The sequence below is a fragment of the Mustela lutreola genome, chromosome 15 (assembly GCF_030435805.1).
Source record: "Mustela lutreola isolate mMusLut2 chromosome 15, mMusLut2.pri, whole genome shotgun sequence".
NCBI classification, from domain to species: domain Eukaryota; kingdom Metazoa; phylum Chordata; class Mammalia; order Carnivora; family Mustelidae; genus Mustela; species Mustela lutreola.
The window spans coordinates 4746077-4851109 of NC_081304.1; the positions used below are offsets into that span (position 1 = coordinate 4746077).

At 56.9% G+C, this 105033-nt stretch overlaps 6 protein-coding genes, 1 long non-coding RNA gene and 1 other non-coding gene across 14 annotated transcripts; 4 read left to right on the forward strand and 4 right to left on the reverse strand.

Annotated features, from left to right (window-relative positions):
• Positions 1 to 3932: 3932 nt before the first annotated feature.
• Positions 3933 to 19017, forward strand: ST6GALNAC2 (ST6 N-acetylgalactosaminide alpha-2,6-sialyltransferase 2). Of its 4 annotated transcripts, none has more exons than XM_059150318.1 (10): positions 3938 to 4393; positions 9192 to 9252; positions 11444 to 11618; positions 12267 to 12435; positions 12815 to 12953; positions 14060 to 14163; positions 15880 to 16005; positions 17060 to 17159; positions 18198 to 18372; positions 18512 to 19017. In XM_059150318.1, the coding sequence occupies exons 1-9, from the start codon at positions 4269 to 4271 to the stop codon at positions 18363 to 18365; spliced, it is 1167 nt and encodes a 388-aa protein (XP_059006301.1). In that variant the 5' UTR covers positions 3938 to 4268; the 3' UTR covers positions 18366 to 18372; positions 18512 to 19017. The 4 variants fall into 4 exon arrangements, with proteins under 4 accessions (XP_059006304.1, XP_059006302.1, XP_059006301.1 ...); XM_059150320.1 differs by having other exon boundaries at positions 3941 to 4393; positions 15922 to 16005; XM_059150319.1 differs by having other exon boundaries at positions 3937 to 4393; positions 18198 to 19017.
• Positions 13552 to 16332, reverse strand: LOC131817018 (uncharacterized). Its single transcript, XR_009348278.1, has 2 exons — positions 16229 to 16332; positions 13552 to 13900 (listed from the first exon to the last, which is right to left on the reverse strand). It is a non-coding gene; the product is annotated as an uncharacterized LOC131817018 (long non-coding RNA).
• Positions 14347 to 15879, forward strand: LOC131816998 (uncharacterized). The gene has a single exon (XM_059150334.1). The coding sequence runs from the start codon at positions 15010 to 15012 to the stop codon at positions 15877 to 15879; it is 870 nt and encodes a 289-aa protein (XP_059006317.1). The 5' UTR covers positions 14347 to 15009.
• Positions 19018 to 22299: 3282 nt separating the features above from the next.
• Positions 22300 to 22381, reverse strand: LOC131817215 (small nucleolar RNA R38). The gene has a single exon (XR_009348399.1). It is a non-coding gene; the product is annotated as a small nucleolar RNA R38 (small nucleolar RNA).
• An 8414-nt stretch (positions 22382 to 30795) lies between these two features.
• Positions 30796 to 42134, reverse strand: PRCD (photoreceptor disc component). The gene is made up of 5 exons (XM_059150355.1): positions 40047 to 42134; positions 39674 to 39742; positions 37512 to 37592; positions 37034 to 37126; positions 30796 to 32592 (listed from the first exon to the last, which is right to left on the reverse strand). Exons 1-3 carry the CDS (start codon positions 40118 to 40120, stop codon positions 37571 to 37573), a joined length of 165 nt encoding a protein of 54 aa, XP_059006338.1. The 5' UTR covers positions 40121 to 42134; the 3' UTR covers positions 30796 to 32592; positions 37034 to 37126; positions 37512 to 37570.
• Positions 42135 to 42511: 377 nt separating this feature from the next.
• On the forward strand, positions 42512 to 52011 carry CYGB (cytoglobin). The gene is made up of 4 exons (XM_059150339.1): positions 42512 to 42865; positions 47587 to 47818; positions 48114 to 48277; positions 50664 to 52011. Exons 1-4 carry the CDS (start codon positions 42723 to 42725, stop codon positions 50695 to 50697), a joined length of 573 nt encoding a protein of 190 aa, XP_059006322.1. The 5' UTR covers positions 42512 to 42722; the 3' UTR covers positions 50698 to 52011.
• An 11020-nt stretch (positions 52012 to 63031) lies between these two features.
• On the forward strand, positions 63032 to 87921 carry RHBDF2 (rhomboid 5 homolog 2). Of its 4 annotated transcripts, XM_059150264.1 has the most exons (21): positions 68015 to 68141; positions 73750 to 73818; positions 75067 to 75257; positions 78307 to 78373; positions 78809 to 78973; positions 79699 to 79826; positions 80331 to 80526; positions 80631 to 80834; positions 81706 to 81834; positions 82138 to 82256; positions 82401 to 82598; positions 83543 to 83654; positions 83869 to 83943; positions 84093 to 84254; positions 84609 to 84718; positions 84870 to 84933; positions 85037 to 85131; positions 85353 to 85428; positions 85574 to 85674; positions 85842 to 85995; positions 86670 to 87921. In XM_059150264.1, exons 5-21 carry the CDS (start codon positions 78830 to 78832, stop codon positions 87087 to 87089), a joined length of 2487 nt encoding a protein of 828 aa, XP_059006247.1. In that variant the 5' UTR covers positions 68015 to 68141; positions 73750 to 73818; positions 75067 to 75257; positions 78307 to 78373; positions 78809 to 78829; the 3' UTR covers positions 87090 to 87921. The 4 variants fall into 4 exon arrangements, with proteins under 4 accessions (XP_059006245.1, XP_059006249.1, XP_059006247.1 ...); XM_059150262.1 differs by lacking the exons at positions 73750 to 73818; positions 75067 to 75257 and adding an exon at positions 63032 to 63144 and having other exon boundaries at positions 68017 to 68141; XM_059150266.1 differs by lacking the exons at positions 68015 to 68141; positions 73750 to 73818 and adding an exon at positions 63123 to 63144.
• Positions 87922 to 88546: 625 nt separating this feature from the next.
• On the reverse strand, positions 88547 to 90886 carry AANAT (aralkylamine N-acetyltransferase). The gene is made up of 5 exons (XM_059150338.1): positions 90799 to 90886; positions 90359 to 90440; positions 89795 to 90032; positions 89318 to 89472; positions 88547 to 88972 (listed from the first exon to the last, which is right to left on the reverse strand). Exons 3-5 carry the CDS (start codon positions 89955 to 89957, stop codon positions 88667 to 88669), a joined length of 624 nt encoding a protein of 207 aa, XP_059006321.1. The 5' UTR covers positions 89958 to 90032; positions 90359 to 90440; positions 90799 to 90886; the 3' UTR covers positions 88547 to 88666.
• Between the last annotated feature and the right edge of the window lie 14147 nt (positions 90887 to 105033).

A 105033-nucleotide genomic window follows, 5' to 3' on the forward strand; every position in this document is an offset into this window, starting at 1 on the left:
CCTGGGATCATGACCTGAGCCAAAAGCAGACGCTTTACTGACTGAGCCATCCAGGCACCCCTTGGACAAAATAGACTTTAAACAGACTGTGTTGGGGTGCCTGAGTGGCTCTGTCAGTTGGGCAGCCGACTTTTGGTTTTGGCGCAAGTCATGATCTCAGGGTCCTGGGATCAAGCCCCAGGTCGGGCTCTGGGCTCAGCAGGGAGTTTGCCTGAGAGTCTCTCTCCCTCTCCTGCTTCTCCCTCTGCTCTCTCTCTCTCTCTAAAATGGATAAATAAATCTTTAAAAAAAAATATATATATATATATATATACACACACACAAAGACTATAACAAGAGACAAAGAAGGACCTTACATAACAAAAAGAGGATCAACCCAATAAGAGGACATAATGATCGTAAAAACCATTGCAAGTGCCTGACTTTGGGAGTGCCTGGTTGGCTAAGTCCATAGAGCATTCAACTCTTGATCTTGGGGTCATGAGTTCAAGCCCCACGTTTGGCCTAGAGCTTACTTCAAAAAAAAAAAAAAAAGATGGACTTCAACGTGACAATATGAGGGACTCACCTATATAAAAAGACAACCATTTACAATAATCTAGAAGTGGTCCTATGGGCATACACAAATGAAGAAACACCTATTCAAGAAAATCCACTACAATTTTAGAAGTGTGGCATTTGAGCCCAAACTGTTCCCTCTCTCCCTACCTCTGCTCCAGAGGGGTGTAGCTGAGAACACGGGGCCCCCTCTCCCCTCAGCTCCGTGTCAGAGGGAAGGAACAGGACATCAGCATCTGTCATCCTACACCAGCAACGTGTTGAGATTGAGTTCTGGGCAAGTGTGGCCAAGAGGTGGGGACTCCCTTCTTCTGTTCAGCTCCCACTCACGGAATGGAGACTGTGCAGAGCGTGATGTCGCGTTGAGTATGTTCATCCCTGCCCTGGCTCATTAAGACAGTGGTTTCATGCCAGGAGAGGCAAGCTGCCTCCCATCCTTCACGTGCTCAACACCAAAATGTGTCACTCAGAGAGAAGCACACCATGGTCCCCACCCCAGTTCCAGAGCCCTGGTTCAGAGATTTGGGGGGGGGGGGGGACAGAAGTAGGCTATACTCTACATAGGTCCTAATCTCTTCACAAAGGAATTGACTTTATTTGCAAAGAGAGTGGAGAAGTTCATCCCTAAGGGTGCTCCCGAAAACAGTGGTAAGAGGGAACTGGGAGCAGACTGATAGATTTGATGAAGCTACAGGTTCAAGTGTGAGCCAGCTGGTTTGCAGGAGAGAACCAGGCAAAGCGACAGCTAGTAGAGACCCTAACTTCAAGTGCCACTCCTGCAGAGGAGCTGGAGTCTTATCAAGCAATTTATGCCCTGGACATTGTTACAAACCGTAAAGCAATCAGCTAGCAATTAATGGAGCTGAACAGGTGGATATGGTCAGGGAAAGAGGTGTAGCGAGCCCAGGCCAAGTGGCTGCCAACCTAGGCTGCCAACCTAGGGTGACAGGGATGACCATACTCAACGCGACATCACACTTTCCTGCAGGACAACATCAAAGGTTTAACACTTCACGGGACTTGGGGGTGGGAGGCTTCACTAAAATAAGCCACCCAGTCATTAAACAAGCAGAGAACAGGCCTGAGATGGGGACTGGGGGTCCAGTACCCAGAGCTGTTACAATATATTACCTAAAGTGTTCAGTTTCCAACAAAGACGTATGAGACAAGCAAAGAAGCAGGAAAGCAGGACTCTGCTCTCATACTAGAAAAAGGCGGCCGCAGGCCATGGCCACACAGCCTGTGACCATGACCAGATACTGACTTTAACAGACAAAGACCTAAAGTAACCACGAGGACACTGTCAAGTTCAAATTCAGAGGCAGATGTAGCAGTGTTAGAATGGAAAACATCTGCTCTCCTGGGAAACATGAAGGCCCTTGGTGGCATCAACAGGGGGCCAGGAGGGGGACAGTTTCAGGCGTGCAGCAGGTAACCACAGAGACACATGGACTTCCTCTAGCCAGAGAGGTACAGGGGGGTGGCTGGAGCTAACCAAGGACCAGAAAACGGCAGGTGTAGAAAGCCCGGCTGAAGCTGAATGCTACTCCCAGCAGCTGTTAGCCAGGCCAGGGCATGGGCAGCAGATCTCAGAGCATGCATCCAGGTGGGGGTTTGGCTGGGCAGAAAGCCCCAGGAACACAGGGGATTCGGGGTTATGATGAAAGAGTAGCTTGGATGATGACTCCCAGGGGTCATAAGCTTTTCCTGCCTGGACACGAAAGAAAGCTTCGGGGCTGACATGCTGGGAGGCACACAGGGGCAGAGAGATGGAGGCAGGATAAGGTTGTAGAAGACGAAGAATGAAAATGCTGAGGGACAGATGGGAGGCCTTGGTCTGAGTGGGGTATTAAAGGCAATGAAAGTAGACTCGAGTCATTAACACAGGTGGTGGGGGGCCAACTCCCACACAAGAGGACAGAACTCCCCCCCCCCCACACACACACACATCTCAAGCTGGTGTCCAAACGGGTGGAGGCTGGGTTGGGGTAGGGCCAAGTTTATAGGTTTAATGATGCAAAGTTGAGGAAATGAAGAGTTGGCATTGAATGACACTTTAGACCAGATGGACCTAACGGATATATACAGAACATCTCAGCCAACAGAGTGGAAGACACATTCTCTTCAAGGCCACAAAACAAGTCTCAGTGAGTCTGAAAAGAAGAAGCAGAAGAAGCAGAAGCAGAAGGAGAGGGAGAAGAAGGAGAAATTAACAGGATTCCCTTTCTCCATAAGTAGGAGAGGCATTTAGAGAGAGCAAGAGTGGGCGTGGGATTTGCAGGCTCAGAGAGAGGGTCTCGTGTCTTATTAACCACTGAAGAAAGGGCATAAGGTGCTGATCAAGGGATAAGTAACATCTACAGGGATTTTGATGACTAAAACCCACAAAGATGGAAATAAAACACATGAAACCATTGATTCTGAGTTGTGCCTGTCAAGACGGTAGCAAGGCACAGCCCCATGTGCAGTCTTGGAATGAAGGGAACAACCGTCCCCTTGTGAGTGCGCGCCCATGACCCTGACTTGGTCCCCATAAGAGGAGGTGAGAGAGTCGAGCCTGAATGACCCATGACCGCCCTGGGCGCCGGCTCCTGCTTCCCGGATTGCCTTGCAGAGGACGATACCTGTTGCATCGCCCAGACTTGCTCGCACAGGTGGAGAACAGGTGAGGGCAGAACGTTCCTGGAAGGGACAGGCGCCTCTCATCCTTGAAGTTCCAGACAGCTGGGGGCTGGGGGCTCTCCCAGGCTTTGGAAGGCGAAGCCCCTGGATACTGTCTGTCCGCGAATATACGGTCCCACCTGCCGCTCGCGCCCGTGGAGGGCTCTTCGTGAGCGCGGGCTGGGGCGGGGGGGGGGGGGGGTGCGGGTGCAGAGCTGCCCTGCCCTTCCAGGTGACGCCCCATCTGGTGACACCAGAGGCCCTGCGGGACCTTTCAGGCCGTCTCTCTGCTGCCGAGAGCTCCAGGCTGGCCCGGGTTTGGAAACGGAATGCAACGTGACTGAGGGTCCCGGCGGCCCGGGACGGCCACCCGTCCTACGCCTGTGCGAGCCCTGCCTCCCCTGTCCCTTCCACCGCCGACCCAGGGTCGGCTCCTCCATCCTCCCCGGCCCGTCCTTTCTCCCGCACTTCTGGACCATGCCCAGGTGCCAGGGCCGGACCGACAGGTCCCGACGGTCCCTCCGAGGGGGAGCGCCCCCGCCGCGGCTTGCCCCGCGTCAGGCGTCCGGAAGCCGCGGGCGCAGGCCGGGAGCCAGCAGTGCGCGGCCCACCCGGCAGGTGGCGGCGTCTCCCCGCGCCCCGCCCCGCTCGCCAGCCCCCCCCCGCCCCCGGCCCGCGCGCGCCTGCCCTTGACCGCGGCGGGACAACGCCCAGGCCAAACCCCGGCTCGCGCAGGTGCCCGCAGCCCAAGTGCCGGGGAACGAGAACAGCGCCGGAGGGGCGCGAGCGGCTCCGCGAGCGGGTGGGGGAGGGGGCGACACGCCCGCCCCCGGGACCCGCCAACGCACCCCCCCGAGGGTGCGGCGAGCCCGGGCAGGAGGAGAGCTGCTGGGCGGGGAGGCGCCGCGGGGGCTGGAGGAGGGCAGGGCCGGTGGGGCTGGGCGGCCGCCTCCGGGAGGCCGGCCCGGCCCGCCCGGGCCTCTCCCTTCGGCCCGGGACGGCGGCGGACGGGGCGCCCGCAGGCCGGGGCGCCCGCAGGCCGGGGCTGCATGGGGCTCCCGCGCAGCCAGCTCCTCTGGCTGCTGCTCCTGCTCGCGGCTGCCTGCTCGGGGATCCTCTTCACTCTGTACTCCTCGGCAGTGGGGCCGTACCCGGGGCCCCGGTCCGGAGCCAGGTAGGGGCTGCGGCGCCGTCCGACCAGGGGGGTGTGGGGGGTGGCGCGGGGGACGCACGGGGCGCCCAGCCCGGGCCCCTCAGTCCGCCCGCCGCGTCGGCCTCCCTGGGGTGGCTAGCGGCGGGGACTCGGGCCGCGGCCCTTTGTCCCCAAAGCCTCCACCCGGGCCCCACAGCCTCTGCCGGGGCCCGAGGGGAATCTCGCCCCTTTGCGCACTGGCTACTCGCTCCGCGGAGCCTCGAGGGTGGGAATCCCCCTCCGGCCGTGATTCCAAACACTTTGTCCAGATCTGGCAGGGTCGTCGGGGTCGGACAAAACAGCCTCGTTTTTGTCAAGAACCGTCCCTCGCTAATGTCACATTTCTCTGACTCTACTTTTGGGGGAGGGACCCAAGACTCCCAGTTCCGTCCGCGCCCTCCCCGCGCCGGGTCGCCGCTCTGGCCCGCGCGCCGTTCGCTCCGTTTATTTTGATAAAGCGCCGTCTGCGCGCGCTCCGGCGAAGCGGCGGCCTCCCCCCGGGACCGCGGCCGATCCCGGGCTCCGTCCAAGCCCCCCAACACCCGCCTCCCGGCTCCCCTCCCTCCTGCTCGCCCAGCGCACACCTGCCTTGCATGTGTGCCGAGCGAGGACGAAGCTCCGAGCCTGCGTCGGTAGGTGATGGTGCCAGGTACTGAGGAAGCCCCGGAAGAATTTGGTTTTCCGTCCGGGAGGTGAATCGAGCTGAGCAGGAGTCTGGATTTGGGGGACCGCCAGGGCCCCCCACAGGCTCGCCCACCCGCGAGGCCGGGCTCTGCCTTCCGAGCGCCTCCCAACCTGCGCGCTCCTCACCAAACCGACGGGATGAAAGGCAAGTTAGTTGTTAGTTCTCAGGAAACGCGGTCCAGAGGCATCTAAAGTTGCAAAACAGCACGAGAACACCTGCAAGTCCTTAGGAACCCAGTGGCTCTACAACAGAGCGGTTCTGGCCGCGGGGACCTGGAGCCACTACACCTGAGCGTAATCAGGAGTTGCAGCAGGCGAGGGCCTGGAAGGTGGAAGGTGTGGTTTAAGAAAGAATCCTTTGTGAATTTTACGTGAAGTTTTAAAACACATTTCAACATCCTTTGAAAATATCTAATAAACTTCAAATATGAGGGTGTGGGACATCCACTGTGCCTCCACGGAAGTTTTGAAAGGTCTTTCATCTTTTAAAAAGCTCATACCAGCCAAGAATGTGTCCGTTTTCTTGCTGTTCCCCTAAGGTTTGCGATTTGGCTGAGCCCCACGGGCTGGCCAGGAAGGCCCCGCTGTAGGGGGTGCGTGGGTGGGGGGCAGGCTGGGTGTCCCACCCGCTGGGGCCCTGGGGTGGGAAAGCAGATGGCCTGGCCACCTGGAGAGCTTGGGAAGGGACTGGGGTGCCTTGGGGCCTGGTCTTTCCGCACTTGCGGGCCTGTCATTGCAGGCTGGACAGGGGAAGCCAGCCCGGGAATTCACCTGTGGCAGAAGAATCTGGGTCAGGAGTTTCCAGGCATTAGGATATCTAGACTTGTCTTAAAAAAAAAAAAAAAAAGAGGGGTGCCCGGGTGGCTCAGTTGTTAAGCTTCTGCCTTTGGATCAGGTCATGATCCCAAGGTCTTGGGATGGAGCCCTGTATCAGGCTCCCTGCTTCACTGGAAGCCTGCTTCTCCCATTCCCCTTGGCTTGTGTTCCCTCTCTCGCTGTGTCTTTCTCTGTCAAATAAATAGGTAAACTCTTTTTTTTTCTCCTTAAATATTTTATTTATTTATTTGACACAGAGAGAGAGAAAGTATAAGCAGTGGGAGGCGCAGAGGGAGAGAGAGAAGAGGACTCCCCGCGGAGCAGAGAGCCCGACCTGGGGCTCGATCCCAGGACCCTGAGATCACAACCCAAGCCGAAGGCAGACACCCAACCAACAGAGCCACCCAGGCACCCCAATAAATAAAATATTTAAAACATAATAGCAATTTTGGGGACACCTGGGTGGCTTAGCCTGGTTAAGCCTCTACCTTCAGCTCAGGTCATGATCTCAGGATCCTGGGATTGAGCCCCGCATCGGGCTCTCTGCTCAGCGGGGAGCTTGCTTCCCTCCCCCCTCTCTCTGCCTGCCGCTCTGCCTGTTTGTGATCTCTGTGTGTGTGTGTGTGTGTGTGTCAAATAAATAAATAAATAAATAAGAGGGAAAAAAGTAATTTTTAAGAAAATCCTTTTTAAGGGTGGGGTGGTGGTGGTAAGGATAGATATAGGTCCCGCCCGCGGTTATCTGACAGTGTCTGTTGTCCTTTATTTTGTAAAAGAAAGGACATCCAGGGGCCTAGAATTCCTAAGAGTAGATCCAAATTGAGTAGACTTTGTTTTATGGGAAATGCACCGCAGGGCTACCTCCTTATATGCAGTTTGGCTTTTCCTCTGTGTCAGTCACTCACCCCCAATCAGGTCTGGAAGCAGATCAGCCTCCCCCACCCCCACCCCCGCCCCCACAGGCAGGTCAGTAGGAGCCTGAACTAACGGTAAGTCACAGTGCGGCCATCACTCCCCCCCCCTCCGATTTTGTCATCTCCCACAGGGGCAAGAAGGGTGATATTCACAGAGTCAGATATTGACAGAGACCACATTCACGTTCTATTGTTATGATCGTCCTATTTTATCAATTGTTGTTTTTCTCTTACTGTGCCTCATTTATAAAGTTAACTTTAGCGTTCCTTTGCATGTAGAGGAAAAAACAGAGCGAGCGCAGAGTTCCGTACTGTCCACGGTCCAGCCTCCACTGGGGGTCTTGGAGCTTACCCCCAGGGTAGGGGAGGACTACTGTACAAGGTCCTTATTTCTCCTCAGGCCAGTGAAACCTGCGGGAGGACCATAGGGGAGCTGGCTCCCTTCTCCACTTCTTCTGGGCTCATCTAGAAGGTGTGTCTAGAAGCCCTTGAATTCCTAAGAAGGTGGGCTGGGAGAAGTCACTGAGCACCGAGGGGGGTTCTGGAGATAAGCAGGCCTCCCCGCGACTGGGGTGTTCAGGGCAGCAAAACAGAACTAGGAGGGGGGCTCCCCAGCCCCTCACCCACAACTCTATCCCTCTGGTCTCCAAGCTGCCCTGGCCAGCAGCTCCCTCCTCTGGTTCTCAAGCCCAGCTCCCATGAGAATCACCTGGCGAGGAGGCCTAGACCAGTCAGATCAGAACTGCAGGGGTGAGGCCCCGGGCGCAGGTGTCTTTCAGATGCTCCCGGGGAACCTCCCCTGAGGCTGTGTCCTGGGGTCCGGGTTCCTCTTGAGAGGCTGTTCTGTTGTACTGAGGAGAGGAGCCACAGGGTGGGGGGGCAGGTGGCCATCTGAGGGGGAAAGGGAGAGATGGGGCAAGGGAGCATCCCCGCCCCTCCCCCTCTGCCCCGTGGGGCTCACCTGAAGTGAGGCAGGTCACGGGCTCCCTTGTGGCCCAGCTGGCTCAGCAGGTCAGAAGCAAGGAACAAGAGGCCTCTGTTTCCTTGCAAACAGCCTGGTGATCCAAAGCCCTCCCCACCTGCTTCCCTGTGGCTGTGGGGGCCGGGGCAGAGAGGAGTCCAGGAGAAGCCCGACACCCGTTTGAGTAGACAAAGGCCCCTATTCCTTCCACGCTCTTTGCCGTCTCCCCCAATGCAGGGGTCGTCTGGGAGGTGGGAGTAGGGGCGGAGCAGTAACACGGGCCCCTTCCCTCCCTCCGGAAGGGACTGTGGGACACAGTCGTAGAGGTTGTCCTAACAAGGTACTTCCCCTTCCTCCTTGAGGTAACAATAGCTACCATTTAGAGGACACTTGTCGTGTGAGATAATATCGTGTCTCTGTGTGAACCCTTCCAACAACTGGAAATGTGATATATTTTTTTAAATTTTATTTATTTATTTGACCGAGAGAGACACAGAAAGAGAGAGGGAACACAAGTGGGGGTGGGAGAGAGAGAAGCAGGCTTTCCGCCGAGCAGGGAGCCCAATGTGGGGCTTGATCTCAGGACCCCAGGATCATGACCCGAGCCAAAGGCAGACACCTAACGATTGAGCCACCCAGGCACCCTGGAGATGTGATACAATTAATAATGATAATGAATTACTTGATTATATCTGCTGCCCAGATATAGACACCAAGGCTTCTAGAAGTAACTTCCCTAGACCGTGGGGTATAAACCTAGGGAGTGAGCCTTCAGACATGTGTCTTCTGTGGGGAGCCACAGGGAGGGCAGGAGCCAGGATGACCGACCCCAAGGGGAAGGGGGACCATGTCATCTGAGACCGACCGTCTGTCTCTGGGGACTTGGCAGGGAGCTTCCTCAGATGGCGGAAGGGGTCTGGCAAGCTCGCCTAGTGTATTTCATCCTTGAACCAGATCTCACAATTCTGTAAACTCTACATTTTTGCCACTTGCCATGGGATTTCTTGGATTTCTGGGTTTAGAGAGCTAAGCAAAATATACTAATGTGACAATATATATTTTTTAAAAGATTGTATTTATTTGACAGAGAGAGAGAGACCAAGTAGGGGGAGCAGCAGGCAGAGGGAGAAGGAGACAGACCCCGATGTGGGGCTCGATCCCAGGACCCTGGGACCATGACCTGAGCCGAAGGCAGATGCTTAACCAAGGAGCCACCCAGGAGCCCCTAATGTGACAATATTTTTGTTCCTAAAGTGGGAGACATAGGCCCAAATCAGAGCACGGCAAGATCAAAGGCATGCCATCTTTGACTCTGACAGGCTTTACCAGCCCCCGGAGCTAAGAATCAGACAGAAGGTTCCGAGGGACAGGTCTGAGCCCTGCTTTACTTCTGCTTCTCCCCCAGGAATGCCACATCATCTCGAGCATTCTTTGGACACAAGGCATCAAACGCTGGACCGAGAAAGGTACAATGGCCGACTGTCCTGGCAGTTTCGAGCATCTTCCAGTTAGCGGGGTGGTGGGGACAAAGAGAGCAAGTGAGAACGTTCTGGTGAGACTGCTGGGGGGAGCTCTCCGGGCCCCATAAACAGGAAGCTTCGAGCTGAGTGGCCAGCCAGACCTGGCCGCCAGGGTTCCCTGTACCCCAGGAGCAGAGAAGGGGCGTAGCCAGGAGAAGAGCTCTTGGGAAGCCTTGTAATTTATCTTTAAAAGACCTGTGAATTTGATATTCTACTCAAAATGCCCTTTTTTTGAGATTTTATTTTTAAGTACTCTTTGCACTCAACGCGGGGCTTGAACTCAGGACCCTGGGATCAAGAGTCACGTGTTCTACAGACTGAGCCAGCCAGGCACCTTCTTACTATAAAATACCTTCTTGCTATGGAGTTCACACAATTTTTAAACGGCTCTCCATGGAGTAGACGAGCAAACTTTGGAAAGATGCTCCATCCTTGCCCACGGGGTTGAGAACCTTCTGGGCCCTGCTCTATCATGAATCGTGTTGCCTCGTGCAAAAGCCCCACGGCACCCCTCTCACGTAGCTTTTATAGATGGACACAGTGAGGCAGAGAGGTCAGGTCCTGGCTCATTCAGGTTTAAGAGTTGTGCCCAAGACACCAACCTGGGACTTGTTAGGGTGGCCTTAGGGGAGAATAGGTTTCACTGTGCGTGGAACATAGCGACAGCTGAGCTGTACAGAGACGGAGCAAGTAGCCCTGGGCAGGTGAGGGGGGTCCCCATCTTGAGAACAGAGGCAGGGTGGACCCTTGGCGCGCAAGGCCAAAGAGAAGCCTCAAGCATCTTATGGGAGCTTTAAGTTTCCTAAAGCCCTGTGCACCTTGAGCTGCTTGATGCGAACATATCTGAACCAGGTTTAAAAAAAAAAAGGATTCCGGGTGGCTTTTGGATACACATAACAAGGCAAAAACATAGAATAAAATGAAAAAATGGCAGTATAAAGGTAGGAGAATCAAACAATGTCATGTAGATAACTGCATGGAAAATGGGCCACAAGGTGTAAGGGATAGGCCATAGATCTGGCCCTGAGCTTCCTGGTGGCCACAGGGAAGAGGAAATTTGCCATTGTGTCCATGAGCTAATAGCAAGCCAGCTGCCCAGTTGAAGCACAGCCTTTCCCAATACAAAGACTGAGGAGTTTTCTCCTGGCCTCTCTTAAAGAAGGCCCTGGAAAACACCCCAGAGATGAACTGAACGGTAGTGAAATTAGTAGTCAGTTCTGTTAGAATGTCTGCTTTGAAAATGTGAATTTGTTCCAGCAAGACTGGTATCATAGGAAACAATTTGAGCATAACACAAACTTTGTGTTTGCCTCTGGGTGACTGCCATTGCAAACGCAAAGAGTAAATGCAGAGACCCACGCCCAACCCGAGGGAGCCACGAGGAACATGCAAGGTGCGCACACATGTGCCCGTCAGATAAGCACTTCAGGGTTCTAACCCTCTTCCCACTGCTCCCCAGTGACTCCCGACTCCCATCTTTCTGACGTCCACTCGCACAAGCAAACGTCAAGTCTCCTCCAAGGCCAAGGGCCACGTGTTTAGTAGAGCGTGGCAGATCTTAACCACGGGGTGAGTGAGCCTGGGCCTCCAGCTTTGTTAGCAGAACTTACCGTACAGCTCTTTCCTGCCCTGGTCAAACCACCGGCCTAGCAAAGAGCCCCCTTCAGTGGGAAGGGGAGCCCCAGCCAGGCCGAGGCAGTGAGGGATTCAGACATTAGGGGCTACAGGCAGGTGAGGATGGCAAGAGCTAGGACTTGGGTCCAGACTGACGGATTCCAAAGCCCAGGCTGGAATTCCTCCCTCAAAGGTCTTACACATTTGGTGGAAAGGTGCCCCACAGTTTCCCTAGGTGTGAACTGAAGGAGCAGGAGGCCAGAGCCATCAGGCCCTGGATAGTGTGGCATCCAGGAGAGACAGAGAGAGGGCTGGGCTTGGGTAAATCCAGAAAGCTGACCCCCACCACGCTGCTATGCCGCAAGCCAGCTCAGCAGGCAGGTTTGGTGGACCAAGTCCGGAGGGGAAGAGCAGATCTTCCCCCCCAACCATCCTGCAGGGGTCTGCAGCTCCCATAGGAAGGTTCCCACCGGCCACAGCCCCCAACTAATGGAGCTTGGCCCTCTTGCCTCCTGCCCCACAGAGCGCGCACTGCCAACACCCACTTTATCAGGCCATCCAGAAGCACCCCCGCTTCCGCACCCTGTTCGATCTCTCCATTCCAGTGCTGCTCTCGGGGGCCCTCTTCACTCAGGAGCTCTGGGACAGGCTGAGCCAGCATAAAGCCCCCTATGGCTGGCAGGGGCTCTCCCGCCAAGGTAACCGGAAGCGGCTGCTTCTTGCCCAGCCCTCTGACCCCAGAGAATCCCTTCCTCCTGCTTTGGGCCCACGTGCCGACCCTGCCTTCACAGCACCTTATGGGGACCCCCACCCCACCCCGCCCCGCCCCTTTGCTCCCAAAGAGGTCTCCGGGCTCGGACCCTCCCCCCCTGCTGTGTGACACCTGCTATACTCGCCAGCACCAGGGGTCAGGGAGGGTTTGATGTGCAACTCCTGGGACCAGTGTCCAAAGGTGGTCAAGAACAGCCCAACCGTGGTTCCCGCAGTGGGAAACCGCCCAGAGACCCCGCCCCCACGCTCACTCTGTCCCCCAACCCCCGCGAGCCTCAGATTATTTTACTGTGGAACATTCAGTCTTGAGAGGACTAGTGATTCAAGTTCTTGAGGTGACTGAGGGTACAGCCGAACCCCCCCCTTCAGCCTGACACTGCGCTCAACGCGCCCCTCCCCCACCACCCTCCTGCCTTGGTTAGGGCTGTCAGGCCTCTGGCAGGTGGCGTGCCAGAAACAGTCTCTCGGGACAGCCCCGACCCATGGGACAGCGCGCGCGCGCACACACACACACACACACACACACACCCACCCACCCACCCACCATGGCGCCCTGCCCTGTCTGGCACCCACAGCCATCAACTCCACCCTGAGCCTCCTGAATGGCTCCGAGAGCTCCAGGCTATACGCCGCCTCCGGGAAGCCGCCCTCCAAGTGCATTCGCTGTGCGGTGGTGGGGAACGGAGGCATTCTGAATGGCTCCCGCCAGGGGCTGAACATCGATGCCCATGACTACGTGTTCAGGTATAGGGTACAGGAGGTGGGGAGGAGCGGGAAACGGAGCTAGTCCCCACCGGCCCCTGGGGGAGCATCCTCTGGGAGGGCAACGGGCAGGGGCAGCCCTGGAATGGGCAGGCGGGCCCGGACAAAGGCATACAGAGAGACAGACCCTGAAGGTGGAGTGTGGGTGCCTCGAGCAGGTTGGGGGGGAGCCGCCAGGGCCAGATGTGCCCATTTCCTTGAGGTCTGGAGGAATGGGGATGGGCTGGATGGGACGGGCCACCAGCGCTGGTGCCTCCCTGGGCAAGGGACATGGTCTGCCCAGAGGCCTGGGGACGGGTGCGGAAGTACAGCACAGCATGGTGTGACCATCGGGAGGCTGATGGGCCTCTGTCTGGACCAGACTCAATGGTGCTGTGATCAAAGGCTTCGAGAAGGATGTGGGCACCAAGACCTCCTTCTACGGTTTCACCGTGAACACAATGAAGAACTCCCTCATCTCCTACCGGCATTTCGGCTTCACCTCTGTGCCACAAGGCCAGGTGAGGCTTCCGATGGGCCTGCCACTGTCAGGGACGGTCAGTGCCAGAGTTCCCAGAGCGCCCTCTGTGTGGCGAACCAAGTGGCCCCAGTCCAGTAGGCAGAGAGCTTGTGCCGGGATGCTGGGTGCCTGCAATGGGGCCGCTGAAATAGTCAGCTGCCTCCAGGCCCCCCTGAACTCATGAGCACTAGGGCTTGTCTCCCATTTCCCTGAGTGGCCTTCCTGACCCCACAGCAGCCTGTGAGGGAGGCTGAGGTTCAAAGGCCCGGGGCTGCGTGCCCAGCCAGGGAGCAGGGGAGCCGGAACCCGAGGCCGCCTACCGCCTCCAGCTTCTTGATACTGTTCCCAGCTGCGGGAACACCGCTCTTGCTTTCAGGAGCCATCTGGGTGTCACATAAAGGGGGGAGATCCCAGGGCCTTGTGGTGCTAGATAGGACTGGGCTGAGTTTCTAGAAGCTTCCTCCTCTAAGCAGGAAGTTCAGGAGTGTCCTAGCCACAGCAGGAACTCTCCTAGCTCTTGACAAAACAAGAAAGAGCACATTTCTGGCCACACTACCTGCCTGAGTTACCACGGTGTTAACATCACCCCAGACTTAGTGTAGCTTTAAACAACATACATTTATTATCTCACAGTTTCAGGGGATCGGGAATTTGGGAACAGCTCAGCAGGGTGGTCTTAGCTCAGGATCTGGGTGTTTGCCAGGATCCGCAGGGGCTACGGGCACTTGAAGGCTTGACGGAGGCCACAGTCAAGGTGGCACCTCTCGAGGCCACTAAAGTGTCCTCAAGATCGTGGCAGTTCGCTTCAAGGAAGCTGCAGTGCCTTTTACAGCCTCGTCCCCAAGGTCACACACCAGCCCTTCGGCTTTGTTCTATCCATTAGTCACTCAAGGGGATGGCAAGGAAGCCGCGCCTCTTGCAGCATGCCCGAAGATTTGCGAGCACGTACTGAAACCAGGAGAGGGAGACCAGTGAGGGGGGGTTCCAGGCAGAGAGCAGAAGTTCTCCCATCAGGACGGGCGGCAGAACCCGGTGGCAGGCTGAGCAGGACACGGTCCTGTTCGGGGGGCTGCAGGGACTGGGTCAGTGTCTCTGTCGCCCCGACAGGACCTGCACTACATCTTCATCCCCTCTGACATCCGGGACTATGTGATGCTGAGATCGGCCATTCTGGGTGTGGATGTCCCCGAGGGCCCTGATAAAGGGGACAGGTGAGTGGCCAAGCTGGTGTGGGATGTGGCACTGCTGGACCCACTGTCAGGGTGGGAAGGTGGGTGAGGACAACAAGAAAATCCCCAAGAATTCAACAGACACCTGGGGAATTGTGCTCTTTTCCCTCCCCCAGAGGAGCCCAGGTAGCCCTCCCAGTCCCCAGGAGCCCACCTGAGGCGGTAGGCTGTAGCCCCGAAGGGTTGCTGTCCCCTAACACACACAGCCCCCCGCAGCCGGCAGCACGGGCCGTGCCTATCCGCTCCTGACTGCTGGCCAGCTGAGCACAGTGTCTGGAAGCGAAGTGGGACTGGGGGGGCTGGCATCCACGCCACTCGTCCCGGTGGGCATCCTCCCAGGACTGTGCCCAGGAAGTGGAGAGCAGATGACAAGGGCCCAGAGACCGCGAGGAGAACAAAGGGCACTCTGACTTTTCTCCCGCACCTTCCTGGGCAGCAGGCCGGTGTCCAGCTCCTTTGAACCCTGTCCTGGCCTCAGCCGGACCTTCCCCCCGTGGCGCTGAGACACTTTCTCGTCCCAGAGTCAAGTCCTTAGGTACCCCTGCCACCTCTGCGGCCACAAAGACCAGCCTTCCTCTGCCAGTGCTCCGGGACCAGGCCACCCACCCCCGAAAGAGCAGATTCTGAGGTCCTTAGGGATTAAGCCCTCAAAGGCCAGGCCCGCTTACTCTGGCCCACCTGCAACCCTCCGCCCCATGACGAGCCAACAATCACTCCTGACGCGGCCTCTGGTCATGAGGGTGGGCTTTGTGACACGGGGGGGACTGGGCCCTTGGGGGGGCTGGCTCAGAGACATCGATCGGGTGGTCGTAAGCCTCCCCAACACCAATGAGCTCCCCCTCCCATACCCCCAATCCGTCCCCTACCCAGTCCCCCTCCCAGTCCCGGTCCAACCACGTGGTCCCGTCCAACCAGCAGGCCAACTCCAGCTCTGCTGCCGCAGCCCCCTCCCCGTCCCCCACCCGGGGCTCTTCCTCCCGGCCCCCCTCTCACCCTGTCACCCCCACTGCCTCACAGCCCTCCTCCCGGGCTTCGTCCCTAACCCCCAGCCCTCATATCCAACATGTGCCCCGAGGGTCTTCCCAAAACCCCACGCCCCCCACCTCCAAATCTCCTTCCCAGTCTGGCTTGAAATCCCTCTCCCGAAACTCTTCGCAGACTCCTCCCGTGCCCATCCCGCGGTCCCCTTCCCGCAGCCCCGCCACCTCAGCCTCCTACATCGGGCCCATTCGGGGCGTCCCCTCCTACATCGCCCCCTACGTCCCCCGCTTCCTGAAGGAACCCCCCTTCTTCCAGCCCCCCACCGCACCCCTGCCCCAGAACCAGTGCTTCCCCTGCTCCTTCCCCTGCCCGGCCCGGGAGCCCCCTCCTCTGCCGGACTCTCTCTACTTCCCCCTGCTCCCGCCGCCTCCCCACCACCCCCGGGTCAACTGCTCCTTCCCGACCCCTCCGTCCCTGTTCACGCCGCCCTCCTCGCTCACCTACACGCCGCCCACCGAGGTTCTGGTGAGCGGGAAGCCGCACGTGGTGCCCACGGTGCTGCCGGCCACCTTCTACACGCCCTTCTCCCGCTACTACGCCCAGCCCCGCCCATACCGCACGCACCGCCGCAGGCCCAGCGCCTTTCCCCTCGCCCCGCTCCCCAGCCTGCCCTACGACGGCCCGGGCCGCTCTGTCCACTTCTTTCGTGGGTCCTAGGCCTCAGACCTACTTCGGACCCACTTCTTTCGTGGGTCCTAGGCCTCAGACCTACTTCGGACCGGAAGCCTCTGCCAGGAAATTCAAGCTACTACATCCAGACTTCATCAGCTACCTGAGAGAGAGGTAGGTGTTGGGGGGGGGGGGTGTACGCAGAGAACAGCTCCCCCTCCCATCCCCCTGCACACCAACCCGTCACTGCAGGCTGTACGCCCCAGACAGGAACCCACAGGGACGGCCAACCTGTTCTGGGCCCAAACGCGGGCATTCCAAGGCGACCACAGGGAGGAACCCGGGAATAACAGCCTGCTCTCACCCCTCCTTCCCGCCCTCAGTCCCTCTCTCCTACCAGCGGTTCCAATGGTGGGGGGCGGTGTCACATGGCCCTCTCTGGAGCCGTTCTGGTTGTCACTAGGTAAGCGCCACTGGCGAGCAGAGACAGGGATACCGTACACAGAAGGCCCCTGCAACCAACCAAGAATTACTTGGACGTCCATAGCGCCATGGCCGAGAAGCCCTGCTGTCGCCCCCTGCTGGCCCCCTCCAGAGCAGGTGGAGGGTGGCGGGTGTGGCTCTGGGTGGCCCGACTGGAGCCGGCTGGGCGCCATCCACAGAGGAAGAAACAGACTCTCCAGGAGGCCAGGTGGTTTTTCTGGCAAAGCGTAGATGTGAATCCGGGGTGGCCACCATGGTGTGGCCTCACTCAGATTCTGAGAATGTGTGCACAGTTCTCTCACCAGTGACTCCGGGCCCAGGCCCTGGGTGCTCTGCTCATGTGCCTCTTAAGGACTCCTCCTGGGCTGAAATCTGGGGAAAGAAACACAGGTTCCAGGCTAGATCAAGAGGCCGCCCGTCCCCTAGCCACTGTGGTTACTTAGCCCAGGGGCAAAGGCAAGGTGTATCGGAGAAGGGCAGTCAGGCTGGGTGCCCACTTCTAGAGCGGGCCGAGGGAAGGGTTGTACCTGCGGTTCTGCCCAGGCCTGCGCCTCTTCTCACCTGATTCTGTTACCCAGACGATTGCGTTTGCTTTGTTTGGGTTTTTTCCTAAATGGGGAAGAGCCGGGAAGTTCTGAACGGTTCTCCAGCCAGTCGGAATGGGTCGCTGGAAAGCGTAGGGGCACAACCATCCACTGAGACCTACACCTCTTTCTTGAGTTTTGATGTCGCTTGTCCTCTCCAGGTTTTTGAAATCAAAGTTGATTAACACAAATTTTGGAGACCTATATATGCCTAGTACTGGGGCCCTCATGCTGCTGACGGCTTTGCACACCTGTGACCAGGTAAGAGGCCTTCTCTTTGAGGAGCCCACAGCAGCAGGGGGCAGGTGTGACCTGATAAGCCCTACAGGAGGCCTGTCACCCCCAGGGGGCCTGGGACTGGCCCTGCCCCTGTCCCCTTGGGGAGGGAATTTGCCCCTACGGGGAAGGGATTCTCCAGCCACAGGAGCAAAAGCGGGTGTCTGGAAGGGGCAGGAGGGAGTGCCACTCCCCAGCTACCTCCGCGCGGGCTTGGCAGGGACCTTCCCAGGACAGGTGCTGGGCCTTACCTTCCTCCAGCAGCCGCCTGCCCGGGGACCTCGGTCCTTCACCCCTGTGGTATTTAAGGAGCATGTTATCAAACTGTTCTTATGAAAGCAAAATTGCAACAGGAGTGGATAAGGACATCCTTTTGGGAGAACATTCTAGAACTGAGCTGGGCAGCAGGTTTAGCCTTCCACACAGAGCTTTTGAAATCACTGCCTGAGACGTTCCCAGGGTCGCCCCCAAGAACCCAGCAGAGGTGGAGGAGCAGTTTTCAAAGGGCAGTGACCCCCACTAAGGCCAGCACAAGAGCCAGAGGCCAAGGGCCACCCCACGACACTGTCCCCTTCCTTTTCCCAGTTTTTTTTTTTTTTTTTTTTTTTTTTTTTTAAAGCAGCAGTCCCCCGCCTGCGCTCCCCTTACAACAACTACTCCACCTCACACTTAACAATGGAGAGAGCATGGCTTTGATCATGAATCACAGACCTGACTTTGAAGCCCAGCCTGGCCACTCACTAGCTCGTGACTGAGGACGTGGCTGGTTACCCCCGAGCGCTGCCCCATTTGTGAGATGGGGAGAACCCCTGAGGTTCTCCCGAGGCCGAGAGAACAGGTACAAGATCGCACGGCCTGCCTCTAGCGTGAGCTCCTGCCTCTAGCGTGAGCTCCGACTACTGTTCGCCTGTGCTTTCCACACAGCATTAAGGAAGGGGGGGTGCCTTTCCCAATTCATGTCACTTCACAAATCTATCTGCACAGAGCTCAGTAAATGCTAATTCAGTGACTGTCCTTGTCCAGGTTAGTGCCTATGGATTCATCACAAGCAATTACTGGAAATTTTCAGACCACTATTTCGAGCGAATTAAGAAGCCACTCATCTTCTACGTGAACCACGACCTGTCCCTGGAAGCCACCCTGTGGAAGAAACTGCACAAGGCCGGCATCCTTCGACTGTACCAGCGCTGACCCTGAAGTACCCAAGCCCTTTGTTCTTGCAGAGCTGTGGACCCGTGGGCACCCTCCCTGGCCCCTCACGTGGCCTAGGTGGCCCCCAGTCTTTTCAGCCTCTGAGAAGGGCTCCAGCTCCCCTCCACCAACCCCTTCTTCTCTAGGGAGCACGAGAGCTGGACTTGTGACTGTTTCCAAAGCCTGTTCATTGCGGGACACCCCATCTTGTTCTTGGTTTCTCCAAGAAGACTCCGCTCGAGGTTGGAGACAGATATCCTGACCTTGGGCAAAGGGAGACGACCGCTCTGCTGGGTGTTTGAAAACTGAAGGAAATGTAATATGAGACTGTGACCCTCACCAGCGAAGGGCAAACACACTTCAGAGCAGAGGCTCTCAAAGCCAGCTGTTGGTAGAGAACTTGACAATGTGGGTGCGGTGACTTCAACATCTCCACTGACCAGGGTCAAGCAGCAGTGCAAGCTCGCACACTCACCAGCCAGACCCTCCCACGACCATGTCCAGCCTCCCAGCAACTCCACGACATCAGACTCTAAGACATGCCTACACCACCCGAGGACATGACCACTTTCCTTCTGCCCCATGATGAAGTGGGAGCGCAAAAGGCAGAATGTAACTTGAACTAGGTACTTGCATAAATGACAGGATGACCCTTGCGTCTTTTCTGTGTGTTGGGGACAGGGACAGGGTGGCACACCAGAGTGTTTAGCAGGCAGATCACTCAGAAAATTCAAGAACCATGGGCCAGTCCTGGTAATTTGACAGGGGTCGAGTGCACAAGAGGGCTGCCCACCTGTGGAAGTCCCACTGTATCCATTACCACTGGCCACTGAAGTGCAAGATCAGGTGAAGAACTCCCCACCTCACATCGCGGCTTCAGTAAATCCAGGCAGTTTTAGAGCACAGGGGCTTCATTTGGAAGGGTTAAGTCTCAACTAACCAAGTTACCTGCACATAGCCCTTAAGCCCTGGGATTTACTGGCCCTGTGACTAGTAGCTCCAATCTGACCCGCTACACTGGCTACATCAAGAACCTTCCCAAGGTGGCACTGATCACCACTGGCTAATTCACCAAGGCCTGGGACCAGTCCTCTGGCTCTGTGGTTTTGGAAGGCAGATCCTATCAGCGTCTTACCAAGAGGGTAACTGTCACCAAAATCAAAATTCTACATTAGAAATTCAAGTATGTGATCCAAGGTCTGGACTTTCACGACCGAGGCAGCTACTTGAAACTGCTTCCTACTTGAAGCAGCTTAGACGAGAGGGGAATAGCAAGTGGGAGGCCACGGCCTCTCTTAAGCTTGGCAACATGGAAATGTCCCTTAGTCTCAAGGACAGCAGTGTCCTAAGTATGTTTCTCTGGATAGAATCACTGGTCTAGAAGAAAATGTCAAATGTGGGAAACACGGTATGGTCAGTCCGTTCCGCCATCTGACAGTGACCGTTACTATCAGTTGCTAGTGAAGAAATCCAGTTGCCCTAAGTCAGGATAGCCAGCGTAGCCCAAGTGAGGACTGAACTCCTTGTATCCAGGACATTTCACTTGTCCCTGTTCCGCTCACATCTGTAGCGATCAGAATCTTCGTCAATCCATTAGATTTGAGAAATGCTAAAGTTACACTTGTGGGTGGTAACCCATTAAGAGAAGCAGAAAATCAATTTAGTGGGAAACCTGTAAAACATCTGATTGCATCCTGTGGAAGTTGGGGGACCCTGGTGGCTCAGTCGGTTAAGTGTCCCACTCTTAGGGAGAGAAACTAGACTCCCGCTGAACCTAGAGCCCCCCAATGAGCGTGGAGTCCGCTTGTGACTTTCCCTCCCTCTGCCCCTCTTAAAAAAAACAGTACTCGGTGAAACCTTCATTTAAGAATGCGTTTGCTGAGTCACAGAATAAAATCCCTTTATGAGGTTCTCAACATGAATCACATTTTTAAAAAACTTTTATTTATACTTCAAATCTTAAGCCCAAGATACGTTAACTTCACAAGAAATCTGCTCTGAGAAACCTCTTTCTAGGCCAAACACCTGCTTCCCCTCAGACTCCCCAAAACACAGCACATACACGTCATTCTCTGTTCACAATCACCGCCTTCCTGCCAGTGCGCCGCTCACACCCAGATCGGCTCCATGTTCCTAGTTATGCCCTGATTTGACTAACCGCCAGGTATTTTTCGGGGTAAACTGTCAAATTATTTGGTTCCTTTTTGAAGAGAAAATCCAAAGACTCCTTCCAACTGTTCTCCCTCTGGGGCCTCGGTTTATGGGCATGAACAGTTCGCACAGACGCAGCGCGGCTCCATCTGGCGTCTCGGAAGAGAGAACCTGCAAGACCAAAGGAGAGTCGCATGACGGGCCAGTCAAGTGCGGGCCTCAAAACTGAAAGCCAGATCTAGAGAAGGAAAGGCAATCGTCGCAGCACTCGTTCTAACCGAACGTCGGGCACAGACCGCTTCCGAGCAGGCTGCCCTCCCCAGCTGAGGCGCGAAGGGAGCAGGGCCCGGGGAGGGGAGAAACACCAAGAAGCACTGGAGACCGTCTCATTCAACCCTTTTCGGGAGGTAAAACTTTTCAAGTCAAACCTGAAGGTCTACAGGAGTCCCACAGAGCAGTCAAATCTCTGGATCAACGATAATGCAAGCAGCTGACTTCCAGACTCCCTACCACGTCCTTTTACTGTTTTACTTACAGGCTGTAAACTGCTGGGGCCAGTCTTCAGGCTTATTAAATCTCACCCCAAATCTAGCTTCCTTGGTGACTGAACAATTATGTGACCTTAAATACAAAAAGCCCATACATACCTCCCAATTTCAACAACAAAGGCCATCTGCCCACTCCAAGCCTGGCATTTAAATGCGAACAAAGCCAGACAACCACCCTGCCCAGTACTTTTTGGTCACACGCCAGCCCACTCAGCCCTGGGCCATGCCAGGAGCAGCGCCATGCCCATTACACTGTCCAGAAAGGATCCGAGATACCCCTAGGAGAGCTCCCTGGTAGTGTGAACGAAGCACCTGGAAATCAAATAGCTCTGCTGGCGCCACGGCAGCCCTTCTTTCCCGAATGTCACAATGTGGTGCCGAGGGAGGTCCCAGTCCTGCCACAGCTGGCAGACATCCGACATTCCCGTCAGTTTCAAAGAGTGCATTCATTTCCTTCAAATATGGGACAAGCACTCTTTGATTCCACAGTAGGAACATGACCCGAAACTGGGCTACTTGCCCGTGTCTGCCCCCTCTCAGAGCCTGTGCCCTGAGGACGACCACTGATCAAGGGCCCAGAGTGTGACAGGGCAGCCACACTACTGGTTTTCAAGTTGCAGAGCGATGACGCATGCCACCGGGGTCTCGGTGAGGTTAACAATTCCCTCTGGAGTCCATTCAGGCTGATTCCCGATGAAGCCTGAACCTTTAAGAGCAAAGAGCCAAACCCCGATGCCTCAGAGTAGACGTTTCCCCTCAGCCGAGATGTTCGGACAGGGATAACTAACCATCACAGGCTCGTGGGGCTTCCTAGGGACGCGGAAGATGGAAACAGAGACGACAAGCAACTAGGGAGGGGTCCTCTAACTTACTTCAGGCAGAGAAGCTCCGTTCTGTTTCACACACTGCAGACATCCAGCCAAAGAAAGTAACCCATGTTAAAATCTCCCTGCCCCCAACACAATCCTAAACCCGGGGCAGGAGCGGCAAACAAACCTCCCACCCAAGTCTATTTGAAAGGGGTCTACTTACATACAAGTCTCCGCTTTGGGCCCAGGGAAGTGGACTCGGCCACCATCTGCCTCCGCAGGATCCTTTCCAGCCTTGGAAACCAAGGCTGGGACTGTACCTGGCAAGGAGAAATTGCAAAAGAAAAATCAAGATATACACAGGTTAATTCTCAAGCCGCTCACTTTCAAATCTGGCCTAAATTTCCCTTAAAGTGAACTTGGGAACTGAGTTTCAGACGTCCATATTCCACAGAAAGGCCTTTCTTTGCCTTCAGACAGGGATAACTTCAGATCATCATGGACTCAGCTCCCGCCAATCCACCAGCCCCCAGGGCTGACACTTCTAGCACACGCAGGCCACTTTGTCCTTACAAAATTCTGCTTTACTTCCCTCATAAGAATTCTCAATCTTGTCTACTTTATTAAAAGAACTTTCCTTCCAAGGTAAAAACTGCTGATACCCAGTGCCTAGATGTACCCAGCATCTCGGACCTGACTGACACTTCCTGCCCTTTTAAAGACAAAGTCCCCCACACGAAGTGCCTGATGGCAGAGTATGTATGGAGTATATATTCCAGTGTCAATAAAATGTGCGGTTACTGGGGCGCCTGGGTGGCTCACTGGGTTAAGCCTTCAGCTCAGGTCATGGTCTCAGCGTCCTGGGATGGAGCCCCACATCCGGCTCTGCTCAGCGGGGGGCCTGCTTTCCCCCCCTCTCTCTGCCTACTTGTGATCTCTGTCAAATAAGTAAAAATCTTTTTTAAAAAGTGCAGTTACTTCTTTGGGACATCCCTTTGAAGGCCAGCTGTACAAAGGAACCTGCTGCCAGGAGGTAAACAGGTCATTTTCTCCTTCATTCTCCTCTGCGTAAACATGATCCACAGAGCTAGATCAGTTTTTTTTTAAGTAGAGGATTATAGATCTGCCCCAGAGCTACTTATAAATAGCCAGTGCTGTAATCTTGCTGTAATAAAAATTCCCCGAGCTAAAAGTGGATCAGATCATCTAATTGTTCCTGTAGGACTGCTCTTGGGGCAGCCACACAATACTTGGGCCTCACTCCAGGGTCATTCTCAACCATGGCTGGAGATGTACTTCTCCAGCCTTAGATGTATAGCCAGATCTGGAAAACAATAACCCTATTTTACAAAGAAATAAGGCTCCGGTGGGGTTATTTGGTAACAGGCTGGGACTGGAGCCCAGAGCTCTCAAGTCCATCTAATACAAAGCTTCGGCCTCAGCTCTGACATTCTGGGTGGCTAGTTCTCTGTGGTGGGGGCTGTCATGCATTGCAGGATACTCAGCAGCACCCATCAGTGCACTCCACCCTCGTGGAGAACGCCTGGGCTACTCGTAACTCAATTATTTCTCAATCAAACTGAAATATCCAACAGCACTCCCACAAAATGTTTATGGTTCTTTAAAAAACAAGAAACAGCTGTAGAACTCTAAGCCTGTTTGTTCACTCACTAGCAAAGGAGAAAGTATCCAGTCCACTTAAGATTGTTGTAACAGGGGCACCTGGGTGGCTCAGTGGGTTAAGCTGCTGCCTTCGCTCAGGTCATGATCTCAGGGTCCTGGGATCAAGTCCCGCATCGGGCTCTCTGCTCAGCAGGGGGCCTGCTTCCCTTCCTCTCTCTCTGCCTACTGTGATCTCTGTCAAATAAATAAATAAAATCTTTAAAAAAAAAAAAATTGTTGTAACAGGGGCACGTGGGTGGCTCAGTGGGTTGGGCCCCTGCCTTCCGCTCAGGTCATGATCCTGAGGTCCTGGCCCTCATTGGGCTCCCTGCTCAGCATGGAGCCTGTTTCCCCCCTTCTCTCTCCGTCTGCCTCTCTGCCTACTTGTGATCTCTATCAAATAAATAAATAAAATCTTAAAACAACAAAAAAAGATTGTTGTATCAAATATTGTCTGGGAGACTGCTTGGCAGGATGCTAGCAGAGTTCCACACTCCTTCCCTTATCTGGGTAGGAACAATTCTGGGAGGCTCACATCCTCGAAATCTAACAGACACTAAAGGCGCCCTAATCTCTGCAATTCCGCCAAAGAGCTTATTTTTTAAAAACAGAAAGAAAGAAAAGAAAAGAAAAAAAGAAAACCTCCCCATTTATAGAATTTTCATGAAAAAAATCCTTACACTCAACAACTTAAGATGGTTTTCACGTGACTTTTCTCAAAGTTCACAGTCAACATTTTAATCTCTAAGAGAAATGTGGGTAACATACTTCACTCTAACAGAAATGACGTCCAGGTGTTATTCTCAAGGTCGGTATTTTAAAAAGCTGAGCTCTGGGGACACCTGGGTGGCTCAGTCGTTAAGTGCCTACCCTGGGCTTAGGTCAGGATCCCAGGGACTTGGGATGGAGCCCGGCATGGGGCTCCCTGCTCCATGGGAAGCCTGCTTCTCCCTCTTCCACTCCCCCTGCCTGTGTTCCCTCTCTCCCTGCGTCTCTGCCAAATAAATAAAATTTCAAAAAAAAAAGAAAGAAAAAGAAAGAAATTGAAGTACCCAAACTTGTTAAAACAAAAACAAAAAGCTGAGCCTCGAGGCGTCAAAACTCCTCACAAAAGACGTCCTTTCAGACAAGGGGAACTTGAAATCACCCACAAATACTCTGAGCCCCGGCCTGCCAGAAGCCTCGCCCTGACTCGGTCTCCCCTCCTCCACCCCCGGGGGCAGGGACCCTCCCGATTCCACACAGCGACACCTAGTGGCCGCCAATCCCCCCGGCCCAGACCCCGCTCGTCACCCGAACGAGCCTCCTGCGCCCACGTGCTCCCCAAACCCAACCGAACAGCAGAAGAAAGGGCGAGGCAGCCCTCCCCCCCGCCGGGACGTGCTCGCTGCGGTGACCGCGCAGGTCCTGCCGGGCCCCGTCCTTACCCACGTCAGGGATCCATCTGGTACTTTTAAGCTTCAGCCTGCAGGTCTGGCGCTCACGGTCTCCGCAGACGCCCAAGAAAAGCCTGTGGGGGAAAGAAAAAAAAAAAAAATGAACTTGGAACGGGGGGGTGGGGGGGCTGCAGAGTCGTGGCTTTCCAAACCCGACAGTCCCACCCACGGCTGTCTGCAGGGTTAAGCAGAACCACGGCTCAGGGCGTCCTCCGGGCGCTCCACCAGGGGCCTGACTTGGCCGCTAACCCTGGACGTGAATTAAGGGCCGGCCTCGGAGACCCGCGGGGCACACGGTGGTGGCTGTGCGACGCCCGGAGCTGCACAGGCCGGAAGCAGCTCTCCCCGAACCAGGAGGGACCCTCTGGCCCCAGAGGAGGGCCTCAGCGCTCTCCCGTCTACACGCGCGGCTCGGGAAGCGTCTTCCGACCCAGGACTCGACCCAAGCCTCCCAGCCGTCTTAGGAAGGAGACCGGCTACCGTCCCCATCCCGCCTCTGAGGACGGGTAGTCGAACGAACTAGCGCCGGCTCAACGAAGACCTCGTCTTCCTACGTCCACCGACTTACCCCAGCCAAAGGCCCGAGACTGCTCGTCCCGTTCTTTCCAGAGAGAAGCCGCCATGTCTCCCGGCCACGCGGCCTGCCTCAGAGAAGAAGGCGGAGCCGCGCCTGCGTAAAGGTCTTTTCAGACATCTCGCGAGGGCTCTCGCGATGTTGAGAAACCGTTCATGGGAAGTGTAGTCCAAGCAACAGCCGCTGGGAGGCGGTCGCATCCTCTGCGCCACTGTGGGGCTGGGGGTAAGACGGTTTCCGCCACCAGGGACAGTAGAGAGCGCGGGGTGGGAGCCCTGATCTCGGAAGAAAAGGAAGACAAGGCGGTGGCTTCAGCTACCGTCATTTATCTGCTGGGTCCACAGATTGTCCCTGGCCCAGACTGGGGTGGCGCAGGAAGTTCAAGGGGACCTCGAGTGGGGAGGTTGCCACATTTGCTTATGTCTGCCTACCTTAATTTGTAAGTTCTTCAAGGTGGGAGACAGGAGACGTCTGTGTCTCTTTTTTTTTTTTTTTTTTAAGATTTTTATTTATTTATTTGACAGAGAGAGATCACAAGTAGGCAGAGAGGCAGGCAGAGAGAGAGGAGGAAGCAGGCTCCCTGCTGAGCAGAGAGCCCGATGAGGGACTCGATCCCAGAACCCTGAGATCATGACCTGAGCCGAAGGCAGCGGCTTAACCCACTGAGCCACCCAGGCGCCCTCTGTGTCTCTTTTTAAGGATGGATTGGTGGAGGGGCACCTGGGTGGCTCAGTGGGTTAAAGCCTCTGACTTCGGCTCAGGTCATGATCTCAGGATCCTGGGATCGAGCCCCACATCGGGCTCTGCTTGGCGGGGAGCCTGCTTCCCCCCCTCTCTCTGCCTGCCTCTCTGCCTGCCTCTCTGCCTGCCTCTCTGCCTACTTGTGATCTCTGTCAAATAAATAAAATCTTAAAAAAAAAAAAAAAAGATGGATGGATGGATGGATTGGTTGATTGATTGATTTGAGAGAGAGCACGCAAAGCAGGAGGAGGGAATCTCAAGCAGACTACATAGCAGAGCCTGCCCCAGGGCTCCATCCCACTGCCCTGAGATCATGACCCCAGAGGAAACCAAGAGGCCCTCACTTTACCACCTGAGCCACCCAGGGGCCCCAGGAAATATGTCCTTTAATTATTTTAGTTTCCTCACTAATGTCGTCACCTCACGTGGTTGGTATTCGGGTGCCTCTGCTCACGACACTCCCAACAGACACGCGTGGGCTCACCTCTCAGTAACTTCTAGCTTGTAAAATTGACCCTGAAGCTTCTCTAGCTTACCCTTGAAGACACTGTTTTGTATAATACCAAAAGGGGAATGGGTTCTTTCCATGTACACTTAAGTTCCTTTCATTTCAGACTTGGAGAGGGAGGTTTTTGTTTTTTTAAGATTTTATTTATTTATTTGAGAGAGGGAGAGCACCAAGGAAGAGGGAGAAGCAGGGTCCCCACTGAACGGGGAGCCTGATCCCGGGACCCTGGGATCATGACCTGAGCCAAATGCAGATGCTTAGCCGACTGAGCCACCCAGGCACCCCTGGAGAGGGGGTTTTTCTGTTTGTTTTTAAGACTTTATTCATTTGAGAGAGGGAGCGAGAGCACAAGCACACAGGGAGACGGAGAGAAAGAAGCAGACTCCCCACTGAGCAGGGAGCCCGATGGGGGACTCGATCCCATGACCCCGGGATCATGACCTGACCGGGCACCCCTGAAGAGGGAGTTTTAAGGGTGGAAGTTCCCAAACTGGCTGGTATGCAGGCCAGCGGCCTGCTGTAGGAGAAAACAGCGAGAATGGATACCTCTTAGCGCTTACTATGTGTATGTGCCATTCACTCCTGGAGCGCCGGACCTGCACTGATTTGTTTAATGTGCACCACTGCCCTGTGAAGGGCACCACCACTACCCCCACCCCAGAGAGGAGGGAATGCAAGCGTAGAGTGATGAGGTAACTTTCCCAAATTCACACACAACCGGCCATTGCTGGAGTCGGGGTTTGAGCCCAGCCTGTAAAGTCCAAGCTTTCACCACTAAGTTGGACTGCACCGTGTATGTGTCTACACCCTTATTACAGGGCTTCTGGTTGTGGGGGAGAGGAGCAATGAGGGGTTTTGTGCGTTTGCAGGGGTGATCAGGGGTGAAATTACTAGCCGGAATGATGGGCACCTGTCCTGTGATTTGGGCAGCGGCCAAGAGGCCAGAGCAAAATGCAGTGAGAAGGCTTGGGCCTGCACACCTGTTGGGCACACTGCCTGGGCAGGCCAGAAATCCATGGGAAAGACAGGGCGTCTGGGTAGCTCAGGCGGCTAAGCATCTGCCTTCGGCTCAGATCGTGATCACAGGGTCCTGGGATGGAGGCTCAGATTGGGCTCCTCGCTTGGTGAGGAGTCTGCTGCTCCCTCTGCCCCTCTGCTCCTGTTCCTTTGCTTTCTCTCTCTCTCTCTCTCTTCCCTCAAATAAATAAATAATCTTAAAAAGAAATCAGTGGGAAAGACAACAAAAAATGCATCAGATGCCTGAATGAGTAGGCAGGGTTTCAGAGCTGTCGATACCAAAGCGTTAAATGTTGTGATTTTTTTTTTTTTTTAAAGTAGGATCCACACCCAGTGTGGGGCTTGAACCGACCACCCTGAGATTAAGTGTGGCGTGCTCCACTAAGCCAGCCAGACACCCCGAGGTCTGGGATGCTTGAGTTTTCTGTGCGGTGGAATTACTATGCAGCCGTTGTTCCACGGCTAGTGTGGATCTGTATTTATTGATATGGACAGAGTCACACAGTCGAGTGGTCAGTGATAGAAGTCCAACACGGGCTGATCAGGGCCCATGTTCTCTGTGCAGGTCAAGGACCTTGGCTCCCAGCACAGATGGGAAATCTAGTCAGTTGGTCTCCTGCGTTCTGGTGGTTGGCTCATCGGGTTCCATTCACTGATGGGATTTCAGATATGGTATCTGAAACCCACATTAATAGGAAACTGAGTCTCTAGAATCTGAGGTTAATTTCTGAACTGGGAAAAGCAGCCCTGCTGTCATTAACAAGAACAGGAAGGTGGGTTGGTGTATCCCAAGTGGCTGGCTGCTTAGTTGGGAGCAGCTGACCGGTGATTCACGATTCACGATTCTCGGGAGGCCCACAGCTGTTCCTCCTCCATCTCACAACAGAACAAAGCTACTGGTGGGCTTTGCGCTTCATTGGAGGCAAGCTCCTCCCCAGCCCTGAGGGCCGATCTTGCTGAGTCGCCACCAGACCAGACCCTTATGATAAATCTATTTCTTCTGCCGGGAATTCAGAAAAGGGTTTGTGATGCAGTTATGCCAAGTTTGGGAACATTTTCTTGTTTTTAAAAACAACAGCCTCCCTTCTGGCTTCGGGATGCTGTGAAGATAGGCTGCTTAAGGCTGTGGCAGCCTTCTTGCGTCCCTGAGGCTTGTTCCAAAGCCAGAATCCAAGGTCTGGCGTGGCAGGGTAGAAACAAAGGACAGAGTCTTCGTGATGAACTGCCGAAACCCCAGCCCTGGAGCCCCGTACCTTCAGACCTTTTGTTTGAACTCACAGACACATTTTTTTTTCATCTTAATATTTCTGAATGTGAGAAGCATTTTGCAAGCAATGGCATGTTAGTTTCAGTGAAACACAGAATGAGAGTTTTTAACATTTATTTATTTGAGAGATGGGGAGGGGCAGAAGGAAAGGGAGAGAGAATCCCAAGCAGACTCCCCGTTGAGCACAGACCCCCCCCCCCACACACACACACACAATGCAGGGCTCAATCTCACGACCCTGAGAGCGTGATCTGAGCGGAAACCAAGAATCGGGAGCTCAACGAACTGCACCACCCATGTGCCCCAGAATGTGAGATTTAAAAAAGAAATCTCCATACTGTTTGAGCCACCCTAAGTTGGGCGTTCTGTTGAGTCACAATCATCCTAAATGATACGATCCACATGTGCCACATCCTTTTCTTTTCATTATAATTCTCTGAAAGAACGGGTCATGGCAAAATAAAAGGAATGAGCTGACATGTGCACATCCCCTTTCTGAAAACACAAAAGCTACTGTCTATTAAGTGTTTGCTCTGGGCCAGGCTCTGCTCGAAGCCTTTAAAAAAAAAAAAAAAAAAAAAAAAAAAAAAAGATGTATTGAGGCCAGACTAGCATACAAAAAGCTGTAGGCGCTTAACGCCTCAGACTTGATGGGTCTGGTTCTCCAATGTGCCCTCTTACGATCACCGCCTCCCCCTTTTGCAACAAAAGGAGCCAAAGGACAGGAAGGTGAACGTGATCAGTGAGTGGGAGCCTTGAGATCGGACTGCAGACAGTCCAGCCTCAAAGCTTCTGATCCCCGTGGCTGTGCGGAGTTTCCCGGAAGAACACAGGATGACAATGGGACACATTCTGCTTCACGCCAGTGACCTGACTTCAGCCAGCTAGAAAGCCCAGCATAAAAGCACAGAGGGTTTTTTTTTTTTTTTCTCACCCTGGGATTTCTCAGGACCACGACAGAGCGCCACCAATGGTGTTCAGCGGAAACCTGGGCCCGTGGACCACACGACCTGTAACCTCCTGGAGGAGAATTATGACAAGGCGTACTCCATTCCCTCAGAAGAGGCAACCCTGGCACCACAGTGGTTGTTTCCTGTGTTTGCCAAGAGCACACCCATCCCCTGCCTGCTCAGCAGAGCTGTTGCCTCTCGTAAAATTATTGCTTCATGGGTTCTTAAAAAAATAAATGAATATGAAGTACGTGCAATATCCTGTTGACCTCTTCTGCTCATTTCGGGATGTATCTCTCCCTCCCCCGGAGTCCTGCCTTCTCCAAGGCTGCCCAGCCTGTCCTTATTTTTGTATGTTCCCTTTGCCTTGAAATCTCCTTCCCCGCATCCTCTCCTCTGCTAAGCAAATTCCAACTCCTGTGTCAACACCTCCTCTGCAAAGCCTCACCTGAGAAGCTGCAGCGGTCCCGAGCTCTCCTCGGAGTGGTCTGCCGCAGGCTGGCGTAACACAGGCTCCGCACCCAGGCGGGCTCTGAGCGTGGTCCCAGCCCTGCTGATTCTAACTGAGTCACCCTTTGAGAACCGCTGCCCCTCCGTCTGAGCCTCTTTGCTCACCAGGACATTAAGAACAGTGCACGCGCAGCACCTCCATGGGCCAGGGGGGAGGGGCCCTTGTTATCTGAGCACACTTCTTAGGATACTCAGTCTTAACGATTATTTGTTTTCACATCTGGCTTTTATTTTGTTTTGTTTTTAAACTCTAAGTCGTTTTAAACTCTTTAAGTTGCTTTATTGAGGTATAATTTACATACATACAATAAAATGCATGCATTTAAAATGTATGATTCAATAGTCCCATCAGTGACACACCATATAACCACAAGCCCAGTCAGGGTTTAGAACATCTCCAGCACCCGGAAGGGCCCCTTCCTGCTTATTTCACAGCCCTGGCCCCAGGCAACCGCTGATCTGCTTTCTGCCACTCCAGATTAGTTCCTCCTGTTCTAGAATCTCCTATGAATGGATTCACAGGGTAGGTGCTCTTTGGGGTCTGGCTTCTTTCAGGGCTGCGTGCTGTGACTCACTTGGTGACCCATTTCGTTTCTATTGCTGAGTAGTATTCCATCGTGTGAATGCACTGCCTCCTTTTCTTTCTTTCTTTCTTTTTTTTTTTTAAGATTTTATTTATTTATTTGGCAGAGAGATCACAAGTAGGCAGAGAGGCAGGCGGTTGGGGGGGGCAGACTTCCTGCTGAGTAGAGAGCCCGATGCGGGGCTCGATCCCAGGACCCTGAGATCATGACCTGAGCTGAAGGCAGAGGCTTAACCCGCTGAGCCCCCCAGGCGCCCCAACACACTGCCTCCTTTTTGATCCATTCGCCTGTTGGTGGATATTTCCGGTTTGGAGATATTATTAATATCTGTTTCCAGTTTGGAGATATTATTAAAAACACTGCTGTGAACTTCTCTGTACAAGTCTTCTTGTGACCGACGGGTTCATTCCTCTTGGATAACTTCCTAAGAAACTGCCAAACTGGCTTCCCAGCAATGCGTTAGTACAGGGGCATGGTTGTTCACCAACACCTGTTGTGGTCAGTCTTTTAGCCATGCCATTGAGTGGTTGTGGTTTGAATTTGCATTTCCTTGATGACTTATGATATTGTGTATCTTTTTATGTGTTTATTAGCCATATGTATACTTTCTTACAAAGTATCTATTAAAACCCTCTCCCCTTTTTTGTCCGCTGTCTTCTTATTGAGTTGTAAAAGTTCTTTATATATGCTGGACACAGGTCCTTTCTCAGACCTTTGCTTGGCAAATATTTTCTTCCAGGCTTTCCAAGAATTTTGATAAAGTCCAATTTATCTGTTTTTCTTTTATGGTTAGTGCTTTTTGTATACTCTCAAAAGCACTTTTCATTCTCCTTTGGATCACTTTCATAGCGTCTGTTTTGGGGAATCCCATGGGTCTGTGTGGATATCCTTAGGAACAGCACGCTGCCCCGAGCTCTGATCTTGTCTCCTCACTGGAACAGGACCACTGCCGTCTGCTGGGGTTCCCCGCCCCAGGCCACAGGCAGGGACCTGTGTGAGGCAGACCTGAGGCAGCCACGGGGTCACCATCCCATGTGGCACCCGCTGCCAAGTACTGGTTACTTCTACTTTGCTGGGTTTTCTGGTTCTTTGTGGCAGGAAGTCTCACCCTATTTCTGCACCCAAGGGACCTGGCACACGGGCTCCATCCACACTTGCCAAGGGAGCCAGTCATCGTCAGCGCCTCCAAACACGGTCCATCGAGGCCTGTCTGGACTGGGAGAATTGGGAAATGGTCCATCCCCTTCATCTGAACAGACTGTTCTTCTGAGAGTAGTCGGGGGTCCCTCTCAGGCTCAGCACCAGCCCACCCGGGGTCCGCACTGCTTGTTAAGAGGGGAGATAAGGTGCAGAGAAGGAAAGGTCAAGTGACTAGGCTTGGCCAGGCTCCTCCTGTTGTCCTCACTGGCGCAGTCAGGCACTGTCCCTTTCGTCGCCGTCTGGGTGTGTATGTCACAGCGATATGCGGGTCTTAAATAAATGACCAAGGAAGAAACGAAATCATTCCTTTGAATGTTCCGTGCGCCCGGCTTCTGCAAATAGCATTACACGTGTGTGTGCCCGTGTGTGTGCAAGCAGGTGTGTGCATTCGCACAGACACAGGACCGGCCATTCCTATCCAGCCTCAGGTGCCACAATGTATCAGGAAATCTTTTTTTTTTTTTTTTTTTTTTTTTCTCAGCGCCCTCTCATCTTAATCCCCACTAGGGGGCATGTGTAGCCCACAGAGAGGGTCCGTTGTCCTTAGGTACAAGGATTGGTTTCCAGCTGAAGTCCCCGGGTCCCTCTTGAAGCCATCTCCTTCACACCCTACACCCTCCCCCTGTAAAAAAAAAACAACAAAGCCTTCCTCCTCAACCTCCCCGCTCTCCTGCTGGGCCGCTGGCTGCCCTCCTACCCCCAGGGCTCTGCCCCTGGTTGAAGGAGACTGCTAGCAGACCACCAGTGACAATGAGTGACAAGTTCCATGACCTTGTCATCGCAGCTAGGGGCCACTGCTTCCTCCCTGAGGGGTGTGACAGATCCCTGAAAGGCAGCTCTCCACACTCCCCTCAGTCGGCTACCCAGGACCACCCTTTCAGGGCCCAGAGTCAAATCCAGCCTGGAATGATGCATTCCTGCAGAGGGAGCGCGGGAATGTCACGGGGCGGGCTCCACAGCTCTCATTCTCCGTGCCCTGGTGGGCAGGTCATACCCAGAATGTCCTCAAGCCCCAGCGGGAGATTCGAATCCTCTGTGCTCCAACACCTCCCCAGGCCTTGGCATCACATTGCCAGGGCGCGCTTTCTGGCTTCACTACTTGCTGTCAGTGACCTTGAGCAAGCTCCACAAACTTCACCTTCCTTATTGGGTAAATGAGGATGACAACAGTCCCTGCCCCATAAATGAGACAATGTGTATAAATAAAGCACTTGGCACAGCGCCTAGCACAGAAGTGTTTGAGACACATTAACCATTATTAATATTAGTATCATCATCTTACTGTAAACCTTGGCCATTTCTCTTCTTTCGAGGCTCACGAAGAAGCATGACTTCCCTCTAGCTCAAGGTCTTGGGCTTCTTCCTAAGTGAGGTCCTGCAAAGGGTCCCTAGGAAACTGTGGGACCAGTCCCGGTGCCATCGCGCCTGCTTCATCTTGAACTAGGGCCTCTGCTGGGCGCCCTTGCCCACGACCCTCCTGCACAACCACGTGTTTGGGTTTGGGATGGGCAGGGCTCTCCCTGTGGCAGCATCTGTCCCCTAGGGTGACACAGGACATCAGTGGCTCATAGAGCTGCTGTGTCTGCCTCTCCTGCTCCCCACACCCTCCTCCACCACCTCATTAGCTCTCCAGTCATGCTCCAATCTCCAGGAGAGACTGGCAGCAGCCACAGAAGTAGCAGACAGCGGCACCTCCCTGCTCCTGGCTGCCGCCCCTGGCCACCCTGCAGCTCAGAGCAGCCTTTCTCCTGTCACTCAGGCTCCGACTGGCAGAGAGATTAGCATTCAGAGGGAGAATGGAAAATCATCAAGGCCATCACCTCCTTCTTCCTTAGGAGCTAAGATACATGCAGGGAAGCAGAGCCAGTGGGAGGGGGGCTGTCCAGGCCAGGCCTCCCCCTGGAGGTTAGGACAGGGCTCCAGGCACACAGAGGCAGCAGCGATCCTCCCTGGTCCTGTGTGCCTGGTTGCTGGGTCTTCCCAGGTGCCCCAGGGCTGGGCTGGGCTTGGCTCTGGCTTGTTTCAGAACTGCCCATCGCCCTGCTGTTGCGTGTGTGGAAAGACAAGGCGGCGGGAAGGGCCACGGGGCGAGGAGGCAAAGCACTAGATGCTCTGAACCCACCATTGTTGCAAAGTGACCTGTTGTTCTATAGTTAACACTGCCTCCCGGGCTCAGATATATGGAAGGCTTGCTGAGCACTTTAGACACGTTATCTAATTTAACTCTGACGACCACTCAGAGACAGGTTTACCATAATCCTCCTTGTAGGAGAAACCCCAGGTTGGGGACGTTCAGTAACCCATCCAAGGCCACAGAACTGGGAAGTGATGGTGGAGTCTGGACTCCTATCTGGTGCTCTGAGCCTGGACTCCTCACTCCCAGATTCTGCGTTGATATTTCATGAAAGCCAGCACCCCGCCCCCTCGCCCCCGGGGCCAGGGGAGCCCCAGCTCTCAGTCTCTGCGCTGCCTCTCTGGTTGCCCTTAATCCCTTCTGTCTGCCAAGCCCCTGGGCTTTCCTGCTCCCATTCCCAAGCAGCAGCTCTTTCCAAGGAAATAGGGCTGGGGCGGGGGAGAATGGGAGGAGGCAGCCTCTTGGGGACACTGGGTCCACCCCTGCGACAGTGGGCTGAGACAGGAGCACTTGGGGCCCAGCATCGGCTGAGGGTGGCCACTTCCTGCAGCAGGAGAGGGGCTGCAAATGTGCACGTTGTGCAGAGAGCCCAGGGGTGGGAGAGCCCCGGGGAATAAGAGGGAGCGTGGGCTAGGTGTGTGGGGAAGGTGTAAACACAATCTGCTCCCACCGAAGCCAGCCGCTCCCTGGGGGAGGGGGCCCCTCCCGCCCAGCCCACATGGCACCCCAGCTGCCAGGGTCCAGGCAGCCGCCAAGGCCAGCCCACACACCCCCCGCCCCCGCCCCCAGTCCCCTCGCCTTCCCTCCCTTCATCTGGGACCGGTGCCTGGAGGAGCCACCGGCCCCTGAGCGGGTTCCTGGAACAGAGCTGCGAAGGGGTGTCACTTTGTGGAGGTGTGTCTGGGCCGCCAGCCAGCCCCTGTCCTGCCAGGTGACCTTGGCCTGACAATTCCTCAGACTCGTGCAAGGAGACAGGCCACCTGGAAACGGCAGTGCAGAGCCGAGGCTGAAGGGACAGGAACATGGCAAAGAGATTAGAGAATGAATACACAGGTCGGGCTCGGGGACACAGACTGGGGCCCCAGGAACGGTGTCCTCTGGCCCTCAGCCTGACAGCCCTGTCACCAGGAAAGCCACTGCCTGCCTCACAGCAGAAAGACGGGCTGACAGGAGCTGAGACAGGGGTCACGAACTCTTGGCCTGGGTCAAGTGGGCAGTGGGGCTCTGCCAGGGACTCCAGCCCAGAGCTCCTTGCCTGGTGAGACCCTTCCCCTGCCTCTGCCCCGCCCTACTTCTAGAGGCTTCCACAGCCCTGCCAGGCTCCCTGCAGAATCAACAGCCCCTCCCCCAGGGCTTCCGTGTGGGTACCCACAGTCTATGGCATCTCACCCCTTTCCTCCCCTCCTTCATCTGTGGAGTCACAGGGCGGCAGCAAAGGGACTGCTGTCTAGAGAACTCCTCATCTCCTGCCTCCCATTGGCAGGGGCCAGCCAAGCGGAGACTTCCCCGCCTGTCAGCCCGCCTGGGGGCTGGATGGTGAGGAAGGGGGGGGGTGTGCACGTGCAGGAGGGGGCGGCGGGGGGTGCTGCTTTGCAAGATGAATGGCTTCCAGACAGTCAGGAGCAGCTGCCTGCAGGTCTGTGCCTGGATCCCAGGGAGCAGAAGCGGAAATCTGCTTTGATCTCTGCTCCGGGTCAGGCAGGATGGCGAAGAGAGAAATGGCAGAGCCGCTGGGGGCAAAGGAGGCTGCTGCGGTGCTGAGCAGTCAGCGGACTGACAAAAACAAGTGTCATGCTTTTTCCCTTCCCACACGCTACTGCCCCTTTGGAACCCGCGCACGCATGCACACGCGCGCGCCCAGAAGACGCACTCAGAGCCCAGGCTGGGAGAAGCTTTGCTCCAGCTGCAGGCAGACATGTCACAGATCCAACGGGCACTTCTTGCTGATGATCTAGCCAAGCGGCCCGTGACAGGGAGAGTGCTGGGGACCCAGGAGAGGCAAGGACCATAGGAAGCGCGTGCCACTCTGGGACACTGATGCCACGCAGCCTTGGTCCGCAAGTTTTGGGGCTGCCAGGCCAGGGGAACCCCTTTTTTTTCACAGAGCAGCTGCCAACTGCCGTGGGGTTCCAGAGACGACTAGGTCCTGGTGGTTAAGAGCGTGGGGCAGCTCTGCAGCGTCCATGAGAGGCTCGGGAAGGCGGGGTCCCCCATGAACGAGCTAGATGACACCGGACAAATTTGTTAGCTTCTCTGTGTTTCCTCATTTCCAAAATGTGGATAATAATATGCCCAGGCTCCTTGGGTTATTTCAAGGATGAGGTTAAGGAATGAGTGAGAAGCCCTATCAACGGTCCCTTAACTCTCGACCTGCTCCTCGTCTAGCCTGGGCTGCTGGGGTGCCCCAGAGTAGACCCCACCGAGTCCCTCTCTGGGCCTGCCCCCAGACGATCCTCAAGACCTCAAACAAAGGCAGCCCGTCCAGGGCAATGAGCGTCTCTGCCCCTCCTGCCGGCCACCAGCGCCAGGGGACAAAAGAGGACAAGCAGGTCCAGGACCTCAAGGGGAGGGGTCTACCTTCTCGATGGCTGCTTTTTCCCATTCCCCAGCGTGCTGCTGCTCCTTCCACCACAGCATCCTTTGTAGGTGGGGGACCAGCCGGGACTTGAACTGAAACAGAAAACCAGACCAAATTAGCACTTCCTCCCATGCCAAGGCAGAAGCTTGCATTCCAGAATGGATATTCCAGAGCTCCTCCTCTCCCTTAGAAGTCCACTGGGACTACCCGCATGGCCCCAGCATGACCACTGCCTCATCTCCTAGCTTAGAAAATGCCATTGAGATCACACATCATTCCCTTAAAACTGGCCCTTGCCCTGTGGCTGGGACCATGACAGGCTCAAGGTAGGAGCTGAGAAGAGTCCATGCTCCCCCTTATGACCGAGGAGCAAAGAGCTGCAGGTGGTCTGTTCCCACACGGCCAGGCCTTGCACAGTCTTCCGCCCTGGGGCCCAGCCTAGCCCTCTCACCTCCAAGCCTCGAAACCTGGCCCTACCTGTCTCTGCCGGTTGATGTCGGTCCCTGGGGCCGAGCTCCTCCTGAAGACGTGAGAACTTACTTCAGAGACTCTTTCTCCCTAAACAGAAAAGGACGGGAGTCAGAGGATTGAGGGGGGGTGTCCTTCCCATGCGTCCAGACTTCCACTTCCTTCTGCCCCAGGCCTAGCGAGTCACCCCACTATGGAAGAGGGGTAGCAGCGGCTGGGAAAGCAGCTGGAATTTGTGACCAGGTGATCGGAGAGCAGAAATTTCACCCAGGCTGGCCCTTGAAGGCTGGAGATGTTAGGCGTTAGGTCCTGAGGAATTGACAGGAAACTGCTTCCTTCTGGCTTAACCACACAAGGCCAGGCCTGATGGTTCAGATTCGGCTCTCTCCTCCTGAGAAGGGGTCCGGGCCCATTTCATGTGACTGAGACGGACTGCCTGAAGTCAGGGACCTGTCTGTCCCCATCGGCCACAAATCGGAGGGATGACCTTGAGCAAGTAACTTGTGCCTCCCAGTCTCTCAGTTTCCTCCACCATTCATGAGAGATAGAAATGTTTGTCTTGCCAACCCTCTGGGACTGCTATAACCCCCAAATGAGTTAATACATGGGACACCTCAGGGAATGACTAGAACACTGACCAAGAACCAGAGGAACGCAGGAGAACAGCCAGCCTTTATTAAACAGCTGCTTTGTGCCAAGTGGTTTATGATGATCTGTATTTGAACCTCACAAACAATGCCACGCCATACTGTTATCACTCTCAGTTTATATATAAATTAAAAAGTCGCTTTCTCCGAGTTTCAGTCAGTAAGGGACGTCAGGACATGGACTCTGGCTATACACTCCCAGACCCAAACTCAGCCTGGAGGACCAGTCTCCAGTGGCCAGAAAGTTAACCCTTCCCTAGGCTGAAACCATGTGGCCTTCACAAGGGATGAAGTTTTGGGAACTTCTGAAATGTTCCTTCCATGGGTGAACAGGGTCCTGCTCTGTGAGGCCCGGGGCTCACCATTTCACCTAGGTCAGCCGATTTCACCTTGGACGCTCTGTGGCCATCTCAGCTGGCCTAGATGCCAAGGAAGGGCATCGAAGAAATGCTCGTTTCTGGCACGTGCCGGGGGCTGCCCAGTGGGTCTTCTGACATTCAGAGCCTGGAGGAATCCCAGCACCAAGGAGGAGTTAGGCGCTGCACACAGACAGAGACTCCCATTCTCATGGCTTGCCAGTCTCCGTGTGGCTGAGGGCGCGTCCCACACCCCAAGATGGAAACACTGGGGTGCCCCGGCAGGCAGGTGTGCTGATTGGCTCAGGCTTCTGAGCCCTATGGGGAGACTCCCTCCAGCCAGGGGCCCGGAGCCCGAGGGCATCGTGTTCTTTGTTTCACTGGGAGTGAGAGAAGGCTAGAAAAATTTGCAGGAGAGAATGCTGTCCTCTCTCTTGCACGAGGTGGACCCACGGGCACAACAGAACGTGCCAAATAGTATCTTCTTAACAAATATTCGTCCATTTTTCCGTGTTTTGTTGGGCACAGGAGCCCTGATCATCAAAGGGCCCTGGTCACCCAGGGAAGGAACATTCCAGAAGTTCCCCAAACTTCACCCCTTGTAAAGGCCTCATGGCTTCAGCCTAGGGAAGAGTTAACTTTCTGGCCACTGGAGACAGCGTCCTGCCCGCAGGAGCTGCTCAACCAATGGCACTCCGTGCTGATGATGTCATGGTCCTCCTGCGCCTCCTATTGGGCACCGGACAGCGAATCGGGCTCGGGTCTCGGGCAGAGGAGCCGCCGAGACTGAGCGGGGGCAGCGGGAGAGGGGGAAGGGAAGGCGAGCCGAGCCAGCGGAGCTGCTTCTGCCCCATCCCTCTCTCCAGTCCCCCTGCGCCTTCCGATAGGACCCTGGGGACCACCCCGCATTCGGACAAACAAGACAGGGCAGCTGTGGTCCAGAGGACAGGCTGGGGGCTCCCACTGCCAACTGGAGAAAACGTTCAGCCTGCCCACCAGGCACACAGGGAGCAGGGTGGCTGGGGCGAGGGGCCAGCCTCCAGCGTGCACACACACACACTCACACACTCACACACTCACGTACACCCCCTTCCCGCCCCCCAGGCACGGACAGCTTCTTCCTTGGACACACCCTCCCTCCTCCACCCCTGACTCTCTTCTGCCTTACCTGCCTGAGGACTGGAGGTCTGTTTCCGAGCTGCTGCCCATTACTGCCCCGTCTGCTCCGCTGGGCTCTCTGTGGGCGGGAGGACCAGGCAAGAGGAGCTGTGGGCAGCGCCCAGGCCCAGAACCCTCTCTCCTGCAGGACCCAGCCACTCTGGCCTGGGAAAGCTGGGGAGCTTCAGCCAGAGTTTTTGAAGAGCTGCGAACTCCCCCTGCTCTGAGTGAAAGCCTCTCAGGGACTCCCTGCAAATCTGCACCCCATCCTCCACCACCCTCCCAGAAGGTCCAGGTAGCCTGGGGCCCAACTTCAGCTTGGCTCTCACCCCACAGTAGTTTCTACCCACCCACCCACCCAAGTCCACTGCCCAGTTTCTCACGGTTGGACCCGGTTGGCGAATCGGCGGCGCCAGAGCATGGCCAAGGTGCTGAGCACGAAAAGAGTGGTGCACATGACTCAGCTGCCCCATCCCCTCCCCGACAGGGTCCGCAGAAGGCCAAGATGGCCCTGTCACCTTCCGCGAGCCACTGCCGTCTGTCCTGAGGTTCCTGCTGGCCCTGGATTAGGAGGCTCAAGCTGCTTAGTGGGGTCAGCAGACCCGACCTTGCGCAGACTGATTAACCTGGCTGGGACCAGGTTGTCGCCCACGGTGGCAGGGTAAATCAAGCTTTCCCTTCGGGATGTCGATGTGACAGACCTGGGTCGGACCCTCAAGGGACTTCTAGTTTTGGCACACGCCCTGGCCAGTTACATAAATGACCACAATGGAGAGACGTAGGTGATGGAGGGCAGAGCCCTGGGTGCGCTACAAGCCTTAGGGAACGCCCAGCTGGAAGAAGAGCCGGGGGCACCGAAATTGGGAGGGGCTCGAGGAAGGTTGAGCCCCCCTGGCTGGCAGATTCTTTTGGGGGCTGCAGACATGAAAGCATCGGGCATGTTCCGGCAACTGGAAGTTGAGTGTCAGCAGAACAATGATGTCATGGGAAGGCATCGGGAGGGGAGGAAGGGAGAAGAATATTAGATGATGAAGCCAGAAAGACAAGGAAGGCCAGGGATTGAAGGGCTGGCTAAGCCGTTCAGTTGTCCCCTCTGGACAATTCTCTCCAACTGTTCCTGATGACCAACCCTCTTCCTTAAACGATTGATCTTCAGTGTGCATCGTGAAATAGTATATGCATCCGCTTAGACATTATATACTATACAATGGGGCAAATATAGTCCTGCACCAGGAACACACAGAAGACTTGCAACGATGAGATGAGAGTAAGCAGACATAAGATTTCTCCTGCTTGATTTTCCGGTGGAAACCTTCCGGGCAGGTGCTTGGAAGGGCACCACACTGGCGTCGGGCATCCTATCAGACTGCTTCAGGGAGGTGGCCAGGTGCAGAGGGCTCTGTCCTGGCCCAGGCAGCCTGGGGAGCAGAGATGGGTCTGAGCATTCATCCTCTTCCAACCCTTTCCAAAACCCACAGAAGGCACTAGATTCTCCTTCCCTCAAATGAGATGGAGGCAGAGTCAAGGGGACCCCTGCCCAGGATTCCAGGGAGGTATGTGAACCCTGAGCATCAGGGAGGGCCAGAGCTGGGGCTCCACCGGGGCTCTCTACTCGGAAATATGATTTTAACATACCTAAACCAGCGCTCAAGAGAAGAGCCAACCTCTTCTGATACTTGCAGTGGGACACAAAGTCTTGAGAAGGGCGGGGTCACCAGGGAGTGTTAGGGAGAATTGGGCCCTGGCCTCCTGCTGGGGCTGGGCATCAGAGGTCGGACCTGGCTCCCAACAGCTTATTTGCAGGGTGGGGACCCATTGGCTCCCAGGCCCAGACGCGGCCTCCTGTCCTGTGGTGCTCCCACCTCGCAGAGCAGGACCACCGGAATGAGAATTCGTCTCCTGCATTCGCGGAATCAGCGCCTAGTCGCAGCTTTGGCACCTAAGCTGTCTCCAGGGCCTGGGCCTCCCCAAGATTACTTGACACCTTCCCCACAGTACCTCCCTGTCCGGCCGGCTACCCCTCCTGTGGACTTCCCTCCACCAGGGCCGGGATTCGGGGTAGCGCCTGTTTTTTGCCTGCCTCTGTCATTCATAAGCCACCCAGGGGCCTTTCTTCCGACGCCATGCGCCATGCGCACGTACCGCGGCAGGGGTGGTTGGGGGGGGGTGGTGCTGGCCGGAAGGAAAGGGGACGCTGGCCTGGGCGCTGAAATTCGACAGCCGTCCCCCATCACCGCAGTAGGGGATTCCAACACGGAACTGGAGCAGGGAGGCGACCCCAGTCCCAAACCCTCCAGAGCCTGGGGTCCGGGGCTCCGGGAGTGGCGCCGCGGCCCCCAGTGGCTGGCTTGGGAGAAGCCAGGAGGGAGCGTGTGCTCAGCTGGGACCCCCGCGCCGCCGGAGGTTCTGCGTCCGCCCCCTCGGACGGACGGCCACGACGCAAACGCCTGGGATTGTTTGACTTTGAGTCAGTTCCCCGCCGCGTGAAGGGAGCACACACGCACACAGCCCGACACCGCCCGCAGCGTGAGCCGCGACACTGTGCCCCCCGGCCGCGCCCGCCCGGGTGCACTCCTGTGCGGCCCGCGCAGCCCAGCGCCGCGTGACCGCCCCCTCCCCCCGAGGCTCCCCAGCACTCCCACCACACCTACGCCCCAGCCCCGCCCGGCGGTCAAGGTCCGTGGTGGCCTGGCGGGCGCGATCCGCGTCTCCCCCACCCCGCCCAGCCTTCACCTTGCCGGAATTGGCTCACCGACGCGGGGTTTGGGGTTTGGAGCGGCTTTCTTTTTTTTCACATTTTTCCAGCAGACCACATCCCCGCCCCCCGCTCGCGGTCCCCCGCCCCCCGCACATATACCCTGCACACACACTCACACACACACACACACACACACAAACCCGGCGCGCAGAGACAGACACGCTCCCTCCCTCCGGCGCGCTCTACCCCTCGCTCGCCAGCCCGCCCGCCCGCCGCGCACGCAGCCGGCCCCGGCTCCCCGCGCCCGGCGCCCCGCGCCCCGCTGCCTCCGAGCGAAGCCGGGCTGGGCTTGGAGCTGCTCATGGAGAAAGTGCCGGGCGAGATGGAGATTGAGCGCAGGGAGCGGAGCGAGGAGCTGTCCGAGGCGGAGAGGAAGGCGGTGCAGGCTACGTGGGCCCGGCTCTATGCCAACTGCGAGGACGTGGGGGTGGCCATCCTGGTGAGGTAGGTGTCACTCCGGCCCGGCCGAGCCGGGGGCGGGAGGGCGGCAGCGGCTCCGGGCAGGGGCGGGTTCGGCCGGGGTCCGAGCTCCGGCGCCACCTCTCCAGCTGAAATTGGGGCCGGGCCTGCCCCGGTGCAGGCAGTGTGGGGCGCCTTGGGATGGGCGAAGCTCTGGCTGAGCAACCGGTTCTGGGTCTGGGCCGGGGGGGCTAGGAACTAAAGAGCCAGACGCAGAAGGAGGACACCCTGGTCCCCCTCCTCTCCCCGGCCTCAGAACTCCTGGCTCGGCCAGGCATGCCTTCCTCACCAGCGACCCCAAACACCCAGCCCAGCTGCGCCCGCACACATTTCAATTTGTGTGCTTCAACTGGGGACTCCCCATTTTAGAGGCGGGAAAACTGAGGCTCCACCAAGAAGGGGGAGAAAGAGGAGCAGACCCCGTCCAGCTCAGCCCCTTTCTGTGTTCAAAGCCTCTCGGAAGGACCGAGCAAAGGGCCAGGGAATAGAGGTCAGAAGGAGCAGGCCATTAGGCACCGGCTCTCCCAGCTGGCCCCTTCCTGCCCCTGGGGAGTGGGCGGGCAGGGAGCTCCCAGGTGAGGCACAGGTGAGTGGAGAAGCGACAGTCCCTAGGGTACAACCGCCTGCTGAGCTGAGGAGGGAAAGGGAGAAGGGGCAGGAGTCAGGGCTCCACCCTGGAATCACCCCTTAAAGAGGAAAGGCCATGTGTCTTAGGCTCAGGTTCCTCAGTTACCTCAGGTACCACAACCCTCCAAAGTAACTTATTTGCACACCACATGCTGGTGGACACATACCTTTGCTCTAGAGTTAATGTCCCCAACCCCCACAAGCTAGTAACGGACTACAGCACATAATGACGCTCTCTTCCCACACATGTGGGTCCCTGGGACCCCAGACTCACACACTCACCCTCAACCCGCTGTCAGCCGCAGAGGGAAGCAGCCAGATTGCGGACACAGCAGCCTTATTCTTTGGAGATGGGGCGAGCCCTTGCTTGTGGAAGGGAGAGGTGAAATGCATGCCTGTCTCCCGGTCCTGGCCCCTGGCTCTGGCTTCTCTGTCTCCCTGATTCTCTCTCCCTTCTGCCTCCCCCCAAACCGAGGACCAGCCCAGCTCCAGATCCATATTCCCCGATTCCAACTTGGAAACAGATTTTGGAGGAAAAAGAGCAAGAAGTACTCTTGAGTTGGAGTAGGATTCCTGGGCAGCCCCGAGACCCAGAAACATGGGTGGGTGGGTGGGGGCAATGGTGGGGAGGTTAAGAGAGAGTTTCAGATCCTGAAGCCATCAGACATTCTGAGACACAGACCTGTAAGTGGGACCACCCACACAAGCTCACGGTCGTGGATTCCCAGATGCGCTGGCCCACAGCCCCGGAGGGCGGCTCTCAGCCGCGTGTGTCGGCACACGCGAGACCACCAAACCTCAGGATGTACCCCCGGTGCACACACATGGGTCACCAAGAGGAAAGGAGGTGGCATCCTTCAGGCCTTGGAGATCTGCTGTCCCAACACCGACATGCTACCATTTGCCAGGGAGGGGGAGGGGACATGTCCAAGATCCGGCTTCTGGGGCCCGTCCAGCCTCCCCAGGAGTGAGGGGTGCAGAGGAAGGAACGGAAGACGGCCAGGGCTGTTTCTGGGGTCTGACATCTTGACAAGATCTTTCTCTGTGCCCCTGCAGTTCCCCATTTCTGACTCTCAGGGAGGCTGGGGTTGGGCGGGTGGCAGGGGCCCTTTCCCCATGTGCTCGGTGCTCAGTGAGAGGGCCATGGTTAACCCGAGAAGGCCTGAGACAGTGATTAGCTCTTGCTTGCCGGTCAGCCCAGGCCACACTCCACCTGACCCACCTCTGTGTTGAGGGATGGGAGCCCCTCGCTGGCTCAGCTGCTCCCTGCCAGATCCAAGCCCCACCAGCCTATCCCTCCTGGGTCTCTTCTTGCCCCCCGCCCCCCGCCCCCCAAGCTGCCAGGTTGTTGCGGGGGCGGGGTGTGCAGGCTTTGTTAAAAGTTAAAAAGGGGGAAAGGAAAAGATGGATAAGCTTCTCGGGTGTCCCAAAGGCCCCTCTCCAGATCCTGCCCTCCTCAGTCCTGGCCCACAAGCACAGGCCCCTGAGAGCCTGAAACACTAGTTCCCTGGCCCATTGCTCTTTGGGTCCTCCCTCCCACTGGGCTAAGACCAGCTGCACCCCCCACCCCAGCTCTACCCCAGGAGCCAGGCAGCCGGTGGTAGTGGAGAAGCCGTCTTCCAGTCTGAACCAGACCCCACACCTGCACTCCAACTGAGAGGGAACACCCCTGCTCCGGGAAGCCTCTCTCCTCTGGGTTGTAACTCTGCTGCCTTCCCCCCTCACACTCAGACGAGCCTATTTCAGGCTCTGCTGGAAGCCCAGATGCCTCTGGGAGTGGAGAAACCCCCCAAGGCTGGCTGCTGAGGCTTCTCCCCGGCAGGCAGCACAGGCCTGGACAGGGAGGGTCGAGAGTGTCTGTGGAGGGGCCAGGGACAGAGGCCCAGCATGAAGGAGCAGAGCACAGGGCATAGCCGTGGGGCTCCCTGGGACTGTCACTCCTCAGGACCATCACCTGGCCCCGGGGTGTTGGGGCAGGAGACTCCCTGGGTCCCTGGCCCCCCATCTCTGCGTCCCGAGGCAGGATGGGGCAAGTAGAGTCTCTTCTTCCTGACCCCGCTTCGCTGGGCAACCTTGGCTATCAATTCCTAAAACAGAACTTGGGGATAAAAACAGTGCCAGCCTCAGGAGGCTCTTGCAGGATTAATGAGACAATCTAGTAAGTGCTCAGTAAGTCTCCTCATCAGTAGAGCAGAGACAATGCCTGCTTGGTCGTGGCAGTTAAATGAAGGAGCCGGTGGAGATGTTTTGCACGCGGCGACACACCGGGCGAACAGCGATCATTATTTTTATGGCAATGTGAAATGCCCAGAGCCCAAGATACTCATCTAAGTCCAGATTGGGTTTTTCACATTTGTCCTTCATACAGTGCCTCTCCAGAAAAATCCAATGTATTTTCAGACTCATTGCCTCATTTGTCCTCACCATCGTATCTGTGAACTATCGAGCGGGAGGAACTCCTCTCACACTTGAGCAGACAGGGGATGTGAAGTGGTTTGCCCAAGGTCGCCCTTGGTCTCCACATGGACCATGTCTCGGTCACTCCCTCCCTGCCAGCTGCAGCTGTGTCGCCGGGAGGGTCGGCCCCGGCCAGATGCTCTTTCTACAGCTGTCCCGGCTCTCTGGCCAAAGGGCTGATTTGGTACATTATCAGCTTTCTCTGATCACAAAGGGGGACACTTCGGAGCTGTGACACCACCTGACAAAACAGGTTGTCCTGAGACATTCCGGACACGTCCTGGAGTTCTGACCCAGTCTCTCCGCGGGTACCTCCCCCAACAGCCAGCTCTGTCTGGGAGAGGGAATGCAAAGGTCAGCCTCCTGAACGTCATCCTGCAGACCACAGGGCCCTGGGCGGAGATACTGGGTCAGAGGATGTGTGAGAGCCACACCCTGCCCTTGGGTGGTAGGACCCAGTCCAACAGGCAGAAAGGGAAGCATAGGTAAAAGGTGGCAGGGGAACCCCTCCTGGCCTTAAGGGGAAAGCCATCTCCTAGGAGGCAAGTTCAACCTGAGAAAGAGTGAGGAAGACATCCCTCACACGGTGCATTAAGAAAGGCTGGCCGGCCCAAAGGGTGTTTTACCAGCAGTGAATGGACTGGGCTGGAAGAAGGTGGCTGAGTTGGGACAGTTTGTAGGAAGCCTGGAATCCCAGGTTGAGGATTTTTATCTTGGCCGGTAGGCAATGGGGAGCCACTGAATGTTTTTGAACATGAGAGTAACCTAGTGAGAGTAATAGCTGGAGGGAAATTAGACAATTTCAGGTAAGCTAGAGAGGGGAAGAAGAGCTAAAAAGACCTGGAGTCTGCCCCGGAATGGGCACAGGCTTCTTGGAGAAGCAAGATGTGGAGATGTGAAGTAATAGGAGGGTAAGACCAGTCTGTAGTTCTGATTAAGTCAGCCAGTCAATACGTGCCCAACGGGCTAAGGAGGGGAGCGCGGCGTGAGGAGGAAGCAGAGAGCTGGCTGGACGACTGAGTTGCATGTCTTCCCTCGTGTGTGCTGGGTGACCTGAGCTAGGTCACTCGGGCTTTACTTTGTTTGCAGAGAGGCTCTAACCTGACTGTGATGAAGTCTGGCATTTATTGAGCACCCCGTGTTCACACTGTGCGGAGGACCCCACCCTCCGTGCCTCAGTTCATCCCCACAGCAAGCTGGGGACAACGATGCCCATTGCTTAGAGGAGGACACGGAGCCTCAGAGAAGTCAAGTCCCTTGCCCAAGGTGACACTGGCCTGAGATTCCAGAACTAGAGCTCTTACCCTCTCTGCTGGGACTACAGCAGGCCTTGAAGGGTGTGTAGGATTTGGAAATGAGGCCAGAGCAAGAAAGGCAGAGGCCTGGGAGACACAGCTGATAGTGTGCAAGCCTGGAAGACGGAAATGGGCAGGACCCGGCGGTGGGGGGGCGGCTGCCTGTAAGCCAGCTGGGCCAGAGAGAGGGTCTGCGTCTGAGGGACAGGAGGGACGGTGGTGGAAACAGTTAAGGGGGCTTGCCCCTCCTACCCCGCACCCCCATCATCCTGGCCATCTCGGGGTGGGGCCGCGGCGGCCCCCGCTTCAGCAACCCCTCCCCGCCAGGTTCTTTGTGAACTTCCCGTCAGCCAAGCAATACTTCAGCCAGTTCAAGCACATGACCGAGCCCCTGGAGATGGAGCGGAGCCCCCAGCTGCGGAAACACGCCTGCCGGGTCATGGGGGCCCTCAACACTGTGGTGGAAAACCTACACGACCCCGAGAAGGTATCGTCTGTGCTCGCCCTTGTGGGCAAAGCCCACGCCCTCAAGCACAAGGTGGAGCCCGTGTACTTCAAGGTACTGTCTGGGTGGGCGTGGCCAGTCCACCACCCACCCCGCTCCGCTTGGGGAGCCCCTGGGACAACAGCGGTGACCACCAGACGGCCCAGCCTCCTCCCGCAGCGTGGTGGTGACGGGGAGGGGCGCAGGATGGGGTCTCCGTGGTGCCTGGTCCCCCAAGTCGCCCGGCTGTCATGTCATCAATGATCCCCTTGGCCAGACTCTGGGTGGAAGGGGTGCTGGGGTCCTGGGGCTTTGGGGGGTGACACAGGGTACCCAGGCGTTTACTTTTCCCTCCTCTCTTTGCTCCCAGATCCTCTCTGGGGTGATTCTCGAGGTGATCGCCGAGGAATTTGCCAATGACTTCCCAGCAGAGACGCAGAGAGCCTGGGCCAAGCTGCGCAGCCTCATCTACAGTCACGTGACCGCTGCCTACAAGGAAGTGGGCTGGGTACAGCAGGTCCCCAACACTACCACGTGAGGAGGGGTGAGGGTGGGCCGGGTGGCTTCCCTGCCGTGTCTCCCCCTGCCCGCTCATCTCCGGTCTCTCCTGGGGTGCAGGAACATTTCCGGGAGGCTGGGTCTGGGGTCTGACACATTGACAAGCAGGCACGATGGGCAAGGGCCAGGCCCCTCCTATGGGTGGCAGTGAGCCCTGAACAAATTCTCCTCTAGGACAAGAGAGCACTCAGAGCCCTCAAGGCCGAGGCCACCCAGGACAGGGAGGTTCTAAAAGGTTCCTGCCGGGAAGGCTAGCTCATCGGGCCGGAGGCCGGCCAGGCTAAGTCTGGCCATTTCCTCCCTGGGTACCAGTCACAGGGGGCCGTTCCTCATCTCGTGCTGGCCAGTGCTCCTTCTTGCCTCTGCCTCAGTAGGGCCGGAGCCAGGAGAGTCACGAGGTTGTGTGCACACGGACACACGTGCCCGGGCCCATGAGGGGCCTGTGTGGGTACCACGACCACACACACCATCAGCGGGGTCTACTTCTCAGCTGACCCTGGAGGCCAGGTTCCCGGGGCTGGGGTGAGGGCCGGGGAGATGGGCTCGAGGAGGGTGGCCGGCCTCAGGGACTCCCGCTGACTCGGAGCATGAGGGGAGGGCCGGCCCCAGACATGGTGGCTGGGAACACTCAGGCCTGCCTGGGCCCCCAAGGGGCAGGCGGCTCTGGGAGCTCAATGGAGGGGTGGAGGCAGAGCTGGAGTAGGAAGGAGGGAGAGGCGCGTAGGCGGGAATGGGAAGCAGGGGTCAGCCAGCGGCTCAGGACACGCGTTGTAGAGAAACATTCCCAGCAGTTTCCCATGGAAAAGGCGCGTCTCCTCCCTGGGCTCCAAGCTGGCCCACAGAGCCTGCCGGGACCTCCTGCTCGCAAGGCCTCCAGGCCCAGCTCTGGAGGAGGTCCCTTGAGGGTGACCTTGCGAGGCCCAACCTCCAGGCCTTCCTGCTGCTGACCACACCGGCTCCAGCTTGCTCTGGCTCCCTTCCCCCACCGCGGCACCACCCCAGGAGAGTAGAAACCTCGGGAACTTCTGGCTGCAGCCAGGCAGTGACTCCAGATGTGCACAGCTGGGTCCTGGCCGGCCCCAGATCCCCGGGTGGACGGCAAGCAGGCCGAAGATCTTTACCAGCCACAGAAGGTGCTGGCAGAGCCCAGAGAGCTGGCGGAAGCAGACAGAGGGGCCAGGGAGGGTCAGTGGGGGGAAGGGGCTTGCCCTCCCACGCCTCTCCCCAGGCCGGCTCAGCTCTGGCTGCCAGAGATGAGTTTGTTTACAGCCAGGAGACAAGACTTCCTGCTTCTAGAGAAAAGGGCTTTTTTACAGGGGCCTAGAGGGACTGGAGAGGGAGAAGGAGAGAGAGCTGGCCAGCACTAGTCCCAGTGAATCAGAAACACATGGACAGCGTTTCCCGACACGAAGCCCTGTCCCCTCCCCTGTCTTGCCCCAGCTGGACCCCTGGGACTTACATCTCACCAAATCACAAACATTAAGAAACCACCAGAATCTCAGTCTGCCCATTTCTGCTCCTCGAGGAGTGAATGGAGGGGCTACAGCGGGGCCTGGCTGGAACCCTGCATCCATCCGGGCCTGGGCACCTTGAATTTGGGTTCCCCCCATCTGCCCCAGCCGTGAAGTCCTGGGGATTAGCCCCCACCCCGGTCTCCTGAGGGCACGCGTGTGGGCCCCAAGAAGGCGTGTCTCCCTGGGCCCAGGGCCTACAGACCCAAACTCCTGCCAAGGTCCAAATGGGTTCAGATGGTGGGAGGGAGTTTCAGAACAGAGTTCTAGAAGGCCTCCGTCCAGCTTCTCTTATCAGGGAAGCAGTGGTGGGCCAGATGCCACTGTTTATTGAACTGTGCTGCTTAAGATTTTATGTGCATTTTTCTTGTGGTTTGGGGAGTCGGGAGGTGGGGGGGCACGGTGGTGAGTGCAAAGAGGCTGGTGTGCAGAGGATGCCTGTGGGTGACAAGAAGGGCACTCAGACAAACAAGCCAGACAGAGAGGAGACGGGTCTCGGAATTCGTAGAAAAAGAGCTGACTTTTGAAAGGTTCTTTGCAGTTTGTGAAAGGCAAACTCGGTTGCCTGCGGGAAACTCCGATCCCGCAGAGTCAAGCCAAACAGACGTTATTCACAGGTTGGAGAGAAAAATCTGGGGTTCAGGTGGGCCCCTTGATTTGTCTGAGGTCACGCAGCGAGATCCTGGCCAAAGGGGGCCGGAACTTGGGTCTGGTGGGCTGCTTTGGCTGCAGCTGGCTGGGTCTCCCGGCAGATCGTGCCCTGCCTTGCCGTCACCCCCTGACCCCCACGTTCCCTGGCCCCACTCCGTGCCCCTGGTAACCTCTTAACTCCATCTCTATCTCGTCCACAGCCCGCCGGCCACGCTGCCCTCTTCGGGGCCATAGGACCCCCTCTCTCCTCCCCCCTCCCAGGCAGCACCTTGAGCAGAAGGCCGAGTTCTGAAGACCCTCCTTGACCCTCCATTTCTGGGTGCCAAGGAAGCTGGAGGAAACCCTGACTCGTCTTCCCAGAAAGAGGCAGCCTCTGCTGTGGCCACTGTCGCCACTGGAGCGGCCGGCAGGTGGCGCTGGCGGCCTGTCTGCTGACCCCAGCTCAGGGGCCTGTGGGGGTGGGGACGCTTCCTCCTTCAAGAGCTGGGCCCACTCTTCTTAGCTTTTGTACTCTCTGTCAGAGACCTAGCTGAGCAGCTGGCAGGAGTCCGGGGCAGGTGTGAGTCTCTCCAGGAGTTAAGCCAGCCCCATTTCTATCTGCCCGACCAGCATGCAGGTCCCCACATCACTATCTAGAGCATCACACACACTCATCAACCATACAGATATATTCTATATACAATCTCTATATAATATATATATATATATATATATATACATACATATCTATACTGTGTATCTACGGGGCCCAGAGGCACACGGGAAGCCTTGGTTGTGCCCATCTGCGTGTGGTGCAGGGAGGGGTCCTGGTCATGCTTCTGGGCAGAGGACGGAATGTTCTGGCTGAGATGGGGCTCCCACCTCAGCACAGACAGGATCTACACCTGTGGCCAGGGTGGCGGGGGACCCAAGGGCCTGGGTGGGCAGGGCGGGGGGAGGGGTGGACCCAGCTTGCCCGCAGAGTCCAGCCCATTCTCTGACCGGCTCTGCACATTCCTGCTTTCCACTTCCAGGTAAAAAGGATCTGGCCTTCCCCGCCTCTCCCCGCCAAAAGGATGTGGCTCCCTGACTTGCTCCAGCATGGGCAAGGGCGGACAGAGGGGCCGGCCGTGTGGGACAGGAGGACCGCACTGGGGGAGGGGCCGTGGTACAGAAACCCTGAATGCCAGCCCCATCTGCCTTTGCTGCTAGGAGCCCAGCGGGAGTGGGGCTCCACGCGGCTGTCAGCCATGACCGGCCAGATGCCTCCCTCCCATCCTGGAGCTCTGTGGGCCGAAGGCCCAGGGCCTTCCGTCCCTGACCCCGGGCTGCTGGTTAGCAGTCGGGTCCTGTCCACCCATCTGGGTCAGAGTTGCTGGGGACCCCGTCCCCCGTGTGTGCCCCTTGGTCACGTGTGCCATCCTCAAGGATGTCTGGCTACTGTGGCTTCTGTGCCTGTGTCCCCTCCTGTCCCATCCTCGTGCAGCCATGCGTGTAACGGCCTGTCCTTTTGTAGTTTCTGATGTTTGTAACCAGACCCACCGTGTCATTAAACAGACTCGCTCTTGCCGCGTCCGCGCCACTGGCTCTGTCTTTTCCTGCCAGCTGCCACTCGCCTCTGCCTCCCTCGCTTAGCTCAGGGCTCAGGCCTGTTCTTGAGAGCCACCCAAGGGCCCCCTCGCCTCTGCCTCAGCCACGGCCAGCGGTGGCTCCTTGGAGCTGGGGCTTACAAGTGGAGCAGACGCCCTGACCCGGGTAGTCGGAAGCCCGGGCTGGAGACCAGAAGCAGGGCTGTGGAGGGCCAGAAGGGTGTTTGTGCTGTTTTTAAAATCGAGGGGCTTTCAGTGTTGTGTCCTGGAAGTCTCCTCCCTGGGGAGCATAAGATAAGTCCGGGAGGAATCCGGGAGAGATGTTCAGGAAAATGAGAGAGAGTCAAGGATTGCCCACCCCCCTCACCCCTTCCACCCCTCTGCTAGACATGAGCGCTGGGTATCCCACACGGGGAAGGGGGTGGGCAGCTCCCGGAAGTGTCTGGCAGAGGAGGTTTGAGAAAGGAAGTCTGTTTACGTATACCACCTTAAACTTCTAGCACCTTCCCTGAGCTCTCAGCGCCCAGACCCCCTTCCCAAGCCCTGGATCCCACACCCCACAGCCTCAGGCCAGCCTGCCCCACCCCCACGCACGATGGAGGCAACAGCCAGAGCAACAGCTCCCTAAGGAGGGACCAGGAGGTCTCTACCCCCGGGTGGGCTGCAGGAGAAGCAGGAAGCAGCCTCCGAGCTTGGGAGGGCTCCCGGCTGCCTAGGAAGATTCAGCTGACATGCAGGGCGAGTCTTGTCTCTCAGACCGTGAACTCTTTGAATGCACTGTACACCTTCGTCTCCGGGGCCTGGCACAGCCGAGGTGCTCAAAAGAAATCCAAAGAATGAATGAACACCGCTCGTAGAAAGCAAGACCAGTGCATGGGGCCGAGAGGGAGCTGTGTGAACGAGCCGTGAGTGCAGAGTGGAGAGGACAGGAGTGGGCAAGGCCTTTCCCGGGAGGCGGCGCTGCAGGATGGAGAGCTGGACTCTGGAGCCAGACGGCCTCCTAATGCTGTGTGACTTTGGGCAAGTTACTTAGCCTTTCTGAACTGCATAGTCCCCTCTAATTTAAAATAGGAGTGAGACATAATTAAAATAAATATAAAAGAAAAAGTAAAATAAAATAGGAATGAACCAGACAGGTACCCGGAGGAGGAAGAGGAGTTTGGAAGCCAGCCACAGTGCCGGGGACATGGGCATGCTCTGGACAGGGCGACTTGACTATCAGGCCATCAGAAGCAGCAAATGGAGGGACGGGAGAGGGTGGGGGGGGCCAAGACCAGTCTTGAGGGGCACAGATGGAAAGAGGAAGGCAGTGAACAAAGGAGGAAGATCGCAGGAAACAGAGCAAAGACAGGGAGATGGAGGCGGGCAGGGAGGGGGTGGGCGCCCCCATCCCGGGCCTGATGGCCCCTGGTGAGCTCAGGCTGAGCGGGAGCCAGAGGGTGAGGACTGTGAGGGCTGTGAGAGGAGAGGGGGCATCCGTGGGCAGGGTGGGGAGAGCCTCCGGGAAGAGAGACGCCCCCCCCCCCTTCACTTCAGTGGACTCAAGTAGGGAAGGAGCCTCTTGACTGGCAAAACTGGAATCGTTCTGGAACGTGGCCCTTGAGAGTTGATCTCTGCTCCCCACCCCCTAGGCACAGGACACTCCCCGCACACGGGGGGCTAGAGCTGCTGCTGGGTAGGGGTGGGGTGGGGGAGGGACAAGTCCACCCCTGGCCTGCTGGGCAGGGCCCAGGTGTCCCCAGGGGGCTGGCCCCAGGGTCGGGGAGCAAGGGGTGGGCTTTTGTGCTCTACAATCAGGGATAGCCTTGTCGCTAAAGAACTAACCAACTGGGCCAGCTCCCCCTGCTTGCTCAGGCTGTGAGTGATGGGGTGTCAGGAAAGTGGGGGGGGGGGTGCCCTGGCTGCTGCTCCTTCTCCGCTGCACAGCCCCACAGTGCCCCCTGCTGGCCACTGGCTGGGCCCCGCCCCGGAGGCCCTGGACCAGGCTGCCAGGGACCTTCCTTTCCCGCTTCCCTTACCCTGTGGCCCACCTTCCTCCCTCACTTGAAAGGACGTATCCTGAGGCAAAAAGGAAAAACGTGAGCCCCCATACCTATTTATGAAGATATCCTCCCATAATCTGAACCACGTGGCAAAAGCTAATAAAATCTCTATTTTAAAAAAACGGGGACGCCTGGGTGGCTCAGTTGGTTGGACGACTGCCTTCGGCTCAGGTCATGATCCTGGAGTCCCGGGATCGAGTCCCGCATCGGGCTCCCAGCTCCATGGAGAGTCTGCTTCTCTCTCTGACCTTCTCCTTGCTCATGCTCTCTCTCACTGTCTCTCTCTCAAATAAATAAATAAAATCTTTAAAAAAATAAAATAAATAAAATAAAAAAATAAATAAATAAAAAAACGGACGATAGATAAAACACCATGGGTGGCCAGTTGGTTGGGTTTGTCAACCCAACACTTTGTCAACTTTGTCAACACTTACAGGCTCACTCATTTCTGGTGGCTCTGGATGTCCCTCAATTTGTGGCCACACGGCCTTCTGTGTGTCAGCCTAAACCCAAGACGATCTCGTCTCGAGATCTTTAGCAAAGGCCCTTTCTTCAACAAGGCAGGTGGATGAGAATTTGGGGGCCTCCGCTTAGCTGGCTTTGTCCATAAGAGAAGGAAAGAGCAAGGAAGCAAGCAGGGACCCCCCTGCTCCTCCTATAAGCCAGACACTTGCAGGGCCCTGCTGGTCTGGCCAGGCCCTGCTCCAAGAATTATCCAGAGGGCCCTCTGGGGTCCAGAAGGCTCTATACAAGGAGCAGCTGATAATGGAGGAGGTTAAGGAAGTCGAGGGGGGACCTGGGATCTGAGACTGTGGGGGGAGGTGGGAAGGTCCTCCAGAGCTTCAGAGAGAGAGAGCGTGTCCTCACACCTAATATTTGGTTTCTCATTCCTGACCCGACATCTGGGCCGATGGTGGGGGCCCAGGTGTTCCGAGCTTGGGAGGGGCGGGGGATCCAGACTCTGCCCTCACTTCTACATCCCCTTGGGTTGTGGAGCCTGAGGCAGCAAAGCTCCCCCAAAGACCTTTTGTGGGGCGCGTGGGGGGCTCAGTCAGTGAAGCGTCTGCCTTCAGCACAGGTCATGTTCCCGGGTCCTGGACCGAGCCCCGAGTCGGCGGGCTCCCTGCTCGGTGGGGAGCCTGCTTCTCCCTCTCCTCTCCTTCTCCCTCTCCTGACTCATACTCTCTCTCCCGCTCTCTCCCAAATCAATAAACAAAATCTTAAGAGAAAAGGAAAGAAAAGGAAAAAGAAGAGAAGAGAAAAGGGAAAGACCAGCTTTTGTGTTTCTCAGAACAGAGAGGGGCAGCACTGATGAGGTTCTAGAACAGAGGTGAGGTTCGGTGGGGTGAGGTCCGGAGCTGATGACCAAGAAAGAATTCTTGAGACTTCTTTGGTGCAAAATGGTGGTTTATTAGAGCTCGGAGACAGGACCCGTGGGCAGGAAGAGCTGCTGCCCTGGGGATGTGAGGAGTGGTCTGTTATATACTTGTAAGTTAGAAAGGGGGTTAGGGATGGCTTAAGTCTCTATGGAATTTTGGAAGCAAGGTGTCTAGGACCTTGAGGGTCCAGCTATTGTCTGGGGAAAAGGTTATTCATTACCAGTAATAAAACCTTTCATGAGACCCTTTAGATGTCTATCAGTGGGCCATATGCTTGGGAATGATTGTGGACACTATCTTGGAGGTTTAGAGATAAGGTTTCCAAAGGAATTGTTAAAGTAGACTTACAGGATCCTGGCTGGGGGTGGGGGGTCATCAGTCTAGGATTGTCCTTTGCCCTTAACACATCCTTAAGGAGGGGGTAGTTCAGTCCCTAGAGGAGAGTCACTCTGCCTGTTTTAAGGTCTTGTCAGTAGGTAAGGAAATTAATAATTTTTCTTCTGTCTCTGTGTCCCACATCAGCACCATGTCACACTGGCATCAAGAGACCCGCACTGGTTCAGATCCACACTGCCTTACTCTGCGACCCAGGACTAAGCCCCAGTTACAAGGGCCCAAGACGGGGAGTCAGGTTACCGCTGGGGCCCATGGGCTCTGGAATGGTTCCTTTTTCTGCTTAGCCCAGAATCTCCCCACCCTGGGAGCTACTTCCAGGGGCCCCAAGGAACTGAAAGCCTTGAGGTGACCCCCACCCACAAGTGCTGCAAAGGTCAGGGCTGCAAGCCACGGTGGGGGCACGGGGAGGGCAAGGACCAGGCTCCAGGAGGAAGAAGAACACAGACCAAGGAGTTCCCTTTTTTTCTTCCTCTGTCTTTTTTATTTTCTTTTTCAAATTTACAAGTATACATTTATATATTCTTATTCTTTTTAAAAAAGATTTTTTAATCTATTTGTCAGAGAGAGAGAAAACAGAAGCACAAGCAAGGGGAAACGCAGAGGGAGAAGCGGGCTCCCCGCGGAGCAGAGAGCCGGATGCGGGGCTCCATCCCAGGACCTGAGCCGAAGGCCGATGCTTGACCAACTGAGCCACTCAGGCATCCCAACATTTGTATATTCTTATCGTTAAAGATTCCAGAAATACCTACCTATGAATTTAAAGTAAAACATGACAGGGGCACCTGGGCGGCTCAGTCTGTTGAAAGGCTGACTCTTGATCTCACCTCAGGTCTTGATCCCAGGGCTGTGAGCATAAGCCCTGCACAGGGCTCCATGGTGGGCAAGAAGCCTACTTTTAAAAGGAGGAAGGAAGGAAGGAAGAAAGGGAGAGAGAAAAAGACAGAGAGGCACGAGGGGGAGGGAGAGAAGAAGGGAGGGCAGGAAGGAGGAAAAAAGAAAGAAATGACAGTCTTTCTCTAGGGTCTCTCTAGAATATATGCTGCTCCAAGAATACATGCCCCACTCCCCAGCTGCATGCAAGGCCATGAACAAATGACTTGAATTTACTGGGTCTCAGTTACGCATCTGTACAATGGGCTGTTGGGAGGATGAAATGAATTGAGACATATACAGAAAGCATTTGGACCATGCCTGGGGTTCCTGGGGCATCTTGAATGACGTAAGCAAAGGGAGCCACAGGGACTGATGGCGGACACAGAGGAGGCGTATCTACTCAGCTCACGTACTCACTCCATTGTCCCGTTGGTTCACTTACAAAACAGAAGTTCAAAGATAAAAGTATTAGACAAATAGACAACAGAGCATTAAATCTAGTACAGAGCCCTTCTGGGGCGCCTGGCTGGCTCCATTTGGTAGAACATGCGACTCTTGGGTTCAGGGTTGTAAGTTCGAGTCCCATGCTGGGTGAAGAGAGGGCTTAAAAATAAAAGATAAAATAAACAAAATAAAAAGAGCCCTTCTGAGCACGGGGCTCCGTGCGACTGTCCAGGTCACGTGCTCGTAAAGCCAGCCCTGCCTCCGGTAGGAACTGAACCTACCAAGGAGCTTGGAATTGGATTGTCCCCTAGCCAGGCTTGAGATGCCCACAGGCTCACTAACACTTCCATGATAGCCTCATAAGATACCCGGAGCCCAAGAACCCAGCTAAGCCACACATGGGTTCCCGAGCCACAGAAACTATGAGGTCATAGTGTGCATTGTTTTAAGTGCCTAAGTTTGGGGGAACTTTCTAGATATTGACCCTTCGTCAGTTACAACCATTGGGATTGCTTTCTCCCATTTGCTTGGCTTCTCACTTTGTGGAGGGCATCTGTGCGGCACAGAAGTCTACAGCTTCTATGCCATCAGATCTGTCCATCTTTTTGTTTATGGCTTCCGGGTGGACCTTCTAGGCTGAGGTGTCTTCCTGGGGAACCCTCAGCTACTGTATTACCTAATGTAACTCATCAAATGGCTAGTTAGCGGGTATGCTGGTGTATTTGCCACCAAAGCCGGTGCCCCCCCCTCACCTCCCACCCCTCCCCCTACGGTCCTCCCAGGGTGACTGCGGCCTCCATGGTGAGGCAGAGAAGATGCAGCAGTGATCAGGGGTCTGTAGGATGAGCCCAGCCAGGATCTGGGAGGTAATGTGGGCTCCAGAATAATATTCCAAGTCCGTTCCCAAAGGCCAGTCAGAATGACCACGTCTGGGATGAGACTAGGATGCCCCAGAGGAGGGCTGATAAAGGATTGAGAACAGCACGTGCAAGAAGCGACTGCTGGGGGAGAGGCAGAGAGTTCAAGGTCACCCTGGGGGAGGAGAGAGCTCCAGGAAGAGGAGCTGAAAAGCATCTCAGGGCCCAAGAGTCTGACCGCAACAGCCTCTGGACACTGGATGCCCCAGCCTTTCACCTGGGTGGCAGGCAGCTGCTAGGGTCTTGTAGTTCATGAGCACCCAAATTGAGAGAGGTCACTGGTGCCCCTTCCTGGGCATGACCTTCTGAAAGGAGGGCAGGGTGGCAAAGACGAGTTATATAGGCTTTTGCAGCTTACTAACGCCGATAAGCCCTTTATGGGTGAGCCTGTAGCTTTAATGCCTGTCGTGTTGAGGTGGGGCTGCCAGGTGTTCTGCTGAGAAAGAAGGAAGAGGGGACAGAGATGAATCATGGCTTCCCGGGATTGTCTAGACCAGGTGGGGTTCCTTGGTGCCGTGCCCCAAATCACCACTAGGTGGCGACTCTGCACCATCAATGCTAGCGGTCAGGGTCCACGGAGATACTGGCTCCCTTTTCGGAAAAAGCCCTCAACTTCAGCCGGCCCAAGCTCTCTTCCTCGAACTTTGCCGGGCTAGAGTCCCTGAGTGGGGAGGGAAACCCAGAACATAAATGGAGAGGACATCTGAGGTCCTGCGTCAGCCAAATTCTGGACAGAAGGGATGCCTTTCTGATCCCTCTTCTGTGCTCCGTTGCCCCAGCCTCTTTCCCCAACCCTTTGACCCGGACCTTTGCAGTAGCCTCTTCACTCACTCACCTTGCTAACTTTGCCAAACTTGTCTGTCCTAAGCACAGCCAGAATGACCCTTTTGTAATACGGGTGTGGTCCATGATGCTGGAAAGAACATGGGTCTAGGGTAGAGTACCCAGCTCTGCTCCCCACCAACTGTGTGGCATTGGGCACAGCCCTATACCTCTCTGAACCTTGACAAGAAAGTGAGCTTCATTCAACAGAGCTTTCTTATGTGTTCTAAATTTCTTTGAATCTCAGCTAATAAAAAGACTCCTAATATTTTTACTCTCTTGGACAAACACAGGGACATCCTTCAAAGGTATATTATCTGAACTTTTTAAAAAGTTTTATTTATTTATGAGAAAGAGAGAGAATGAGCACAAACAGGGGCAGCGGCAGGCAGAGGGAGAAGCAGACTCCCTGCTGAGCAGGGAGCCCGATATGGGACTAGATCCCACGACCCTGGGATCATGACCTGAGTTGAAGGCAGACCCTCAACCGACTGAGCCACCCAGGCATCCCTTATCAGAACCTTCCCTGAGTTCGCTAACTTATGACTTCAGGAACCTCTTGCCCTTTCTTCTGGGGGTCACGATGTCCCACCTTCTTGATCTGAATGTCGTGAGGTGGGGGTCTCGGGATTGCTCAGACATGAAAGAAAGCCTATCATTCTCGCGTGCTGGGAGGGGGTGCCGGTGGTAGCTGCTCCCTTCCCCAGTCTTCCTGCAAAGCAGTGCTTACAAAGGACAAAGCTTCTCATTTTAAAACTCCGAGTGTGTGGTCTTTATTCCACAAAGCCTGTTTCCTCATCTATAAAGCCTGGCTTGCCTACCCTGCAGGACTGCTGTTAAGATGAAAATCGTAACCATGTCTATGAAAGCACTTTTCAAAGAGTAAAATACTAGATGCAATTTTCCAGTTTAAAAACTCCCCACTGCTTACAGAAAAATAAAAACGCCTCTCCAGACCTAGCAGAATCTCCCTTACACACGTCCTGCCTCCCGCTCCTTGTTGCCCATCAGCCTCCCCAGCACGTCCTGGGATGCAGCCAGACCAGGGGCCAGAAGCTCCCTGACCATAGCCAGGGATCCCGCACTCCTCTGTCTTTGTTTTTCTTCTTCCCACCAGCAATTCCTTTCTTCACCCCTCCCTGTCCAGACCCTCCTGATACCATTAGGCTAATTTTATTTAAAGGTTTTATTTACTTAAGAGAGACAAAGAGAGAGCACCAGGGGGTGCCGAGGGAGAAGCAGACTCGCCTGAGCAGGGAGCCTGACGCAGTCGTGGGGCTCGATCCCAACACCCAGAGATCATGAACTAAGCCGGAGGCAGACACTTCACTGACTAAGCCACCCCGGCGCTTCCCCCTTTAGGCTAATTTTAGAAAAAGTTTAGACTGTGTTTTCTGTAAGTGATTAATATATGCACACGGTATGAAATGAAAAGCACGTGTCTGTCCTGCTCGTCTCCACTACCCTCCCACGCAGGGTCACCCCACACATGGACTTCCAGACTGTGTTTGTGGATCTACCAGCAAATCCATGGGTACGTTCTTTAAACACAGGCAAATGGAGTTATGTCAAACATGCGCCCGGCTGTTGTCTGCTTTCCACTTCATGTATCCTGGATGTCTTTCTCATCATCAGCACACAGAGTTGCCGAACTGTTTTTAACGGCTGTGCAACACGACCGCAAACTATACCCTAGTCTGTTCGACGCCCTTCTGCCCTCCGGCTGCACGGGTGCAGGGGGTTGCAGCCAAGGCCACAGTCCGCATCCCTGCGCCTACGTCGCTGGGCCCTGGGCGGTGGGCTCTGTTTCCAGGGGACAAATCCCTGATGTCAATCACCGCCATGAGTCCCTCTCCTCCTGGGGGCTCCTACAGTTTTCCTAGGCATTCCAGGACTGCCCCCTTGGCTCCGGTATCTGGAGAATTTGCCAGAATCTTAAGTCAGATTGTGACTTGCCTCCCGCCCCAGCTGCGTCAATTCATCTCCTTCTGCCTCGGTCTCTTCATCGCTAACATGGGAGAGGATCCTAGTGGTACCTCTTCTGAGCTGTCACAAGAGTTGGGATCACACTTCACAGCCCTCTGATCAGGCCACCCTCATCCTTTTTCTTCTAGCCCCTGTGCACTTCCACCTTCACAATGAGCCCCAGCGCTTTGCACACAGGCCCCAATCTTGTTCCTCTCTGTCTCCACAGCCCCCCCGGGGTTTGTGGCGGGCACACAATAATGGGTCCTTGCATGTGCCACTGGGAAGCAACCCTCCAGCACTGGTCCCTTCTACTTCTTAACCTCCCATCACCACCCCTCTCAGGAGCTCTGTTAAAGGGTCAGGGTCTTGGCTGTCCCCTGAGACCAACAGGACGGCCTGATTTTGGTCCCACGGAACCAGCCCCTCCCCCCCCCCCAGCAGAGTCTCCCTTCAGACTCTGCTCCTCCAGGCAAACGTGGAAGGGGGAGATAAGAGCCTCCAGGGCTGAGAAAGGGGCATGCTGACCTTGGGGTTCCTCCCAGCTCCCCTGGCCACAGTTTTGTCTAGGCCGAAGGGGTAGTCTAGGGCCAAGTCCTCTTACTGCTGAGGAGGAAGAAAGTCCACCTGGGTAGCCAGACTCGGGTCAAGGGGCCAGGAGGGCAGAAGGACAGGGTGGCCCAGTGCCAGCAGGGGCCGGCTGGCACACCACACCCGGCTCCCACCCAGCCCACACCCAGCCCACGCCCACCCTGGAGGGAATTGGGCGGGTCCTGCTAATGCCTTTAGGAGTAGGGAGGCTCAGCAATTTTGGTCCTGGCCACAGGGCTGTTAAAGGTGGGACCCCCAGGGGGCCACTGAGCTAGGGAGAGGTAGGGACCCAGGGAGATCAGGAATCAGAGCCCAGCTTCTCTGGGAATAGGAATTGGTTCAGAATTGATGAAAAATGGGGTCCTAGTGTGACAACAGGAACAGTAGTAACCATAGCAGCTGCCAGAAGCTGCTAGCACAGGCCAGGTGCCCCCCCCCCCCCCCCCCGGCTTCTTACATGACTCCAATTTACAGAGGAGGAAGCAGAGGCTTGGGGAGGTGGCAGGATTTGTCCAAGGCCACAAAGATAGCAGGTGGCAGGGTCAGGATCTGAGCTTAGGTCCTCTAGCTGTGGGCACCCCCCCCTTGTAATAATAACCCCACTAATTAACACTTGATGGGGCAACCTTTTGCAGGTTCTGTTCTCTGCATCCCCACGGCCAACCACATGAGAAAGCCAGGCAGGCTTTGCAACTTTGCAAATTAAGAACGGGCTCCAAGGGGCTAGAGCGTGGGCCGAGGCCACCCTGCCTGGAGGCAGCGCACGCCCTCCTCCGGGGCCCCGAATCTCCAGATCCTGAGGGCTATCCCCTCCTGCTGCAGGTGTCCCTGTGAGCCAAGGCTTTGCCCCATCAGGAAGGTTGTATGTCGCCGGGCCAGAGACAACATCGAGTTTTCACTGGGTGGCCCTAAAGGAGTGCTGGGACTCCTCCAGAGAACCCGGGCACCCACGCAGGCACCCAGCGCGGGCTTCCCCCCGCCCCGCCCCCGCCCCCGCCCCGGGACCCGCTCTCCGATCCCAGGTGGCGGGCGGATGAGGGCGGGGGAAGTTGAGCGAGCAAGACCCGACCTAGGAGGGCGCCTCCGCCTCCAGCAGGATGAAGAGGACTGAGATCAGAGGCTTCGGCCGAGGCGGGACCCGCAGCAGAACTTGGAGTAATTGAGAGGCTCCAAATACGTTTCAAAGAAAGGGTGAAGCGCTCGAGGAACAGGCCCACTTGGCCTTAGAATGAAGGAGCTGGCTGGAGCCGATGGGAGGTGGTCATCAATGGAGTGACTTCTCGGGGGCGTGGGGGTGACGTGATGGCAGTGCAGACCTAGATCAGGCGCTTTGTCCGGGAAGGAGAGGACGGCGCCGGGAAGAGACCAGCTCCGGCGGAAAGCAGGGTTCTGCCCAGGCGGGGACGCCCCCCTCCCCGAGGGGGCGGAGCACTCAGCGACCCTCGCAAGTCCCGGGCTCCGCGGCGGCCAGCTGCAGCGTCCCGCAAGGACCGGAGCTCCGGCCACGCCTCCCGGCCACCAGACCCCGCCCCTCTGCCCGCCCCGCCGGCCCGGCTCCGCCCCCACCGCCCGCGCGCAGGTAGGGAAGAGGCGGAGCGCCGGGGCCCCGCCCCCAGGAGCCACCGCCCAGCCGCTGACCCGCGCCGCTCGGAGCTGCGTCCAGGGGACGTGGGGCCGCAGGGAGGTGAGCGCGGGGCGAAGGGCGGAGCCGGCACGCGGAGGCCGGGCGGCAGGCGCCGTAGGGGTCCGCGGGGTCGGTCCCGAACCTCGCCTGGGGCGACGGTGCGCGGCCCGCAAGGGTGCTCGCCCTGTCGGAGTGCTCGGGCCCCACGTGGGCCTCGCCGGAGGCCAGAGGTCGGGGCTGGACTCGGACGGAGGTGCTGGACCGGGTCTGCCGGTCCCCGGGGCTCGGCTGGACAAGACGCCAAAGGGGGTCCCTTGGCCACGGGTCACCAGATGTGGGGAGGGCACGACGACTGGGCCGAAGTTTAAGGCCGCGGAAGGAAGGGGACAGGACCGCGCGGTCCCGCCTTCCTCCCAGAAGCGCCTGGAACTCCGATCCTTCCCTCTCCTTTCAACTCCGAGGCAGAGTTTGTGCTCTCAGCCTCGTCGGGGTGGAAACAGGTGCGGGGGAGCGGAGTCACAGCGAGGCTAGATCGAAGCTCAGAAATTGGACCCAGAAGTCCTGACTTCTGGACCGAGGGCCTTGGGGAAGGTTGGCCCCCTCTGATATTCTTCCAGGGCCTTGGGTTAGGTTAGGGTTGGAAAGGGTTATGGCTGCTAGAGGCACCCTCCCATCCCAGGGCAGAGGGGAAGCCCAGGTCTCACCCGAGAGGGCTGAGGGGTTGGAGCTCCTGAGAGGGTGTCTGAGCTGGGAAGGGCTGCCAAAGACCCCACAGGTGCACTGGCAGCTGGTTCCCAAGTGGCTAGAGTTAGGACCCCGTGTGGGTGACATTGGCTAGTAAAAAAGATGTGCTCCTGTTCACTCTGTAGGTAGGGTGGAGGGTAGAGTGGGGAGTGAAGCTTGTTCTAGAGCAGTGAGGTGTCAAGGCGGGGACTGATTATTGGTGCCAGGAGATATCTGACAGTGGAGACTTTGAGGTTATCACAGCTCAGGAGAAGGAGGGGAGTGCTGTTGTTACTGGCGGCTAGTGGGTCCAGGCCAGAGATGCTGCTCAGACATCTTAACAGCGCACAGGACAGCATTCCCCCCCCCCCCAAAGAATTACTCTGCTCAAAATGTCAGTGCGGGGGCGTCTGGGTGGCTCTGTGGGTTAAAGCCTCTGCCTTCGGCTCAGGTCCTGATCCCAGGGTCCTGGGATCAAGTCCCGCATCCGGCTCTCTGCTCAGTGGGGAGCCTGCTTCTTCCTCTCTCTCTCTCTCTCTCTCTGCCTGCCTCTCTGCCTACTTGTGATCTCTGTCTGTCAAATAAATGGGTGGAATATTTAAAAAAAAAAAATGTCAGTGCGGTGCTGAGGTTCAGAGACCCTGGTGCCGCCCCGGGTTCATCAGGTTACTTCTCACTGACTTCCCCTGCTTGCCTCAGTTTCCCCCGGAGTTAGGGGAGGAACAAAATAAACTTGAATGAGATAAGAGGTGTGAGGGCAGTTACTCCCCTAGCAATAGGCTCCCTTTGGTGCCATAAACCTTCCTCTTCCCTGCTCAAACCACAGTCTCTGCACAAAGCCGGTCTGGGTGCTGTGGGACAGGAGCTGAGTCCCAGGGGCTGGGAACAGGGCTTTCTCATAGCTCAGTCCTGGAGTGCCTCACCCCTAAGGCAGCCCTCAAGCTCAAATATCCCCCTGGGGGAGGGGGCAGATGGGGGAGGAGGCTGTGTTTTCATAGATTTTCCCAAAGCTGGATTGCTAGGACAGGCATGGACTCCTGGCATCATGTGACCTGCTGGATTTTTCCCTTCTAAACTGACACCGAACTCTTCCAGCTATGTACACCAGGGAAATAACATCCAAGGACTAACAGGCTTCTAATTCCCTGCAGCTCCCCCAGTCTGCTTCCCTCCTACAACAAAAAAGGGCCTCTGTGGCTGTGGGAACCCCGAATTAGGCAAGAGGCCCCATGGTGGGCCCCGCTGCTGGCAGAGCAAGGCACCCCCGTTCCTGGTGTTAGCCAAGTGCCAGGCCAGGGGGACCCCAGTAGGGACAACTCTGGTTTGAGTTGGGCTCAGGAACATTGGCCCAGGTCTTGGAGGATAGGGGTGGGGGGCTGTTCTAGAGGGGTGGGGTGGAGTGAAGCAGCTGTCTGTCCCCAGGAGCCCAGGCCACCCGCTGCCCTGCCTTCCTGTTTTCTGACAGTGTCCGCTGCCCCCTTCCTGTTGACTTCTGGACCCTGGCCTCCTGGCCTGGGAGCTCAGGCAGGACAAAAGGAGCAGGTGGCAGTTTCTGGTTGGTTGTTTTTGTTTTTGTTTGCTTTTAACTTTAAAGGGCTGGAGGGACACTCCCGTCTTTTGGTTGAACAAGAAACTAATAGTGTCCTCCGCCTTTAGTGGGTCCCTCGTGGCACAAGGAGCACTTGGGACTAGTGCAGAGCTGTTAAGGAATCGAGTGGCAGAGCCTGACCCTGAACCCGGGCCCAGCCCCCAACCTGTGTTCTCGGGCCCAGCCCCCAACCCTGTGCCTACCTGCTGCTAAGCTGCTGACTGACTCCTGTCTGGTTGGCTCCCGTGCGAGCTACAGCTGTACGTGGTACAAGACACGCGGGAGGCCCAGGAGGAGACATCCGTTCCTCTCAGGGGGGGAGAGGGATTAGTCACATCCCAAATACATCATCATGGAGGCTGCCGGGGTCTGGGTCTGGCTTTTCCTCCCTGGTGGTGCTTTTCCTAGTGCCAGAGCTCTCACAGTGTTCCCCTCGACTTGCCAGAAACCGTGCTAGATGGGAGAGCAGATAAGAGCAGGAAGATGTCGAGGGGGTGTGTCCGTGCGTGCCCTGACCTGTTCGGGTGTACAGGTGACTTGAACCAGGGCACCTGGCTGGCTCAGGAGGGCATGTGACTTGATTTGGGGGTCATAACTTTGAACCCTGTATTGGGTATACAGATCACTTAAATAAATAAGAATTTTTTTTTAAATCCTGAAACAAAAACAGGTGACTTGAATGGGCCACCTGGTACTTCTCTGTGGTTCAGAATGAGTGGGGGCAGGATCGGCACGGCCCCCGCCCCCGCCCCCCCCCCCCCCAGGGGAAAGCATCTGGGGAGAGGAGCTCTGGTCTGCCTCCCCCTCTCCACACATCCCCTCGGGTCTGCACCACCCACTTTGGAGCAGTCTTCAGTGTTGTCCCTGCTGCCTGTGGGGATTTCCAGAGTGAGCTCACAGCGTTGCTCCGCGTTTCCTACCCAGCTGGACCTGGCTGAGGGAGCGCTGGCGGGGTGGTCCACGCCCGCTGCTGGTGCAGGCTAACCTGTGCGCGGTGGAGAGGTTGGGGCAGTGCCCGGGCGAGGCCAGCTCTCAGGGTATGGGCTGGGAGGGGTTGCCCCACCTGCCCCATCCATGGGGCAAAACAAGGGCTTCCCCTACAGCCCATAAAGTTACTCTTGCTTCCCTATGGGAGTCAGATCTGAGTGTCAAGAAAAATTCAGCCTGTCGTCTTCAGGGAGGTACGGGAGCCCAGCACTCACATTCCATCATGGTGTAAACTTATCCAGCGACCCAGACACAAGTCATTTGTTTGCACTTTGAAAGCTGCCAGAGGCCTGTTGTGGGGGTGGGGTGCCAGTGGTTGGAGCTAAGTGGGCAGTGCCAGTCAGGGATGCTGGCCAGGAGGCTGGGAGGAAGGAAGGAGGGTGATCCCCAGCGTGGGGGAGCCAAGGAGCGAGGCCCAGAAGCTGGCGGCCGTGGTGGCCCACGAGGTCGTGGTCAGTAGAAGGAGGGCCGCTTGTGGTCCGTGCCTCAGTGTCCGCAGCTGTGCTGTGGGGCAGCGGTAGTCCACTGGGATGCCTGCTGTGAGGATTCCAGGGGTGACCATGGGAAGTCTTGGGCCCGGGGTCTGAGGTGGGAGCCGCGAGGATAAGGGCATGGTGCCTGCTGTCAGAGGCGTGTCTCTGGGCCCTTGGCACAGGCTCGTGGTGATGACAGGGGCCTTGCCCCGTGGGCTGTCGGGAGGGCTAGTTAAGAGCACATTGAAGAGCAGCAGTGCTCTAATGACTCTACAGAAGTGGCCCAGCCCAGTCTGGGGTGGGGACCCCCGCTGCACCAAGGCTGAGGGGATGGAGGGTGGGCTTGGACATGGGAGAGGAGCTTCAGGCCAGGACGTGCTGGCTCCTTCAGCAGGGGCTTCTCCCTGCCTGCCTTCACGGGTGTCAGGATGAGGGGTGAGGGGCTCATGGAGGCGGGGACCCTCAGCCTCCGCTCCCTCTGGCTGGGCTTGTGGGGCCAGGAACAAGGTAAGCCGTTCAGAGCCTTGCTTTTCTCGGCTGCCTCCCACGTGGGGCCCCGGGACCTGAGCCAAGAGCTCCGTCAGGTGGTCATGCCCCTGACGTCCAACAAGAAGAGTCTCTTCCCTGTCCAGATGGCCGTCCCCAGGTCAGGCCTCCAGGGCAGCCTGCGGAAGGCCTGTGGGATGGGCCAGGAGCAGGACTTGACACCGAAATATGGCCCGAGTCTTGGCTCTCACCTTGTCTGGTGATCATGACAGAGGGACAGACAGTGTGAGAGAATGTTTGAGAAGGCCCTTTGATAAGCCCAGGACTTCCTAAGCTCCGGGTGAGGTCATTTCTGCCTGGGGCACTGGGAGGAGCTCCGGAGTCTCCCAGGCCCACCCCTAAACTCACCCTCAGCACCTCGCTCACCACCCCAGGCCTGGATTTTGGCCACTTCACCTCACCAGTTCCAGGGTGGCAGGACCCCCACCCCCACCCCCGTGCGTGCACAACAATGGGACCCGGGACAGGGGACGTGTCTGAGCCTCAATTTCCCCACCTGTCACATAGAGGTCTGTTAACCTCCAGGGCTCTCGGCTCAGATAGAGAGACTGAGTGAGCAGCGGTCAGCCAGGAATAAAAGAAGCCACCAATTAGTGGCCCTTGATTGTGTGCCAGGCCCCGTCCATTCATCGTCTGATGTCATCTCTGCTGGATCGGCGGGTTTGGTGGGACCTCAGCCCATTTCCCAGCAGAGGAAACCGAGGCTCCGAAGTGGTAACTTGCCTGAGATCTCCTGGCAGGTAAGTGGCCATGCCAGGGTTTGAGTCCTGGCTTTGTCCCGCCCTGCGCTGCCCCAGAGTGAGGCAGGGGGCTGCGGTGAGGCGGGAATGACAAAGCCTCACACCCCCAGCTTTAATGGCCTGCCTGGGCCCATGTCCAAGAGCCCTGAAGCTTGGTCGTCACAGGGGCTGGGGCCAACCTCTTCTGGGGAAGCCGCAAGCTCCGGGGCAGGGTTCTGGGAAGTCAAGTTTATTAGCTCCTTAATGACTGTTTACAAGCTGAAAATTGTTTGCCTGGCACGCTCCCTCCCAGCTGTGGGGCCAGCCTGGGCCTCCAGAAGTGAGGGGCACCCAGAGCCCCAGCCTGAGTGGATCAAGATGAGGGGACCCAGGGCAGCCCAGGGCCTGACTTCTGGCTGAATGACCCTGGGCTGGGTGCTTACATCTCTGTAAGCTAAGGTAAGTCCGCCTTTGTCCCTCAGCGGTGCCAGCACCCAAGGTAAGCCCCAACTAATGGGGACAGAGCTGCCCAGATTTCAGACTCCTGGGGGGCTGCTTAGCATCTTTTAGCATAAACAGCCTGGGGTCAGACGTTAAGTGGCTTGTCTAAGAGTACCCAGCATTGAGGGTTGTACCCAAGACCCGTTTGCCTCAGCTGGGCAGTGTTTGCACTGTCTAGAGCCAGGCCACAAGGAGCCGAGTGGAAATTAGGTGGACCCCACCCTTGCGAGCCCAAGACAGAGCCCTGGTCTGTGTACTGAGTGTGCTCAAGTCTGGAAACAGCCTGTCACCTCTAGGTGTTGGGGAGCTTCCAGCAGGACGGAAGCCGGCCTCCCCTGCTCCCCAACCCACATTGGAAGCCACCCTTCCCCTAACCTCCGAGCAGGGTCTAGGCCTCTGCCAGTGCTAAGGACCAGTGAAAACCCAGTTCCTAGGGGCACTCGGCTGGCTCAGTGGGTGGAGCTTGCAGCTCTGGATCTTAGAGCTCTGCCCCACACTGGGTGCAGAGATTACCAAAAAATAAACTTCAAAACAAAACAAAAAAACAATTTCCAGTACCTTGAGATCCTGAGAGAGGCAAATCCTCTTTGATGTTTGGAGCAAAGCCAGCTGGCATCAAGCTCAGGTCGAGACAATGTCCCTGTCCAGGAGCCATCCTGTGCCCTGGTATCAGACCCAGAAAGGACCAGGGCCTTCTGGACCCCCAGTGCCACCCCCGACTCCTCCCCTTCATGGCGATGCTCAGGGAGCAGCAGAACTAGGACAGGTCACCTTCCCAGAGGAGGCTGGGCCATTGGGCAGGGCCCCCCGGGACCAGCCCCTGTGCTCCCTGTTGTCCCCAGGCAGAAGTTGGCCCCCAGGCTCTGAGAGCTGCTGCTTCCCCGGGCTATGGGAGGGCACCTGCATCCCTGCTCAGCCGCCATCCCCTTGTGTGCTTCCACAGACAGCTTGTAGAGTCCAGAAAGTTCCAGAGCGCCCTCCGGGAGGGCACCTAGGAGGGCAGGGTCCAGCACTGTGTCCAGCTGGGGACACCTGGTGGCATTTAGTGCTGCCTGCCCTGCATCGCAGCTCAGCTGGCTTCCCATAAGCGGGGCCCCCTGCAGAGGTTGGAATATTCACGTCTCTGCCCGCCCCACTGGCGCATGGTCCCGAGAAAGCCTGGCGGGTGGGACAAAGGGGTGTTGGGGTCTGCCCCACTGTAAGAGTGCTCTTTGAGTGCTTGGCACCCCCTCCAACTTCCATGTACTCCGACTGGGCCTGGAGCCCAGCACCCACTTCCCGTGTCTGTGGTTGGCCGTGCCACCCAAGCGACGATAACTGGGTCACAGGAGTCCAGAACCTGGGGTCTGATGGGGCAAAGCCAGTGGGTCACCAAGCCCCTGAACCTGCTGCCCCCTACCCCCTTCTTTATCTTTGGAACTGAGTTTGAGCAAAGGCTTTTTTTTTTTTTTTAAGAGTTTTTTAAAATTTATTTGACAGACAGAGATCACAAGTAGGCAGAGAGGCAGGCAGAGAGAGAGGGGGAAGCAGGCTTCCCGCCAAGCAGAGAGCATGACCCTGAGATCATGACCCAAGCCGAAGACACTGAGCCACTCAGGCGCCCCTGAGCAAAGGCTTTTAAGGTGTGTGTGGGGAGGGTGGAGACATGGGGACTCTCCCTATGGGAGGGGCGCAAACCCGCAGGTGCTTTCAGTTTTCCTCTGCACTGGCCGCGAAGCCGCGAAGCCTCCCAGCCCCACAGTGCAGTGGAGTCCGAGTCCGAGTCCGTGGACTTGCACCTCTGGGGAAGTGGGTGCTCGCTTCGGGAGGGAAGGAGAGGGACAGGGCGACCCGCTGGCGTCTCTAACTGACCAGCACGTGACTTAGAGTTCGTAGCCTCTGACAGGGACCCTGTGTCCCCTTCCCTTTCTGCCTCTGCATTCTCTCTTCCTAAGTCCTGTCCCCAGACCCTCAGCGTCCGCTGGGCGCTTCCCTGCCCTTTGCTCCAGCCCGCTCTTGGCAGCGCAGGGAGGTGTTGGGGTGAGTCACGGGCCATCGGGACGCCTGTTGGGAGACAGGGTTAGATGACAGCCTTTACATAAGCTGTCCCTTCCGGGTCTCGAGGGGAGCTGGAGCCACTTCCCCCGAGGTCAGCAGAACTCGGGGTTTTGCTGGGGGTTGCACAGTGGGCGAGGGCCAGCTTCCTCTCTTCTCTGCAGCTTTCTAAAAACGCCCTGGTTCCCAGAAGGCTGTGGGGAGGGACCAGCCGGTTTCAGTTTCTGTGGCAGGGAAGCAGCGGAGAGAGGCCACTTCCTTGCTCCTGACTGTCACCCTATCATTCTGTGATTCATCAGGGGACAGACAGGTTCCCAGCAGCCCCGGGCCATCTTCCTTCCCTCCACTCGCCCACAGCTGCAAGCCAGGGCTGGGGGCCAGTTTCCTTCCTTGGTTCAGGGGACCTGTGTGCCCCCCACCCCCACCCCGGGAGGTCCCCTTAACTTCCTGATTGAGCCTAGTAGTTAGTAGTGGTCTGCCTCTTTGCTGGAAGGGATGCTTGTTACCCCTTGTCCAAGGGCCCCTTTCTTCCCTTTGTCCCCAGTTCGGCCACACAGGCCAAGCCCCACTGTCTGTAGCCTCCTGTTTGCATCCGGAGCTGCAGCTGCTGACTCCCCGTCCTGGTTCTGGAGGTCCTCAGAGCCTGGGGATTGCTGAGACCCCATTGCCATTAGCAAGACCAGGGGAGCCTTCACAGCCAGCTGGTGTGCCTGGGGGGGCCGGTGGGTGGGGAGGGAGAGAAGGGACTGGAGTCAGACCCCTGGGGGCAGGTGGCGAGGGGACAGTGGGGCCACACGGGCTCAAGGAGAAGGGATGCTCACCCAGCACCCTGCCTGAGCCCGCCCAGGAAGAGCTCTGTGGGGAGACCTCTCCGGCCGAGGCCTTGCTCACTGTGGCTGTGTCTGCTGGGATGCGGCTTAGCTAGCAATGCCCAGCCCCACCCTTTGTGGGGAAACCAGATTGTCCAGCGGCATCAGTGAGTGCTTTCTGAGTCTGCATTTCTATCCTGTGTGCCTGACCTGGGCTGTTCTTAGCCGGGTTACAGCACTGGTTGGAGGGGGGTGGGGAGGTGGGTACAGAAGTACCAACCCTTGGGCACCTCAGGATGATTTGAATCTGCCCCACCCGCACCCTGTGATGGACCCCCCCGAAGTCGCTGCCCTTACCCAGGCCCTGCTACTCTGGGCCGGGGCAGAAGGCCCCACTGAGACCAGGATCCAGCCATCTTCCTTCCCTCCTTGCTGGGTGGGACAGGCTCTCAGACCTTCCACACAAGTCCCCCACCCCCGGCTGGGTGCTGTGGTAGCCCTGGGGTCTTAGAGCAGCGGATGTGACTGGGCCAGGAGGAAGCCTTGTCCCAGGATGTCACAATTTCCTCTGCAATGAGCAAGCATTTCTGGGGCATGGGAGATACTTGTGGGGCGGTTTGCTCCCAAATCTCCGGCACTTTTTCCATCTGGGTTCATCCGTGCCCAAGACTTGGGTTCTGTGGCCCCCCGTACTGCCAGCCCTACCCTCTGCCCCCCGCCACCCCAAGGAAGACACTGGGCTTCTGGTACACCTGCCCATCTTTTCTGCACAAGTTGGGGGAAGTCTCAGGAGTAGGCCCTCCCCTCCTTGGTGGAGAGGGGCTGTAGGAAATTGGTGTTTTGTACTAAGCTGCGGGTTTGGTGGGTGTCAAAGCTGGGCCATCACCTCCTCCGAGTCTCTTGCCTTTTTTTTTTTTTTTTTAAATTTTGTTTATTTATTTGAGAGACAGAGATCACAAGTAGGGAGAGAGGAGGAGGAAGCAGGCTCCCTGCTAAGAAGAGAGCCCGATGGAGGGCTCGATCCCAGGACCCTGGGATCATGACCTGAGCCGAAGGCAGAGGCTTTAACCCACTGAGCCACCCAGGCGCCCCCAAGTCCCTTGCTTAACAGAGAAGGAAACTGAGGCCAAGGAGTAAAGCTGGCTCCAGGCTAGGACTCGGCACTGACCACAAAGATGGTGAAATAGCTCTCTTAGATACCTCACTCCTCCCCAGGGAGGTGTGACCCCAGCACTGCCTCTGCTCTCCAGGGCGCAGCCACTTCTCCCTGTGGCCCCCAGAAGTCCCCTGGGGCCAGTCCGGTCTCCCCAGCATCAGGACATTGGCACAGATGCCAGCAGCACGGTGGAGGCCAGGCCGGAGGGCCCAACCAGGGTGCTATGGCTTTGGGATAGGAGGGCAGGCCGGGGGAGTCCAGGCTGTGCTGAGAGAGGGGAGCGGGAGGTCCAGTGGGGGCTCATCCTGGGACTGCATCTGCCCTCCTCGGCCCACAATGGTCACAGATCCCCAGCAGGGCAGAGAGTACCTCCTGGAGACTTCCGGAGTGGGCCACTCCCTTCCTGGGCTGAGTGTAGAACTGGGGGAGGGATAGTTTTAGTCTGGGGTACCTGTGGACTGACAGTCTGCAACTGTGCATATGCCCCCTCCCCCCCACCTTCTATCCTGTTAGCCATTAGTGGAAGCCAACTTCCAGATTTGGTGCTGCTCGGGGAGGGGGATACCTATACACAGCCAGGTGTCTGCAGTATGCTGGAGGAGGCAGGTGAGAAAGTGGTTGATTCTGCCTGATGGTGACAGGGCAGACTTCCTGGAGGAGGTGACATTTCACCTGCCCAGGGGATGAGGCGGAGCCTGCTGTGCTAGGTGCAGGGCCTCAGGTGAGAAAGTAGGGGCCAGGGGACCTGCAGGGCATGTGCGTCTGCTGGGGGTGAAGACAGGTTCTGAAGGGCACTGGGTGCTTACTCTGGGAAAGTGTGATCAGCTTGGACTTCTAGAGGGAGCCTGCGTGCTTGATGACCTCACCCCAGCTCAGACTCAGCAGCTCGTCCTAACCTTTCTCCCAGCCTTCCTCCATCGGCTGCCTCCTTCCCTCCTTGGGGCAGAACAGCGCCTGCCTGGTGCCCTCTTGCTGCCCCCGATCCCAAAGGAGACCAAACCGGAGAACTTTCCATGCAGTGGCCCCAGGGGAGGCTGTTGTCCTGGAGCTGCCCCCAGAGTAGAGGTAAAGTGGCGTCTGAGGTGCCAGCCAGCCTGGCACTGAGGCCCATCTGCCTATCATCTCTCAGGGGCCTTGTCGCCCGCTGCCTGCCTGCCCTGAGGTGTGGAGTGAGGACTCCCAGCACTTTGGGATAAAAGTAAGGATGCCTGGTCTATTCAGCAAACCCTGAAGCAGAAAGTGTCCTGCGTCCCCAGCTCTGCCTCAGATCCCCCCTCAGGAACCCCTGCACAACCAGAGTCCCTCTTAGAGCTGGAACACTTTGCCGCCCTGTGAAATCAGAGGGAGGGCACAGACCTGGCCCCAGCCGGTTTGTCCCACGTACCCCTCTGGGTAACCCCAGGCCGCTGAGGAAAAGAGTTTGCAAAGTGCTATTGAGTAAAAGTACGTTTCCTTCTGGATTGGACTATACTGGGTCACTCTGATAGGGATCTGTCCAGCCCCCAGTGTGTCCTAGCTTTGGTGGCGGGTGGGGGGGCCTCCTGTTTCTGAAAAGACCCAGCTGTTCCCCCTCCTGGCAGTGTGAGCATGGGCAAGTCACTTAACCCCTCTGCGCCTCCCTCCATTCCCATCCACGAAATGGGGGCGATGGGAGATGTCTACCTTCAGAGGTGTTTTGAGGACAAAGTGGGATAATGGATGCAAGGGGCCAAGCCTGGCGCTCCTGAGGACTGACCTGCCCGCCCCCAGCAGCCTGCAGGGTTCTGCTAAGGGAGGGTCTGCCTCAGAGCTCCTCTGTGCAAGACCTTCTGGCGACTTGCCGCAGTCTCTCTGAAACGCTTAACTTTATGTTGCGTGGGTTTGATCTCAATTAGTTAAAGAGCTAATACAACAACAAAGAAACCCTTCTCTCTCTCTCTCTCTCTCTCTCTCTCTCTCTTTCTTTTAGATTTTATTTATTTATTTGACAGACAGAGATCACAAGTAGGCAGAGAGGCAGGCAGAGAGAGAGGAGGAAGCAGGCTCCCTGCTTAGCAGAGAACCCGATGTGGGGCTCGATCCCAGGACCCTGGGATCATGACCTGAACCGAAGGCAGAGGCTTTAACCCACTGAGCCACCTAGGTATCCCCAAAGAAACACTTGTAACTCATTTGAATGCTGCCTTCAACATACATCTTACTCTGTTTGAAAGGAAGTCATAATCAGAAGAAGCCAACACATTTCTCATGAAGTTACATTGACACACACAAAAAATAGGGACTGTCCTGATTTGGGATTCCCGGCCCAGAGTGGAGGTCCTTACTGCAGGAGAGCAGATCTCCTAATCCCTCACCCATGAGGCCCGTGGAATGACCCCATTTTATAGATGCAGAGACTGAGGTCAGGAAGATTGAAAGATGCGTCGTTCCAGTACACCTGCTTAAACCTGCCCTTCCTTCCCTATAGGCTGTGCTCACCAAGTGAGCGGCCCCGTTTGGCCTGGAAGCCTCTTATCTTGGCATCTGTCCACCTTTACACGGAGCTGAAGCTGGACCGACCCCAGAGCATCTGCATAGAGTGAGGGAAGGACTAGAACATGCTCTGAAGACCCCTGCAGCAAGACCCGGGAAGCAGTGAGCTCAGTCCAAACCCAGAAGGTAGGACACTGGGTAGCTGCGTGGGCTGGGCCCAAGGCACCTGCCGCTTTGCTTGCTTTTTTCTTTTGCTTTTTTGTTTTTCAACCAATACATATGGATACTACCTGTGGGCCAGTACTCTGCTGGAGGGGGTGGTGCCGCAGGGAATACGCCTGAGAGAGGAGGGTGACCAGGGTAAAGCCATGGAGAGGCTTGAAGCAGGAGTGGGAGAGCTGCTTTGGGCAGTCAGGAAGGGCTCCTCGGAGGCGGTGGCACCCAAGCTGGAACCAGAATGATAGGAAGGAGCCACCTGCTCTATTGTGTGATGGTCTGATATGAGGAAAGAAAGACGAACACAGGCAGAGGCCGAATGTTTATGGAGTACCTGCCTGAGACTTTTTCAACGGCGTCATTGAGCTATAATTCACATTTAGTCCATTTAATCCACATAAACTGCATCCATTTACAGTGTATAATTCAGGGACACCTGGGTGGCTCAGTTGTTAAGCATCTGCCTTCGGCTCAGGTCATGATTCCAGGATCCTGGCATCGAGCCCCGCTTGGGGTGGCCTGCTCAGCAGGAAGCCTGCTTCTCCCTCTCCCACTCCCCCTGCTTCTGTTCCCTGTCTCGCTATCTCTCTCTCTCTGTCATAAAAATAAATAAAATCTTTAAAAAAAAAAAATAAAAGAAAGTGTACAATTCAGTGGTTTCTGGTATATTCACAGGTCCGTGCAACCTTCCATCGCTTGATGAGACCCACCCTTTAGCTGCTGCCCCCTACCCCCAGCCTGTCTCACACTTTCATATGCATGGACTCCCAGAGCATGTGGTCTTTGTTGTCCGGCTTCTCTCACTTCACATAACAGCCTTAAGGTTCAGCCGTGCTGGACCCCATGTCGGTGTTGCTCTCCTGTTTCTGGCTGACTCAATCCCATTAGGTGGATGGAACACGCTTTGTTTCTCCGTTGGTCTGTCGATGGGCCTCTGGGTTGTTTGCACCTTTTGGCTCTGAGGACCATGCTGCTGTGAACATTCTAGAACAAGTTTCTGTGCCCACACCCTGCCAGGTGTGCGTCATGCATTCTCTCATTTGATGCTCAGGGCGCCTCTCCTGGGGGAGGTCTTTCCCTCCTTACAAAGTGAGGATGTGGGTGACTTCATGGTCAAATGCAGGTCAAGGCTAGACCACCCAGTGAGTGGCAGGATGCTTTTTTTTAAAGATTTTATTTATTTGACAAAGAGGGAAAGAGGGAGCACAAGCAGGGGGAGCAATAGGCAGAGGGAGAAGCAGTCTCTTCGCCGAGCAGGGAGCCTGAAGCGGGGGCCCAGACCCAGGACCCTAGGATCATGACTCAAGCCAAAGGCAGACACTCAACCAGCTGAGCCACCAAGAGGCCCCATGCTTTTGACCGTGACCCCTTGGTGCCTCCTAGCAGAGCTTAGAAGGTGCTAGGTAGGGAGGGGCTCAGAGTGGCGGGTTCAGGGGCTAGGAGGACACAGAGCCACTCAGGGCCCAGAGACCCCAGTGAGAAGCATGGACTGTAGGTGAGAACGGGAAATCCTGGGACAGTGTTGAGCAGAGAGAGACGTGGTGTGATTGGTGGTTTTAAAAGGTGATGTCTGTTGCTGGTCATGAGGCTGGGGACACGAGGGGCAGCAGGTGGAGGGGTCAGGAGGCTGCTGTGACCCCTCAGTGGAGAGAAGATGGTGGCTCTGGGGGGCTGCGTAGAGATGGAGGGGACGGACGGACTCAGGCCACGTGTGGCTGCTGTGTCACCTTTCTGTCACACGTTGGTCCCCACATGCCCTTACCTAGAGGGCTTCCATGTGACTCTCCCCGGGTCTCCGCATACCCGGGGTCAGCACTGTGTCAGCAGGTGGATGTGGGGTCCCTGGCCTTGTGCTGGGAGAAGGGAAACCAGGTCAGCTCCGGCAGCTTCGGGAAGTGGGGAGAGGAGCAAACGAAGGATTTAGCCAGAGAAAGAGCAGAGCGCGTGAGGAGGGAGAGGGTAGCACAGGCAGAGCGGTGGTTCGGCTGGAACTGGAGCGGAAGTGGGAGTGGGGTCCACGAGCGAGTATGGACAAGCCCCAGATCTGGGCGGGGGTAGGGAAGGGGGTAAACTGCCCCCTCCTCTTGGCAGGGCCATTTCCCAGGATCCACTGAAATTCAGGCTGGACTTACTCTCCAACCCAGCAGTTCCACTGCTAGAGGTTTGTTTTGGGATAGCACTGGGACAGGTGCACGGTGTAGGCCAGGGCGTTGGTTAACACTGGACAGGAGTCCCAAATGCCAAACACACCCCAAACAGCCATCGGTCTGGTTAAATCTTGGTATATTCCACTCAGCGAAATCTTTGCAGTCGTCAAGAAAGGTAAGGTAGGGGCGCCTGGGGGACTCTGTCCGCTGGGCATCCCACTCTTTTTTTTTTTTTTTAAGATTTTATTTATTTATTTGACAGAGATCACAAGTAGGCAGAGAGAGAGAGAGGAGGAAGCAGGCTCCCCGCTGAGCAGAGAGACCAATGCGGGGCTCGATCCCAGGACCGAGAGAGATCATGACCCGAGCCGAAGGCAGAGGCTTTAACCCACTGAGCCCCCAGGCGCCCCTGGGCATCCCACTCTGATCTTCAGGTCTCCATCTCAGGGTCGTGAGCTCAGACTCCCTGTGGGCCTCCACGCTGGGTGTGGAGCCTACTTAAAAAAAAAAGAAAAAGGTAGATCTGTCTATATGCATTGATGTGCGGTTTATGGAAAGGATATGGTGTGAGCGTGTAAAATTTTGAGTATGTGTATCCTTCCCCGGGTGCAAAGAGGCTCTTTCTTGGAAGACGGGGTGACAGACAGACTGCTTTATAATCGTCAGTCATTTTTGTGTTTTGTCTCTGCAATGAGCATATGCCACTTTTATCACCGGGATTAACATTTTTTCTCCACAAAAGATAAAAGTACAAACAGGTGGCAGTTTCAGTTACCTTTGAAAAAGGAACCAGGCAGCCCAGGGGACAGGAACCAGCGTGGTGGCTTTCCCGTCTGTCTGGTTATGAGGCTGAGCTACCATTTCCTTGCTAGAAACCCAAGGACGGCCCCTCGGAGAACCACCTGCTCCCCCGCACAGCTGTGGAACTCGTGTTTGCAGGTAGGGCACCGGATTGCCCTGGAGCCGTCTTGTCCTCCACCAAGCCCTGCCCCAAGGTCGAGGAAGCTGCCCTCTGGCCCCTGGCCTATGTTGACCAGGGTGACCAGGCAGCCCTGTCCTTTGCCCTCGCCTCCTTTCTGGGTGTGGTTCTTGGCCTGAAGCAGAGAGACCACCAAGGGAAGGAGGGGGAAGGGTGGGGATTCCCCAGACCCCTCCGGGCCTGAAATGCAAACAAAGGACAGAAATAGACTATACTTCTCGGACCAGCTCAGGTCACAAGTCAGTCTGTGCCCCGGCGGTTTAGACCCCAGAGTTAGGCATTCAGCAGGTGGTTCTCAGCCCGGGCCACCTGCCCTGACACCGGGGCCCCCAGGTCCCTTCCTGTCTTGCCACCTATCGACACGCTCATACCCCCTCTCCCTGTTTTCATTCCAGTCGCCCTGCGCCCAGCCCACCATGGCCTCCGCTGACAAGAATGGCGAGGGCGTCTCCTCTGTGTCCAGCAGCCGCCTGCAGAGCCGGAAGCCGCCCAACCTGTCCATCACCATCCCACCTCCTGAGAACCCGGCGCCGGGCGAGCAGGCCAGCATGCTGCCCCAGGTAAGGGGGCAGCCTACAGGCTCACTGGGGAGCAACAGCTGTGCCCATGCAATACCACTGGGGCGGAGGCGGCCCCTTCTGCCTGAGCCTCAGTGACAGAGGCCTTGTGCTGGGAGAAGGGAAACCAGGTCCCCCTCCTCCCCCGCCCCAGCGTCACATGGGCTGAGCCTTGAGCGCAGGAGCTGCATCTCCTGGTGGTCGGTGGACGGGGCGACCAGGAGCACAGTCCTCGAGAAAGGCTCACGGGTCTACCTACCAGTCCCGGCGGTTTCCATTTCCTGCCTGGGCCCCCCCCCCCCCCCAAGGGGCTGGCAGACTCGGGGTCAGGGCATCAGCAGCTGACCCCGCAGCGCCTGGCTCCCCTGGAGAATGGAAATGAAGACGGGCTGGACCAATGTTCCATAAAGGGCTCATTGAGAGCAGCCTTGAAGCAGTGTCCTGGGGCATAAAAGGGGTCCTGTGTTGGTGCCACCCACTCACCCTGGGGGCTGTTTTGCATACAGGGAGCCAAGGGGGAGCACTGGTTAGGGAGTTGGGAAATCACGTTAGGGTTCCTTGAAGTGTGGAGAGAAGGTGACTTTACATTCCGAAGGAAAGCAGCTCAGGCGTATACCTTAGGAGCGAGGTGTGTTCTCAGGGTTCTGGTGTAGGGGACCGAAGAAGAGCGAGCCCAGGGTCTGGGCTCCACCAAGTCCCAGCCTGTCCTCTTGCCCTGCCTCCCACAGAGGCCCAGGAACCCAGCCTACGTGAAGAGTGTCAGCCTCCAGGAGCCACGGGGACGATGGCAGGAAGGCAGCTCGGAGAAGCGCCCCGGCTTCCGCCGCCAGGCCTCCCTGTCCCAGAGCATTCGCAAGTGAGCGCCCTTCCCGTCCCCAGCAGCCCTAGGGACCTCTGCTGGGCCTGCATCTGTGTCCCCTTCCAAGAAGAAGGAGTAGGGCAGGGCTGGAATGTGCATATTTGGGGGGCGGGCGCAGGGGAAGGAAGCTGAAGCCCAAGGTGTCTTGTAGAAAGTCACAGTCTGGAGGCTGGGAGTTCAAGGAGCCAGGGCTGCAGGGGAGGCTCTGGCCCTCGGGAGGGACCCCAAGGCCTGCCCAGCTCGGCTTGGCCGTGGACTCTGTTTAACCCTCTCTGTCTGGTCATCGGGTACCAACCCAGGAGCCAGAGGGGGAGCCAGTCTGACCCTTGCACGGCACACACACGTGCCCTGTCCCCCGGCCCCCATGCACACACCTCCCCCGGCCCCTCCTGCGTCCCCTGCCCTGCCCACCCCTTCCGTGACCCCCGCCAGTGTGCCCTCCCCGTCCTGCCATGGGCGTCGTGGAGGCCCCCACGGCCACAGCTCTGTGTGCTCCCGCAGGGGCACGGCCCAGTGGTTCGGGGTCAGCGGTGACTGGGAGGCCAAGCGACAGCACTGGCAGCGCCGGAGCCTCCACCACTGCAGCGTGCGCTATGGCCGGCTCAAGCCCTCGTGCCAGCGCGACCTGGAGCTCCCCAGCCAGGAGGTGCCCTCCTTCCAGGGCGCCGAGTCGCCAAAGCCCTGCAGGATGCCCAAGGTGGGCTCCCCTGGCAGAGGTGGGGGTGGGGCGGGGGGGTGGGGAGTGGCAGGTGCCTCGGCCCCGGGACCCCCAGCTCTGCTCACTCCTGCCCTCCCTTCCAGATTGTGGATCCCCTGGCCCGCGGACGGGCGTTCCGTCACCCGGACGAGGTGGACAGGCCCCATGCCCCGCACCCGCCGCTGACCCCAGGGGTCCTGTCCCTCACCTCCTTCAGCAGCATCCGCTCTGGCTGTTCCCACCTGCCCCGCCGCAAGAGGATGTCTGTGGCCCACATGAGCTTTCAGGCTGCTGCCGCCTTCCTCAAGGTGAGGATGCCTCCCCGCCTCTGCGCCCCCCCCACCCCGGTCTTCCCAAAGACACCCCCCCCCACCAGACTGTGCCAAGGGCAGAGGGAGGAGCCCTGCAGCCCAGGAGCCCCACCCACGTCCTCCCAGACCCAGCTCTCCGTGGTTCTGGAAGCCCGTTTCTGCACCCACCCGAGCTGGGAAAGCAGGAAGTGACCTGTGTAGGGACCACCCTTCACCCAAGTTCACTCAGCGCCTGTGACATGCTGGGCATGGGGACTGTGGAGCAGATAGAGCTGGTGTCACTCCTCAGCGTGATGGTGGGGGCGTGGCATGCGTAGGAGAGGGGCTGATGTTGGGATAGCATTTGGGCTGGAATCCAGAAAAATAAGGGAAAGCTCCCCAGGGAAGGAAGGAAAGGAACAGTATTCTCAGTGAAGGGAAGGGCCCATGCAAAGGCCTGGAGGTGGAGGGGGCCTGGCCCATCAGGGGAGCAGCGTGTGGTTTGATGGGATTTTAGTGAGGAGGGGCTTATGGGAGGAGAAGCCACCGACTAGAGTCCAAGAGGCAGACGTGGGCCGGCGGTGCTGTGCCAGGAAGCTGCAGCTGGGGGAGATGGCCCGAGTGTGGGGGGCGAGGGTACAGAACGAGAGCGCGGGAGGAGCCGCCCCAGCCAGAGGTAGTGAGGTCAGCAGGGTGAGAAGAACCGAAACTCTTGGAGAGAGCCATGGGTTCGGGGCTACGGAAGCTTCGCTCCATGCTCTGGGCAGAGTCCCAGCTCGTATCTCCCAGGGTGATGCCCCGGGAGAAGGGGCTTCACAGTTCCTTTGGAGGGGACAGGGATGGTGGCCCCTGATCTGGGCCTGATGGCTGGGCCTCTGCCCTGTCACAGGGCCGCTCCGTGCTGGATGCCACGGGCCAGCGGTGCCGCGTGGTCAAACGCAGCTTCGCCTACCCCAGCTTCCTGGAGGAGGACGTGGTGGATGGCGTGGACACATTTGACTCCTCGTTTTTTAGTAAGGCAAGCATGGGGTGTGGGCCTCGGGCACAGGGCATGGGGTGGCCTGGGGGTGAGGAGAGGCAACCTGGCCTTGATCATGCTGTGCCGGAAGCCCCTGAGGGATCCAGAGGCCCATGGGTGGAACTCCTGGGCCCCTGTCTTCCTGTGGAGGACCTGGCAGGGTGAGGGGCCAGCCTGGAGGGTCACGGTCAGGGTGGATGGGCACCAGCCTTCCGCTTCCCTCCCGAAGAGCCGTCTAGCTTTGTCCTGTCCTTGAACTGAGGTCCTGTCTTTTTCTGTGTCCCCCACTCCACCCCACCGCAGGAGGAAATGAGCTCCATGCCCGATGACGTGTTTGAGTCTCCCCCACTCTCGGCCAGCTACTTCCGGGGCATCCCACGCTCGGCCTCTCCGGTCTCCCCCGAGGGGGTGCAGACGCCTCTGTGAGTCTGGGCATCCCTCCTCCGGGGCGAAGGGAGAAGGCGCAGCTCGGGAGGGCTCCCCAGACACCGAGTCCTCCCTCAAGCCCCCTTCTAGAACGTGAGGGGCGGGGGCAGCAGGCTGAGAGCCGTCCCCCCACCCCCCAGAAAAAAGGAGCACGGCCGAGGCCCACTGGACGGGGCCAGGCGCGGCAAGCGCATCGCCTCCAGGGTGAAGCACTTCGCCTTCGACCGCAAGAAGCGGCACTACGGGCTGGGCGTGGTGGGCAACTGGCTGAACCGGAGCTACCGCCGCAGCATCAGCAGCACCGTGCAGCGCCAGCTGGAGAGCTTCGACAGCCACCGGTGAGCGGCCGGTGGGCCCGGGGCTGCCTGCTGGGGTCGAGCCAGCTGAGCATCCCGCCCTCCGGAGTCTCACTGCCGTAGGCAGGATGAGAAGAGCGGACAACCGGCCCATCCCCCGAGGGTCCCTCTCCCACGGCACCCCATATTCAGCAGGCATGGGAGAGGAGAGCGGGGACAAGCCCTCAGGGTGTCCCCACGAGCTCACGTGTCGCCTGGGAAGGCTCCTTGGGCCCTTTGCTGCCTCTTCACCCTCCTGGCTCTCTTGGCCTGTGTCCTTAGTCCCGCCCCCAACAGCCGTCAAGGATTCATTGAGCCCTGGAACAGCTCCAGCAGGAGGGACGGGGTGCAGGGTGGGCCAGAGGGACAGTTAGAAGCTCTGTGAGTGAGGGGACCGTCGGGGGGAAACCAGAGATTTGGGGAGGGGCAGTTCTCACCATGTGCCACAGGTGGTGACCCGATCGACATCAAACCCAAAACCAAAAACTGAGTAACAAGTGTAGCAAGTGTCCCAGGAGGACAGAGCATGAGTGGACGGGCCGGCAGGGAGGGCTGCAGCCAGCATGAGCAGGAGGTCGCCTGATAGAAAGAGATGTGAAGAGCATCCCTGGCAAAGGAAATGCCAGGTGCAAAGGCCCTGGGGCTGCAGGGATCATGGTTTGTTGCAGGAGCTGTAAGAGGAGAAAGCGGGCGGGCGCAGTAAGGCCCTGTGGCCAGCAGGAGGCAGTAGTGTCAGCCTTTACGCCAGGAGAAGCAGGAAGACCTCTAAGGGTTTAAGCTGGGAGAGAGACCTGGGGGTGATTTTCAAAGTCACGGTGGTGAAGGATGAGTTGGAGGGGAACAGAATGGGAAGGGAGAGACCAAGTGAGAGCTGACGGGGGCTGGGCTCCGCAGGCTGAGGTTGGGATGTGGGTTTGGCTCTGCTGACCCAGGGCCTCTGTCCCCAGGCCCTACTTCACCTACTGGCTCACCTTTGTCCACATCATCATCACGCTGCTGGTGATCTGCACGTATGGCATCGCACCTGTGGGCTTTGCCCAGCACGTCACCACCCAGCTGGTGAGTCAGGCTAAGGAAGGGGTGCTCCCCTTGGAGGGTCCTGAGACCCCTGAGACATCAGCATCGTCAGCCCTGGAGTCCCTCCCGTGGCCACAGCCTGGCCCATGCAGGAGGGTGCTCTGGGCTCAACGTAGCTTTACCTCTCAGCCCCATGCTGGAGTCCCTACCCTGGGATGGGGAAACCCCTGACCGCCCCCCCTCGCCCCTGCACCAGGTGCTCAGGAACAAAGGTGTGTATGAGAGCGTGAAGTATATCCAGCAGGAGAACTTCTGGATTGGCCCCAGCTCGGTGAGGAGCCCAGAGGGATGGGCAGCTTCTCAGCAGGGAACCCTGGGGCCCTGTCGCCCGCCCAGGAGCCCCTCTTACCAGGGGACTCCAGGGGAAACTAAAGCGAGACGCCAGCTCCGAGCCCAGGCTCACTCTTTGCCCTCCCCCAGATTGATTTGATCCACCTGGGAGCCAAGTTCTCCCCCTGCATCCGGAAGGACCAGCAGATCGAGCAGCTGGTGCTTCGGGAGCGAGACTTAGAGCGGGACTCGGGCTGCTGTGTCCAGAACGACCACTCGGGCTGCATTCAGACCCAGCGGAAGGACTGCTCGGTGTGGCCAGGCCCTCCAGCCCCTGCCAGCCCCACTCTGGCCCTGCACACCACCTTCCCTTGCCCCTGGCATAGCGGAGGGGCCCTCAAGAGCAGTGACAACATCCCCTCTCTCCTTCTGGGCCCCGTACACCCCTGTACCTGGCCCAGCACAGGGAGAGTGCTGACCTCCCCAGCCCCGCAGAAGTGAAAGAAGTGATGTTCCCAGATCTTAGGAATGTCAGCGGTGGGTGGAGGTCTGGGAGGTGGGCCTGAGCCCTGGGGACCAGGGGAAGAGCCCCCATTCAGAGGGTCCCTTACTCACTAGTGGATATGGTGTGATCCTAGGCATAACCAACCTTCCTTCATCCTCCAGGAGACTTTAGCCACTTTTGTGAAGTGGCAGGATGATACAGGGCCCCCCATGGATAAGTCTGATCTGGGCCAGAAGCGGACATCAGGGGCAGTGTGCCACCAAGACCCCAGGTACCCTCCCAGGGTGGCCCAGCTGGGCTGTGAGAAGACAGGGTTGAGTGCCCTAGATGCCTCCCCGGGGATGTTAGCGGGGGGGTGGGTGTGGCAGGCTGGGGGGACGCCCACAGCTCCTCACTTTGCCCCCTCTAACCTCTGCCTCCAGAACCTGCGAGGAACCAGCCTCGAGTGGCGCCCACATCTGGCCCGATGACATCACCAAGTGGCCCGTGAGTGTCTGGGGTGGAGAATGGTCTAGGAAGGGTGGGGGGCGGGGTGCCTGCCGCCACAGGGGCCCAACCCAGTGTGGGCGTCCCCCCTCGCCCCCTGCAGATCTGCACCGAGCAGGCCAGGAGTAACCGCACCGGCTTCCTACACATGGATTGCCAGATCAAGGGCCGCCCCTGCTGCATTGGCACCAAGGGCAGGTCAGCTGGCCCCATGCCCCTCGGTCGCCCCACTTCCACCCCCCGGGCTAGTTGCTAGTTTCCTCCCTCCCCAACTCAGGGGTCGCCCATGGTGTGAGCAGGATGAAGGGGAGCCTGCCCCAGAGCTAGGGTCCCCGCAGAGGGGCACCCCTTCCTGCCAGTGGGCAGGGGCCCTCGGGGCTCTGACGGCTGACGGATGCCCTCGTCTCCCTGGCCCGCAGCTGTGAGATTACCACCCGCGAGTTCTGTGAGTTCATGCACGGCTATTTCCACGAAGAGGCAACACTCTGCTCCCAGGTAAGGTGGGGCCTGCTGGGGCCCCAGGCGTGAGGAGGTGAGCACGGCGGCCATGTGTCCCCCCCACCGCCTGCAGGTTTGTGCCCCCCACCCCCACCTCGGGGCCAGCTAGGACAGGCACTGACTGCCCCGTGCTTGCCCTCAGGTGCACTGCTTGGACAAGGTATGCGGGCTGCTGCCCTTCCTCAACCCCGAGGTCCCCGATCAGTTCTACAGGCTCTGGCTGTCTCTGTTCCTCCACGCAGGGTAAAAGGCTCCTTGCTGCCCTCCCCTCCCCCCACACCCCTGTGCCCCCTGCGCTGCCCATGTGCCCCCCTCCCCCCTCCTCCACTCTGGCCCGTGGATGAGGACTCCTGGCTGGCAGCCCGGGACAGATAGGGGACAGCTGACGCCTGCTCTGCCCCCCTCCCCAGCGTGGTGCACTGCCTCGTGTCCGTGGTCTTCCAAATGACCATCCTGCGGGACCTGGAGAAGCTGGCCGGCTGGCACCGCATCGCCATCATCTTTATTCTCAGTGGCATCACCGGCAACCTCGCCAGTGCCATCTTCCTCCCATACCGGGCGGAGGTAGGGACAGGGGACAGGGCGGGGAGGGCCAGCTCTGCTGCTTCCACCCCTCCCCCAGGAGCCGCCAGAGGGATGCGCGGCCCCTCCAGGGCCAGACGGCAGATGGACAGCTAAGCTGTGGGCTTATTGGCTGATCCCCTAGTCCCCGGGGGCATCGGACAGTGATGCCTTTGCGTCATGCTCAGGCATCACCTCCAGAAAGACCTTCCCAGCCCCTGTCCCCCGCTTTGCTCTCTTTCTCTGCTTCATTTCTCTTCGTGACCGTGACCCTTGCCTGCCTACCCGCATGTCACCTATCTGTGGGTTGAGCTGTATGAAATCTGTAATGTGCAACCGTTCGTGACCCACAGAAGCAGGGACAGGTTCCCCATCGGTTCAACCCCATGCCCTCGGCTTGTTCGGTGTCTTGTCCATCCCGCCGTCTGCTGCCTGATGTCGGCCTGTCTGTCCTGCTTACAGCACGGGCCGCGCACTGGGCACGTGGTCGGTCCTTGGTGTTTGCAGAAAGAGTGGGTGCAGCTCTGGTCCAGGAGCCTCAGCTGCAGGGTCCCCAGCCCTGGGAAGAGCCCACCCGTAGGAGGAGCCGGGTCCCGGTGCTCCCATCGCCCGGCTGCGCCCCAACTTTGCACCGGGCCCCTGGGATTGACGCTGCTCCCTTCCCCGCCCTGCCCCAGGTGGGCCCAGCGGGTTCGCAGTTCGGCCTCCTCGCCTGCCTCTTCGTGGAGCTCTTCCAGAGCTGGCAGCTGCTGGAGCGGCCCTGGAAGGCCTTCCTTAACCTGTCGGCCGTCGTGCTGTTCCTGTTCATCTGTGGCCTCCTGCCTTGGATCGACAACATTGCCCACATCTTCGGCTTCCTCAGCGGCCTGCTGCTGGCCTTCGCCTTCCTGCCCTACATCACCTTCGGCACGAGCGACAAGTACCGCAAACGCGCCTTTATCCTCGTGTCGCTGCTGGTCTTTGCCGGCCTCTTCGCCTCTCTCGTCATCTGGCTCTACGTCTACCCCATCCACTGGCCCTGGATCGAATACCTCACCTGCCTGCCCTTCACCAGCCGCTTCTGCGAGAAGTACGAGCTGGACCAGGTGCTGCACTGACCCCCGAGGGACGGGCTGCCTGTCTGCGGAGTGCCCCAGCCCGCACCCTGGACACCCGCCACCGGGGGGGGGCCCCGGCCCTCCCTCCACCAGCCACGCCAACTCCACGGGGACAGTCACAGAGGCCGGTTCCTCCCGGGAGGGAGGCCCCCCTTCCTCAGTCTGGGGGACACCCTGATCACGTGCTCCTCTGCTGCTCCCCTGCTGGCGGGACCCTTGCCCCGGCATGGGCTTCTCTCCGTCCCCAGGTCCTGGGCTTTGCCCACCTCCTCCCTCAGCCCCTGCTCGTGCTGCCCCCACCCCCCGCCATACACACACGCACCATTACCGTGCATGTGCCCTCACTGGGACGTGGCCAGGGTTCCCACCAGGTTCCCGCCTCTGCCTCACCCTCCCTGCCCTATGAGCTCATGCCCCTCATTCTGCAGAGGCCGGCGAGCCCGCCCCTCCTGCTCCTGGACCAGACGTGTGGGACGGGCTCTGCCGTGGTCTGGGGCAGAGGCCGAGCACGGAGACACAGTGAGGCTGGGAAGCTGAGAGCCTCTGCTTGCTGGTGGCAAAGAGAGGCCGTCCTCCCTCTGTCCTGGGCCTCCGTTGGAGTCAGTGTTCTGCCCTGTGGGCTGGCTCTGAGGAGGCCAGCCCTCCCCCTCTCTGCCTCACTCCTGCCCAAGTCGGGGCGGGGGCCGGGCCGCCTCAGGGACCTGCTCCCAGGGTTGCCCAAGGCTCAGTCAGGCCCTTTTTCTACCGGTTTATATCATGGTTCTAATTTTTAAAAGTAACGCTAACTTTATATGGATGAAGACTCAAATGTAGTAAATGATAGTCTCTAGAAGTATCGTTTTGTGAGTGGAGGGGTTCTGGCAGAGTGAAAGCTGGGACTCTTTGTTGATGGGGGGGTCGGCCATGAGCTCAGGGGCAGGGCTTGGGCCCAAAGGGATGGTGGAAAACCTGGGCAGGGTTGGTTGGACCGGAAATCAGGTTTGGGGTCCCATGGAAAGCCTCAGGGGGTCCCTTGAGAGGGCCGGGTCAGATCCTTGGACCCCAGGGGCATTGAGGGGCTGGCTGCCCCGGCAGAGACGGTGGCGGAGGGGAGACACAGCCCTCGTCTGTTCACCGTACCTCACCCGCAGCCCTCACCCCACACAGGAAGCCTCCTGGGAGGGTATGCAGCACAACTCTTTATTAGAGGTTAGAGGATCCGGGGTATCTGAGGCAAGGGGTGGGGGCCCACGGGGGGAGCTGGGAGATAACCCCCGCACTGCCCTGCGCCCAGCTCCCCCCTATTCCGGGGCCGAGGACGAGAAGGGGAATCCCTGAGGCTGGGGAGAAGGAGGCTGTCTGCCCAGAGGGTCCCCCTTTGGTTCCCGAGAATGAGGGAGTCACCGAGGCGGTCCGGGGACACCTGCTGTCCCCAGTTCCCAACCCAGCCCTACCTCCGGCACCGTTCAGCAGGCAGCCTGGGCTGGGCAGAGAAGGGGACCCTGGGGCCGGGTGGGAGCCCCAGCCTGCCTCCCCGCAGCCCCAGCATGTGGCCGTGGGTGCCGTGGGGCGGCAGCCGGGAGGGCAGGGCGCCGGGCTCAGCAGCCACTGTTCCGGCGCCGGGACGCGTGGCCTCGCATGGAGCACTGGAGCTCCGTGAAGGCAAGCGGGCCCAGGGTGATGGCACAGGGGCCCACGGGGCTGAAGCCGAACCCCTGGTAGAAGGGCACCAGTCTGTCCTCGCACATGAGCGCGGCCCGGCTCACCGCCGGCTGGCCGCCCAAGTGCTGCAGGTAGCGCCGCATCAGTGTGGAGCCCTTGCCCTGGCGCCGGCAAGCTTGGTGCACGGCCAGCACGTGCAGGTGGGCAGTGTGGCCCCCCGGCCGGTGCAGCGTCAGCGACTCCTGGGAATGAGCAGGGATGTGGGTCTGGCTCCGTCTCTGCCCATCCTTGGCTCCCCAGCTAACCCCGCCGGGCCAGGAGCAAGTGGCTCCCGAGTGCCTCCGAACGGGGCTCCTTCCCACCTGTGGAGGGCCCCCAGTGGGTACCCTACCCTCCGCCCCTTGGAGGACCCTTCATGAAGGCCTTTGAGCCCCAAAGTCCTTTGACCTGGGAGAAGACCAGAGGAAGACATTCCAGGCCCTGGGCTCCTCTGCCTCCTAAGCAAGAGAAGCCAAGGCCCCGGGGTGGCAGCCTCCCTTCCAGAAGTTTCCCAGCAGTCGGGCATCCCAGCCCCAGCCTGCCCTCACCTGAGTGAGTCTCTCCTGGTCCCAAAGCGAACCGATGATGAAGGCTACGAGGCACCCCTCCTGGAACCAGCCCAGGGACAGCTCTGGACACAGGGTCAGGAAATGCTTGACCTCGTCCAGATATAAGGGGCAGGTGCCCAAGACAGAGATGAAGGCTGCAGGGGGAGGCACGGCAGGTGACTCGGTGGCAGCAAGCATCAGCTCAGCAGCCCCGGGCGGGGTCTCCCCCACCACACCTCCCAGCACCTCACCCCCACCCTCTCCCACAGGAAAATGGGATCCAGGGTGGTTCACATCCCTGCCTTCTTGAACACCCACGCACGCACACACACACAGAAATGCACGGCCAATCTGCTCCTCCGGGGCCCAGCCACCGAGGACAGAGGCTCCTCCCCAAAGGGCAGCCGTGGCAGAGTGTGTTGGTGTTCAGACCCCCGGGGGGTGGGTCCATTCAGACCCCCGGCGGGGCCCACTCACCTTCGCGCTCGATCTCAAACACGCCGGCGGCATCTTCCGCAGTGAGGCAGCGGAACTCACTGGCGGGAAGCGTGTGGCGCCGCTGGCGGCCGGGGGCCTCTGGGGTCCCAGGCTGCAGGTCCGAGGCCTCGGGCTCCGGGTCAGGTTTGCTCTGTGTGGACATCTTGGCTGCTGGTGTCTCCTGGGGATGCCCCAACTTCAGAAGTGGCCTTTGTCACCTAAAAGGGCCCTCTGGCACCTGTTACCAGAGAGGAGTGAGGGTCACGGGTGCGGTCTTCAACAGGAGTAGGCCAGGGTGGGGGTGCACCTCATCTCTTGCCTCTTTAGTAGCCGGACCTGGGTTTGGGCGAGTCCCACTCAGTGCGGATTCTGGGAGCTGTAAAATGTTGGTACCCTGTTCCCATCTTTCCCTCTCAGCCAGAAGTACCCATGGAGCAGCCCTTCTAAACCTCCGGATCCTGCCCTCATTGACCTCCGGGTACATCTAAGTCTCAGGAGGCGGTGGGAGGGGTGGCCACTGACCACATCTAACAACGATGAGAGGCGTGGGTCGGTCTGTCTCACCTGCCTAGAAAGGGGCTTCCCCGTCCTTCGCCTGTGAAAGATGGAGTGGGTCCAGCTTCTTAGGCTGCTTCAGCCATTGGCCCTGGAGAAAAAGACCCTTAGTCGAGTGGGTTCTCAAGGAGCCTTCATGTTTACTCAGAGGGCCTCGGACTGGACCACGCACACATGAGGGCAGCGGGAAGATGGGGGGCGTCTGGGGAAGTAGGGAGGAGCAGGCCTGGAGGGCATCTGACTGGGTCCCTAGGGCGCCTTGGACCTCTCTCCCATGATGGTCTTGCCCTCTCTCCTCCACTTTTTCTCCCTATGCCCAGAAGCCCCAAGCAGGGTAGCTCCTGTTCCGGAAGGCTGGGAGCCCGGGGTTGGCGGAGGAGTGGGAGATGGGGGGGCCCTTACCAGGACTCTGAGCAGGGTCCCAATGTTTCCACCGCAGAGCCACTCACCCTGGAGGTCGTCAGCAGTCGAGGGAGGCAGGGAAATCTGGGACTTCGGTCCGCTTGGCTGCTGAGATGTCACTGGGGAACATGGGATGTTCTCTCCGATTTATAATCCCTGCCCCGCCTCTGTGTTACACCAGCAGGACGGAGCCTGCACGGCTGTGCTGCTGCCCTGTCCCCGCCTGCTGAGGGTCAAACATCAGAGTGACACATTGCACGCGGGGGATTACAGTGACTGACCGAGGGCCTGGAATCTGGGGGAGGCACACAGGGCTAAACCTCAGGGGTCCGGCTCTAATCTCTGTTCTGGCTCTGCCTGGCGGGGCCTGAGCATTCACCCTTTGTGCTCTGGAAGCTCGGACACCCCCACCTCGGAGGTCCTTCCCCCAGATCCAGACGTGAGAGTCAAGTCCTTCTGCGTACTAGCTGGTCACCTGTAGCAAAAACCAACCCAGACAAGCAAGAGGTCCTTCGCGACTCGCGCCCTCTCCCATCTCCCGGTACCCTGCCTGGCCTCCCACACCTGCCATTACCCTGGGGTACTTAAAGAACCCCGAGGGGGGTGCGGCCGCCACTTTGGAAGACCTTGCAGTACCTGCTACATTGGGGCTTACGCCCTGGGACCCACAATCCCCACTCGAATGCTGATAGAGCTAGAAGCTTCCCCAACTGGGAACAGCCCAAATGACCATCAGCAGTAAGGGACTAGGGAATTCGTTCCTAGCTCCTTAGCGAACTCATCCAGCTGTGAGAGCAAAGGACCCCGAGGACACATGGCGTCACCAAGACCCTCGCCAGTGCAACAGGGAAGGAAAGAAGCCCCCAACAAGAGGGGTTCTGAGTCCCTGGAGTCTGTTCTAATCTGTGTATGGGAGGCAGCGGTCGTCCAAGGGGGGACTTCTGGGGTGCTGGTGACGGAAGATTCAGTTTTTTTTTTTTTTTTTAAGATTTTATTTATTTATTTATTTGAGAGACAGAGAGACCTCAAGTGGGGCAAGGGGCAGAGAGGGGGAGAGACAGATTCCCCGCTGAGTGGGGAGCCCAATGTGGGGCTCGATCCCAGGACCCCGAGATCACGACTGGAGCCGAAGACAGACGCCTCACCTGGGGGCCGCCCAGGCGCCCCCAACATTCAGCTCTTAAGCTGAAGGAGGAAGGTGGTGGGAACTCAGCAGGCTGCCAATTTGTGCACTTTAGTTTCTGCATGCTCTACTTGAAGTTTACTTAAATATCACAGATCTGGGGCGCCTGGTTGGCTTAGTTGGTTGGGCAACTGCCTTCGGCTCGGGTCACGGTCCCGGAGTCCCGGGATCGAGTCCCGCATCGGGCTCCCAGCTCCATGGGGAGTCTGCTTCTCCCTCTGACCTTCTCGATTCTCATGCTCTCTCTCACTGTCTCTCTCTCAACTAAATAAATAAAAATCTTTAAAAAGAAAAAAAATCACAGATCTTGTTTCACCCAATGTCCCTGATTACCAATGACCTTGGCTCTGCCCCACGGCCAAGGCAGCCCCAGGGTCGCGCAGCAGCTGATGGGAGTTCTCCCTCCCGAGCCTTGAGCCCCAGGCGACTGCCTCCAAGTCTTCCTTCTGACCCCCTCCAGGCCCTCAGACCCGCAGGCAGCCCTGGCTTCTCTGCTTTCCCTCCGGCCCACACCCCTCCCACAGCCCTGAGCCCCTCCCTGGCCAGCACTCACCCCCTCGCTCCTGCCAGCGCACTCCCTACCCTGCCAGGGCCTGGCTTCTACACCCGCAAGGCCGGGCCAACTCCTGCTCTCGACCATGATTCCGGGGTCGCTTATACGGCTCTGACACTGGGGTGACCCCAGGCCAGCCCAGACGGCCCCCCCACCCCACCCCCCGGGCACCCACACTTCTGTCTGTGGGGTCCTCCCCTCCCAGGGCCGCTCTGCTGCCTGACGCCCAGCAAAACCCACAGAGCCTACCACACCCCCACCTCAACTGCTACGAAGCTGCTTCCCGGAACCTACGACTGAGCTCTCAGGCTTGGCTCTGGGGGCTTGGTCAGGACCTGGGCTGGGCACCCCCGCCTCCAACCTCAAGGTCTAAGGTAAAGACCTTCTCCATCCTTCGTAGACCTGTGGCTCCACTGCGCCCCCTCACGGCCCGCCGGAGAAGAGCAGGTTACAGATCGGCCGAGCGGGCCCTACTCTTCGCGGAAAACATCCCCAGACACGTGGAACCTCAGAAAGCAAGACAAGACAGGACACTCAACATGACTAGACCGGGGGATCCGAACCCCCGTGGAGGGCAGGGGAGGGCGAGCGAAGGGGATCTATCCTGGTCAACTGGAGTAACAGGACAAGGCGCCTGGGAGGGAAAGAAAGAGATGAGGGGCGTGCGGGGTGGACGAGCACGGGGAGAAGGGCGCCCTCTACCGGGAAGTTAGGAGAACCGACCCGGGGCGCCGGGCTGACTCCGTTGGTGGCGCTCGTGACTCTTCATCTTCTGGCTGCAAATTCAAATGCCGCATTGGGTGCAGAGACTGCTTAAAATTAAAAAAAATAATAATAATAATTTTTTAAAAAGATTTTATTTATTCATTTGACAGAGAGAGACACAGCAAAAGAGGGAACACGAGCAGGGGGAGTGGGAGAGGGAGAAGCAGGCCTCCCACTGCGCAGGGAGTTCCATCCCAGGACCTTGGGATCATGCCCTGAGCCGAAGGCAGATGTCTAACAACTGAGCTACCCAGGCGCCCCAAAAATAAAATCTTTTAAAAATATATATTTTATTTATTTATTTGACAGAGACAGAGAGATCACAAGTAGGCAGAGACAGAGCAAGGGGGAAGCAGGCTCCCTGCTGTGCAGAGAGTCCAACTGCGGGGCTCGATCCCCGGACTCTGAGATCATGACCTGAGCTGAAGGCAGAGGTTTAACCCATTGAGCCACCCAGGTGCCCCTAATTTTTTTTTTAATATTTATTTATTTATTTTAGAGCGAGGAAATGGCACAAGCTGGGGGAGGGGCAGAGAGAAAGGGAGACAAGCAGACTCCTGCTGAGCAGGGAGCCTGGTTTTGGCTCAGGTCATGACCCAACAACCTGGACCAAAACCAAGAGTCAGATGTTTAACCGATTGAGCCCACCCAGGTGCCCCAAAAATACACTCCTAGAAAAAAAAATGTCAAACACCAAGATGGAGAGTGACTTCATGTGCTTCTAGTCCCAGTCTTGCTGAGTGATAATCTGCTAAAGCATTTCTGAAGCTAACTGGGTCCTGACTCCAGAGCACACTCCCCCAGGGGCTGTCATCAAATTCATCTGGCCTGCGGAGTAGCCTCAGGAGATGGACCTACTGAATGAGGTTGCCTTATTTAGCAAATAAAAATTCAGGAAGCCCCGTTGAAATTCAAATTTTAGGTAAACAACCTTTTTTTAAGATTTTATTTTTAAGGGACGCCTGGGTGGCTCTGTAGGTTAAACCTCTGCCTTCAGCTCAGGTCATGATCCCAGTATCCTGGGCTGGACCTCGGCGGGGAGCCTGCTTCACCGCCCCGCCCCGTCTGTCTCTCTGCCTGCTTGGGATCTCTCTCTGTCAAATAAATAAATAAAATCTTAAAAAAAAAATTTTATTTTTAAGTAATCTCTGCACCCAACGTGGGGTTCAAACTCACCACTCTGAGATCAAGATCTACAACGATCCGCTGACTGAGCCAAACAGGTGCCCCACAAGTAATTTTATTTTTTTTAAGATTTTATTTATTTGACAGAGATCACAAGTAGTCAGAGAGGCAGACAGAGAGAGAGGGAGTGAAGCAGGCTCCCCTCCAAGCAGAGAGCCCAACGCGGGGCTTGATCCCAGGACCCTGAGATCATGACCTGAGCCGAAGGCAGAGGTTTTAACCCACTGAGCCACCCAGGCGCCCTCACAAGTAATTTTTTAAGATAACTTTGTCCCATGTGATATTTGGGACATACTTTTACTAAAAAATTGTTTATCCAAAATTCTGATTTCCACCTCGCACTAATGCAACATTATATGTCAACCCTATTCAAAGTAGAAAAGAAGTTTTTAGGGGCATCTGGCTGGCGCAGTCAGTAGAGCATGTGACTCTTGATATCTGGGTCATGAGTTCGAGCCCCACTTTGGTGTGGAGTTGTTTTTTTGTTTTTTTGAGAAAGTGCGCATTCTCGGAGCTGTAATTTGGTATCTTATTGGTCTTCCTTGTGGGGAAAGAGTATGCCCGGCTAGCCATGTGCAGAGAGCGGGGGTTCAAACCTTGTACCCTTTTGCAATTTCAGTCTTTGGCAGAGCACTTACACGTAAAACAAACCAAGAGCCCTGACTTCCACCCCAGACTGGATGTCCCATGAAGCTGGGACAATATGGGTCCCACCACGGGCCCCTGGGGAGAAATGCACTGCCCTCAGAGGCACAGACTCATCTCAGAGCATCCTGCGCCCCTGGCCCTTGAACCACCACCACCACCACCCCCGCCCCGGCAGGTTCTGAGGCTCTGTCCAGACTCAGGGGGCAAGAGAAGAGTGCCATCTATCTGAGAGTCATCACAGGGGACATCACCGGCAGAACCACAGATGAGCTGCGTATCTGATATACAGTCCGTGTAATCCAATGTCCCGCGTGGGGACCATTGGTTTGGGGTGCTTCATGTGAGACCCCCTACTGATACAGTTTTGCTTTTTATGCCAGTCTTCTTCCAGAACCAGCTCCCTGGGGAGGGTCCTGTCATAACCACTGCTCCCCAGCTCTGCTTCTGCCCGTTGGCCTCCAAACCACACTGCTTCTCCCAGCACCGCTCCCCTTAGGGGTGCTACCCTCACTTCCTCCGCTCTGGCCTCCCAGTCCACCAGACAGGTCCATGCACGTCCGAATGACAGCTATGGGCTGGGTTCCAGTTCTCTCCCACAAGGCTCTTTGGTCCCAAGTGAACCATGGGCTGTGGCTTGGCTCTGCTTCAGGGCTCCAGAACATTCTATGGGTTTGGAGCCAGATTATGCAAGGCACATAGAGATCTCCCCCCCCCCCCACCAGAGGCCCGTGTTACCAAACTCCCCACCTGTCCCCACACAGCCTCACCTCTGACCCAACTGAGTCCCTATCCCACCAGCAATCCGCAGCAGTAAGGATCACAGGCACGGAGGCGGCTGTCCTCATGATCAAGTAGACAACAGAGGTCTCGGTATAGGAAGAGTGTTGAGAGGAGCTGCATGGTGCTACTGGAAAGCTAAGGGATGTCTGCTCTTCAGGGCGGTGGGGGGGGGGGGAGACATTAGCAGGAAGAAAGGTGAGACTCAAGACATGTCCCAGAATCCAAGGGATGGGGATCAGCAGTGTCAAACGCAGACAAAAAGGAGAAAAGGTCTCAGATGCTCTTAAAAAGGAGGCCCCTGGTGGCCTTTAAGTCCTTCAGGAGAGAGGGGGTGGGGAGGGAGGCCAGATGCAGGGGAGCCGACTCATAGTGACAGAACAGAGGTCACAGGGTAGAGGCTGTCTGTTAACGATACGCTGACCCATTGGCGTGTCTGAGGCCTGGAGACGACTTCCTGCATCCCCCACAGTATTCCTCCAGCCCCCACTCCCCTGCCCCCAGCACCCGTAACAACTCTGATAACCTGCGGAGCCTGGCCTGGTGTGGCCGTCAGCATCCACCCGGGCCCAGGACCTCTCTCCTCCCCTCAGTGTGACAACTGCCCGGTTCCCACGGCAGGGCCCAGGGGAGCTGACCTGAGGGAGACTGAGAGGTGGGTGCCCTGAGAGACCGGGCCCAGAGACACCCTGATGACGTTTCTGAGACCCCAGATTTCCATGCAGAGCCGCGGAAAGGCCATAACAGGCAGGGAAGGCTGCTCTCCCTAATGGTGTCTGCGCGACCAGCTTTTGGTGGGCTTTTTGTTGTTGTTTTTTTATTTATTCATTTGGCAGAGAGGGAGAGACAGTGAGAGAGAGAACACAAGCAGGGGGAGTGGGAGAGGGAGAAGCAGGCTCCCCGCTGACCAGGGAGCCCGATGCGGGCTCGATTCCAGGACCCCAGGATCATAACCTCAGCCGAAGGCAGAGCCTAACGACGGAGCCACCCAGGCGCCCTCAGTGTTTGGTGGTTTTGAGGGTGGTTTCTTTCTATCAACTCCTTCCCCGGCCCTAAGTCTGCCCTGCACACCTGGCTCTGAGCACCTTTTGCCTAACTGTATTTACCTTTTCAACCTTCACCTGTTATAAGCAGGTTCCCCAGGAAACACAACCTGGGATGGAGGACTGCGTGCAGATGGTTTGCGGGGAGCGCTCTTTCCCCTGGGCAGAGGGAGAAGGCAGACACGATGATGCCGATGATGCCGCCCTGATGGGTTGCCACAGAGGCCTCAGCCCCTGTTGTGGGAGCTCAGGAGCCAGGAAGCCCTGCAGAGACGCCCAGCCCACGGCAGGGGGCAGACCTTCTGCCCTGCATTGACCTTGGTAGAGACAAGCTTCCTGAGCAAGCGGAGGGCAGTCCTGCCAGCCAAGGGGTGGGAGCTTGGGATCATTTTCATCAAGCTGCCAAGAGCTGCCCCAGCAGAGTGCTAGCACCGACTTCCGGGGGCCTTGCCAGGGAGATAAATCTTGCGGCAGGGAAAAGTGCTCCCAGAACAACACTCTCGCCTTGCCCAACTTAATGTTCTGCCTCTCCTGACCCAGTACCCTTGACTGCAGCCCCACATTCTCCCAGCTCCTGTCGGCAACATTGGCTGGGACCTGCAGCCCCTTCCGGGGACAACTTTTTTCTCCCTTTCAGTGGCCCGGCGAGCTACCAACCGAGTTGAGTTGTGATTTAGACCAAGTCATTGATCTGGGACAGAGAGAGGAGCTGGAGTAGATCCTCCGGTCGGGGGAGGGTTAGCGTCTGTCTCACAGGGAGGAGTTCCATCTTCAGGCAAGGAGAAAGCACTAACCTGTGCCAGGCAGGAGGGGGTCACTTAAGAGGGGGCCACGGCTATGAGGGTCCAGAAGGCTCAAGGAGAACCTGGCACTTTGAGATTTTTGAGTCCAGAGACCCAGATTTCCCCAGATGTCTCAGAGTCCCCCCTCTTCCCAGTGAGGGTCCTCCTTGGCATTGCTGGCTCACTAAGGCTGGGACTTCAACCTCCTCTAGGAGCCTGTTGCCCTTATTAAGTACGTCTGGAAACTGCTTCTCTAGCTTTCTCTGTTCCCTAACTTCAGGAGGTGAGTTTCACTACATGCTGCCAAGAAGACCCTCTGGCTTTTTTTTTTTTTTTTCTTCCCAAGAGTTTATTCATTTATTTGACAGACAGAGATCACAAGTAGGCAGAGAGGCAGGCAGAGAGAGAGGGGGAAGCAGGCTCCCCGCTGAGCAAAGAGCCTGATGCAGGGCTCCATCCTAGGATGCTGAGATCATGACCTGATCCAAATGCAGAGGCTTAAACCACAGAGCCACTCAGGCACCCCGAGACCCTCCGGCTTTAATACTGAGCCTTCTATTGGTGACCCATCACCCACAGCTTTTCGCTGTTTTTCTCCAGGGCGACCGCCCCCAGCAATAGTCATGAAGTCCCATCGTCCTTATAAGGACTGCTCTCCCATACGCGGCAGGTGCCTGACACTCACTGTTCGCTTCCCCCACCCACCGTTCCTTCCACTAGGTCACTGTCCACCAAAGTTGTAATGATTGCACCACTGTCGTGTGCTAGGACCCAGAATACTACACCTCCCAAAACGGTGGGGATCCTCATTAACAGGCAAGTGAGCAGGCTCTAGAACCCACTTTAGAGTCTGTTGCCTCCCACCACACTCGGCACCAATGCTTATGGGTCAGACTCCCCAGGAAATAGACTTAGAGGCTCAGATCTGCGTGAAGACACCTACCAGAAGTGCCATCAGGGAGCAAGGTCAGCAGAGGTGGGCAGAGGGCATTTAACCGTGAAGACCCAGTTCCGGTGGAGACCTCAGCTGATCCCAGGAGAAGCTCTGAAGCTGGGGTGCCCCTTTCGAGGGATCCTGAATGGAGGTGAGAGGCTGGGCTTTGCTCCTCCTTAAGGGCAGTCATTGGACGGGTGAGGCACCTTTTTGCAGCCAAGGCCAATCCCTGAAAAGGTACCAAAGCCTTCAGTTTCAGCAGCCAGTGCCTGGCAGCTGGGGGAAGGGTTCCTGGGATCGGAAAGTGGACTCGGGCTGGGTACACAGTGTGTCCACTGATGCCCATCTCTCCGACAGGCTTTATTTACTTTTCATAAGATTTTTATTTACTTACTTGACAGAGAGAGAAATCACAAGTACGCAGAGCAGCAGGCAGAGAGAGAGGGAAGCAGACTCCCTGCTGAGCAGAGCACCTGACATGGGGCTCCATCCCAGGACCCTGAGATCATGACCTGAGCTGAAAGCAGAGGCTAGCCACCCAGGTGCCCCCCACCCCACCCCATGGGCTTTATAAACCTCTGGAAAACAGAGATCAGGTTGAAAGTAAGGCCATGTGCCCCTCCCCGCCCAGATCAGGTGTCTATCAACTAGGTCTTGATTCTTCTGTTGAGTCGCATGGCATTTAGCTTCTTGACTTCCTATGGATTTATTTTGAAGCCTCATTTGCATAAATAGGTTGGCTTCAGTGCATGGTTGAGCAGAGCCCCATCCTTATTTGGGGTTTGATATCTGAAAGATGACACAGGCTGTTTCCTCAGGAACCTTCCAGACTTTTCTGGAAGGAAGGTGTCAAAGGCAGGGAGGGATCGCCACCTCCTGGAGAAAGAAGGGACCTACGGCTCCCCGAGCATCTGGAGCCTGGCAGGCCAACACAGAGGTCATGTGAGCCCCATAATGTGATTTTCAATTTTATAGTAGCCACATGAAAAAGATCCAAAATAAAGCAGGTAAACTTGATTTTAATAATATATTTCATTTAACCTAATACATATAAAGTATTGACACTTCAACAAGTAATCATTATAAAATTAAGATTACTTTAGATTCTTTCCCCCTCCCCAAACAAGTCTCCAAAATTCAGTGTATATTTTACACTTCCAACACATGTCAATTCAGACGAGCCACATTTTAAGGGCTCAAGGGCTACATGTGGTTAGGGGTTGCCACACCAGACAGTATAGACCTAGAGGCTGAAAACTGAGGAAAGAGCAAGTGTGTGTATGCATGTTTGCGCACAGGTGCGCGCGCGCGCGCGCGTGTGTGTGTGTGTGTGTGTGTGGCATATGTGTATGCTCCTCCCCATATCTAGCAAACGCGGAGAGCAACAGACTTGAGGAAAGACAGAGGTGTCCTGGAGACTTGCTGACACATTTCGAACCATTGGGAAAGTTTGGCTGGCTGGTTTTGTTCACTCAACAAAAATCTCTGGAGCCCGTGCTATGGGTCAGACCTGTGCTGGATGCTGGGGTACAGAGATGAAGAGGGGAATCAACACAGCCACACAGGTCTTACCAGGTAAGTGGGGAGAATCATCAGGGAGCGAAGTGCTTGGAGGACGTCATGGATAAGAAGGCCCGATCTGGGTTTTGTGAGATGAAAAGGAATTCTTTTGGTTAAAAACAGGGGTTGAAACTTCCTGGCAGATGGTGAGCAAGGGAAAAGGCACCAGGCAGTAAAACCTGGGGTCCTGAGGGGTGCAGCCGGGGCTGGAGCATGGCGCATGTGTGCAGGGCGTAGAACTGGAAGACAAGGTTAGAGGTAGGTGGAGGGGACCAAGTCTAGAAGGGCTACCTGTGTCATTCTCTGCTGGACCAGGAGAGCCGCAGAGAGATGGGAAGCCTAGAAGCTGGAGAATCCTGTTTGCATTTTCAGTGTCCCTGGGAGCAAGGTGGTGGATGGATAGGTGGCGGGAGTAGAGCAAGGAGGCTACAGTCGCGGTGCACTCAAGAGATGGAGATGAACTCATACCAGCAGGTAACGTTTATCAGTCCCCGCTAACTGAACAGGCTCCACGCAAACCACCGTATAGAGACCACGCCAGTTACACTGCCAACAGCCCTGAGAAGTAGGTACTATTGTAACTTATTTCACAGAAAGAAAGCTGAGTCTCAGAGAGTGAAATAGCTTGTCCACAGAGTGAGTCGGTGGCATCACAGGCCTCTCAAACCCAAGTCCATGGAATCTGGAATCCCACTCCTAGCCATGACACCACGGTGCCACCCTATCTCCCCGTGGAGCAGCCCCCAGGGGAGACACCCTGGACCTGGGGGGGAGCCTGGAAAGAGGGTAGAGGGGCCATGACCTGGGCTTTGATCGCCTGTGGAGCTTCAGATCAAGGGTTAACCCTTGGCGGCTACTTGGTACCCAGATAAGTGACGCTGCAATCCACTTGGAAGAGGAATCTGGGAGAAGGCATGGGTTTAGGGGAAATGGATTTGGGACATCTGGCTGGTCATCCAGGAGGTACCCATGAGTTGGTGCCGGCGATCTGGGACTTGGTGGTGAAGAGGTGGATGGTGGAGTGACCGCAGCCCCCAATTGTCCTTCAAGCTGGTTCAGTGGAGATGCTGTCCTTGGCCCCAGCAGCTGAAGAAAGGGGGGAAACAGGGTGCACCTGCCAAACCTGGGCTCTCACTTATTGCTCAACTGTCTGGTGCCCCCAGCACAAAGTAGTGTGCCCTATGGACTGCAACCATTCCCGAGTCGGGAGTGAGAATGGCTCAGGGCCAGCCCCTCTGGGCCCCAATCCTGACTGTACTGCAGGGTGAACTTGGTTGGGCAAATCTCACAGATCTCCCAGGGCATCCACACAAAAAGGGGTAAGGCTCCAGGGGCAAGAAGGACCCCTTTGATTCCAAAAGCCCATGATTCTTGAGCAGTTGTCAGCTGGAGCCGCAGGCATGGGCATTTCTCCAGCTAGGCTAGCGATGGGGGTGTGGGATGGGTCCCCAGGGGAGCTCCCCTTCCACTCCACCTTCCTAGCCTAAGATCCAGGTGCTGAAGGCACCCTAGAGCCTCCAAATACGCACTCCAGGGTAGGAGTTCTTTGGGCCCATCTGGATTCTCTCGGAGAGTGTAAGCTTGGAGAGGCCAAGCAGGCTGAGGCTCCCGCATGGGCTAGTGGGAAGTGCACATTTCTTAACCCAGTGGCTGTTTGAGATAGGGATAAGACAGGGCCTGCTTCCCAGAGATCAGCTCAGGGTGCTGCCAGCCCGGTTGCCTCCTGCACCCTGCCAGCCCCTTAGCAAAGGGAGTGGCCAGACCAGCTCAGTTTCTTGCAGGCATATTTGTAAATAAGCAAAATTCCCCTGAGAAGAATCTCTATCCTCCAAAGAGGGCTGGGTGTTGGGGGTTTCTCCGTTGGGGAATGAAGGGGGTTTCTTTGTTGTCTGTTTGTTTTCATTCAGCAATTATGAAAATAAGAACTCGGCCAATGCTCTCATCCCAGCTCACCCCACTTACCAGCTTGGCCGTGCAGACTGTGGTTGGGGGCTCGGGGACTGGGGAGGAGTCAAGCCCCCAACTTTGGGGCGCCTGGGTGGCTCAGTGGGTTAAAGCCTCTGCCTTCAGCTCAGGTCATGATCTCAGGGTCCTGGGATCCAGCCCCATATCAGGTTTTCTGCTCAGTGGGGAGCCTGCTTCCCTTCCTCTCTCTCTGCCTGCTTGTGATCTCTGTCAAATAAATAAATAAAATCTTAAAAAAAAAAAAAAAGCCTCCAACTTTGACTGGAGCATCTTAGACCTGAGGGGGGGGGATGTAGAGGAGGAACATACTGACCCTCTTCTAGAAGGACTCTGATGCAGCTCAAACTAGGGCCACAAAAGGGCTGAGAGAGCGACGCCTGGGTGGCTCAGTTGGTTGGACGACTGCCTTCGATTCAGGTCATGATCCAGGAGTCCCGGGATCAAGTCCCGTATCGGGCTCCCAGCTCCATGGGGAGTCTGCTTCTCCCTCTGACCTTCTCCTCGCTCATGTTCTCTCTCACTGTCTCTCTCTCAAGTAAATAAGTAAATAAATAATCTTTAAAAAAAAAAAAAAAGGGCTGAGAGATAATGTGGGGCAGCTCCTTGGGTATATAGGGGGAGGATGGGAAATGGACCAGCCAGAGGGACAGGAATCTCAGGCCTTTGACAACCCCTGATACAGCACATCACTGAGCACTAGGACTGTGACAGGCGCTGTACTAGGCACTGGGGTGACACGCATACCTAGGATATGACCCACGTGCTCAAAAGGGGGTTAGTTAGTGAGGGAGAGATCAGCATTTGAAACCAAGGGATCTTACCTACAACCTAGCAGTTTCCTGGGGGAGGGCAGGCAGCGGAGCCTGTTTCACAGAAGGGGGGCTCATGCTTGCTCTCTCAACGAGGACTAATCTATGTAGAGGTGGATAATCTATGCAAAACACTTAGTACAGTACCTGTAAGTAAGTTACAGCAAAATGACTGGGAGCTATTATTAGTCATTATTACAAGAAGCCAGAGAATAAACATGGCACGTCTTCCTGGAGAGCCAATTTTACTCAATGTTTAGGGAAGAAGGACATTCTTTTTATATTAAAATGAACACAGGCATAAGCTGGTGTAGAGTGCAAAACTCACTAGATTTTTGACATCAAGGATTTGGGGCCCGCATTGCCCTGCCCCCTCACCTCACTTGCTCGCCCCCTCCCCCAACCCTTGTTAGACAGAGGAACTAGAAAAGCCCCTGCACTTCGAGTCAGGAAAACTGGATTCCAACTTGGCCCTGCATGTTACTATGTTGTGACCTTAGACGCTGAATTCCTGGATCCTGTTTCCTCATTGATAAAATGGGTTTACTACGCACACCTATATCCGGGGCACCTGGCTGGCTCAGTGAGTGTTAGCCTCCAACTCTTGATCTTGGGGTCATGAGTTCAAGCCCCAGATAGGGCCTAGAGGTTACTTAAAAACAAAACAGCAAAAAACAAACAAACCAAAAAACTCCCCCAGAACAAAAAACGTACATCTGTATCAACAATTGTGGTAATAAGATAATATATGTGAATGTGTCTGGCACAGTACCTGGTCAATTAGAGGTGTTGGGTTATGGGGCCAAGGAGACAGGGGCATGGTAAGTGGAACTGAAGCTACTACATGATTGCTGTTTAGCCTGCCAGGTCTTTATGGGGGACAGAGTGGGGAAGGGAGTCCTCCCAGTGGTGACTCCAGATGGCCACTCTGCACAGTGGTCTGGGATGGAAAGGCTGTGGTTTGTGAGCCAAGCTTTGCCCCGAAATTGTATCCTAATTCCCTTTCAGCTCATTTAGCCACTGTTTTTTCTATACCTTAGTATGTGAGCTTTCTAAGATCTGGATGCATTGACAACCACCCCAACCCCAATATTACATCAAGATCCTTGAAGTGCTTGGCTCAGGACCCATCAGGACCCTCAGGACCTGCCACGCATGTTTCATGTATGTTCTTGAGACTTTTCCAGGAGTGTTGTCTGTAGCCTTGGCAGTCCGTAAACTACTCAAAGAATGGGATCCCGCCTTTTAAAAAGAACCCAAATATCGTAATATTGAACCATCCTACCAATGTATCTTTGATGATCTTACAGAAAATGTGGAAAAAAATGATTTTGACTGAGAAAGATGAGGGCCATCGCCTGAGTATTCTTAATTTTCTTCTAACAACCCATTATGAATCTGTCCTCTGAGAATGTTATCTAAATCTTTTGGAAGTTACTTAAGGGACACATTAGTATAATTACTTTTTATATTTTAAAATGGCAATATGGAGCAAACCGTAAGTTTAACAGTTCTGCGTGTCTAGAATTTTGGTCTAGGAAGGAGGGTTGAAATGTTCCAGCAAGGGTTAAGCTTCACGGAGGGAACTGTGTCAGGCATGGTTGTGTTTCCTTTGTTTCTCCCAGTTGCTGGAAGAGACGTGTTCGGTATTACCACCCCTCTTCTACCGATGAGAAAATTCAGGTGAAAAGAAGTTTTCCAGCTTACCTACCTTTATAAGATTAGTAAGTGGCAGCAGCAGGAATTGGAATCCACGACCCCCACCCCTAACTACCTCACTATCCCACATCTCGCCATGTATATACTAAGCCTCATGGAGCTCTGAGTCCCTCTGAAACCCAAACCAGAGAGGCCACTAATGCTTGCTTATCTTTCTGATCCTTCGGGGTCATGACCTTCCAAACTTTGCGTGTAATTTCCTAATACAATACACTCCAGATAGGCTCGCTCTCTAAATCTTTTATAGCTTTGCTTACAAGCTGTCCTGGAGTTGGTTTTAGCTATTTAATATGCATCTGTGTCGTCTCTCCGGCTAGGCTGTAAACACCTAGAGGACAGGAACCGTGTCCGGCTCTTCC

Excerpts from the sequence above, each read along its gene's own strand:
- RHBDF2 (XM_059150262.1), top strand. The coding sequence starts at position 68,038 with ATGTCATCTCTGCTGGATCGGCGGGTTTGGTGGGACCTCAGCCCATTT. Across the intron at positions 84,719-84,869 it reads GTGTGCCACCAAGACCCCAG|AACCTGCGAGGAACCAGCCT; the intron begins GTACCCTCCCAG and ends CTCTGCCTCCAG. Across the intron at positions 85,429-85,573 it reads AGGCAACACTCTGCTCCCAG|GTGCACTGCTTGGACAAGGT; the intron begins GTAAGGTGGGGC and ends GCTTGCCCTCAG.
- CYGB (XM_059150339.1), top strand. The coding sequence starts at position 42,723 with ATGGAGAAAGTGCCGGGCGAGATGGAGATTGAGCGCAGGGAGCGGAGC. Across the intron at positions 47,819-48,113 it reads TGGAGCCCGTGTACTTCAAG|ATCCTCTCTGGGGTGATTCT; the intron begins GTACTGTCTGGG and ends CTTTGCTCCCAG. Across the intron at positions 48,278-50,663 it reads CAGGTCCCCAACACTACCAC|CCCGCCGGCCACGCTGCCCT; the intron begins GTGAGGAGGGGT and ends TCTCGTCCACAG.
- LOC131816998 (XM_059150334.1), top strand. The coding sequence starts at position 15,010 with ATGAGCTCCCCCTCCCATACCCCCAATCCGTCCCCTACCCAGTCCCCC.
- AANAT (XM_059150338.1), bottom strand. The coding sequence starts at position 89,957 with ATGTCCACACAGAGCAAACCTGACCCGGAGCCCGAGGCCTCGGACCTG. Across the intron at positions 89,473-89,794 it reads GTTTGAGATCGAGCGCGAAG|CCTTCATCTCTGTCTTGGGC; the intron begins GTGAGTGGGCCC and ends CTCCCCCTGCAG. Across the intron at positions 88,973-89,317 it reads ACCAGGAGAGACTCACTCAG|GAGTCGCTGACGCTGCACCG; the intron begins GTGAGGGCAGGC and ends GCTCATTCCCAG.
- PRCD (XM_059150355.1), bottom strand. The coding sequence starts at position 40,120 with ATGTGCACCACTCTTTTCGTGCTCAGCACCTTGGCCATGCTCTGGCGC. Across the intron at positions 39,743-40,046 it reads TTCGCCAACCGGGTCCAACC|AGAGCCCAGCGGAGCAGACG; the intron begins GTGAGAAACTGG and ends TCCCGCCCACAG. Across the intron at positions 37,593-39,673 it reads GACCTCCAGTCCTCAGGCAG|GGAGAAAGAGTCTCTGAAGT; the intron begins GTAAGGCAGAAG and ends TTTTCTGTTTAG.
- ST6GALNAC2 (XM_059150319.1), top strand. The coding sequence starts at position 4,269 with ATGGGGCTCCCGCGCAGCCAGCTCCTCTGGCTGCTGCTCCTGCTCGCG. Across the intron at positions 4,394-9,191 it reads GGGCCCCGGTCCGGAGCCAG|GAATGCCACATCATCTCGAG; the intron begins GTAGGGGCTGCG and ends CTTCTCCCCCAG. Across the intron at positions 14,164-15,879 it reads GGCCCTGATAAAGGGGACAG|GCCTCAGACCTACTTCGGAC; the intron begins GTGAGTGGCCAA and ends CGTGGGTCCTAG.